This window comes from Oncorhynchus keta, chromosome 3 (genome assembly GCF_023373465.1).
Source record: "Oncorhynchus keta strain PuntledgeMale-10-30-2019 chromosome 3, Oket_V2, whole genome shotgun sequence".
In the NCBI taxonomy this organism is placed as follows: Eukaryota; Metazoa; Chordata; class Actinopteri; order Salmoniformes; family Salmonidae; genus Oncorhynchus; species Oncorhynchus keta.
The window spans coordinates 7,666,666-7,797,248 of record NC_068423.1 but is presented as its reverse complement, the minus strand read 5'-3'; the positions used below and the strand labels follow the sequence as shown (position 1 = coordinate 7,797,248).

The following is a 130,583-nucleotide window of genomic DNA, read 5'->3' as shown; positions in this document are numbered from 1 at the left end:
CCCTTTGTTCACAATGGTGAGGTCTATTATTGTTACTATGTCCGTTGGTGCGTGTGAGTACCTATGCTGTGTGTTTTGGGCTTTCGTGCCTTTGTGGATTGTGCAGATTATTATGGGTCTCGTCCCGTGTGATAATCATTGTGCGCTTGAGTTATTTATTTGAGGTACTCCTCGCTCTTTTGTTTGGGTTTCAACTAGAGGTCGGACGATTAATCGGAATGGCCGATTAATTAGGGCCGATTTTTACGTTTTCATAACAATCGGTAATCTGCATTTTTGGATGCCGATTATGGCAGATTTATATTGCAATCCACGAGGAGACTGAGTGGCAGACTGACCTGACCACCTGTTACGCGAGTGCAGACAGCAAGGAGCCATGGTAAGTTGCTAGCTAGCATTAAACTTATCTTATAATAAACAATCAATCTTAAAATATTCACTAGTTAACTACACATGGTTGATGATCTTACTAGTTTAACTAGCTTGTCTGCATTGCATATAATCAATGCGGTGCCTGAAATTGTGTCACTTCTCTTGCGTTCAGTGTAAGCAGAGTCAGGGTATATGCAGCAGTTTGGGTCGCCTGGCTTGTTGCGAACTGTGTGAAGACCATTTCTTCCTAATGTTGGATTTGGCATTTTGAACATTGAGATATTAAATAAATGATAGGAAAGAATAGAATCAAAGGAGAAAGAGACTGGGCCTCTGTAGAAAGACAGATAGCTGTGGAGTGTGTTGGAATGTGTTTGGGGACGGGAGCAGAGCACCGTGTTGAATCAGGGGGGACCGATGGACATCTGTGGATTTGATGAAGGAGGGGTTGAGGTCAGGAGGTGAGGACTGATTCCCTTAAGGGAGTAAAAAGGGTTTGGTATCCTGTTAACCTCTTTCTGTTGAACCATAAGATGTAAGGATTGGAGAGAAGGCGTGTCTTAAGTAGGATGTATATAACTGTGATGGAGATAAATGTTTTGGTGTCTGAATACAGCTGTACTGAACCTTTGGGAAGAATTTCACTTGGTTAAAGCTTCTCTAGTGTCCGTGAGTTATTTACTCTGAAAAATAAGAACCTAACAGATGGTGAGCTTGCCAGGAGTTCAACACGATTTGTAGTCAAACCAAAGAGTCCAGATCAGTGGGGCAGAGCTGGCAACTAATAAGGTACGCTAATTCCTATATCTGTTTCCACTCATTTTGACATCTTAGGGAGATGAGAATCGTTGGCTGAACTAATTATGGGATACGGATTGTGGAACGACCGGTCGTAGCTTTATAGTAAATGGTAAGTCCCGGAAGGTAAACTCATACAGGCTGGTGGTACCTGTAGGGTAAGTCCTAGGGGGTAACTCCCTAGTAGGTTGGTTCCTGCTAGTACTATTAAGTTAATAGTAAATCTCAGTGGGTTAATACCTGTGGTTACTATGAATATAGGGTGAGTCCAGGAAGGTAAGCCCGCACAGGTTAGAACCTGCGAAGGGTAAGTCCTAGGGGGAAAATACCGGTGGGGTTGATTCCCTGCATAAATTATAAGGGGGTGAGAGCCTAGTTGCAGTAGCCATATAAGTATATAGTAAGTCCCGAGCAGGCTAGATCCTGTGGAGGGTAAGTCTTATAGCGAGTAAGTCCCGAGCAGAATAGATCTGTGGAGGGTAAGTCTCATAAGTCCCGAGCAGGATAGTTCCTGTGGAGGGTAGAATCTCCTAGATAAAGTCCCGAGCATAAAGCCTGTGGAGGGTAAAATCTAATAGAGAGAGGGGATGTCCTGAACAGGGTAATCCTGTGGAGGGTAAAACAATAGTGTAACAGTATATAGACCCGTAAGAAGGGCAAAAGGCCCAGTAACAGTGGCCGTGAGAGCGCAGGGTGTGAGTGTGTGTGTGAAAGAGGTTGGTTTATGCATTTTCTGTTGATAGAATGCCGACTTCAAAACACTGGTATATTGAGGCTTTGATTCTGGTTTTATGTCCTTGTGCCAAGTCATGGGGAGAGGGCGCAATGAGAGATGATGTGGGTTATCAATAATAGTGATATTTGAGGAAGTACTGGAATAAGACAAAGTCCTGTCCATATTCTCCAGTAATAGATTCGCAGACGCTATGGTATTGGTTATAATACAAAGTATTGGTTATAATACAAGGTATTAAGTTCCCTGACCAATTAATTATTATCCGGGGAAGTGTGTAGTGCTATCTTAGAAAATAGTTAAGAAGATGTGTATAATAGACGGGAATGAAGAAATCTAAAATAACCTGAACACTGTCGGGAGTGTTCAGGGAATAATAACTATTGATATGGCGACAAACGGACTCGTTGCTCCCTGTATAATATAGAGATAGCGGAATTTAATAAAGCCATGGAGGCGCTAAAAGAAGTGCACACGCATTCTACCAATTCAGCTGGAATATGGGAAAAATGTAGCAAATTGGACAACATTTTCCTGCTGACGGTGAATTAAAATCAAATAAAGAATTCAGGGAGGCTTGGCACAAGGACATAAAACCAGAATCAAAACCTCAATATACCAGTGTTTTGATGACAGCATTCTATCAACAGAAAATGCATAATGATAAACCCAGAAAGTGTAACACCAGTACACTAATACAGAAGGACTGCGAACAGGAGTGTATTGATAGAATTTGCGCTTCTGCTTTGATGACGGGGTTGAACCCTGTGATCAAAACAATCATTGCAGTGGTAGAGTTCATTCAATACGTTTTTTTGAGTGGAATATGACTCCGCTCACCTCGCAGACGTGCGAAGGGTTAATAAAGCCATAGAGAAAAGCACTAACTATAGTTTCAATGGCAGAGATAAGACTAAGAAACATAGTGAAAAACATCAAAGCGTAAGGAGACAGCTCCCTGTTTTAGATGTGGGACTATCGGACATTGGAAGAATGAGTGTAAGGTGATACTGGAACCTACTGCATTAGCAGGATATGCCGCTATACAAGAGTTTGCATCTTTTTCAAAAGAGCAACAACTAATCGTTTTGAGGTTAGCAAGAATGGAACTTTCACCGAGCGGTGTATAGTTTCTGTTCGATCGATAAGTGGTTCATAGAGATTACAGTTTCTATGTGATGGAAGACGTATTGATCACGTTTTACCGAGTACTGATGGGATTTACAAATAGTCCCACATGGTATCATTTTGCATTGAAACAATCTTTAAAAAGGTGTCTATTGTAGGTTCCGTGTTGGTACAATACTTGGATGATTTGTTATTAGCGTCGAAAGACGAATAAATGTATGCGAGACCTCACCACGTTGGTAGACTATTTGGCGGAACATGGTCATATAGCATCGTATGTGAAAGCACAACTAGCAAAGCAAGAGGTAACATATTTGGGGTTTTCGATTTTTAAGGGCAATATACACATTACCTGGGATTGGGTAGAAACCACGCGTTCTTTGGCACGGCCAAACACTCCTCGCACGTTCAGGAGACATTCTCTTAAATTGCTGAGCCACTTACAGAGTTGGCGGGAAAGGGGGAAGGGTCCCCAGGAATGTGAGGATGCGTTTGTCGAGTTAAAGAAGCAATTGGGTCAAGTGCCAGCATTTGGATTGACAAACTTAAAAGGACATTTTAAAAATGTTGTTCATGAACAAGAGGGACATAGTAGCACGATGGGTACGCAAAATCATGAGGGTGGGGAGAGACAAGTAATGGACTGGAGTAAATCGCTAGACTCGGTGGCAAAAGGAATGCCACCGTACCTTAAGGTGGTACAGGCGACTGAAATGGTGTTGCATAACACGGCTTCCATCACGATGGGTAAAAAAAAAGTAGATGTGTATGTTCCACACGCAGTTGCAATCATAGTGAACAGCACGAAAGCACGTGTTACTAGTGCAAGATGGACAAAATGGAAGTTAACATTAAATGGGGAAAATCTACATGTTTTTAAAAGATTGGTGCTTTGAATACTGCGTCGTTAATGCCGTTGCATGGGGAGGGTGAATCACATAGATGTGACCCAGATCAGAGTACTCTAAAACCTAGGCCTGATTTGCAAGAAACAGCATTGGAATTGGGAAAATGATTGTATACAGATGGCTCTAGTTACATGAACACAGAAGGGAATAGAGTGAAAGGGGTACGCTGTGTGTGGTATGCATGTAACGATCGTCGTTGGAATGAGACCAAAGCGCAGCATGGAAATTGTTCATAAAAAGAACCATTCAACTAAAGCGCACAGTTCTGTCAGGGAAACAACCTAAACAGAAAACAATCACCCACAAAACACAGGTGGGAAAAGGCTACCTAAGTATGATTCTCAATCAGAGACAACGAACGAACGACACCTGCCTCTGAGAACCATACCAGGCCAAACACATAAACACAACATAGAAAATAGAACATGGACTACCCACCCCAACTCACGCCCTGACCCAACTAAAACAAAGACATAACAAAGGAACTAAGGTCAGAACGTGAAAATGCATTTGGAGTAGTTCATGATTTCGGTACATTGTGGTCACCACCGGGCATGTTTTAACAGTGACAGGAACACTAATAAAAATGGTCTGGAGGTAGAGAGAGGTATTATTAGAAGCATGTCAATTACCCAGTAATTTAGCATTGGTGAAATGTGAAGCTTAGATTAGCAGACTGAATGGCTAAGGCGGCTGCCTTGGGGAGATAAAGTGTTAGGAAACGGCATGTATATATTGCGGATTCCTTACGATGAGAAATTGGCTAAATTTGCAGCACAAAAACGTATTTTGGGTTGAAGATTCTAGGTGAAATGGCAGGGGAATGGATTCTAAAGGTGACACATTTTAAATTATATGGCCAAACACTCCTTGCAAATGCAGAAGGCCTTAGGATTTGTTTAAATCATTAGATATTTTGTGGTTTTATTTTTAAATGCACTTACGTTTGATGTCGTCTTATTCTGGAATGGGATCCTAGAATGGACGAAAGGGTGGATGGTTCACGAGGAATTAGCATTGGGGTTACCAAACCTAAAATTAACTTGTTTTTTTATGTGGTATGATGGTTATGGAGAACCAGCAGGAAGATGAAATGTTTTGAATAGGTATTTAAATGGTTTCTGAAGGACAGGGAAAGGAAGGGAGAGGAAACATTTGAATGGTATCGAAAGCCCTGAATATGAAAAATTCTTAAAGAATGATCAACCTCATTATGAATTAAATAAACGCAACTTCATTATGAATTAAATAGACGGAGGATTTCAGTATCAAATCATGAGAAACACCATTCTCTATCCAAATTGTACCATTACTTTAGGAGATTAGTATTATTTCCGTAAAGAGTAGTAATTCTAAGTTGATTAGTTATTCGGATTGGTTTATTTTTTATTTAACATGTTTGTTTGTTCTAATCACGTGTTTAAAAGGGGAAAATGACCAGTTCCTTGTTATCCTGGTCTTTGGGGTACTTGTACAGTGGTACTGTGTTCAGGCTGCATATAGGAAGGAAAATATGTTAATAAGGGATGACCGTTACTTCACATGGATTGGGATATATGTATTGCTGATTTCATGTTGTGTTTTTGTTTTGATACAAATTTCACCAGATTGGGATCGTGTGTGTGGGAATTCTGTGAGGGGTTCGGGTGTTATCTTCATGATTTGGTAACTTCCTAGAGGTCGCCAGTAGAATAAGGGAGTACAGACTAATTCAGAAAAAGTTTTTTAGCAGTAACATTGTTATGCTCTTTGACATTTGTCTTAGAGATATTATAAAGAAAAGGTTGCGCCCTGCTAACTATTTAAACTAAGAATGCATTGAGATACTGATCCTTCTTTACCAGGCCACTCAGGACAGGGAAACGGATAAAAGGAGGCTGTAATGAGAAGAGTAATGACCGACAATAAAAAGTTGGGATTAAGTGTGCGAAATTGATCAACTGGAATTTGAGCCTTAGTCTCAGAGTAAGCACTAAGGTCAGTCATTCTAAATTCGAGTTGGATAATTTATCAAATGTTTTAGTTGTGATTGGGATACAGCGAGAGAGAATTGATAAAGCACGATGAGGGGTGGGGGCACTGCTAACATTTACAGTGCCTTGCGAAAGTATTCGGCCCCCTTGAACTTTGCGACCTTTTGCCACATTTCAGGCTTCAAACATAAAGATATAAAACTGTATTTTTTTGTGAAGAATCAACAACAAGTGGGACACAATCATGAAGTGGAACGACATTTATTGGATATTTCAAACTTTTTTTAACAAATCAAAAACTGAAAAATTGGGCGTGGAAAATTATTCAGCCCCCTTAAGTTAATACTTTGTAGGGCGACATTTTGCTGCGATTACAGCTGTAAGTCGCTTGGGGTATGTCTCTATCAGTTTTGCACATCGAGAGACTGAATTCTTTTCCAATTCCTCCTTGCAAAACAGCTCGAGCTCAGTGAGGTTGGATGGAGAGCATTTGTGAACAGCAGTTTTCAGTTCCTTCCACAGATTCTCGATTGGATTCAGGTCTGGACTTTGACTTGGCCATTCTAACACCTGGATATGTTTATTTTTTAACCATTCCAATATAGATTTTGCTTTATGTTTTGGATCATTGTCTTGTTGGAAGACAAATCTCCGTCCCAGTCTCAGGTCTTTTGCAGACTCCATCAGGTTCTCTTCCAGAATGGTCCTGTATTTGGCTCCATCCATCTTCCCATCAATTTTAACCATCTTCCCTGTCCCTGCTGAAGAAAAGCAGGCCCAAACCATGATGCTGCCACCACCATGTTTGACAGTGGGGATGGTGTGTTCAGGGTAATGCGCTGTGTTGCTTTTATGCCAAACATAACATTTTGCATTGTTGCCAAAAAGTTCAATTTTGGTTTCATCTGACCAGAGCACCTTCTTCCACATGTTTGGTGTGTCTCCCAGGTGGCTTGTGGCAAACTTTAAACAACACTTTTTATGGATATCTTTAAGAAATGGCATTCTTCTTGCCACTCTTCCATAAAGGCGAGATTTGTGCAATATACTAGACTGATTGTTGTCCTATGGATAGAGTGTCTCACCTCAGCTGTAGATCTCTGCAGTTCATCTAGAGTGATCATGGGCCTCTTGGCTGCATCTCTGATCAGTCTTCTCCTTGTATGAGCTGAAAGTTTAGAGGGACGGCCAGGTCTTGGTAGATTTGCAGTGGTCTGATACTCCTTCCATTTCAATATTATCGCATGCACAGTGCTCCTTGGGATGTTTAAAGCTTGGGAAATCTTTTTGTATCCAAATCCGGCTTTAAACTTCTTCACAACAGTATCTCGGACTTGCCTGGTGTGTTCCTTGTTCTTCATGATGCTCTCTGCGCTTTTAACGGACCTCTGAGACTATTACAGTGCAGGTGCATTTATACGGAGACTTGATTACACACAGGTGGATTGTATTTATCATCATTAGTCATTTAGGTCAACATTGGATCATTCAGAGATCCTCACTGAACTTCTGGAGAGAGTTTGCTGCACTGAAAGTAAAGGGGCTGAATAATTTTGCACAGCCAATTTTTCAGTTTTTGATTTGTTAAAAAAGTTAGAAATATCCAATAAATGTCGTTCCACTTCATGATTGTGTCCCACTTGTTGTTGATTCTTCACAAAAAAATACAGTTTTATATCTTTATGTTTGAAGCCTGAAATGTGGCAAAAGGTCGCAAAGTTCAAGGGGGCCGAATACTTTCGCAAGGCACTGTATGTAGCCGAGAGCGTCTCCAGACTCTTATCTCTAAGTGTTATCCGGAGGGGAGGTGGTTTGTTTGGGGGAATCACTGGATGATAGCGTGGGACAACCATGAACGTTGTTTTTGTTTTACCCTGTATTCAGTTTTTTTTTTAATGTTACATCGCATCAATGTGTGTTGCTAAGTTATTAAACATGTACTTTGTTTCTCTTTTCTATTCAAGTCAATATGTTTTTAGGTTTGGTGGAACATGAGGGTGTTCATTGTTTCGGGGGGAGGGAATGATGTATATTGACTAACTGATTTGAGAATGTGTTAGTATGTTTATAACTGTAGAACATGCATTAGGAGTATAGTGTGTTATGGGTTAGATGTAATGATAGAAGAGTATCATTCCCCAGAGACTGTATATTGTTGCAGGAGATAGCTCATAGAAGAGGGAGAGCAGCTAACTGTACACAATATGGGGATTTAATTGAACATTACACATATGTAGATCATGGTGAGAGTAAAAGAGATAGTGGTGACATTTCAGACACTATGGTAAACTTTCAGGACACCTGTGACTCAGAGTTTTGTTAGGTTGGATATTATTCCCAACTCGTTTGGTTTTTCTCCAATTTCTAACAGCCGGTGAACATTTGACAGATTACATGCAGGAGGTATTCTCATGGCAGAGGCGCTGTAGGGACAGTAACTGAAGGCGCAGTACTAGTAGCGAAGGATGCTATATTGATAGCATGGAATTGGACTACTGTGCAAATGAGGGGTATTGTTAGACTATAGTCATGGGCTATGTTGGAAGTAGCAATGGTTACTTTAGTAGTAGCATTGTTGGGATAGCAGTTTATGACAAACTCATGTCACATGGATTGGTTACTGGTAACTAGGGGACCAATGGGAGGACAGAGGATGTGGTTATTCAAATATCACAAATTATGTTGTCAGGAAATGACCCATGTGTTGCAGTGTGTATATCCTCAGGTGGAAGCAGAGAATAAACCAAGGGCACGGGTTGAATTCTGGAGATTGAGTGTACATCAAGAGACACCAGGCGGGGGTGTTGGGACAGCATTGGTTTGAGAGAGACTACTCCGTACAGTACCTGCAGCGGTAAAGATCGTCATGTCTCTCCTTGGGGGGGGGGCATAGTTTAAGTGAAGTGAGGTCCAACTGCTAAATGGGTGAGTGAAGACACCAAGACAGAGGAAGCGGAGCGAGAGAGAGACTAGAGTCCACTGTAAGATATACAGATGGGTTGGGTCTGGGAGCTACTATAAACATCATAGTTGGTTTGGGGTTTAGCTGCTTTATTGGTTAATGCATCATATGATGGAGGGTAGAGGGGTAATTGTACTCTGAACAGAATGTTGAAGGCATTGATGTGAAAGCATGTACAGTGCTGAGTTCCCTCAAGAGGATGGGATGTGGATTAGGGATACATACTTGCATATCCGGTGACGTGCTTATCAGTTGAAATGGAGGAGAGCGGGAACAAAGTGAAAATGACATGACTTGGGAACACCTCTCGGGACCTGGGGCCTAAAGGGGAAGACTGGGTGAAAGCATGAGGAAGCTTATCAAATCAAATCAAATTTTATTTGTCACATACACATGGTTAGCAGATGTTAATGCGAGTGTAGCGAAATGCTTGTGCTTCTAGTTCCGACAATGCAGTAATAACCAACAAGTAATCTAGCTAACAATTCCAAAACTACTACCTTATAGACACAAGTGTAAGGGGATAAGAATATGTACATAAAGATATATGAGTGAGTGATGGTACAGAGAGGCATAGGCAAGATACAGTGAGTGCAGTATATACATATGAGCTGAGTATGTAAACAAAGTGGCATAGTTAAAGTGGCTAGTGATACATGTATTACATAAAGATGCAGTAGATGATATAGAGTACAGATTATACATATACATATGAGATGAATAATGTAGGGTATGTAAACATTATATTAGGTAGCATTGTTTAAAGTGGCTAGTGATATATTTTACATTTCCCATCAATTCCCATTATTAAAGTGGCTGGAGTTGAGTCAGTGTGTTGGCAGCAGCCACTCAATTTTAGTGGTGGCTTTAACAGTCTGATGGCCTTGAGATATAAGCTGTTTTTCAGTCTCTCGGTCCCAGCTTTGATGCACCTGTACTGACCTCACCTTCTGGATGATAGTGGGGTGAACAGGCAGTGGCTCGGAGGGTGGTTGTTGTCCTTGATTATGCTTTTGGCTTTCCTGTGACATCGGATGCTGTAGGTGTCCTGGAGGGCAGGTAGTTTGCCCCCGGTGATGCGTTGTGCAGACCACACCACCCCCTGGAGGACCCTACGGTTGTGGGCGGTGCAGTTGCCATACCAGGCGGTGATACAGCCCGACAAGATGCTCTCAATTGTGCATCTGTAAAAGTTTGTGGGTTTTAGGTGACAAGCCAAATTTCTTCAGCTTCCTGAGGTTAGAGGTGCTGTTGAGCCTTCTTCACCACACTGTCTGTGTGGGTGGACCATTTCAGTTTGTCAGTGATATGTACGCCAAGGAACCTAACTTTCCACCTTCGCCACTGCTGTCCTGTCGATGTGGATAGGGGGGTGCTCCCTCTGCTGTTTCCTGAAGTTCATGATCATCTCCTTTGTTTTGTTGACGTTGAATGAGAGATTGTCCTGACACCACACTCCCAGAGCCCTCACCTCCTCCCTGTACGCTGTCTTGTCGTTGTTGGTAATCAAGCCTACTACTGTTGTGTTGTCTGCAAACTTGATTGAGTTGGAGGCGTGCATGGCCACACAGTAATTGGTGAACAGGGAGCACAGGAGGGGGCTGAGCAGGAGATAGGAGATGTTGCTTCCTACCTTCACCACATGGGGGTGGCCCGTTAGGAAGTCCAGGACCGGAAGGTTGTGAGTTCAAACCCCCGAGCTGACAAGGTACAAATCTGTCGTTCTGCCCCTGAACAGGCAGTTAACCCACTGTTCCCAGGCCGTCATTGAAAATAAGAATGTGTTCTTAACTGACTTGCCTGGTTAAATAAAGGTTAAAAAATAAAAAATAAAAAATAAAAAAAATAAAAATTGCACAAGGCGGGTTCAGATCCAGGGCCTTGAGCTTAATGATGAGTTTGAAGGGTACTATGGTGTTGAATGCTGAGCTATAGTCAATGAACAGTATTCTTACATAGGTATTCCTCTTGTCCAGATGGGATAGGGCAGTGTGCAGTGTGATGGCGATTGCATCGTCTGTGGACCTATTGGGGCGGTAAGCAAATTGAAGTGGGAATAGGGTGACAAGTAAAGTGGAGCTGATATGATCCTTGACTAGCCTCTCAAAGCACTTCATGATGACAGTAGTGAGTGCTACGGGGCGAAAGTCATTTAGTTCAGTTACCTTAGCATTCTTGGGAACAGGAACAATGGTGGCCATCTTGAAGCATGTGGGGACAGCAGACTGGGAAAGGGAGAGATTGAAGAGGTCTGTAAACACACCAGCGTTTAAATGTCTTTCGTCGGCCACAGAGAAGGAGAGCCCACAGTCCTTGGTAGCTGGCCGCGTCGGTGGCACTGTGTTATTCTCAAAGTGGGCAAAGAACGTGTTTAGCTTGTCCGGAAGCAAGACGTCGGTGTCCGCGACGTGGCTGGTTTTCCTTTTGTAGTCCATGATTGTCTGTAGACCCTGCCACATACGTCTCGTGTCTGGGCCGTTGAATTACGACTCAACTTTGTCTCTATACTGACGTTTTGCCTGTTTGATTGCCTTGCGGGGGGAATGACTACTCTGTTTTGTATTCTGCCATATTCCCAGTCACCTTGCCATGGTTAAATCAAATCAAATCAAACCTTACCGTGAAATGCTTACTTACAAGCCCTTAACCAACAGTGTAGTTCAAGAAGGGTTAAGAAAATATTTACCAAATAAACAAAAGTTAAAAGTTAAAAAAGTAACACAATAACGAGGCTATTTACAGGGGGTACCGAGTCAGTATGTGGTGGTACAGGTTAGTTGAGGTCTTTTGTACATGTAGGTAGGGATGAAGTGACTATGCATAGATAATAAACAGCAAGTAGCAGCAGTGTACAAAATAAATGGGAGGGGGGTCAATGTAATAGTCTGGTGGCAATTTGATTAATTGTTCAGCATTCTTATGGCTTGGGGATAGAAGCTGTTAAGGAGCCTTTTGGTCCTAGACTTGCTGGTACCGCTGGCCATGTGGTAGCAGAGAAAACAGGCTATGACTTGGGTGACTGGAGTCTCTGACAATTTTATGGGCTTTCCTCTGACACCGCCTATTATATAGGTCCTGGATGACAGGAAGCTTGGACCCAGTGATGTACTGGGCCGTACGCACTACACCCTGTAGCGCCTTACGGTCAGATGCCGAGCAGTTGCCATACCAGGTGGTGATGCAACCGGTCAGGATGCTCTCAATGGTGTAGCTGTAGAACTTTGAGGATCTGGGGACCCATGCCAAATCTTTTCAGTCTCCTGAGAGGGAAAAGGTTTTTTGTCGTGCCCTCTTCATGGCTGTCTTGGTGTGTTTGGACCATGATAGTTCGTTGGTGATTTGAACACAATATATGCGGGGAATATATGCGGCTGTGACAATAATTGAAGAGAATTCTAATGGGAAATAGTACGATCGGCATTTGATTGTGAGGTATTCTAGGTCGGGTGAACATCAATGTAAGACATTATTCTGGTGAGCACTACTTTATTTAGTCTTTTGGGGCAACAAGTTATGACAGAAGGGAAGCCCCATGTATCTAACTTTAGTAGAAAAACAAATGTCCTACCAAATGTTTTTTAAGTGATTCTTTTGACAATCAGATGAAAATATCACCACACAACACCCACGATATGCGAAACCGATTCTGCGCAGACCGCGAAAAACAAAAGGAAACGGGATAAGATGTTTACATGCCACAGTATCCCGTAGAAAAATCTGCATATCTCAGGCATTTTATCCCGGTTTCTGATAACCGGGATACAAGCCTTTTATTGTAAACGGGATATTATGTTTGTGTAAACTCAAAAGCAGGATACTTGAGTAGGCCTACCCTGAGTAATAACGGGATATTGGCGTGCATGTAAATGTGGTCACTAACTAATTACATCGATTCCAGGGGTTGGGACTGAGTACGTCACTAATTCCAGGGTTTGGGGTGGTCACTAGTCATTGCAATTATCTGTCGTGCATGACATGCCAAAAGGCCTGCAATTTGCATACAGGCCAGAAGAGGGAAGCATTGTTCTACACAATATGAATAATATGCTAAACAAACTGGCCCTTGGCCTCCTCGCTTTGGCCCCTGAAACAGAAGCCCAAAGAGGAGGAAAGGCACTTTGACAAGCCCCTCTCACAAGTAAAAATATTGAGGGGTTTATTTAACCAAAACTGCTAACACGCTTTCAGGGGTAAACTAGACAACAGTCTTCACACACTGCAAGAAACCATAGTCAACCTAATATATTTCTAATATATTAATTTAGTTTTACCCTGTAAACACTATTTTGTTGAGTATTCCAATCATGCACTCTCACAGCGCAATATGAAAGTTGTTTTTAACTTTAAAACCCAGTAGCCAATCATTTTGCATGCAGTGTTCTGCTATATTTAACTTTACAACAATTACTTACTTAAGCAATAATGACCGAGGGGGTGTGGTATATGGCCAATATACTACAGCTAAGGGCGGTTCTACCACATGATGCAACGCAGAGTGCCTGGCTACAGCCCTTAGCCATATACCACAAACCCCCGAGGTGCCTTATTGCTATTATAAACTAGTTATAAATGTAATTAGAACAGTAAAACTAAATGGTATGTCACACCCGTGGTATACAGTCTAATATACCGCAGCTTTCAGCCAATCAGCATTCGAGGGCTCGAACGGCCCAGTTTATAATAAGAAATACATATCAGACAAAGTCAGTATCCATTTAAGCCCATTATTTATGTATTTATTTAAATGTGTACCTTGCAAAAGTGGATATGAAAAACAATGTAAAAGAATTACACTTTTTTTTTTACAATGCAGACCCTGTGAATTTGATATGGAATGATGTCATCATTGTAAGAGTAAGAGCTTCCTTCCTTCCTCTTCTGGTAATGGGGCTGTTTTGAGCAAATAAAAATGGTGTCCGGAGTCAGTGAAACCTGTCATCAGTGACATCTTGGCTGGAGGTCCAGTTAAAGTTGAGTCTTACAAATGATTGACAGCTTAACTGGCCCATAATCCACAAGGGCAGTTGATTAAAGGAAACAAGTGCAACAATATATACAGTGATCAAATATCTTAATAACACGTCACATTTATGAATACAAGACACCGACTATGATGCTTCCACTAAAGGAGTGAATGTATTCATGTGATTGAGAGATGATTTGTGGTGTTGTGTCTAAAGAATGGTATACCTGAACATTATATTGACAATAACTGGGAATGTAAGAAGGGAATGTTGGTTTCACATACAAACAAAGACTCCACACCTCTTTACCAATAGGTCATTTCAGAGTTGGAGTCCTGATCTAGGATCAGATTCCCCATATCCATGTAATCTTATTCATTATGATCTGATCCTAGAGCAGCACTCCTACTCTAATACGCTATGGATATGGGGCAATGTGCGGTACATAGAATCATAATATACAACACGGTTGGCGTAAAAACATTTAAGCATAATTTTTTTGCATATCTGAGAGATATGGTGCAAGTCAATGCCAACAGCTGAAGGAAACTGTTTATCTGTGAAATGAGAACGCGGGAGAACCCAAAGGCATTTTTTTGTTTTAGCAAAGTGACAGATCGCTAAACCACATGTCTCAGAAATGTTATTTGGACAATGTGCTTATCATGCCAGACTTTTACAAACAGGAAATTACAGCACGCTGATGAGTAAGTGATGTCATGCGTATGCTATGAGTATCATTATCAGTCAATCAATCAAATGTATTTATAAAGCCCTTTTTACATCAGCTGATGTCACAAAGTGCTGTACAGAAACCCAGCCTAAAACCCCAAACGGCATGCAACGCAGATGTAGAAGCACAGTGGCTAGTAAAAATTCTCTAGAAAGGCAGGAACCTAGGAAGAAACCAAGAGAGGAACCAGACTCCGAGGGGTGGCCGTCCTCTTCTATTTGACCTTCGCTTCTCCTCTGTCACTAAAGAAAGTAATGTGCCTAACTCGAGTCACGTCTACTGTCGTACATTTATCTCTCAATGTAGCCGACTCTACTTTCATTAATGGACAGCCTAAGTTATATTTATGGATTTCGAATGAACTTGTTGGTAGTTAATGTTGAAATGCCTACGAAAAACACTTTTGATATTGTTTAAATACATATGTACAACAAACCACTACACAAATATTACATCTTCGTCTTGTGACAGTAGAGCCAGCACATGAAATCGTAACATTCCAGAGGAAATTGAAAGAATCCAATGGGATGCAGTTATTGTAATGATCCTTCAAATGATGCAGTCATTTCAGTGATCCTTCAAATGATGCAGTCATTTCAGTGATCCTTCAAATGATGCAGTCATTTCAGTGATCCTGGTTGCCATCACTCCTTGTTGCCTCTGTATGTGATGTTTGTGAAGGTTGAGGTGGCTCCTTTGTACAGGGGGTTATGGACCTACAGTTCAAAACAGAGAGTTTCAGAATGAATGTTATGGGGTCAACTGCAATTCAGCTCAAGTCAATTCAGTTGATGAACTGGAATTTATTAGCGTGCATTAGATTTCAAGATCCACCCATTCCTGAATTGACCTGAATGTGGGCTGTGAGTTGAACGTGGGCCTCAATTCAGGAGCTCTATGACGAGTTATGAGGAGTAGCCTTACTTCAGACACATGGTACACCTATCACTCCTGTGGCTCACATGCCGCCCGGCACTCGAGTTACAACAAATTGAGCACATTTAAGCAAGGAGGATGATGGGAGTTCTGGCATCCCATGCGCAGCATTAGGGACTCCAGATGAGCTCAGGACGGGATGTCTGATGGGAAGAGTGTGTGTGTGTGAGGCAGCCCCTGCCACTGCCTGTAAAAGCTAATTAGCGTTAGCTAATTTCAGTGCCAACCAAGCCACCCCTGGGGAGTGGAGGCTGCTTTTTTTCTGTATAGGGAGGAACATTGCAGCGAGAAAAAAAAGCATAAAAAGCATAATGAGAGAGAGAGAGAGAGAGAGAGAGTAGGAGAGAGAGAGAGAGAGAGTGAGAGACCCGACCTCTGCTTCCAACCAAACAATAGATGTTTCAACAACACAAATGAACAAATATTTATGATCTTTTTGCCTTCTTTAATACATCGCTTTGTATGGTAGGAGAGCAGTAGACACCATGGTATACCTGGTAGTTCATAGCCTTGCACTGTGACACCCTCAAATTCAAAATTAAGCATAGAAAGCTGGCTGATTAATTGAATCCCACATCCGATGAATCTACTTGTGTTCTAAATGGAAGATTGTGTCCAGTTGAATGGTTGTAGCTCCCCAGGACTGGCGTTGTTGGCCACCCATGGACTACGGGTTGGTTTCAGCCTAGCAAGCCAAGAATGTGTGTGTGCACAAATGTGTGTGTGCCCAGTGCCCTCTTTTCTTTGAATTGAACCTTTACTTAACTAAGCAAGTCAATTAAGAACACATTCTTATTTACAATGACGGCCTATCCCGGCCAAACCCGGACGACGCTGGGCCAATTGTGCGCCGCCCTATGGGACCCACGGTCGGATGTGACGCAGCCTCTTACCGTATCCCACTTGGCGCGAGCACGCTCCTCCTCAAACTTGGCGAACTCGCGGCGGTCATGAATGGTGACCAGCAGCTTCCAGATGAGCAGGCCGGCCAGACCCAGAACCAATATGGCCCCGGCTACGGACAGCAGCACCACCAGGATGTCTGGACCCTTAGGGCAGTCTGGGGGAAGAGGGGCAACCAAGGGATGTTTATTTTATTTATCCTTTATTCAGGTGAAATCGAATTGAGATAGGAATCTCCTTTGTGAGAGAGCCCTGTCTACAATAATAAAATGTCAGCAAACTTCCACATAACACAATACAGCAACACACGAGGGCAAGACATCAAACATCAGTTGCCAGAAGCACAGAAAGACAAGCTTTTAACATTTGAGCCCTTCACAAAGCCTATTGCCCCTAAGCACTGTTCGCAAGTAAGTTTTACGCTTTGCGCATATGGTTAGGATTGGGATTTGGTTAGGAGAAGCTGTTCTTAGATCAGGCTGAAAACAATACCAAATGTCTCCAATAACTCTGTTGGAGTGTGAGAGCTGGTAATAATGATTCTGTTAGTGTCTGGTCTAAATATGTTTACATTATAAAGGCATTATAAGGAACAACAAGAGGAACTGTAAGGTATTTTATACCATGGCTTTGTTGAATACTCGTTTATGATACTGAACTAACTGATAAATAGTTTGTTAAATGGTTAACCAAATAGCTACCCAGACTATCAAATAGCTACCCGGACTATCAAATAGCTACCCGGACTATCAAATAGCTACCCGGACTATCAAATAGCTACCTGGACTACCCCTTGACTTTTTCCACATTTTGTTACATAACAGCCTTATTATAAAATGGATTAAATTACTTTTTTCCCTCATCAATGTACACACAATACCACATAATGACAAAGCGAAAAACAGGTTTTTAGGGGAAAAAAACAGAAATACCTTATTTACATAAGTATTCAGACCCTTTGCTTTGAGATTTGAAATTGAGCTCAAGTACATCCTCATTAGCTCATTGTTATGGGTGTATCCAAATAAATGTCACTAGAAAACAGCTTAAACAAATGCAAACGCAAACGCGATACTGTTATTCTGGCTGTACTGTTTGACTTGACTGTAAGTTAGCCATAGCTGGCTAGCTAACATGCAAGGGATAAGATAGTTGCCAGCCAGTATGGCAATGGAACATTTAGAACGAACGACTGGGTCGGGTCCATAGATAAAGAACAAAAAGAATGAACGACTGGGTCGCGTCTCTGGCAACTGAATCAATAGAACAACCAGCAGACTTGGGTAGCACCCCTAGGTTTGTGTCGGGACTATATCTTGTGGAAGGATGAAATAGTATGAATAAATGAATCAAAATAAAGTTTTGAATTAAACTATGTAAATCATAATTTGAATACGTTGGTAACTCGTTGTATAAAAGTGATAATGCTCTCGAAGCCGGTGTTAGGTGGATATATTGGCACGGTTTCCCGCAACACCCTTGCCAATACAGTGCATTCGGAAAGTATTGAGACCCTTTCCCTTTTTCCACATTTTGTTACATTACAGCCTTATTCTAATATTCATTCAATCTTTTTTTCCCTCATCAATCTACACACAATACCTGTGGGATTCTGTGTTTTACATTATAGCCATTACCATACATATGATTAAATATGATCTGATGTTGCCTGTGTGAAGTATCTGCATTTTGTGCACTTGAGCATCATCATGAGATTACTGCTTGCTACATCTACTTCCCTGTTTGTGTGTGTGACAAGAACTGAGTAACATGGTGTGACATGCATGTTGCAAAACTGTAGATACCAGCCCAGCAGATGCTTTGTCCTTGTGTTTGTATGTAACAATATTGAGCACATGGTGTGACTTGCTGTATCGTACAAAGTTGTGGTTAATCAGGTATAGGGAGGGGTGGTCATCACGAGGTCTAACTGAGATGGAGAAATACTGAACAACACAATAGCAGGAACTGAGCAACTGTTATAACTAGGCTGCGATACCAGAACAGTAAGAATCTATACATCGGATGGAGGACTCCAAGAAGCGCCAAGAGGCGGGGACCAGCCTGAGCGCCTGCGATAGGCTGAGCAAGTCTAAACCACGCTCAGCCTCTACTGTGATAGGCCAACAGATGGGTTGGAACTATGTCTATCACAGTATAAGAACACTGTTTACGTACATCCTGTCAGTTCCCTGTTCTGCCCTGCGTGGTATTACAGTGAGCCCGTATATACGAAAGTTGCATTTGCCATTTATTGCTTAGTTAATAAAAAATACATAGTATACAATCGGTGACTCATTGTCATATTTATCCTGATACCAGATTATGCAACTCTAACATACCCCGTAATGACAAAGCAAAAACAGGTTTAGAAATGTTTGCAATTTTATAAATAAAAAATAAATAAAAACCTTATATACATAAGTATTCAAACACTTTGCTATGAGACTCGACATTGAGTTCAGGTGCAACCTGTTTCCATAGATCATCCCTGAGCTCTTTCTACAACTTGATTGGAGTCCACCTGTGGTAAATTCAATTGATTGGATATGATTTGGAAAGGCACACACCTGTCTATATAAAGGTCCAACAGTTGACAGTGCACGCTAGAGCAAAAGGCAAGCCATGAGGTCGAAGGAATTGTCCGTAGAACTCTGAGACAGGATTGTGTCGAGGCACAGATATGGGGAAAGGTACCAAAAACATTCCTGCAGCATTGAAGGTCCCCAAGAACACAGTGGCCTCCATCATTCTTAAATGGAAGAAGTTTGGAACCACCAAGACTATTCCTAGAGCTGTCCACCTGACTAAACTGAGCCATCGGGGGAGAAGTGCCTTGGTCAGGGAGGTTACCAAGAATCCGATGGTCACTCTGACAGAGCTCCAAGGTTCCTTTGTGGAGATGGGAGAACCTTCCAGAAGGACAACCATCTCTGCAGCACTCCACCAAACAGGCCGTTATGGTAGAGAAGCCATTCTTCAGTAAAAGGCACATGACAGCCCGCTTAGAGTTTGCCAAAAGGAACCTAAAGGACTCTGACCATGAGAAACAAGATTCTCTGGTCTGATGAAACGAAAACTGAACTCTTTGGCCTGAATTCCAAGCGTCATGCCTGGAGGAATCCTGCCACCATCCCTATGGTGAAGCCAGCATCATACCTTGGGGATGTTTTTCAGCAGCAGGGACTGGGAGACTAGTGAGGATCGGGGGAAAGATGAATGGAGCAAAGTACAGAAAGATCCTTGATGAAAACCTGCTCCAGAGCACTCAGGACCTCAGACTGGGGTGAAGGTTCATTTTACAACAGGACAACAACCCTAAGCACACAGCTAAGACAACGCAGGAGTGTCTTCGTGACAAGTCTCTGAATGTCCTTGAGTGGCCCAGCCAGAGCCCAGACTTGAACCCAATCATCGAACATCTCTGGAGAGACCTGAAAATAGCTGTGACGCTAGCCATTCAACCTGACAGAGCATGAGAGGATCTGCAGAGTTGAATGGGAGAAACCCCCCAAATACAAGTGTGCCAAATTTATAGCATCATACCCAAGAAGACCCGAGGATGTATTTGCTGCTAAAGGTTCTTCAACAAAGTAAATATTTCTGTAAATGTGATATTTCCATTAAAACATTTTTTTTTTTTAAATAAATGTGCAAACATTTCTAAAAGCCTGTTTTTGCTTTTTCATTATTCGGTATTGTGTGTAGATTGATGAACAAAAGTATTTAATCAATTTTAGAATAAGGCTGCAACGTAACAAAATGTGGAAAAAGTCAAGGGGTCTGAATACTTTCTGAATGCACTGTATATCCTCCAAACACCAGCTTCTCAGGCATTATCACTTAAATCATGCAGGGTCTAATTCAATGGCTATGAAGTTCATTCTTACATGCTCTTTGATTGAGCTAGGATTTATGGTTTAGTTAGCTAAACTAGCAAGTCTGTTTGTTTGGTTACCAAGGCAACTATTGTAGCGATCTAGTAAACTTGCAGGTTAGCTACCTCAGTGGATGTTGAACACATTTCCACCGGCAACTGAACACATTTCTAGCAGCAAATGTGTTAAATTATACCCGGGGATAATCAACTCCTGGCTCTATGCGTTCTCTGGAAAATATCCGTGGAAGGTTAGTGCCACTACAACACACCTTCCACGTCGTGCATTATATTCCATAGAACGCCCCTCCTTGATTATCTCTTACATAGGGAAACGGCTAGTGATGAACATGAGGAAGGGATGACCTATACCAGATGAGTTATACCTACTCTCCCTCATTCTGGTCCCTCGTTTGGGTCCATCCGTGTGTGTCTGTGCGTTTGTTTGTTTGTGTGTGTGTGTGTGTGTGTGTGTGTGTGTGTGTGTGTGTGTGTGTGTGTGTGTGCGTTTGTTGCGCAACATTCTCGAGGAAGCAGGCAGGGGTGTACTTTTACAGCTACATCAAAGCAACTCCTTTTCTCCCACCTTTCCGATTTCCCTCCCCTCTTATGCATCATTCTTCTCATTCTATACCACCCTCGCTCTAACTCAATTTCCTGTCGCTCTACCTCTCCTACTCACTTCTCTCATCTCACTGCTCTATCCATCCTCCCATCTTCACGGCTGAATAAGATGAGCGTGGACACTGTTAGGATATGGTTATAGGATATGATTTTAAATATTGGACAACAGTTACACTGGTTAAAAGTTATCTTTTTTTATGGTGCCGCGTCACGACTTAAAGAAGTAAGTCTTACCCCATTCTAGCATTTCAAGTGTCTTTAAATGGGTGATATGATCCCCGTCTCCTCATCAGAATACATTTTGATTCCACAAGTTGGTTTTATTTAGCCTGGTCTGTGCTGTCGGGCCAACTCCTACGCTATTGACATAGGCGCACAGGCGTTGCTACACAGCATAAGCAGACCTGCAACCAGGCTCGGGTTTCATTAGTGTCTGTTGATGAAACATATGAGTCTGTACCGATTGTGTATGGGATGATGTTTCAGATTGTAAACACGCCTTGTTTATGGCAATATGTACCGTATGAGTATACAATCTTAGAAAAAAAGGGTTCCAAAAGGGTTCTTCAGCTGTCCTCATAGGAGAACCCTTTATGGTTACAGGTCGAACTCTTTTGGCTTCCATGTAGAACCCTCTGGAGAAAGGGTTCTACATTGAACCCAATAGGGTTCTATCTGGAACCAAAAGGGTTCTACCGGTAACCAAAAAGGGTTCTTCAAAGGGTTCTCCTATGGGGACAGCTATAGAACCCTTTTAGGTTCTAGATAGCACCTTTTTGAGTGTACACATAGAAAGTGAAGGATATAGTAATGTTGTGCTAACCAAAGGTTTGTTTATTCTACCTCTGCTTATGTGAGTTGGACTTCAGGAATTCCAGTTCTGGCAGGCCCTACACATCAACTAAACCTAATACAACCCAAAATACTTTTGTCGACTATTTGAGGCAGGTTCAACATGGCTGTTTCTGTTTAGTGTTCCCTCCCTCCCTCCCTCCCTCCCTCCCTCCCTCCCTCCCTCCCTCCCTCCCTCCCTCCCTCACCACTACCCCCCACTTCTCTCTCCCTCCCTCCCTCCCTCCCTCCCTCCCTCCCTCCCTCCCTCCCTCCCTCCCTCCCTCCCTCCCTCCCTCCCTCCCTCCCTCCCTACTACCCCCCCACTTCTCCCTCCCTCCCTCCCTCCCTCCCTCCCCCCTCCCTCCCTCCCTCCCTCCCTCCCTCCCTCCCTCCCTCCCTCTCCCCCACCACTACCCCCCCTTCTCCCTCCCTCCCTCCCTCCCTCCCTCCCTCCCTCCCTCCCTCCCTCCCTCCCTCCCTCCCTCCCTCCCCCCCCCACCACTACCCCCCACTTCTCCCTCCCCCTCCCTCCCTCCCTCCCTCCCTCCCTCCCTCCCTCCCTCCCTCCCTGCCTCCCCTGCCTCCCTCTCCCCCACCACTTCTCTCTCCCTCATCCCTCCCTCCCCCCTCCCCCACTTCCCCCCCACTTCTCCCTCCCTCCTCCCTCCCTCCCTCCTCACCACTACCCCCCCCACTTCTCTCTCCCTCATCCCTCCTTCCTCCCCAGAGGATTGTGAAGCGTCAGCGGGTTCCTCGGGAGCCGGGTGCTTGTTTACGAGCGTCTTTTTACAAGGTAGGGTCCACACGTGGGTCCACTAAAAACAGGCCCAGGGACAGGCTTTCTCTGCGGGCGCTGGCTGTTAACAGCTTTTTGCAACCAACGACTCTTTCAACATGGCCGCTTAACAAGCAGATGGATGGATGAGGATGGATGGCGATGGATGGGGGTAGGTGGGATCAAAAGGGAGCACTGATTGAACATGAGGCTCCAAAGAGAGTGGGCCTGGATGTGTTGCTTTGTGGTTGTAGTGTCTTGTGGTGACTTTTACATTTGGTAAATAAAATAACAACAGCCATTAGTTTTTTTTGTTCAAACACACTTCTACTAAAATCTGAAGTTTAGCATTTTGGAAAATACCATTTAGCATTTTGCGGACACAAAAGATGTCCTCAAAAAGGTGTGTGTGCATTTGTGTGCGTGTGTTTGTATGATTCTTACCGGGCTCTTTGACCACAAATAGGATGGACTTGCCACTGGCGTCCTCATAATACTGGAAGCGCTCCACACAGTCATCCTCATCCTTATAGGTGCAGTTCACAGCATTTTTATCATGGAACTCTGGGAGGCAGAGAGAAGGAGTAGGGAATCATCTTTCTCTTATCTTTACACAAAATAGTCCTATCATTTGATACAATGTCAGCCATCTTGACTAAATAGTGTCATGCTAATGACAATATCAAGACAGCGTCATGATGTTCATTTGGGTATTCATGTTGGATATTAAACAGAGGTGTTTTGAAGCGTGTTTTTCAGTCAAATATTTAGCGTCTTATTTGCATAAATGGACAACCATTTGGCTTTGTTGGTCACATATGCTGTGAACTGTGTGGACTAGCCGGTCATTTGTACTCCAAACTTCGACCTGGCACAGTCAGAGGAGGATGGGCCCCACCTCCGAGTCTGGTTCCACTCATGGTTTCTTCCTTCTAGGGAGTTTTGCCTTACTACTGTGCTGCTGCTTGCTTTGGGGGTCAAGGTTGGGTTACTGTAAAGTACTTTGTGAATGTAGCAGTAAAAAAGGATACTTAAATCAAATGGGATTTGAAATGGATTTGTCTTACCAAGGTCGTCCACCAGCTGAATCTCGTCCCTGCAGATGCGGGTGCAGGTGTTGTCATCAAACAGCTTCCCTCGCTTGAAATGCTTACATTCCACACACTCTCTGTACCAGTCCAGGTGCGCACACACACGCGCACGCACACACACACACACACACACACACACACACACACACACACACACACACACACACACACACACACACACACACACACACACACACACACACACACACACACACACACACACACACACACACACACACACACACACACACACACACACACACACACACACACACACACACACACACACGTCAGCATCTATTACTCACGTTCTTCTCAACATGAGGTAATTACATTATTCAATGACTCAACTGTCTGTGAGTCAGTCTAGTCTGAGTTGAACTGTACAGTACTTTTTCTTAGGTACAACACTGTAGACCTTTTCTCTGTGTGAGAGTGTGTGTGTGTCTGTCTGTCTGTGAGTGTGTGCGGATACCACACTCACTTCTTCATGGTGCAGGCATCGGGGCAGGTGGGGCACTTGTCGCAGGTGGCCCCATAGGCCCCCGGCTGGGTGCACTCGCAGGCCCCGCACACACACTGGCCCCGGCCACTACACAGCAGGCCAAGGCTGGACATACAGGTGTCAGTACGGCGGGAGCAGTTACAGTTCTCCCCCTGCCAGTCCGAGTCACACTGGCAGAACCCACAGTCACAGGTGCCGTGGCCTGGGGGAGGAGAGAGCGAGAGGGAAGGAAGGAAGTAAGGAAGAGGGGAGGAGGAGAGAGAGGATGCAGAAATATGGGTGATGGGGTGAGGGAAGAATAGAGGGAAGAGGAGAAGAAGAAGAGGGTATAGCAAAGACAGGAAGGTGAGAGAGGAGAGGGAGACGAGGAGAGGTGAGGAAGGTGAGTAGGGTTGAGGGAGAAGGAAGGGTGGAATGTTGAGAGGGGGCGGAGAAAGTCAAAACATGGGTAGTCGTTCAGGTGACTATAGTCTCAAATGTGTTCTTCCTATAATATATTTACAGAAGTTAATAATATTTCGGTGCACTTTTTGATGAATCCCAGTGAATGTGACATTAGAGATTGAATGAACACTATTTCTGAACCATGTTGAATACAGTCATTTCATCAACAATCTATTTGCATTTCCAATCTCTTGATAACATATTTGATAAATCATTGGTTACATAAGGAGATTTGCCATACATTCCACACACATGGTCTTTTTTTCCAAACGGCAGCCTATTCCCTATATAGTGCACAACTTTTCATCAGAGCCCTATGGGTCCCGGTCAAAAGTGGGCACTGGTCAAAAGTAGTGCACTCAATAGGGAATAGGGTACCATTTTGGACGAAGTGCATTGAACCCTATAAAGCATACTTGGGTGTTATCAAAAATTCCTAATCCACCCTAAATCCGTCTGGAAAAAAAACAGGTATTGGAATGGTGAGGAATTCCAGGAATTTTAAGCCAAATACTGGGAAGTAGCAAGTCCTGTTTCTGTAATAGTTGGAGCGCTGGAAGTGGAACTAATTCCATTTTTGTTTCTCTAGAACATAAAATATGGTGTCAGCGGTGTCTGGGTGCTTTTTTAGCCTGTGTGTGCATGCGTGTGTGTGCGCGTGCATGTATATGTGTGTGTTGTTTTGGACCCCTTGCCAGTAAGACAGTTACAGTGCAGAACATACATCTGCTGTTGTTGGTTTATCACCACAGACCAGACTCCAGATAAACAATAGGACAGGAAAACAATGGGAGCAAGTGAGTGAACCGCCTCGATAACAAAATGACTTGTCAAAAACAAACATTAAGGAAGCCACAAGCCTTCCAACCACCACTCTCCTGTCATTATGCCATTCTCTAACTGCTTCTCTCTAAAACTGTGTTATGTGGGCATTGTTTCCCACCCTGAACAATACATAACACACACACACACATACACATCAACAGCATTTCCAGCTCGTTACCTCAGGCCCCTTTTACCAGACCAGGTTTATTTTTAGCTCTATGACAGCATCAGCCAATGACAAAGCAGAGAGGTATTTTCCTCAATCATCATTGCACTTTGGGGAATAGAGCAAATAAGGTTGTGAGGATTGGATTGGAGAGGGCAAATGTACAACGAAGCAGGCAGGGTGCATGTCTTGCAGTGATGATGTTGGTTATGAGGGGATACAGGAATATGGGATACAAGCTAGTGACATAGTGCTTGTGAGTGGATTTCAGTGAATGCAACGCTTTGAATTAAGCGTTATCAGAGCACTAAGTGAATAGATTTACAGTAACCAAAATCCAGCATTACAGAAGGCCTTAATCCACTATTTGACAGGGGCACAGATAATGCAGGCTTTACATGTGTTCCCTGTGTTCAGCAGCCTTGTTGCCTTACCTCACAAGGCACCCACTCTGGCATCGCTTACTGTGAATGACCTCTAGCATTAGAGCTAAACTCTAAGGATGGTCATACACTAGACATTTGCTTTCGCTGAACCACCCAAACTTGAGCTCAAATTCACACCACACTAACTACTTACTGTAAGAACCACTGTTAACACGTTTTTTAAAGCTTACTTCAACTTGTGGTGCAGTTATAATGTATACATAAGCATGTAAGACCGCCTGATTAGCCTTATTAGCTAAAACCCAACCCACACTAACTACGTACACACAAACAATAAACCTTTAACTACTTGTTCTTTCTACGTGACAAATGCAAAGTCGGAGCTTGGTAGGCACTTGTTCTATCATTACCTCAGTAGCTCAGCTCAAACACAAACACACCAGTCAAACGCATGTCTTAGCCCACACAGCCGCAGCTCACAGCACAGAGCCACATGTTTGTTGTGAATGGAGCTAGCCCTTAGCCCTGGGCATAACAGAGGCAGACAGAGAGAGAGCGAGAGAGTGAGAGAGAGTCTGGCTGGCTGTTATGGTTGGTAATTCCTCCCATATGAGGTCTTCAGTAAGGTGAGGATTGAGAATGGCTAGTACTGGCCTGGAAAAAGCTCACAGATTTTTCCCCAGAAACTCTGACAGAAACAACTGAATTTGTTTTGAGGATGTCTAAATTAATCTTGGGATAGAAAGTGTTATAAGTTGTCTAAATGTAATTCTTAAAGGTCAGATTGTGATGAAAGATTGTAGGCCACAAACACTGAAAAACCTATACATTTATAGAACTTGCCAGAAATAATTTTCCAGCTAACTGAAATGTAAACATGTGGCCAGACCAGACCAGCTACAAGTCTGGGCTGTAGTTATAGCCACTAAGCACTATGAAACCCCTCCCTCCTTCCCTCTCCTCTCACCTGAGCACAGCTCGCCCTTGTAGCGCAGGCAGTTGAAGTCATCGCATTCGCACAACTTGCCCCACACCTTGCCAAAGTCGCTGCTGTGGCACACGCATTGCCCACACACGCAGTCGCCCCTCCCAGTGCACACCGCTGCCCCAGGACCCCCTGCACCCCCAATGCCCACGGTGGAGGGGACACTACACCGGTCCTGTTCCGTGGTGCTGTAGTCACCCTCGGCACACTCGCACCGCGGCCCCAGTCGCCCCGGGTGACACAGGCAGATGCCACACTCGTAGGTGCCGTTGCCATTGTTACAGACAGGGCTAAGTGGCTCGGCGCGGGCCTGGCACTTGCACTCGCACTCGAAGGTGACAGTGACGGTCAGAGAGTCCTTGAAGCCCACAGGCTTGATGACGAACGTCTTGCGCTTGTCCTTGGGGCAGCCGCGCGCCCGCGCCTCCACGCTGAAGGAGACCTGTGTGGAGGAGTAGAAGGGTGGAGGTGTGGAGGTAGAAGAGGTTAGTGCAGTGAGTAGATGGGTAGCACACAGGAGGAATGTGTAATGTGAATATGTGGTTCTAGAGATGGGGGATGTAGGTCAATAAAGTGTGTGTCTTGGGCAGGGTTTTGGTAGGTTACTTTCTAAATGTAATCTGTTACAGTTACTAGTTACCTGTCCAAAATTGTAATCAGTAACATAATTTTTGGATTACCCAAACGCAGTAATGTAATCTGATTACACCGTGGCCCCAGGCCCCAGTTACTTTTAGATTACTTTCCCCTTAAGAGGCATTAGAAGAAGTAAAAATGTATGTTATCAATTGAACCACATCTATTGCAGGATAAATCCATTTTTAAGTTTACATACCTGGCCATATATGGATGCTATATTTGGAAATATGGAAGTATAGATTAGCCAAATTGTTTAACCTGAGCATAACCCCAAAACTAAGGATTTTTTTATTCAGCCCTACTCTGTTGTTTATGATTTTGTTGTCATGGAGGACAGATTGGGCTCATTGATTCGAGTTGAAAAATAAATGCTGTGCTCATGGAATGGCATGCTTTGAGCACTACTGAAAGTGCCATATGCTACATTTGCAATAGGCATGTTTACCTTTTTGTTGGTGACACTTTGATATCTTTATAATATGCAGCTGTTTAAAGGGCAATCCACAGATGAAACAAAAGGAAACCCCGCCTCTGTTTTGATAAATGCTGAGGCATGGGCCTGGAGAAATGTAACCACTCTCAGATTAATAGACAGGGCTCTGGATGCAAGGACTGACCATCCATGATATTAAAAGGATTGTTTTAACCATGTTATGGGGCTATACAGTGTTTGTTTACATTTACAATGTTTACAAACATTGGAGAAAAACAAGCTTACATTTTGGGTTCTTATGGAGTGTGACAGTTCAACTAATATCATGAGGCATTTCTAAGTTATATTCTTCAAGAATCAATATATATACATACATACATACATACATACATACATACATACATACATACATACATACATACATACATACATACATACATACATACATACATACATACATACATACATACATACATACATACATACATACATACAGTTGAAGTCAGAAGTTTACATACACTTGGATTGGAGTCATTAAAACTCGTTTTTCAACCACTCCACAAATGTCTTGTAAACAAACTATAGTTTTGGCAAGTCGGTTAGGACATCTACTTTGTGCATGACACAAGTCATTTTTCTAACAAGTGTTTACAGACAGATTATTTCACTTATAGTTCAGTGTATCACAATTCCAGTGGGTCAGAAGATTCCATTGACTGTGCCTTTAAACAGCTTGGAAAATTCCAGAAAAGTATGTCATGACTTTAGAAGCTTCTGATAGGCTAATTGACATCATTTGAAGCATTTGGAAGTGTACCTGTGGATGTATGTCAAGGCCTACCTTCAAACTCGGTGCCTCTTTGCTTGAAATCATGTGAAAATCAAAAGATATCAGCCAAGACCTCAGAAAAAAAATTGTAGACCTCCACAAGTCTGGTTTATCCTTGGGAGCAATTTCCAAATGCCTGAAGGTACCACGTTCATCTGTACAAAAATAGTACGCAATTATAAACACCATGGGACCACGCAGCCACCATACCGCTCAGGAAGGAGATGGGTTCTGTCTCAAAGAGATGAGCGTACTTTGGTGCGAAAAGTCCAAATCAAATCAATCCCAGAACAACAGTAAAGGACCTGGTGAAGATGTTGGAGGAAACATTTACAAAAGTATCTATATCCACAGTTAAACGAGTCCTATATTGACATAACCTGAAAGGCCGTTCAGCAAGGAAGAAGCCACTGTTCCAAAACCTCCATAAAATATCCAGACTACGGTGTGCACCTGCACATGGGGACAAAGATTGTACTTTTTGGAGAAATGTTCTCTGGTCTGATGAAATAAAAATAGAACTGTTTGGCCATAATGACCATCGTTATGTTTGGAGGAAAAAGGGGGATGCTTGCAAGCTGAAGAACACCATCCCAACCGTGAAGCATGGGGGTGGCAGCATCCTGTTGTGGGGGTACTTTGCTGATGGAGGGACTGGTGCACTTCACAAAATAGATGGCGTCGTGAGGCAGGAAAATTATGTGGATATATTGAAGCAACGTCTCAAGACATCAGTCAGGAAGTTAAAGCTTGGTCGCAAATGGGTCTTCCAAATGGACAATGACCCCAAGCATACTTCCAAAGTTGTGGCAAAATGGCTTAAGGACAACAAAGTCAACGTATTGGAGTGGCCATCACAAAACCCTGACCACAATCCTATAGAACATTTGTGGGCAGAAAAAGCATGTGCGAGCAAGGAGGCCTACAAACCTGACTCAGTTGCACCAGCTCTGTCAGGAGGAATGAGCCAAAATTCACCCAACTTATTGTGGAAGCTTGTGGAAGGCTACCCGAAACGTTTGACCCAAGTTAAACAATTTAAAGGCAATGCTACCAAATACTAATTGAGTGTATGTAAACTTCTGACCCACTGGGAATGTGTTGAAAGAAATAAAAGCTGAAATAAATCATTCTCTCTACTATTATTCTGACATTTCTTAAAATAAAGTGGTGATCCTACCTGACATAAAACAGGGAATTTTTACTTTATAAAAAAAAAATGTCAGTAATTGTGAAAAACTGAGTTTAAATGTATTTGGCTAGGGTATATGTAAACTTACGACTTCCACTGTACGTACAAAAATGGATGACACAACTACAGAGTGCCCCTTACAGTTTTTCTCAGTCGCTTTGGTGCATTTCTTAGATCAAAAGTGATTACCAGGCCAACGGGGAGGAAATATCACCATGTGTGCTGCTATTTCGGAGCATGGTGTCCTAACCCCTATCCCCCTTATAGGGCCATACAACACCCAGCATCTACTCAACTTTTTAGAGACTCTCTACAGGGCTCTCATCCCTGATGATGAGAGGGGTCTGTTTAGAGAGGATTTGCCAAAGTACGTGGTCATTTGTGATAATATGAGTTTCCATCGATCAAACATCATAAGGCAATGATTTGTGACCCACCCGAGGATGCTCATAGAATTCCTCACACCTTATTCAACATTCCTTAACCCAATTGAGGAGTTATTTTCAGCATGGAGGTGGAAGGTGTATGATTGTCAGCCACACACACAGATGACGCTGCTGGCTGCAATGGATGCAGCATGTGAGGACATCACAGTAGACGCCTGCAGAGGATGGATAAGGCATTCCAAAAGATTCTTTCCACTTTGTATTGGAAGGGAAAATATCCGGTGTGATGTGGATGAGAATATGTGGGCCGACAGACAGGAACGTCTGGATGTGTAGAGACAGCACAACAGTGCTGCGGGCAAAGTTGTGCCTTAGGGGTGGTTTCCTCAGTACCTCCAGGCTCTGATCAGGCCCTACACCCAAACAAGGGCACTGCGTTCATCCACCTCTGGCCTGCTCGCCTCCCTACCACTGAGGAAGTACAGTTCCCGCTCAGCCCAGTCTCAACTGTTCGCTGCTCTGGCCCCCCAATGGTGGAACAAACTCCCTCACGACGCCAGGACAGCGGAGTCAATCACCACCTTCCGGAGACACCTGAAACCCCACCTCTTTAAGGAATACCTAGGATAGGATAAAGTAATCCTTCTCACCCCCCCCTTAAAAGATTTAGATGCACTATTGTAAAGTGGCTGTTCCACTGGATGTCATAAGGTGAATGCACCAATTTGTATGTCGCTCTGGATAAGAGTGTCTGCTAAATGACTTAAATGTAATGTAATGTTTCCTGTGTTTCTTTCTAATTTCGTTTTTTTTCCTTTGTGCCCCTTGGGTTGTCCAGTCTCTTTCAATCAATAACCCACATACAGTAATATGTAAATAGTACTGTTGAAATTGATATATGCCATAGAAGTGCAGCCTTGTGCATTTTCAATACAGTAACTGTCATCCAAACGGTAGCCTAAGTTTACATCAGGTAATACTGTCAAAGTACACAGTTACACTGACAACATGCCTAAACATTTTGACGACCTTGTTCGTGAACAATGACTCAATGACTTATCATTCTGATGACACTGACATGATCATTGGCATGAATATTTACTTTTGAGAGATGTACTAAGGATTTTTAGTGACTGACTAGCTTTAGAAACATATCTATTGTATATTGCAGTTTGTACAAATTGGTCTGAGAAATGCACTTATTATTTTGCACATGTTAGGGATGATGTGAAAAATGCACCAAAGCCACTGAGAAAAACTATAAGTGAGAGCATGTGTCCGTTAGGCCTATGGATGTCATTTTTTTGTCAGCATGAATTAGATTGAGCAATAAAAGCCACAATTTTATTCCATAGGCTGGGTTCCACACTGTGCATCTGTTGCAAGAGTACATTTTTCACTGGCTGTCCACTGGTTTCAAAAACAATGATTGATAGGCAGGTTAAACCTCTTGAAATCAACCACTATTGGGTTCAAATACACATTTAGATTTGTGAACAGCCATCCAGAACAACCACAATCCGTAAGGGGCAAATAGCTAAATGAGAGAGCAGCAGTGTGATTCACATCAATTTGCAATGTAGATAACAATAATAAGTGATATCCGTATCTCCGTAGACCACACCACTGCTGTCATCCTTACCTCCAAGCGTTTATTCAAGTTGGATAGTCTTTGGATGCTGACAGCAGTCGCACCATTGGAAGACATAGCTTGGGCTGTAGCCTACAAAAGCCTATTCCTGCTCTTTTCCCGCGATCGATCAAACCCATTTGGTGTGTCACTATAGTGGTCTCTGACTTGTGGTCAGACTCGCTCAGGTGGAACAAACTTAAACTTGCACCTTTTTTCAATGCTGATTTGAATATCATTGAGAAAACAGAGAAGTGTCAAACCTCCTTTCTGAATTTAAAAGTAATCCTCGAAGTAATCTAGTTTTTCAAAAGTATCTGTAATCTGTTTACAGATTTTTTGTCAGCTGTTACTCCCCAACCCTGGTCTTGGGTGTGGGACTGAGGGTGTCTATGAGTATATGAGCAGTGTGTACGCACACATTTCTCTTTTCAGATGTTTTCTGTGTGCATATGACTGACCCCCTCAACATGCGAGTGTGCGTGTGTGACTGTTCCAAGCTAGACAGTTGGACATGGATCATGAGGCTGGCACGAGTGAATCAGAGCACTGGGGAAGTGTACAGGAAACGGGCTGGTGCCAGGCCCAGACACACACACAGACACACACAGACACACCAGTTAGTAACACACCCATCAAAAGAAAAGGGGAAAGAGAGCAAAGTACCCCCTCCCTCATAATAGGAATAAACAAATAAAACAAGTAGAGAGAATAGAAGTGGGAAGGAAGCAAGCTCCCTGGAGGAGTGCATGCAGATCCGAAATGACCTCTCAAGAAAGTGAAATAATAATAAGAAGAAGAAGGACGGAGTGATACAAGAGAGTATAGGGGTCCTTGACCCTATTTGAATACTTACAAAATACACCCTTCCTTCATCCCTTCCTTGAAGTAATCGTTGATCTGACATTACTAGGTAGGTGAAAGTGTTTTAATGGAAACCTTCCTAGTCTATCAATTTGGGTTAGATCAGTGAATAGTTCAAGGAAGGGAGGAAGGAAAGGTGCATTGTTTAAGTATTCAAACAGGGTAGCCCTGGGCAGAACAAAGAAGCAGAACAGAGAGAGAGAGAGACCCGAGAGAGAGGGACAGACAGACAGACAGACAGACAGACAGACAGACAGACAGACAGACAGACAGACAGACAGACAGACAGAGCAATTTCTCCCATATGAGGTCATCAGTAAAGTGGGGATTGAGGACGGCTTAAAAAAACAACATCATTTGGTAAGGGCCCCAGAGATTACCGTGTCTCCTGTTTGAAGTCTAGAGCAGGAACGTATAGGCTAGGGATGACCTCTCAGGAAAAGTAGAAAAAATAAGGAAAGATGAAGTGATCTGAGAAAAAGCCCTCTTACCGTGTCTCCTATTTTGAGTCCAGAGCAGGATTTTATGCCAGGGATGACCTCTCCATTGAGACAGGTGGCGTTGAAGGAGAGAGACAGCTCCTCAGGAACCCCCTGTGTCTCCATGTCAATCACTGAGCGGATTTTCTGTGCACAGAATTACACACAGATGAAACAAGCCATAAAACACACACATGAAAGATAAAACACTAAATAATCTTCATTGGATAAGAATTCAACCCCCTGAGCCAATACATGTTAGAATCACCTCTGCAGCTATTACAGCTGTGAGTCTTTCTGGGTAAAACTCTAAGAGCTTTCCACACCTGGATTGTGCAACATTTGCCCATTATTCTTTTCAAAATTCTTCAAGCTCTGTCAAATTGGTTGTTGATCATTGCTAGACAAACATAGATTTAAGCAGATTTAAGTCAACACTGTAACGTGGCCAGCCGGGAACATTCGCTGTCTTCTTGAAAAGTGATTCCAGTGTAGATTTGACCTTGTGTTTTAGGTTATTGTCCTGCTGAAAGGTGAATTAATCTCCCATTGTCTGATGGAAAGCAGACTGAACCAGGTTTTCTTCTAGGATGTTGCCTCTGCTTAGCTCCTTTCCATTTAATTTTTCTCCTGAAAAACTCTCCAGTCCTTAACGATTACAAGCATACCAACACATCTCTTGCGCCACTAGGGTCACTAGGGTTTTGCGTCACTATGGTCGCCCATAGAAACGCGTACAAGGCCCTCCCTTCGGCAAATCTGACCATGATTCCATTCTCCTGCATACTGTTTACAAACAAAAGTTCAAACAAGATTCATCTGATCATTTGTTCTTAACTGACTTGCCTAGTTAAATAAAGGTTAAATAAAAAAACATATTAAAAAAATAACATTGAGCAGTTTACCACAACAGTCACGGGTTTCATCAATAACTGCACAGACAATGTCATCCCCACAGTGACTATAAGAACGTGTTCCAACCAAAAACCATGGACTACAGGCAACATCCATTTTTGGCTAAAGGCTAGAGCTATCCACTTACACTAAACAGGACACTGACATGGACGCATACAAGAAATCCGACGAGACATCAAACATGCAAAAGGACACTATAGGAGGACGGTGGAAACCTATTACACCGGCTACGATGCTCACTGTATGTGGCAGGGCTTGCAGACGATAACGGATTATGAAGGGAAACCCAGCCAGGAGCTGACCAGCGACGCAGAACTCCCAAACCTGCCATCCAGGACCTCTATATCAGGCAGTGTCAGGGGAAGGCCCGACAAAAGACTCAAGCCACCCAAGCCATAAACTGTTCACTCTGCTACTGTCCGGTAAACAGTACCGGAGCATTGTTGCTCGGTACAACAGGCTCCAAGACAGCGTCTACCCCCAAGCCATACGACCGTTAAATAGCCAGACTGCTCAATAGTCAATAGTCAATGAATGGTACCCAAACTATCTTGCACTGACCCTAAACACACTCAGTAGGCATTATATACATATCATATATACATAGACACTCACACACTCTACACTGTCACTCCCACACAAATCCCTCACACATTCAAACACTACATACGCACACACACACACACACACACACACACACACACACACACACACACACACACACACACACACACACACACACACACACACACACACACACACACACACACACCCTCATAATTTGCTGCTGCTACTCTGTTCTTTATTTTATTTTACTATTATCTATCCGGATGCGTAGCCACTTTACCCTGCCTTTATGTACATATCTACCTCAGGTACCTCTGTACATTTATCTGGTACTGGTACATAGCTGGTACTATATATAGCTCCATTCTTGTGTATTCTATTTTATTCCTCTTGTGTTGGTTACTATTTTAAAATGCTGTATATATTTTTTTCAACTCTGCATCATTGGGAAAGTTTCGTAAAAAAGCATTTCACTGTAAAGTCTATACCAGTTGTATTCAGTGCATGTGATAAATCATTTTTGATTTGATTTTGATTTGATAGCATGATGCAGCCAACACTATGCTTGAAAATATGGAGAGTGGTACTCAGTAATGTGTTGTATTAGATTTTCCACAAAACATAACATTTTGTATTCAGGACAAAAAGTGAATTGCTTTGCCACGTTTTTTTGCAGTATTACTTTAGTGCCTTGCTGCAAACAGGATGCATGTTTTGGAATATTTGTTTTCTGTACAGGCTTCCTTCTTTTCACTCTGTCAATTAGGTTAGAATTATTAACTACAAGGTTACTGATCCATTCTCAGTGTTCTCCTATCACAGCCATTAAACTCTAGAACTGTGTTAAAGTCACCATTGGCCTCATGGCGAAATCCCTGAGCGGTTTCCTTAATCTCCAGCAACTGAGTTAGGAAGGGCGCCTCTATCTGTAATTTGGTGTATTGATACACCATCCAAAGTGTAATTCATAACTTCACCATGCTTACCGGGATATTTAATGCCTGCTTTTTTTTAACCATCTACCAATAGGTGCCCTTCTTTGCGAGGCATTGGAAAACCTCCCTGGTCTTTGTGATTGAATCTGTGTTTAAAATTCACTGCTTGACTGAGGGACCTTACAGATAATTGTATGTGTCGGGTACAGAGATAAGGTAGTATTACAAAATCATGTTAAACACTATTATTGCGCACAGAGTGAGTCCATGCAACTTATGATGTGACTCGTTAAGCACATGTTTACTGAACTTCTTTAGGCTGGCCATAACAAAGGAGTTGAATCCTTATTGACAGACATTTCAGTTTTTCATTTGTTATTAATTTGTAAAAATGTCTAAAAACATAATTCCATTTCACATTATGGGCTATTGTGTGTAGAAAAAAAATCGAATTTCAGGCTGTAACACAACAAAATGTGGAAAAAGTCAAGGGGTGTGAATACTTTCTGAAGGCACTACAGATATAAAGACACACAGACTCATGGTAGCACCTACCCACACGCAGACACACACACAGACACACACACAGACACAAAGACACACACACACACAGATAGACACATACACACACACACACACGCAGGTCCACTCACCGCATAGGCATTTAATATGAGCTGGATGACATTGCCTGAGTCATTGGACAGGGTGCCCACAGTGGTCCCAGGAATTAGCTCACTGTAGTTCTGTCAAACAAAGAAATCATTCAATACATTTGAATTCCATTGTAAGTCAAAACATGTGAACGTGAACATTTGTGCAAACTTTCCAAAGACACTGATTGATTGGTTGGCTCAATGAATTGTTACTGACCTGGTACAGGGGCACCACAGGACTGGTGACGGCAAAGATGAGGTTGATGTTGTTCTCTGACATCTTCTCTGTGATCAGAGCCAGTGACGGGTAGTCCTGGAAGAGGAAGAGCAGAGTGAGGAGTTTCAAACACATGAGCACACACACACACACACACACACACACGAACACATACACACAAGTGACACATGATCTGACCATGATAGTAGACATGCTGTACATGTTCTCTGAGTTGAGGTGGCACTTCCCGTCATTGGGCTGCACGATACCCGCCAGGCGCCCATCAAGCGCCACGTGGGTCTTGGCATCGGTGGTGAAGATCAGGAGGTGAGAGGCACCCTGACGCCAACCGATCTTCTCCTGAGGTTGACCAACAAAGGATGGGTGAGTGAACAAAAATGGTAGAAAGATAAAGAGTAAGACACTGTGTGTGTGCGTGACGTTACACTGGCCTCACATTACACACGGCAGCCTGTATAATGGCGTCGAAGCCTCCCTCGGGGGCATCTCTGTTCCTGGACACAATTTGTTTCTTCACCTCCTCAGTGAAGCGGCCCACCTCCTCAGTCAGAGACAGCACATGCTTGTAGCCAAACTGGGGCAGGCAGGTGGTGTTGATCCTGCCAATCAATGAATTCATTAAATAATCCATCAGTGAATCAATTAATGAATCAATCCATCCATCCATCCATTCACCCCACTGTTCTAGTTATACAAAGAGGGGAAAATGATTTACATTTACATCAGTGGAAGCTCCTCAGAGGATGAAAGGGACGACCATCCTCAGTGATATTCATTAAAAAATAATAGTGAAACATTAAAAAGTTATCCTTTTTAGATAAAACTATATTAAGTATATTCATGTCACTAAATAATTGAGTAAAACACACTGTTTTGCAATGAAGGTCTACAGTAGCCTCAACAGAACTCTGTAGGGTAGTACCATGGTGTAGACGGAGGACAGCTAGCTTCAGTCCTCCTCTGGCTACAAAACCTAGGAGGTTCATGGCTCTCACCCCCTTCCATACACTTACACAGTAATTATGACAACTTCCGGAGGACGTCCTCCAACCTATCAAAGTTATTGCAGCATGAACTGACATGTTGTCCACCCAATCAAAGAATCAGAGAATGAATCTAGTACTGAGAGCATAAGCTACAGCTAGCTAGTTGTAACGATGTGCAGTGAGAGTAGGAAGCAAGTTTAGGGAGTGAGTGTTTTAATAAATAAACACAACATAATACAAAATAAGAAACACAAACAACGCACAGACCTGACACAGGAACAGAAACAATAACGCCTGGGGAAGGAACCAAAGGGAGTGACATATATAGGGAAGGTAATCAGGGATGTGAGGGAGTCCAGGTGAGTCTGATGAAGTGCAGGTGCGCATAATGATGGTGACAGGTGTGCGCCATAACAAGCAGCCTAGTGATATAGAGGCCCGAGAGGGAGCACACGTGACAGTACCCCTTCACCGACGTGCGGCTACTGCCGCAGGACGCCAACCAAATGGACGATCCCGGAGATCAGGAGCAGACCAGTCACCCTTGCTGATGCGCGGGAACCTGTCACTGGCTGGAGTGCGGGAACCTGACAAACCGGCTGAGGCAGGAGAGCCTGGTGATCCGGCTGAGGCATGAGAGCCTGACGAGCCGGTGGAAGCAGACGAGCCTGGCGATCCGGTGAAGGTATGGAAGCCCGATGAGCCAGCTGAGGCAGGGGAGTCTGGCGATCCGGCTGAGGCATGAGAGTCTGACGAACCGGCGGAGGCAGGGGAGCCTGGCGATCTGTCTGAGGCATGAGAGCCTGTAGCAGCTCCCAGACCCAACGTCATTCCCACTGAAAAAACTCCCTGATGCTTCCCTTAGGTGAGGCGTTATTCTGTAATGATGTGCGCTGAGAGTCTGGAAGCAAGTTCAGGGAGTGAGTGTTTTAATAAATAAACACAACATAATACAAAATAAGAAAGACAAACAATGCACAGACATGATACAGGAACAGAAACAATCAATTAAAAAAATATATATTTCACCTTTATTTGACCATGTAGGGCCAGTTGAGAACAAGTTCCTATTTACAATTGTGACCTGGCCAAGATAAAGCAAAACAGTGCGACAAAAACAAACATACAGTCAATGACACAACAGAAAATCTGTATACAGTGTGTGCAAATGAAGTAAGGAGGTAAGGCAATAAATAGGTCATAGTGGCAAAGTAATTACAATTTAGCAATTAACACTGGAGTGATAGATGTGCAGATGAGGATGTGTAAGTAGAAATACTGGTTTGCAAAAGAGCAGATGATGGGATGATGGGATGATGTAGGTAGGTGGCTTTTACAGATGGGCTGTGTACAGCTGCAGCGATCGGTAAGCTGCTCTGACAGCCAATGCTTGAAGTTAGTGAGGGAGATATAAGTCTCCAACTTCAGTTTTTGCAATTCGTTCCAGTCATTGGCAGCAGAGAAATTTAAGGAAAGGCGGCCAAAGGAAGTGTTGGCTTTGGGGATGACCAGTGAAATATACCTGCTGGAACGTGTGCTACTGGTGGGTGTTGCTATGGTGACCAGTGAGCTGAGATAAGGCGGGGCTTTACCTAGCAAAGACTTATAGATGACCTGGAGCCAGTGGGTTTGGCGACTAATATGTGGCGAGGACCAGCCAACGAGAGCATACAGGTCACAATGATGGGTAGTATATGGGGCTTTGGTGACAAAACGGATGGCATTGTGATAGGCTGCATCCAATTTGCTGAGTAGTGATGGAAGCTATTTTGTAAATGACATCGCTGAAGTCAAGGACTGGCAGGATAGTCAGTTTTATGAGGGTATGTTTGGCAGCATGGGTGAAGGAGGCAAGGAGGCTTTGTTGCAAAATAGGAAGCCGATTATCGATTTAACTTTGGATTGGAGATGCTTAATGTGAGTCTGGAAGGAGAGTTTGCAGTCTAGCCATACACCTAGATATTTGTAGTTGTCCACATATTCTAAGTCAGAACCGTCCAGCGTAGTGATGCTAGGCAGGCGGGCGGGTGCTGGCAGTGATCATTTGAAGAGCATGCATTTAGTTTTTCTGGCAATTAAGAGCAGTTGGAGGCCACGGAAGGAGTGTTGTATGGCATTGAAGCTCGTTTGGAGGTTTGTTAACACTGTGTCCAAAGAAGGGCCAGATGTACACAGAATGGTGTCGTCTGCGTAGAGGTGGATCAAAGAATCCCCAGCAGCAAAGAGAGACATCATTGATATATACAGAGAAAAGAGTCTGGAATTTGAGATGGCCGGTGATCTGTTTGTTCACTTGGCTTTTGAATATTTTAGAAAGGCAGGGCAGGATGGATATAGGTCTGTAACAGTTTGAGTCTAGAGTGTCTCCCCCTTTGAAGAGGGGAATGACCGCGGCCACTTTCCAATCTTTAGGAATCTCAGACGATACGAAAGAGAGGTTGAACAGACTAGTAATAGGGGTTGCGACAATGGCGGCGGATAATTTTAGGAAGAGAGGGTCCAGATTGTCTTGCCCAGCTGATTTGTAGGGATCTAGATTCTGCAGCTCTTTCAGGACATCAACTATCTGGATTTGGGTGAAGGAGAAGCGGGGGGGCTTGGTCCAGTTGCTGCCGGGGGTGCAGAGCTGTTGCCCGGGGTTGGGGTAGCCTGGTGGAAAGCATGGCCAGCCGTGGAGAAATGCTTGTTGAAATTCTCGATTATCGTGGATTTATTGGTGGTGACAGTGTTTCCTAGCCTCAGTGCAGTGCGGTGCAGTGCGCCACAAGATGTTTTTGTGCTGGTCAAGGGCAGTCAAGTTTGGAGTATACCAAGGGCTATATCGGTCCTTAGTTCTACATTTTTTTAAAGGGGCATGCTTATTTAAGATGGCGAGTAAGGCACTTTTGAAGAACAACCAGGCATCCTCTACCGACAGGATGAGGTCAATATCCTTCCAGGATACCCGGGCCAAGTCGATTAGAAAGGCCTGCTCTCAGAAGTGTTTAGGGAGCGTTTGACAGTGATGAGGGGTGGTCGTTTGACCGCGAACACATAACGGATGCAGGCAATGAGGCAGTGATCGCTGAGATACTGGATGAAAACAGCAGAGGTGTATTTAGAGGGCAAGTTGGTCAGGATGATATCTATGAAGGTGCCCATGTTTACGGATTTGGGGTTGTACCTGGTAGGTTTCTTGATAATTTGTGTGAGATTGAGGGCATTTATCTTAGATTGTAGGACGGCCGGGGTGTTAAGCATATCCCAGTTTAGGTCACCTAACAGTACGAACTCTGACAGTAGATGGGGGGGGGGCAATCAATTCACATATGGTGTCCAGGGCACAGCTGGGAGCTGAGGGGGTCAATAACACGTGGAAACAGTGAGAGACTTATTTCTGGAGAGATGGATTTTTAAAAGTAGTAGCTCGAACTGTTTGGGCATAGACCTGGATAGTAGGACAGATTGCAACTCTGCCCCCTTTAGAAGTTCTATCTTGTCGGTAAATGTTGTAATTGGGGATGGAAATTTCAGATTTTTTGGAGGCTTTCCTAAGCCAGGATTCAGACACAGCGAGGACATCAGGGTTGGTGGAGTGTGCTAAAGCAGTGAATAAAGCAAACTTAGGGAGGGGGCTTCTGATGTTACCATGTATGAACCCAAGGCTTTTCCGGTTACAGAAGTTAACACATGAGAGCACCTGGGGACACACAGGGCCTGGGTTAAGCTTAACATCACCACAGGAACAGAGGAGTAGGATAAGAGTACGGCTAAATGCTATAAGAACCTCGGCAAGACGGAGCTGCTCTTCCTCCCGGGGAAGGACTGCCCGTTCCATGATCTCGCCATCACGGTTGACAACTCCATTGTGTCCTCCTCCCAGAGCGCTAAGAACCTTGGCGTGATCCTGGACAACACCCTGTCGTTCTCAACTAACATCAAGGCGGTGGCCCGTTCCTGTAGGTTCATGCTCTACAACATCCGCAGAGTACGACCCTGCCTCACACAGGAAGCGGCGCAGGTCCTAATCCAGGCACTTGTCATCTCCCGTCTGGATTACTGCAACTCGCTGTTGGCTGGGCTCCCTGCCTGTGCCATTAAACCCCTACAACTCATCCAGAACGCCGCAGCCCGTCTGGTGTTCAACCTTCCCAAGTTCTCTCATGTCACCCCGCTCCTCCGCTCTCTCCACTGGCTTCCAGTTGAAGCTCGCATCCGCTACAAGACCATGGTGCTTGCCTACGGAGCTGTGAGGGGAACGGCACCTCAGTACCTCCAGGCTCTGATCAGGCCCTACACCCAAACAAGGGCACTGCGTTCATCCACCTCTGGCCTGCTCGCCTCCCTACCACTGAGGAAGTACAGTTCCCGCTCAGCCCAGTCAAAACTGTTCGCTGCTCTGGCTCCCCAATGGTGGAACACACTCCCTCACGACGCCAGGACAGCGGAGTCAATCACCACCTTCCGGAGACACCTGAAACCCCACCTCTTTAAGGAATACCTAGGATAGGATAAAGTAATCCTTCTCACCCCCCTTAAAAGATTTAGATGCACTATTGTAAAGTGGCTGTTCCACTGGATGTCATAAGGTGAATGCACCAATTTGTAAGTCGCTCTGGATAAGAGCGTCTGCTAAATGACTTAAATGTAATGTAAATGGTCGTCTAGTGCTTTCGGAACAGAGAGTAAAAGGAGCAGACTTCTGGGCGTGGTAGGATAGATTCAGGGCATAATGCACAGACAAGGGCATGGTAGGGTGTGAGTACAGTGGAGGTAAACCTAGGCATTGAGTGAGGATGAGAGAGGCAACAACGCCTGGGGAAGGAACCAAAGGGAGTGACATATACAGTTGAAGTCGGAAGTTTACATACACTTAGGTTGGAGTGATTAAAACTCGTTTTTCAACCATTCCACAAATTTCTTGTTAACAAACTCTAATTTTGACAAGCCGGTTAGGACATCTACTTTGTGCATGACACAAGTACATTTTCCAACAATTGTTTACAGACAGATTATTTCACTTATAATTCACTATAATCACAATTCCGGTGTGTCAGAAGTTGATTGTGCCTTTAAACAGCTTGGAAAATTCCAGAAAATTATGTAATGGCTTCTGTTAGGCTAATTGACATCATTTGAGTGAATTGGAGGTGTACCTGTGTATGTATTTCAAGGCCAACCTTCAAACTCAGTGCTTCTTTGCTTGACATCATGGGAAAATCAAAAGAAATCAGCAAAGACCTCAGAAAAAATTGTAGATCTCCACAAGTCTGGTTAATCCTTACGAGCAATTTCCAAATGCCTCAAGGTACCATGTTCATCTGTACAAACAATAGTACGCAAGTATATACACCATGGGACCACACAGCCGTCATACCGCTCAGGAAGGAGACGTGTTCTGTCCGCTAGAGATGAATGTACTTTGGTGCGAAAAGTGCAAATCAATCCCAGAACAACAGCAAAGGACCTTGTGAAGATGCTGGAGGAAACATGTACAAAAGTATCTATATCCACAGTAAAACGAGTCCTATATTGACATAACCTGAAAGGCTGCTCAGCAAGGAAGAAGCCACTGCTCCAAAACCAACATTAAAAAAGCCAGACTATGGTTTGCAACTGCACATGGGGACAAATATTGTACTTTTTGGAGAAATGTTCTCTGGTCTGATGAAACAAAAATAAAACTGTTTGGCCATAATGATCATCGTTATGTTTGGAGGAAAAAGGGGGAGGCTTGCAAGCCAAAGAACACCATCGCAACCATGATGCATGGGGCGGCAGCATCATATTGTGGGGGTGCTTTGCTGCAGGAGGGACTGGTGCACTTCACAAAATAGATGGCAGCATGAGGAAGAAAATGATGTGGACATATTTAAGCAACATCTCAAGACAAGACATCAGTCTTGTTACAGCTTGGTCGGAAATGGGTCTTCCAAATGGACAATGACCCCAAGCATACTTCCAAAGTTGTGGCAAAATGGCTTAAGGACAAGGTCAAGGTATTGGAGTGGCCATCACAAAAACCTATAGAACATTTGAGGGTAGAACTGAAAAAATGTGTGCGAGCAAGGAGCCCTACAAACCTGACTCAGTTACACCAGCTCTGTCAGGAGGAATGGGCCAAAATTCACCCAACTTATTGTGGGAAGCTTGTGGAAGGCTACCCGAAATGTTTGACCCAAGTTAAACAAATTAAAGGCAATGCTACCAAATACTAATTGAGTGTATGTAAACTTCTGACCCAATGGGAATGTGATGAAAGAAATACATGCTGAAATAAATCATTCTCTCTACCATTATTCTGACATTTCACATTCTTAAAATAAAGTTGTGACCCTAACTGACCTAAAACAGGGAATCTTTACTCGGATTAAATGTCAGGAATTGTGAAAAACTGAGTTTAAATGTATTTGGCTAAGGTGTATGTAAACTTCTGACATCAACTGTATAGGGAAGGTAATCAGGGAAGTGATGGAGTCCAGGTAAGTCTAATGAAGCGGAGTTGCACATAGCGATGGTGACAGGTGTGCGCCATAACTAGCAGCCTGATGACTTAGAGGCCTGAGAGGAAGCACACGTGACACTATCCCTGCTGTGCAAATGTGGATAACCCTGAAGGAGCTCCACAGCGGAGATTGGAGTATCTGTCCATAGGACCACTTTAAGCAGTACACTCCACAGAGCTGGGCTTTACGGAAGAGTGGCCAGAAAAAAAAACATTGCTTAAAGAAAAAAATAAGCAAACACATTTGGTGTTCGCCATAAGGCATGTGGGAGACTCCCCAAACATATGGAAGAAGGTACTCTGGTCAGATGAGACAAATATTGAGCTTTTTGACCATCAAGGAGAACGCTATGTCTGGCACAAACCCAACACCTCTTATCACCCCAAGAACACCATTCCCACAGGGAAGCATGCTGGTGGTAGCATCATGCTGTGGGGATGTTTTCATTGGCAGGGACTGGGAAACTGGTCAGAATTGAAGGAATGATGGATGGCGCTAAATACAGGGAAATTCTTGTGGGAAACCTGTTTCAGTCTTCCAGAGATTTGAGACTGGGACAGATGTTCATCTTCCAGCAGGACAATGACCCTAAGCATACTGCTAAAGCAACACTCAAGTGGTTTAAGGGGAAACATTTAAATGTCTTGGAATGGCCTAGTCAAAGCCCAGACCTCAATCCAATTGATAATCTGTGGTATGACTTAAAGATTGCTGTACACCAGCAGAAACAATCCAACTTGAAGGAACTGGAGCAGTTTTGCCTTGAAGAACGGGCAAAAATCCCAATGGCTAGATGTGCCTAGCTTATAGAGACATACCCCAAGAGACTTGCAGTTGTAATTGCTACAAAAGGTGGCTCTACAAAGTATTGACTTTGGGGGGGTGAATAGTTATGCAAGCTCAAGTTAAGTTTTTTTGTCTTATTTCTTGTTTGTTTCACAATAAAAACTATTTTGCATCTTCAAAGTGGTAGGCATGTTGTGTAAATTTAATTATACAACCCCCCCCAAAAAATATATTTTAATTCCAGGTTGTAAGGCAACAAAATAGGAAAAATGCCAAGGGGGGTGAATACTGCCGCAAGCCACTGTATGTTAAGTATGATGTTATTATCTAATAGGGTGACAACAATGTAGGCTATGCGTAGCAGTTAGCAGTTATATGGTTTGTCTTGAAATGTTTTTTTTAGTCTGGTCACGGACAGATGATTTGTTGTGTACTGAAGTCCACATGCAAAAGGAGAAGGGCAGAGGAGGAGAGTGTGTAGATGCGAGAAGGAATTATGCAACGAGCAAAATGTTCATGCTGTAAGTATGTGGCTGCTATGAAAGTGAACTGTGTTTCCGTGTGATCAGAGGTGTATTCATTCCGCCAATTCTGTTGATGCAGGCAAGAGTGTGCAAGGCGGTATTAAACGCGTCACTCTGTCACCTTAATTACTCACATTTCTCACGACCTGTGCACCTACGTTGTAAACGTTCATTGATATGCTAGATTGTAACGACCTCATGATGGGTATAGGGAAAATTTTAGTATCATAAACCTATCAATGTGAATGGAATATGAATGACAGTCATCCAATATGCTACAATCGAAATAAGGCCATGCTCATAAAAAAATGGCGTCCTCTATCATCTCATTGATTTACAGTCTAAATAAAGGTAAATACAAATACATTGATTTACAGTGCATTCAAAATGTATTCAGACCCCTTGACTTTTTCCACATTTTGTTATGCCTTATTCTAAAATTGATTAAATAGTTTTTTACCCTCATCCAACCAACACACAATAGTCCATATCGACAAAGCAAAAACAGGTTTAGGCATTTTAGCAAATTTATTAAACATACAAAACTGAAACTGAAATATCACATTTCCTTAAGTATTCAGACCATTTACTCAGTACTTTGTTGAAGCACCTTTGTAAGTGTGCCTCGAGTCTTCTTGGGTATGGTGCTACAAGCATGGGAGACCTGTATTTGGGGAGTTTCTCCAATTCTTCTCTGCAGATCCTCTCAAACTGTGTCAGTTTGGAAGAGCAGTGTTGCTGCACAGCTATTTTCAGGTCTCTCCAGAGATGTTCGATTGGGTTCAGGTCCGTGCTCTGGCTGGGCCACTCAAGGACATTCAGAGACTTGTCCCGAAGCCACTTCGGCGTTGTCTTGGCTGTGTGCTTAGAGTCGTTGTCCTTCAATGGTGCAGAAATGTTTTGGTATCCTTCCCCAGATCTCTGCCTCAACACAATCCTGTCTCGGAGCTCTACGGGCAATCCTTTCGACCTCATGGCTTGGTTTTTGATCTGACACGCACTGTCAACTGTGGGACCTTATCATGTCCAATCAATTGAATTTACCACAGGTGGACTCCAATCAAGTTGTAGAAACATCTCCAGGATGATCATTGGATACAGGATGCACCTGAGCTCAATTTCGAGTCTCATAGCAAAGGGTCTTGTGTTTTTTATTTTGAATACATTTGCAAAAAATTCTAAAAACCTGTTCTTGCTTTGTCATTATGAGGTATTGTGTGTAGATTAATGACGGGAAAAAAATATTGTATCCATTTTAGAATAAGGCTGTAACGTAACAAAATGTAGAAAAAGCACTGTACATATGCACTGTATACAGTACTGTTCTAGTAGAGAGAGAGAGAGAGAGAGAGAGAGAGAGAGAGAGATGATGTGTGTGAGTGAGAGAGAAAGAGAGAGAGAGATGACGTGTGTGAGTGAGGGAGAGAGAGATGACGTGAGGGAGGGAGAGAGAGAGAGTGTGAGAGAGAGAAAAAGATAACAGGAATGTGAGGGAGCAAAACCTCAAACCAGCGAAAAGTTTAGCTAAACCAGGGTGGAGACGGCCAATCTTGTATTCTCTCCTTAAACCCCCGTCGAGATCTCTGGATTACTTGTGTCTGACTCCTACACGCTGACTAAGCATCATCACCCACAGAGTCTCAGAATGACTCAACACCAACAGCTAGCTTGTATACATGACAGTTTAAAGGCACAACCTACAATTTCAATAGCCTGACCTTGCCACTGTTTGGTGAGAAGAAGGACGGGGCTGGGGAAACGTGACCACTCTCAAGTTTAAAGAGGAAGTCATACAAGGACTGATAGTTATTGGGGTGCAAATTTGGTGTCAATGTGGATATACAGGTATATTCCCCATTTTAATGTCATGAACCTGTTTAAATTAAGAATAAACAAAAAGTATAACAAAGTTATCCCTGGTTTATCCCTGGTTTAACCCTGGCTTACCCGTGACAGGGGTTGAGCAGGGCCTCCTTGGGGGAGATGTACATGTAAGGTGACAGTGGCTTGTCCACGAAGGCTCCGAAGCCCATGCGCAGGTTGCTGGTGGTGCGTCCCATTTCCTTGGCCAGGCCTTTCCCCAGGGTGCGGAGGCGGAACAGGTCATCGTTCATGGAGAAGGACAGGTCCATGAGGTAATACAGGTCCACCGGGTAGTCCTCCACCTGGCGCACCTTCACTGTGAACCGCTTGGAGTCATCTGACAGGGGGAGAGGTGGAAATTTGGGATGAGCTGTCTGCATGTAATAACCTCATCAGGTCTCATGTAATAATATCACCTGGTCTGAGGGTGATGTGGTATCAGTCTAATAATCTCACCTGGTCTGAGGGTGACATGAAGTCTCACTTGGTCTGAATGTGTAATAATCTCACCTGTTTTGAGTGCAATAATCCCACCAGTGTAATAATCTCACTTGTTGTCCGTGTAATAATCTCACCTGGTCTGAGGGTATAATAATATCACCTGGTCTGAGTGTAATAATCCCAACTGGTTTCATTGTGTTAATCCCACTTGGCCTAAATGTAATAGGCATAATCTCTTTTGATCTATGTGTAATAATCTCACCTGGTGTTGGTCTAATAATCTTACCTGGTCTCAGCCTAATAATCTCACCTGGTCTGAGGGTGATGTGGAGTCTCTGAGGTTGGATCTGCGTGGCATCGGCCGTGTCTCCGGCTGCCTTGTTGCTGAGGGGCCGGTCCTCCTTCACCTGCAGCTTGCTGGTGGGGAACTCAAGGGCAGTCGGAGGAGCACAGCCCGCCACCAATAGGTTACGCTTCAGGTCACAACGAGACGAGCCTGCCACACCCTGCCCAAAGTCCTGATGGAACAATTCAGGAAGTTAGTGAGAGAAACAGGAAGTGTTAATCATCTCTACCATTCCCTTCAAAAAAGCTAGAAGTAGCAGTTCTAACACAGCCTATGTGTTGTTTGGGGTAGGCCATCTTGTTTTTGGCCAGGCCATGGAGGTGAAAGGGCAAGTCCTGACATGCCCCATGCCATAGAAGGGTCGTTCCACTTTAATATTTGGATTAGAAATTGTGGACCAATATTTAAAAGCCTGTTATAGTAAATTACTTGCTACTTAATATAGACCATATAGAGAATTCCAAAAATCATATAAATAAATGCTTGCTAAAGTGCCAAAATTCTTCGTCAACCTGTATCACTTCTAGGAAGATTTTAACCCACTTAATCCCAAAGTGTCTCAAAATTCCACCATCTTTGTAAGGCCCTACTTATTTTGTTGCTTTGACAAAGTCATTTCTGAAGATGACTATTTATTTCATGTGATTAGTGAATCATTTACTTCTTTTTCTCATTTTAAGGTCAACCCTCTTACATGAACTGAACTCTCGTTTTAAAGGGATATTTAAGGATTTTGGCAATGAAGTTATTTATCTAGTTCCCCAGAGCCAGAAACTCATGAATACATGTTTTATGTTTCTGCATCTGGTATGAAGGAAGTTAGAGGTAGTTTTGTAAGTCAAAACTAACTAGCATGCTAGCAGTTACCATAGACTTCCAGTCATTGTGCTCACACTAGTTAGCAACTTCCTTCAAACAGAGAAATAAAAAACGGTATCCATGAGTTCATCTGACTCTGGGGGAAGTAGATAAAGGGCTTCATTGCCAAAATCCTGAAGTATCTCTTTGATACAGTGAAACGATTCATTTTTAAATATTTTGAAATATGAACATCTAATAATCAAAATCATAGAGTAAAAGTGAGCTGTTTTTGGCCATTTCTGAATGTTTGTGGTGGAAAACTGAGTGGGCCGAGCATAGCACATCAACCCTGTTACCTAGAAATAGACAGGCTAAAATTGTTTCAACAATTTCACATGTATTTTCTTTTAGCTTGGATTCAATTGCCACTACCTGCTGCACACAACAAGCTTAAATTCCCCCTGTCACAAGTGGATTCATGGTTGATTTAAAAAGAAATCGTTAACCCTGTTATGGTCAACCCTGTTACTTTATTTGGCACTTAATAGGCACTTACTATAGGCACTTACATAGTCAGTTTTCTATTTAAAAAATAATATTTGTAAATTTGTCAAGTCTTTTTGACCAAGTTACACAGAATTGGTGGAGCAACCCAGAAATATAACCATATGGATGAATACGTGGAGAAAATGAATAAACATTTCGGGGAGGAAGGGAGTAACACATGCCAGGGAATTGCCAAAGTGCAGTCTCCATCCATTGCCATTAACTACAATTACAACACTATTCTGTGGCCCAATTTCCTTGATGTCAATCATCAGATTGATTACAACATGTCCAAACAGGAGTCGTCTGCGTGCCACAAGACTGTGTTAGCCTTCTGAGCTAAGCCTAGGCATTAGCTCAGGGGAGCTAGCGCACATATTTAGGTCATAGGCAAACCACCTCTGTTACACGGATCAGTGATCCCTCAGGAAAGGAGAATTGAAGGAGATATCAGGGAGAATTTAGACACACCTCTTGGGAACACCACGCACAGGTAGGATGTACAGCCAGACACTGCTTACATGTGCTGGCCCCTCGGGATGTACAGATGTTGGAACCTGAAATGACAGTAGAGTCACTCACCAAACTCTACGTAAACATAGCATGTAGACACACATGCGCACACGTGCACCCACATATGCATAGTATACATATAGCAATCAAACAAATGTAAATGTGCAAGGGCGCACACGAACAAAAAGTCCTACAGGAATCATGCAGGAATTCTACCATTTGTGAAGGTGTTCTGCAGGAATCCTGTAGGACTGACAAAATCTCCAATGCTCCTGCAGGACTCCTGCAGGAGCATGACGTCCTACAGAAATGTTGAAATTCCTGCAGGACCATGACAATTCCTGCAAGACTAAGTCATCTGTGGATCATGTGTGGATCTGTTGGGGCGGTATGCAAATTGGAGTGGGTCTAGGGTTTCTGGGATAATGGTGTTGATGTGAGCCATGACCAGCATGGCTACAGACGTGAGTGCTACGGGTCAGTAGTCATTTAGGCAGGTTACCTTAGTGTCCTTGGGCACAGTCACTATGGTGGTCTGCTTAAAATATTTTGGTATTACAGACTCGGACAGGGAAAGGTGGAAAATGTCAGTGAAGACACTTGCTAGTTGGTCAGTGCATGCTTGCAGTACACGTCCTGTCAATCCGTCTGTCCCTGCGGCCTTGTGAATGTTGACCTGTTTAAAGGTCTTACTCACATCGGCTGCAGAGAGCATGATCACACAGTCTTCCGGAACAGCTGGTACTCTCATGCATGTTTCAGTGTTATTTGCCTCGAAGCAAGCATAGAAGTAGTTTAGCTCGTCTGATAGGCTTTTGTCACTGGGCAGCTCTCGGATGTGCTTCCCTTTGTAGTCTGTAATGGTTTGTAAGCCCTGCCACATCCGGCGAGCATCAGAACCTGTGTAGTACGATTCGATCTTAGTCCTGTATTGATGCTTTGCCTGAGTCCCGCACGTTGAAAGCAGCAGCCCATTAAGCTCAGCGTGGATGTTGCCTGTAATTCATGGCTTCAGGTCACTGTGGGGGGGACGTCATCGATGCACTTATTGATTAAGCCAATGACTGACTCATTCTTTTACCTATGCTTTTACCATATTTATTCATATTTTATGCAGTGATGGTGAAATGGACAATCAAACACACCCGTTGTTGCTGCATTGAATAATAACATTCCTATGCAATCAGATATCTTATTCTTTATGTCAATTATTTTTAAAGGATGAGGAAGAGATCCCACAGGTTGTCCTACAGGAAAATGGCCTGAAAATATTTTAGAATTACCTTCAGGAATCATATCTACAGGATATCAAAAGTATTTTGGGGCCATTTTGCTCTAGGACAATTCCTTCTGGTAGTCCTTCAGGAAAAGCTTTCTTGAAAGACTACCTGCATGATTCCTACAGGATCCTGCAGCATTCATGCAGGAATTGTCCTACAGGAAACTGGCCCCGAAAATCGTACAGGAATCCTGCAGGATTCCTGTAGGATTTTACATGCAGGATTCCTGTAAGACTTCTTTGTTAGGGTGTAGATAACCTACAGTAATTTGGTGTGTGTATGACCTTTTTAATAAATAGTGGTTATTCTTGGCGATCAATCGAATAACTTTGGCATGCTTATTGAACCTCAAGTAATGGGACACACCTGCACACAGTCTCGCATGTGTACACACACACACACACACACACACACACACACACACACACACACACACACACACACACACACACACACAATTAACATGGTCCTCTTACTAGCAGAATGCTAAGCCTATAATTCCCCTTTGTCATCTCATCGGGTGATAAGGAGTCATAAGGGGAAAGATGGAAACTAGAGGCCAGTCTCAAACAGTCTGGGGAGAACACGGGGAGCGATGTGGACAGATTTTGACAGATTACAACAAAACGAGTTTGGAGTTAACATTTGTTATCCATTTATCCAGTTATGTTGAATTTAGTTTAATTAAAAATATAATAATTTTCTATAATAAAAACCTAAATGATATTACTGCATGTATTAAATGTCCTTATTTGTAGCGATATTACCATTTCATGCGACCATTAAAGAAACTAGTGTCTAACGTGTATTTCTAGCTGTAGTCTATTTCCCTGTCTGAACTGCGTTTTGCGCCCTCTCTCAACAATGATTAATTATTTCACCGATGTTCAAGTTGCAGCAGAAGTAGCACATTTACATAATATAGTTCAAACTTACCCAAAACATCAGTAACTGCAAATAAAACGAAATAACCTATCCAAAGTTGAATCCTTTGCGTTATGTGAATAGGCCTACCCATCTTGGCGTGGGTACTTTGTCAGGACGCACGGCGCAGACGTTTGGCAAGACATTTCTTTGTGACTAGTTTAAATACCCCCCTCCCTTCCGCCTTCGCTCAGTCTGCGATCTGACACAACTCCAAATAGAGTAAACTCTGTTTTCCTCTGTCCGGAAAGTCATAGCCTACTGTATAACGAGGTGTGGCGTTTATAAGGGCTTTAGAGCAACAAAAAAGCACAAGCATTTTATGCCCTTTTCTTATCCTTAAATAATATTCTTCCGAATGTAGTTCTACCAGTCAATGTACAGTTGTTTAACACATTTTAGAAGACTATGTTTTCATGTTTAAGCTTTTAAAATAGTTTTTGTATTGAGTATGTTGAATATTTGTATTAGGCCTATATCATAGCTATAATAGCTATAATAAAATAATGTTTCTGTTTCTGATTATTTGTCTCAATTGCAGCTCCATTAGTCCAGTAGTCTTCTATTTAAAGGTGATACGGTTTCCTTTACTACTACAGTATATAATTTGTACTATTTTTGTTGCTGTTTTTCATGTAACACACACACACACACACACACACACACACACACACACACACACACACACACACACACACACACACACACACACACACACACACACACACACACACACACACACACACACACACACACACACACACACACACACACACACACACACACACAGTTCTGCAGTTATATTCGGAACTCTCTCGCTCTCATCTCTCTCCTCCCCTCCCCAGTTAAGACAGAGCCTATAAACAAGTGAGACTGACTACCACACACAGAAAGCAGCACCCGACAGTCCTGCAGGCAAAGGTACCACCACACATAGTTTCAGCCTCTCATTTCTCCCTTTCAAATGGAGCCTAACACACACGCATAGCAGTACTCACGGATGTTGTTGGTACCAGCCATATTAAAACCAACTATCACCAAGTTTACCATTGCAGACATTTGTTTCCCTTTACACCAATACACATAAGCTGTGCTTCTGCCATATTTATTCAGAATCTCATTTTCTTTCTCCTAGGAATCATGTTCAATGCAGTGCTGGTGAAATGGACAATCAAACACACCCGTTGTTGCTGCATTGAATAATAACATTCCTATGCAATCAGATATCTTATGCTTTATGTCCATTATTTTTAAAGGACGAGGAAGAGATCCCACAGGTTGTCTGTCCTACAGGAAAAGGGCCTGAAAATATTTTAGAATTACCTTCAGGAATCTTATCCACAGGTTATCAAAACGATTTTGGGGCCATTTTGCTGTAGGACAATTCCTGCGGGTTGTCCTTCAGGAAAATGACTATCTGCAGGATTCTTGCAGGATTATTTACTTGAAGGACTTCCTGCATGATTTCTACAGGAAACTGGTCCCAAAAATCCTACAGGAATCCTGCAGAATAAATATCCTGCAGGAATCCAGTAGGATTCTTCATGCAGGGTTCCTGTAAGACTTTTTTTGTAAGGGTGTAGATAGCCTACAGTAATTTGGTGTGTACATGTGTGTTTATGACTTAAGTCACCTTTTTAATAAATAGTGATTATTCTTGTCAATCAAACGAATCACTTTTGACATGCTTATTGAACCTCAAGTAATGGGACACACCTGCACACGTGCTCGCATGTACACACACACACACACACACACACACACAATTAACATGGTCCTCTTACTAGCAGAATGCTAAGCCTATAATTCCCCTTTGTCATCTCATCAGGTGGTAAGGAGTCATAAGGGGAAAGATGGAAACTGGAGGCCAGTCTCAAACAGTCTGGGGAGAGCACGGGGAGCGATGTGGACAGATTTAGAGAAGTTACAACCAAACGAGTTTGGAGTTGACATTTTTTATCCATTTATCCAGTTATGATTAATTTAGTTGAATAAAAACTACAATGATTTTCTATAATAAAAGCCAAACTGATGATACTGCATCTATTAAATGTCCTTATTTATAGCGATATTACCATTTCATGCGACCATTAAATAAAATACAGTGTCTAACGTGTATTTCTAGCTGTAGTCTATTTCCCTGTCTGAACTGCGTTTTGCGCCCTCTCTCAACAATGATTAATTATTTCACCGATGTTCAAGATGCAGCAACAGCAGACCGCTAGAAGTAGCACATTTGCATCATATAGTTCAAACTTACCCAAAACATCAGTAACTGCAAATAAAACGAAATAACCTATCCAAAGTGTAATCCTTTGCGTTATGTGAGTAGGCCTACCCATCTTGGCGTGGGTACTTTGTCAGGACGCACGGCGCAGACGTTTGGCAAGACATTTCTTTGTGACTAGTTTAAATACCCCCCCTCCCTTCCGCCTTCGCTCAGTCTGCGATCTGACACAACTCCAAATAGAGTAAACTCAAAAGCACTGTTTTCCTCTGTCCGGAAAGTCATAGCCTACAACGAGGTGTGGCGTTTATAAGGGGGAGGGGGTCTTTAGAGCAACAAAAAATCACAAACGTTTCATGCCCCTTTCTTATCCTAAAATAATATTAATCCGAATGTAGGCCTATCAGTCAATATACAGTTGTTTAAGCACGTTTTTAGAACACTATGTTTTCATGTTTAAGCTTTAAAAACCCGGTGCTCTGACCTCTTTCTCCCCTCTCTCTCCTGCCCGCTCGACCCTATCCCCTCCTCTCTTCTCCAGACTATTTCCGGAGACCTTCTCCCTTACCTCACCTGGCTCATCAACTCATCCCTGACCGCTGGCTACGTCCCTTCCGTCTTCAAGAGAGCGAGAGTTGCACCCCTTCTGAAAAAACCTACACTCGATCCCTCCGATGTCAACAACTACAGACCAGTATCCCTTCTTTCTTTTCTCTCCAAAACTCTTGAACGTGCCGTCCTTGGCCAGCTCTCCCGCTATCTCTCTCAGAATGACCTTCTTGATCCAAATCAGTCAGGTTTCAAGACTAGTCATTCAACTGAGACTGCTCTTCTCTGTATCACGGAGGCGCTCCGCACTGCTAAAGCTAACTCTCTCTCCTCTGCTCTCATCCTTCTAGACCTATCGGCTGCCTTCGATACTGTGAACCATCAGATCCTCCTCTCCACCCTCTCCGAGTTGGGCATCTCCGGCGCGGCCCACGCTTGGATTGCGTCCTACCTGACAGGTCGCTCCTACCAGGTGGCGTGGCGAGAATCTGTCTCCTCTCCACGCGCTCTCACCACTGGTGTCCCCCAGGGCTCTGTTCTAGGCCCTCTCCTATTCTCGCTATACACCAAGTCACTTGGCTCTGTCATAACCTCACATGGTCTCTCCTATCATTGCTATGCAGACGACACACAATTAATCTTCTCCTTTCCTCCTTCTGATGACCAGGTGGTGAATCGCATCTCTGCATGTCTGGCAGACATATCAGTGTGGATGACCGATCACCACCTCAAACTGAACCTCGGCAAGACGGAGCTGCTCTTCCTCCCGGGAAGGACTGCCCGTTCCATGATCTCGCCATCACGGTTGACAACTCCATTGTGTCCTCCTCCCAGAGCGCTAAGAACCTTGGCGTGATCCTGGACAACACCCTGTCGTTCTCAACTAACATCAAGGCGGTGGCCCGTTCCTGTAGGTTCATGCTCTACAACATCCGCAGAGTACGACCCTGCCTCACACAGGAAGCGGCGCAGGTCTAATCCATTACATTTACATTTACATTTAAGTCATTTAGCAGACGCTCTTATCCAGAGCGACTTACAACTTGTGCATACACCTTATGACAACCAGTGGAACAGCCACTTGCATCTAAATCTTGTTGGGGGGGGGTGAGAAGGGGGTGAGAAGGATTACTTACCCTTACTTACCCTATCCTAGGTATTCCTTGAAGAGGTGGGGTTTCAGGTGTCTCCGGAAGGTACTTGTCATCTCCCGTCTGGATTACTGCAACTCGCTGTTGGCTGGGCTCCCTGCCTGTGCCATTAAACCCCTACAACTCATCCAGAACGCCGCAGCCCGTCTGGTGTTCAACCTTCCCAAGTTCTCTCACGTCACCCCGCTCCTCCGCTCTCTCCACTGGCTTCCAGTTGAAGCTCGCATCCGCTACAAGACCATGGTGCTTGCTTACGGAGCTGTGAGGGGAACGGCACCTCAGTACCTCCAGGCTCTGATCAGGCCCTACACCCAAACAAGGGCACTGCGTTCATCCACCTCTGGCCTGCTCGCCTCCCTACCACTGAGGAAGTACAGTTCCCGCTCAGCCCAGTCAAAACTGTTCGCTGCTCTGGCTTCCCAATGGTGGGACACACTCCCTCACGACGCCAGGACAGCGGAGTCAATCACCACCTTCCGGAGACACCTGAAACCCCACCTCTTTAAGGAATACCTAGGATAGGATAAAGTAATCCTTCTCACCCCCCTTAAAAGATTTAGATGCACTATTGTAAAGTGGCTGTTCCACTGGATGTCATAAGGTGAATGCACCAATTTGTAAGTCGCTCTGGATAAGAGCGTCTGCTAAATGACTTAAATGTAAATGTAAATGTAAAAAAGTTTTTGTATTGAATATGTTGAATATTTGTATTAGGCCTATATCATAGCTATAATAAAATAATCGCTCTTATTATGTCTTGTTATATTAAATAAAGTTGTTTAAATACGACTACAATACATGTATGAAACATATAGAGTAACGTGATACTAAGTTAGCTAGGTTTTAAATGGTTGGCTTTGAAGTTGGAGATGGTGTGAGTCACTGACTGCATGACTCTAAAATGTGAATTTTCTTCGGTTTACTCAAGTCAACTAATATTGTGAAGTTATTACCGACAGTGTTGCTACAAATCATTCTAGTATAACAGAGCGCTACCTAGTTAAAAAAAAGTTTACAGTCAGAACAATATCCCATAGAGAACACAGCCATCAGTTAATTCTGCTGACATGGTCACATTGAGTCAGTATGATAAGGTGTTGATTATGAAGCTACTTTATGATATGGCCCATCCAGTTTGGAGCCTGTGGAAAAGGTTGAGACTGGGGAAAATAGGCCCCATCCTCCCTCCAGAATCCCAGTACTGCAGAAGAGGTCCATCTGCAATGGGAAGAGTCAAGGACTGCATGTAGCTCCAACATCTCAGCAGTCAGGGAAGGCTACTGTTCCTCCCATCCGGAAGCCACTGCAACCCACCCTGACCAAGAGGGATCAAACCTGCGTGGTGAAAGACATCTACCTCCATAGCGCCAAGCCATTGAAGGCAGTCCATGGAGCCAATATGGTCGACAAGATGCAACTGCCTTCCATTAGAGCCAGAGTCACTGTGTCAAACAATGATGCCAAGAAGGAGTCATTACGGACTGTGAGACCAGAGGTAAGCCCTCGTCCTGCTTCAAAGTTCAGAAGGCAGGTTCTGAAGAAACACGTCCAGTTCAAGATCAGACCCTAACTGTACAGGATCTATCGCCATGCCCTGATAAGATGGTATGGGTTGTCTTCAACTTGGAGGCTGAGCAGGTGATGGAATATCTGTGTCACCCAGGAATTAAACCTGATCAAAGGTGGGGCCAACATGGATGCTCAGGCTTTGGAGGAGAGGGAAGCAAAGGAGCAGTTCAACGTCAAGGTGAAGAAGTTCATCCAGGAGAACTGCCTGATGAAGGTGGATTCTGACCTATGGGAGATGATAAGAGATAACGAAGAGGAGAAAGAGAGGAAGAAAGAGGTGATGGAAAACGGAGGGGAAGAGGGCAGCATAGCAAGTAAGCCGAAGCAGACAGCAGCCAGAAGAAACGTGAGCAAGGACAGGGTCCAAGTCGAGAAGAGTGTGAAAGAGGAGGATGAGACAATGAAGGACAGAGAGGTAAATTAGTGCACTGCTGATCTAGTTCAGTGTTGTGATCATGTTTTAGGCTTATTTGTATTACATACTGTATATTGTATGTATGTTTCCAATTTAATTGTATGCATAGTACCTTTAGAGTGCCCAATATACCATCTGGCATGAGCTGTGCAATCATGTGTCCATCTGATAACGAGGAGTACCACAACGGAAATGCCTTTTGGCTTTGTGTTTTTTGTCCTTGAGAATTTTCATGTGAGTAGTGTTGTATTCACAATGGCTGAAACAACTCAATGTAGCCTGTTTTCAATTTGCCACATATATAAACAAATGAATTCCTTCATTCAGGTGGACACAAAACTTAGACTTGGGATGAGTGCAGCCAACTCCAAGCTGAAGCAGTGTGAGCACTGCGGCCGGCGCTTTGATCCTAGTCGCCTGGAGAAACACAGTGAGATCTGTGCCAAGCTCTCCTCCAAGAGCTCTAGACGGGGGGTCTATGACTCCACCAAGCACCGGCTCAAAGGCACTGTACTGACTGGCTACGTGAAGCGATCCGTGGTGTGATGCACCAAGGGACCTGGGTCTGTCTGGAAATTACCACTCTTTTTGATTGAGCAGACAGACAGGACAGACAGACAGGCAGGAGGAGCTGGACAGAGCGGATGAGCGGTGGGGCTGGGATTCGAGAGCACGCCAAAACAGACATAGATGTGCTGTGGGCATCGGCGGTGACTGCTATCGACCAATGTCAGACCGACCGCTAGACCACCTGTTGTTCAAAAGATGACCTCTGTCTTGGAATCGGCGACAGCTCCAATAAGAGGCAGTACTACTAGGAGGCAGTATTGTATCCAGAAACGTCTCAGCCAACAGTATTCAGCAGTTCTTCAAATCTACAGAAACACCTGTAGTTCTCCAATAAAATAAGGGATCCCAACAACTCTTTCTAAATGTTTCAGTCAGTGTTGTTCCCGGAAGGTAAAGGAAATTCAATGTTATTGTGTAGTATTCCTTTAATTACTTATGCTCTCCATACCTGTGCATTTTCACTTCCTTGTCACTTGTGACCAGTGACCCATGACCCAACATATAGCGCTCTCTAGTGCAGGGTTTCCTAAACTGTTTTGCTTCGTGACTCAACCAATTTAGGTCTCTATGTAGTCGTGACCCACCGTAAAGAGTTGAGCGTTGAAAACACAAACTAAGACCAAAAAAATCATACAAATAATGAACCCTCTTATTCAAAACATCCAACTGAATGTAGATTTGAGTGTTTTGAGCACATTTTTTGTTACAATCCACAACACATTTCATCCCCTGTATCTACCTGGACCTCTGCTGCTACCCACGTGTGGCCCCGAACCCACAGTTTTGGAACCACTGCTCTGGAGTATAAATTAAGTGGAATATACAAGTTCTTTGTAGTAGTTGAGAACAGACTGGAATGAAATGGGACAGTCAGAAACAGGTAACAGTTCAATGTTTTTATTTCACTTCAGGCAAAGTCAGTGAAGCCACAAGCCAAAAGTAGCCAGAGAAAATAACACATAACACAATAAGAGACAACAATAAAAAATATATTTTAAACATACAAAAGGATTGGTTAATGGTTTTGAGAGCATGGAACTTTGATGTACATTTTTTTTTTAAACTAACTCAATTGAGACTAAAAGCCTATTTAGTCTTTTCTGTGACAAACTAACACATTTTCTTTAAAAGCTAACAACATGGCCAATCGCTGACTACCCCTAAAACGCTAATCATAATCCTGATAGAAAATAACTTCACTGTTAGATTTACATGACTTCTCGGGTCGAAGTTCAAGTATGAAAACATACTTGGGTCTTCCACCAAGCTAGTCAAATTCAGGCTCTATGAAGTAATTGCCTTTGACTGCCTATGTAAATGCAACCAGTGGGATCAAGACTAAGATCATGACGCGTCAGTGAGTTCATTTCAACAGTAGGGGGCAGAAGTAGACCTTTTATTCTTTAAGTCAAATGTCAGTGAAGGGCCATAAATGTTATTTGGATTTCTATTGTGGAAATTGTTAGCAATCATCCTCTCCTACTCTTTCTCCCTTTCACTTCTCGCATTAAAAATACTATTTTCTTTATGTGTTTTTAATCTCATATTATTGTTTACTTCCTCACTGTTCTGTTCCAATCTTTCCCCTCTCTCCTTCTCCTCTTTTTAAATACAGTTTGCCTGCTCAATATTCCAACATCTTCTACCTCTTCCTCTCTTTTTGAACTCCGTATCTTCCTCATCATCTATTGTTTACTTTCTGACCTCATCTGTTTTAGACTTCTACTCATCCTAGTCTCTTCCAACCTCGCACATCCTCCTCCTCCTCCTACTTCCACTACTCTCCCTCCCCTCCCACCTTCACCCACCTTCCTCCTCCTCTCCTTTCCTCCTCTCCTTTCCTCATTCTTCTCCTCTATGGCTTCCTGGCCTTCACAAAGAACACGCCCGTCACGTCGTCCACCCCCACCATCATGCCCTGGGGCAGCGTGTACACCTCCAGCCTCACCAACGTGTACCCACTGGCCCTCACGCTGGCACAAACCTGGGCCTCATCCAGGTGCACCACAGGGATGCGCACACCGGGCCCCCCCATGTAGTAGCTCTCACCCAGGGCCCCGATGAGGAGCAGGTGGCCCCCGGGCCGGAGAAGGCCCCTGATGTGGCCCAGGGCCCGGGTGAAGGAGGCCAGGTCAGGACTGACGCTTTCCAGGCAGAAGCAGGACACCAGGCAGTCGGCGCCGGCAGTGGGGAGCTGGGAGTCAGGGTGCAGGGGGCGGGGGAGATGCACGTCGATGGGGAGAATGTCGGAGACAACAGAACGCAGGCGCGCGGCTTTCTCGGTCCACGCTGAAGGGCTGATCAGGACAATAAAACAACAAACAATACAAACAATTAAAAACAATAAACATACATTATTTAATGTCTGTCCTCAAAAGCCAGCACTTACTTGACTAATCAATATATGCTAGGAAGTCAGTCCCCGCACCTGGTTCCCCAGGTCTAAATCTGTTAGAGAGTTTATAGGCAAGAGTGAAAAGCAGCAGACTCTGTGGATGCGCCCCTCAAGGAGTTGAGTTTAACTCCTCAAATCATATTCATTAGGCACCAAATGGAAGAAAAGTGACTGAAACAGGAAGGGACAACCTGTTCAACCTGTTTAACTTGTCCAATATGAAACGCTTGCCTTTGTTTTCCGTTGCAAAACGTTTTGCGACGGTACGCACTAATGAGTACGACCCTGGTCTAACACTAACATCAGCACCCACCGTCGGCCCTCCAGCTTGCAGACATGCTGCAGGTAGGGGGTCCAGTCCAGGCTGCTGTAGCCCTCACCCTGCAGCCAACGCCTCAGCTCCTGCCTGTTCACCTCCAGGAAGTCTGTGAGAAACACAGTGTCGAACACCTCACAGCCGCTCAACACCTGGTATAGAGTGGGCCCTGAACCCACGTCCACCAACACGTCACCTCCCACGTCACCTGACAGAGAGGGCGGGGAAGTGAGGGGGAAGAGGAAAAGAGATTGAGGAATGGGGGAAGGGGGGTGGGGGGGGGTAGAGAGAAGGAGGGGGAGAAAGGAAGGTAGAGGAGGGGGAGATAGAAAGGGAGGGAGAGGCAGGGAAGGGGGGTAGAGGAGGGTAGAGATAAGAGGGTGGGAGAGAGAGGGAGAGGAGAGTAGGGGAGAAAATAGAGAGAGTAAGGGTGGGAGAGAGAGGGAGAGGACAGGGAAGTAATGGTGGGAGAGAGAGGGAGATGACCGAAGGAGTCGACAGACAGAGGAGTAGAGAGAGAAGTGATACAACATTAAACATACTCACCCTTCCCATTTACAAATCACATACACAAAAACACAGATATTGTACATATTTCAAATATCACACCCACCCTGAAAAAATTTATTCATACAGTCGCTCATAGACAGACAGACTGATGCACACAAACGCAAGCACACGCACACACACACACACACACACACACACACACACACACACACACACACACACACACACACACACGAGTTGAGTTTAACACCTCAAATTGTATCGGCACCAAATGGAATAAAACAGTTTTCTTCCACAAACACAATGACACAAACAAGCACGTATAAGCTTAAAATGTCGAGGAGCTATCGAATTAGATATTTTTTCCAACAGCTCAAACCGTTGCAACGTTGTCAAGGAGAGCGGTCACGTGTGTTTGTGAAGCAGAGGCTCACTGGTTTGAGCCCAGTATGGGGCAGTTGGAACATGTAGGAAGCTGTTAGCAACATGCTGACTGACCCCTGGTACAGACAGTGGTACCGTGGCATGGCTTGGCAGTTGGGCTCAACTCAACGGCTGGAGTAGCTCACTGTGTGGCGAGTTAAGAAGGGGTGAGTGTAACGGAGTTAAGAACGTACCACATCAAGCTTGAAATGTCGCGGATCGAGCTATCGAGATAGATTATTTTTCTGTGGCTCAAGCCTTTGGAACGTTGACAAGTGGGCGGTCAAGTGTGTTTGTGAAGAAGAGGATCACTGATTCGAGCCCAGTATGGGGCAGTCAGACAGTAGAGTAAGCTAAGCTTACCCATTGGCTCCAGGTCATCTACAAGTCTCTGCTAGGCAAAGCCCCGCCTTATCTCAGCTCACTGGTCACCATAGCAGCACCCACCCGTAGCACGCGCTACGTATAGCAGGTATATCTCACTGGTCACCCCCAAAGCCAATTCTTACTTTGGCCGCCTTTCCTTCCAGTTCTCTGCTGCCAATGACTGGAAAGAACTGCAAAAATCACTGAAGCTGGAGACTCATATCTCCCTCACTAGCTTTAAGCACCAGCTGTCAGAGCAGCTCACAGATCACTTCACCTGTACATAGCCCATCTGTAAATAGCCCATCCAACTACCTCATCCCCATACTGTATTTATTTATTTATCTTGCTCTTTTGCACCCCATTATCTCTACTTGCACGTTCATCTTCTGCATATCTACCATTCCAGTGTTTAATTGCTAGATTGTAATTACTTCGCCTCCACGGCCTATTTATTGCCTTTACCTCCCTTATCCTACCTCATTTGCACACGCTGTATATAAACTTTTTCTACTGTATTATTGACCGTATGTTTCTTTACTCCGTGTGTAACTCTGTGTGTTGTTGTATGTGTCGAACTGCTTTGCTTTATCTTGGCCAGGTCGCATTTGCAAATGAGAACTTGTTCTCAACCTGGACACCTGGTTAAATAAAGGTGAAATAAACTCAAATAAAAAGCTGTTATCAGCACACTGATCCCGTTAGACACACACACTCTCACTCACCCTCGTTAAAAGCTCTGTGCAGACATCCTAGTTTCCAGGGTACGATGCTGTCTTGCCGGTCAAAGTCCGCCCGCGGTGGCATGTAGTTATACTGTAGATAGGCTGCTGGATCAAAGCCTTGGTAACAAGCTACCATCGCCGCCACCCCCTTCTCTCTCTCTCTGTCGTTCTCTTCTTTTTCATTTTTTGCCTCCCTGTCCATGCCTTTTTCTCTCTATCAGAACCCCTCTTTCCCACTCGTGTCACTCCTTTCCTGTTCTCCCTTTTCTGCCTTTCTATCAGTGGGTCAGGGAAGGTGGGTGGAAAACGGTCTCTGTCTCCCCCAGTATTAATACCTGTGTGTGTCGTGTTGTGTGTGTGTGTGTGTGGTCAGTCTGTGCGTGTGCTTTGTCTATGTCTGTCTGTGTTCCTATGCTTTGGGGTAGTCTCTCTCTCTCTCTCTCTCTCTCTCTCTTTCTTTCTTATCAGACGAGATAGCGATCCCCTCTGCCTCTTTCTCGGACGGTGTGACCACCTGATACCTTTGGGCCATCCACTATTCCACTTCTCCTAGCATGGGGTACTGATACCATCACACAGAGGGCTTTCTCCCCAAGGAAATCCACTAATGGCTGCCCACACAAGCACTTCAAGGCCAGCAATCCCTGCTCTTATAGACTCTCTTATCTCCCCCATCGTAAAAAAGAGCTCTCAGGCAAAAAACAACCATAGAGGTTTAATCACTGTGAATTATCAGTCAGATGGCCATTTTGTTTTGCTGTACAGGGGGAGACCGAGAGGACAGTTGGGCTGTTTGGAGAGATATTGAAGTGGAAGGCAAGGATTGTTGTATGGATGAGGTAAGAAATGTCACTTAAGACTTCTACAACTCAAATGAAAAATGTCTAGAGAAATGTTGTGTCCATTTAACCCTCATCCTACCAACATATTTTACATACATGGATTACCAACGGGGGTCATTTTGACACCAATAATAATATAATAATAATAATATATGCCATTTAGCAGACGCTTTTATCCAAAGCGACTTACAGTCATGTGTGCATACATTCTACGTATGGGTGGTCCCGTAATAAGAAACTATTAGAAAAAGCAACAATCATAGCAAAATATTATCTTAATTCTTATCAAAACATAAATATTCATGTAATTAATGTAATCTGAAATAAAAACAAATACCTGAAAAGACTGTTATTAATTTGCATATTCCATAAAACAAAGTTATAAATGTTTCCCTTAAATAATGTGCAGCTTTTTTCAAAGTACAGTCCACATTAGTACTAAAAAGCTGATTTACCATAATTTGTTGTAGTATCACTTAGTTTTGAGAATTTTGAAGTACATTTTCAATATTTAATATTTATGTATTAAAAACGACTGCCATATAAAGGGGAGGTACAGTGGGGCAAAAAAGTATTTAGTCAGCCATCAATTGTGCAAGTTCTCCCACTTAAAAAGATGAGAGGCCTGTAATTTTCATCATTATGGTTCACTTCAACTATTACCGACAATTTTTTTTTATCCAGAAAATCACATGGTAGGATTTTTTATGAATTTATTTGCAAATTATGGTGGAAAATAAGTATTTGGTCACCTACAAACAAGCAAGATTTCTGGCTCTCACAGACCTGTAACTTCTTCTTTGAGAGGCTCCTCTGTCCTCCACTCGTTACCTGTATTAATGGCACATGTTTGAGCTTGTTATCAGTATAAAAGACACCTGTCCACAACCTCAAACAGTCACACTCCAAAATCCACTATGGCCAAGACCAAAGAGCTGTCAAAGGTGGTCCTTCTGTAGCTCAGTTGGTAGAGCATGGCGCTTGTAACGCCAGGGTAGTGGGTTCGATCCCCGGGACCACCCATACGTAGAATGTATGCACACATGACTGTAAGTCGCTTTGGATAAAAGCGTCTGCTAAATGGCATATATTATTATTATTATTATTAAAGGACACTAGAAACAAAATTGTAGACCTGCACCAGGCTGGGAAGACTGAATCTGCAATAGGTAAGCAGCTTGGTTTGAAGAAATCAACTGTGGGAGCAATTATTAGGAAATGGAAGACATACAAGACCACTGATATTCTCCCTCGATCTGGGGCTCCACGCAAGATCTCACCCCGTGGGTTCAAAATGATCACAGAACCACACAGGGGGAACTAGTGAATGACCTGCAGAGAGCTGGGACCAAAGTAACAAAGCCTACCATCAGTAACACACTACGCCGCCAGGGACTCAAATCCTGCAGTGCCAGACGTGTCCCTCTGCTTAAGCCAGTACATGTCTAGGCCCAACTGAAGTTTGCTAGAGAGCATTTGGATGACCCAGAAGAAGATTGGGAGAATGTCATATGGTCAGAAGAAACCAAAATATAACTTTTTGGTAAAAACTCAACTCGTCGTGTTTGGAAGACAAAGAATGCTGAGTTGCATCCAAAGAACACCATACCTACTGTGAAGCATGGGGGTGGAAACATCATGCTTTGGGGCTGTTTTTCTGCAAAGGGACCAGAACGACTGATCCGTGTAAAGGAAAGAATGAATGGGGCCATGTATCGTGAGATTTTGAGTGAAAACCTCCTTTCATCAACAAGGGCATTGAAGATGAAACGTGGCTGGGTCTTTCAGCATGACAATGATCCAAAACACACGGGCAACGAAGGAGTGGCTTCGTAAGAAGCATTTCAAGGTCTTGGAGTGGCCTAGCCAGTCTCCAGATCTCAACCCCATAGAACATCTTTGGAGGGAGTTGAAAGTCTGTGTTGCCCAGCAACAGCCCCAAAACATCACTGCTCTAGAGGAGATCTGCATGAATGAATGGGCCAAAATACCAGCAACAGTGTGTGAAAACCTTGAAAACGGTTGATCTCTGTCATTGCCAACAAAGGGTATATAACAAAGTATTGAGATAAACTTTTGTTATTGACCAAATACTTATTTTCCACCATAATTTGCAAAAAAAATCATAACAAATCCTACAATGTGATTTTATGGATTTTTTTCTAATTTTGTCTGGCATAGTTGAAGTGTACCTATGATGAAAATTACAGGCCTCTCTCATATTTTGAGTGGGAGAACATGCACAATTGGTGGCTGACTAAATACTTTTTTGCCCCACTGTACATCTAATTTTGAAATATACATAATTTTACTGACAAAAAGTAACTAATCTGTTGATCCTGAGAGACAATGACCAAAAATATGTCTTTGTTTTCTTTATTTACTTACCCCACAGCCAGCATTAGCATCGCTGCTAGTGATACAATGGGAATGGTAGGGCGGGACCTATCCTCAAAAAACACTTCAAACCTAATGGTATAGCAACCCAAATCCCATAAAAATACGCATATATAGAATATCTAAGGATATTATAGGAGAATAAACACCAACACAGCACTATGTGTGCATATACCAGGGTAGCTGGTATAATGCTTCCTGTAGTTGTTGATGAATCTCACATCGCTGTGGAGGAATTTTGGCCCACTCTTGCATGCAGAACTGCTTTAATAAGCAACAGGTGTGGGTTTTCAATCATGAACTGCTTGTTTCAAGTCTGTCCATAACATCTCAATTGGGACTTGCCTAGTTAAATAAAGGTTAAAAAGAAATATATGAAAATAAATTGAGGTCTGGACTTTGACAAGGCCATTCCAAAACTTCAAATGTGTTGCTTTTGAACCTTTTTTATGTAGACTTGATTGTTTGTTTTGGATCATTTTCTTGCTGCATGACCCAGCTGTGCTTCAGCTTCAGCTCACAGACGTATGGCCTGACATTCTCCTGTAGAATTCTCTAAAACAGAGCAGAATTCATGATTCCTACTAAGGCAAGTCGTCAAGATCCTGAGTCAGCAAAGCATCTCTCATGTTCCCTTTGTCTAATATTAGGTTTTGGTTGAAGATCTGACAATATTCAGTATCAAAAATATGCAAAAACAGGGAAAATTTGAAAAAGGGGCAAAAACTTCTCCACAGCACTGTAGATTTGCTGTGTATCTGAGTTCTGTATTGCAGTTCTACCAAGTAATTATACCATTTGCAGAGTTTGTATACCATTGGCAAATTTGTACATGACAAAAAATTATGTAGTTTTGGTTTTGTACACTGTCATGTGATAAGTGCTATAGAAAAAGTACAATCTTAGGTGAGTACATGGGGAGCTATATCCAGTGGTGGACAGTATTTAAGTAAAATACTTTATAAAGTGCAACTTAAGTTGTCTTTTTGGGGGAATCTGTAATTTACTTTATGTGAGCTGGGTGGGCATTCTATGTTGTGTGTCTGGTTTGTCTATTTCTATGTTTGGCCTGATATGGTTCTCAATCAGAGGCAGGCAGTCATTGTCTCTGATTGGGAACCATATTTAGGTAGCCTGTTTTGTGTTGGGTTTTGTGGGTGATTGTTCCTGTCTTTGTGTTTGTGCCACCAGATAGGACTGTTTCGTTTTTTTCACGTTTCTTGTTTTGTAGATTGTTGTATTTTCATCTTTATTAAAGATGTACAAAACTAACCACGCTGCATTTTGGTCCGCCTCTCTTTCACCAGAAGATAACCGTTACAACATCCCTGATCATTCCTACTGCCTCTGATCTGGCGGACTCACTCAACACACATGCTTCGTTGGTAAATTATTGTCTAAGTGTTGGAGTGTGCTGCTGGCTATCCGTAAACTAAAAATAACAAGAAAATTGTGCCGTCTGGTTTACTTATATAAGGAATTTGAAATGATTTATACTTTTACTTTTGGTACTTAAATATATTTAAAACCAAATACTATTTGACTTTTACTCAAGTAGTATTTTACTGGGTGACTTTCCTTTTTACTTGAGTCATTTTCTTTTAAGTTATCTTTACTTTCACTCAAGTATGATATTGAGTAATTTTTCTACCACTTGTTATATCTCTGCAGATTATCTGTCTATCTGGTCTTGGAAGGAATAGAGCACTGCACCTTTCTATCAAATCATTATGGGCGCAATTACATGTTAGGAGCAATTAAGTGCTAGGCGCAAAATTACCCCAAAGGTGATTGGTTGCATCACTGCCTGTTATGGCAACTGCTTGGCCTCCGACCACAAGGCACAACAAAGGGTAGTGCGTATGACCCAGTACATCACTGGGGCCAAGCTTCCTGCCATCCAGGACCTCTATACCAAGTGGTGTCAGAGGAAGGCCCTAAAAATTGTCAAAGACTCCAGCCACCCTAGTCATAGACTGTTCTCTCTGCTACTGCATCCGCAAGCGATACCTGAGCACCAAGTCTAGGTCCAAAGGGCTTCTCAACAGCTTCTACCCCCAAGCCATAGGACTCCTGAACAGCTAATCAAATGGCTACCCAGACTGTTTGCATTGCCCCCCCCCCCTCTTTTACTCTGCTGCTATTCTCTGTTTATAATCTATGCATAGTCACTTTAACCTCTAGGGGATCAGTGCCCCCCCCCCACCCATATGGCATGGTTGAGCTAACGCAGGCTAATGTGATTAGCATGAGGTTGTAAGTAACAAAAAAAATACATATTTGATATGGGCAGAAAGCTTAAATTTGTGTTAATCTAACTGCACTGTCCAATTTACAGTAGCTATTACAGTGAAATAATGCCATGCTATTGTTTGAGGAGAGTGCACAATTATGAACTTGAAAATGTATTAATAAACCAATTAGGCACATTTGGGCAGTCTTGATACATTTTGAACAGATATGCAATGGTTCATTGGATCAGTCTAAAACTTTGCAAATACACTACTGCCATCTAGTGGCCAAAATCTAAATTGCGCCTGGGCTGGGTTAACGGCCTTGCTCAGGGGCAAAACCACAGAGTTGTGTCCTGTCAGCTCGGGGATTCAATCCAGCAAACTTTTGGTTACTAGCCAAACACTCTAACCTCCAGGCTATCTGTGTGTGTGTGTGTGTGTGTGTGTGTGTGTGTGTGTGTGTGTAAGTCTTTCGAAAGGGTTAGGATAAAGAACTGTAAGGAAAATACAGTAGATGAATAAATTATTTTTCTTAAAGGTTAAAAAAGCAGTATTATTTATTTTACAATCTACCATTGCAGCTTCATTGACATTATTCTGCTAATTTTGTTTTTTGAAATATCAATTGTGAAAAATCTACATTGAAGTAATCTATGTCAAATATGGCGGTGTCTTTGGCAATAAAATTATGTGGTGCATTTGGTATTTGGTGATAGCAATGCTACGGTAAAGGCTTCCTTTTATTCTACACACGGTAGAGCTTGGTCAGTCATTATGAGACAGGGGAGGACAAGGTTCTGCAAAAATATGATTCTGAGATAATTGGTTTTAAAGGTCCAAAGCCTCGTAACACAATCCCAGTCTCATCAAATAACTACATCATAATAAAGCTACGGTCTGGGTTTTGGGAAGCTGTTCAATCATCCTTGATATTTGCCCATTTATATTTTGAAGGATATACTGTAACTCAACTCATGAGCTTAGTTTAACCGTCTATCTTTATCATAACCCAAAATATAAGGTTTTATTCATTGTTTACAAAGAAGAGGATTGTAAACATAACATATACAGCCTCAAAATATGGTTAAAACTATCATTACTGTGATCTCATGGAAGCCCACACCAGCCCAAAATGGGCTAGCTCATCACAGGCTAGCCCATACCAAGCCCACACCAGCCCAACACGGGCTAGCTCATCACAGGCTAGCCCATACCAAGCCCACACCAGCCCAACACGGGCTAGCTCATCACAGGCAAGCCCACACCAAGCCCACACCAGCCCAACACAGGCTAGCTCATCACAGGCTAGCCCACACCAAGCCCACACCAGCCCAACACGGGCTAGCTCATCACAGGCTAGCCCACACCAAGCCTACACGAACCCAACACGGGCTAGCTCATCACAGGCTAGCCCACACTAAGCCCACACCAGCCCAACACGGGCGAGCTCATCACAGGCTAGCCCACACCAAGCCCACACCAAGCCCACACCAGCCCAACACAGGCTAGCTCATCACAGGCTAGCCCACACCAAGCCCACACGAACCCAACACGGGCTAGCTCATCACAGGCTAGCCCACACCAAGCCCACACCAGCCCAACACGGGCTAGCTCATCACAGGCTAGCCCACACCAAGCCCACACCAAGCCCACACCAGCCCAACACGGGCTAGCTCATCACAGGCTAGTCCACACCAAGCCAAACAGGGACTCGTCCATGCTGCTTCAACGGTTATGGGGCCCTCATTGGACCATGCGTGTGCGGGTAGAATAGCATCGTCCCAATGGGGGAAAGTGTTTTATGCTGTTCCACTCACTTGTAGTGGTCGGGGTTCATTCACATTTGGTGGCGTAGTTTGCAAATAGTTTTTTTGTGCGCTAGTTACTAAGAGTGTTCCAGTTGAAGTTTTCTGTTGTATGACGCCAGTAAATGTGGAACGCTTGTACACTGCCATTCTAGAGCTTTAAAAAAATGCTAATATGAAGGCATGTGACATATTACAAACGTATGTTGCTAGGTAGTAAAATTCAAAGGCTCGTAAATGTTGCAATTTATGAATTACTGTTACAGTATTTGAATAAGCTTGCAATAAATACATTTAAAGCAATAAATAACACCTGCTTCCCTCTCCAATCTCATCGGCACTGAGACAGTCTAAGATCTTGTCTCACACACACGCCAAACACACACACACGCACGCACGCACACACACAGGGACTCTATTGACATGAATTTAGCAACGCTATGAAAGACAAGAGTGCGAGGGCATCAAAAATGTGCACAGCTTATTCAATTTGCACCACAGTCAATGATGGTACTGTCTCCACATTTTCCCCCGTTACTCAGAAAATCCCCTCAGTCAGATGCCACAGAGATCCAATTTAAAGGGCTTTTACTCTGGGCTCCAATGGTATGAGGTCAGATCATAGAGAGGTCAATGTGTGTGCATTCTTTTTTGTATAGATTGAGGCTCTTGTCAAAACATAAAGCTTACAAAGATCCGGGTATGAAACTAGCCATAAACATACTGTAGACAAGGGGCAGAGTGAAAGGAGTACACATCCACGTATGCACATGTACACAAGCACGCAAGCACATTTACTTACTTCTGTTTGATATGAAGGTTTTCACCGCCTGAACAGTGGAAAACACCGATAGACGATTGAATCCAGCCCAAAGTACACGACAGTTGAGAGCCATTAGGCATAAATGCAGGCTTTCTCCAAAATCTGTTTTATATATCAAAGAAGAGATCCAGGGTCGTATTCATTAGGCACCAAAACGGACGAAAACATTTTGAAAGAAGGAAGGACTACCTGACCAACTGTCGTGTCCCATCACAACCCAAAATCTAATCTTGATCTACTCTAATGTTAGTTCACAATGTAAACAAACACTGTATAGCCTGAAAACATGGTTAAAACTATAATGTTGATATCATGGATGGTCAGTCCTTGCATCCAGAGCTCTGTCAATGAAATTGAGAGTGGTTACATTTCTCCAGCCCCATCCCTTGGCTTTCACTAAAACTGTGGTGGGGTGCCCGCTTTGCTATTGTTTCAAGTGCAGATTGCCCCTTTAAGAAACACTTGTTTTCATTTTGCATATATTTTTTTCTTCTTCTATGTTTCGCTACGTTGTGCACTAATGAATATGACCCTGGTTAGTTCCTTTAGCTCAGGGATGGCAAAATTAGTAGAATTGCATGAAATTAGTTATATTTTGCACCCCATGGAAAATTTGGTATAATTGCAGCAAACTTGCTTTTTTTCTCTTCGCTCTCAAGAGGAGAGCCGCTAAAATGTTTGGCTCGCAAGGTGGGGTGGGCCCCAACAAAATTTTGCTTAGGGCCCCCAAAAGGCTAGGGCCTGGTCTGACTGCATGTGTGGGTATGGATGCAGACCCACAAACCATAGTGGCTCCTCATGAGTTTTTGTGGCCCCCACCCCCTTCAGAACTGCCCATCCCTGATCTAGCTCCTGTACTGTGTCCATTCTAGGACACCCGCAGCATACCGTTTATAGAATGGTAGTTGAATTGGTCATTTTAAACCAGTCTCAGCAAAGTAGTTCTAACACCTCTCTCATCCTTAGTGTCTGACCCAGAATCTGTGCTGGGATAAGCTTCTATCAATCACACCACTGAGTGTCCCAATGAACACGTCCAAACGTGCCACAGCCAGCGTCCAATCAGGGCATGTCGGGTGGAGTTCGGAACATGATAGATGATATTAGAATAGTGTAGGATCACAATACTATTTGAATGGGAGAGGTAAGGTTTTAATGAGAGCTGTATTATACATTTTGCTTTTGAATCCATATTTACACAGCCACCAATTCAGGGCCGGCCCTAAGTGAGATTTGGTTGGGGGCCCCCCCACCTAAGGGGGGCTAAACCTTTTGGTGGCCCCCCTTCATTTCCTGCAATTCCCCACATTTAGCTATGGATGTACAGAAAATGTTTGTTTTAAAGCAAGCATTTTACAATTCTACCCATTTTGTCATGGGGGTGGAGAGATATTTTTGCAGTTTTAAAATTATTTTCCTGCAATTCTACCCATTTTGCCAAGACTTACACCATGTTGAGCAACTGCCCCTAAAAAGCAACTTCTTGTTTACAAATGACCTATGTCGCATCGATATGAGTCAGAAACATTTATTCTAATGTCAAAAATGGACTACAAAATGTAAATAGTATTATTTTGGTCATAAAGTCAGTCTGTCACGTAAGGAAGGGCACCGTAAGTAACGGCTGTTGTCGGGAGAAGAAGATGAGGACCAAGGTGCAGCGTGGTAAGCGTTAATCATTTTAATAAACTTTACTGAACACTAAATACAAAGTAACAAACGAGAACAACCGAAACAGCTCCGTCAGGTGCAACACACACTTAATAGAAAATAACCACCCACAAACAAAAGTGGGAAAACAGGCTACGTAAGTATGGTTCTCAATCAGAGACAACAATTGACAGCTGCCTCTGATTGGGAACCATACCAGGCCAAACACATAGAAATATAACATACAGAACAAAACATAGAATGCCCATCCCAAATCACGCCCTGACCAAACTAAAATAGAGACATAAAAAAGGATCTAAGGTCAGGACGTGACACCGTAACAGTTTTCCTTGGGTTGGGTTTATTTCAATCCTTCTCACATGCCCACAGCTGGCAGTGGCAGCACCCAAGTAATCGTCAATTCGGAGCACAGCTGAATGCAACCCAAATGTAATGCCCATGGTCAATTTGGTTAGGAATTCAATATCCCTATGGGGCAGGTTAAGGATCATCAGTTAATTACACAATGTACAGTGTGTGGTCTGCATATGGGAAGCAGCGGCTCTGCACACACACACACACACACACACACACACACACACACACACACACACACACACACACACACACACACACACACACACACACACACACACACACACACACACACACACACACACACACACACACACACACACACACACACACACACACACACACTAAGAGTGCCAGGTACGAGTTGGGTTACCCTTAGGACAGAGGGAGATGGAGAGATAGACAGCGAGCGGTAGGGAGGTAGAGAAAGGAGGAAGATAAGAAACAAGCAAACAATGATAATAGAGCAGAAATGGACAGATGAAAAAGAGAGGACAGATAAAGAAATAATGGACGTTAATTAGACTCAATGACCTGAAAGCAGACGTCAAATTCATTTCTGAAATGTATTGTGCAGCTCAATGACTTTGAAGTTACTTTGAGATGATTTGGGTATGAAATGTAACCCATGCTAACCAGTGGTGTAAAGTACTTAAGTAAAAATACTTTAAAGTACAACTTCAGTAGTTTGTTGGGGTATCTGTACTCTACTATTTATATTTTTGACAACTTTTACTTTTACTTCACTACATTACTAAAGAAAACAATGTACTTTTTACTCCTAACATTTTCCCTGACACCCAAAAGTACTCGTTACATTTAGAATGCTTAGCAGGACAGGAAAATGGTCCAATTTGCACACTTATCAAAATAATGTCCCTGTTCATTCCTACTGCCTCAGATCTGGCGGACGCAAACAAAATGTTTATTTCGGAGTGTTGGAGTGTGCCCCTGGCTATCCGTAAATTTAAAAAAAAAAAAAAATCGTGCTGTCTGGTTTGCTTAATATAAGGAATGTGAAATTATTTATAATTATACTTTTACTTTTGATTCTTAAGTATATTTTAGCAATTACATTTACTTTTGATACTTAAGAATATTTAAAACCAAATAATTTTACTTAAGTAGTATTTTACCTGGTGACTTCCATTTTTTCTTGAGTCTTTTTGATTAAGGTATCTTTACTTTCACTAAAGTACGACATTAAGTCATTTTTCCACCACTGGCTATATCTCTGAAGATTATCTCTGCAGAGTTTCAGGCCCCGGAGTGAACATAATTGTACACTCGTAAAACCGACAAAAAAATGAGGGATATGGGGCTTACGTTGCAAACTTCCCTTGCTTGGCTTATCATTTAGACCACCCTCCAAGATGGCGACAGGGATTTCCCCCAAGGGCACATGGCAAGGGTAACTGGACGAGGGTGTCTTTTAAGTGTTTGGACCGCAGCCCATGTGTCTGAAGTCTGAATCAATCCCTGATTAGAGACAACCATGGTCCGTGGTGACATTTCCCCTAGGAACAGATCTAGGATCAGCTTCCCCTCAACCTATCCTAACCTTAAACCTTAGTGCGGTGAATGAACCCAAGATCAGTGTCTCGGGGCAACTTCACCCAACACCGAAAATCAGCTGCACTGACTTGAGAAGAGGGGGGGGGGCGTACAGTGTCAGTAATTTGTCCTGCTACTGTCCTATACTGACATCTAGTGGCCAACAGTGATATCGCACATACTTTGTCCTGTGAATGTTACGCATGCACACGCACACACGCACGCACACACACATATTAGTATCATAGCAATTGTTTTATTAACAAACATAGGAGTATCCATATACTTTTAAAAAATGCAGACAATGCACATGGTTAAACAAAAAACTAACTTTTACTTTTCTTTAGTACCATGCGCAAAAAGCTACATGCTAACTGTTTCATCAACGTTACAAAAAAAAATTGTACTTCCACATATCAAAGCAGACGAAACTAGCCCTCAATGTCGTGGTCACGTTCCAGGCTGTGTTTATTACATGCACCGTGCAGAATATCAGACCTTTTCCTAGTGAAGACAAGCTTCATTGCCGGAAACAGTCCTAAAGCAAACCATTCTTGAAAAGTGCTTAACGTTAGCTTGTTTATTTGTTTTACGATGGTCAGATGAAAGTTGCTATCAAAAGGTTATCACAGTAATACAAAATAAAAGGCTATAACACTGCAAATCAGCTTTTACCCGCCAATGTTGTACATCATAAAAATAAGCTAAACCTTACTATATTAAAGGCTGATTGAAGTGTATTGCAAGTAACTGATACCCAATCGTACAGTAGAACAATATACACTCTTCAAACAGATGCCGGCTTAAACCCTTGAACTAAGTGGTTGGCACAGTACAACTGCATGTCTGCCATTTTTAGCATGGCTGATAAGGCTCTAAAGCTCTATCTGCAAAAACATTCCACTTGCATAACATGGGACAGCTGTGCTAGTAGTGTATTGCCTTTGCTCATGGCGACTGGAAATACAATAAACACACAATAGGCTTTATTTAATCACCAACCCACTTTGAGTGTCATGATACGTTCTGCTACTTACATGATACTGTACCTTCTAACACAAGAAAATGTCAAATACAGTGGGGCAAAAAAAGTATTTAGTATTTAGTCACGTAACAGACACCAATTGTGCAAGTTCTCCCACTCAAAAAGATGAGAGAGGCCTGTAATTTTCATCATAGGTACACTTCAACTATGACAGACAAAATGAGAAAAAAATCCAGAAAATCACAATGTAGGATTTTTAATGAATTTATTTGCAAATTCTGGTGGAAAATAAGTATTTGGTCAATAACAAAAGTTTATCTCAATACTTTGTTATATACCCTTAGTTGGCAATGACAGAGGTGAAACGTTTTCTGTAAGTCTTCACAAGGTTTTCACACACTGTTGCTGGTATTTTGGCCCATTCCTCCATGCAGATCTCCTCTAGAGCAGTGATGTTTTGGGGCTGTTGCTGGGCAACACGGACTTTCAACTCCCTCCAAAGATTTTCTATGGGGTTGAGATCTGGAGACTGGCTAGGCCACTCTAGGACCTTGCAATGCTTCTTACGAAGCCACTCCTTCATTGCCCGGGCGGTGTGTTTGGGATCATTGTCATGCTGAAAGACCCAGCCACGTTTCATCTTCAATGCCCTTACACGGATCAGTCGCCCTGGTCCCTTTGCAGAAAAACAGTCCCAAAGCATGATATTTCCACCGCCATGCTTCACAGTAGGTCTTTGGATGCAACTCAGCATTCTTTGTCCTCCAAACACGACGAGTTGAGTTTTTACCAAAAGTTCTATTTTGGTTTCATCTGACCATATGACATTCTCCCAATCTTCTTCTGGATCATCCAAATGCTCTCTAGCAAACTTGAGATGGGCCTAGACATGTACTGGCTTAAGCAGGGGGACACGTCTGGCACTGCAGGATTTGACTCCCTGGCGGCGTAGTGTGTTACTGATGGTAGGCTTTGTTACTTTGGTCCCAGCTCTCTGCAGGTCATTCACTCGGTCGCAAAAATCCCAGAACCACACGGGGGGTGTGGTTCTGTGATCATTTTGACCCCACGGGGTGAGATCTTGCGTGGAGCCCCAGATCGAGGGAGATTATCAGTGGTCTTGTATGTCTCCCATTTCCTAATAATTGCTCCCACAGTTGATTTCTTCAAACCAAGCTGCTTACCTATTGCAGATTCAGCCTTCCCAGCCTGGTGCAGGTCTACAATTTTGTTTCTGGTGTCCTTTGACAGCTCTTTGGTCTTGGCCATAGTGGAGTTTGGAGTGTGACTGTTTGAGGTTGTGGACAGGTGTCTTTTATACTGATAACAAGTTCAAACAGGTGCCAATAATACAGGTAACGAGTGGAGGACAGAGGAGCCTCTTAAAGAAGAAGTTACAGGTCTGTGAGAGCCAGAATTCTTGCTTGTTTGTAGGTGACCAAATGCTTATTTTCCACCATAATTTGCAAATAAATAAATAATCCTACAATGTGATTTTCTGAAAATTACAGGCCTCTCTCATATTTTTAAGTGGGAGGACTTGCACAATTGGTGGCTGACCAAATACTTTTTTGCTCCACTGTATATGTATAAAATTGCGTGTGACTTCAACCTTTTATCACTCTCTTCCCCATTTACTTCCCATCCTCACCCCCGCTTGCTCTCTCTCTCTCTCTCTCTCTCTCTCTTATTCGATCACCCTCCCTTTTCTCACTATTCTGCATTCTGTCTCTTTTCATCTATCATACATCCACTATCCTCTCTCTGCCTCATTCACCCTCTCTGGGTCACAACCCGACCCGGGGCCCTGGGGAGATTGGTGAAGCCCACCACGGTGGACCACACCGGGGTTAGATCTCTCCTGACCCACACCCCAACTATGGCTCTTTTCAGCCCACTAATGAAACACACCTCCTCCTGGGGATGCAGGGGCCCTGGTTGTGTGCAGCCCTTCAGGCAGATCTGTGGGGGCCTGAGTTGCATTATGGCCTCCTGTTGCATGGTGCCTGAGAGGCAGTGCTGGAGCAGTCTGCGGGCCTCCCAATGTCTGGAGAGGGAATGGCGAATGGAGAGATCCATCTTGCTCACTGTTTGTCTGCAAAAGGGGGAGGTATATGAAACAATACAAATCTGGGTCTATTGTGAAAAAGTATTTGTATGTTGTATTTATTATGGATCCCCATTAGCTGCACCCAAGGCAGCAGCTACTCCTCCTGGGGTCCAGCAACATTAAGGAAGTTATGTACAATTTAGAATATTACATGACATGTCATAACACTGTGGGGTGCAATGCACATTTCTGTTGACCACTGAAATGCTTAGATACAGCATAGAACTGGCTCTGCGTCCTCACTGCCAGAGCCACCCTGGCTCTGCATCCTCACTGACAGGGGCGGCAGGGTAGCCTAGTGGTTAGAGTGTTACACTAATAACCGGAAGGTTGCAAGTTCAATTCCCAGAGCTGACAAGGTACAAATCTATGGTCCTGCCCCTGAACAGGAGGTTAACCCACTGTTCCTAGGCCATCACTGAAAATAAGGTTTTGTTCTTAACTGACTTGCTTAGTAAAATAAAATAGAGAAGATACACTGTCTTCTATCAAATACTTCCTTCCCCCCAATGACATAGCCAGAAATGTGTTAGTTGGGTGGACCTGCAGAAATGTGTGTGGCTTTTATAGCTAATCTCATGCTATTCTACACATTTTGCCATTTATGCTGAAATATAATGTTGCCATTTTTAAGCACATTTCCTGCAATTCTACACATTTTGCCATGGGGCAGAGTGGAAAATGTGCAGTTTTATTGCTCATCTCATGCTATTCTACACAATTTGCCATGAGGCTGTGAACATTTAGCATTTATAAAGCTAATTAAAGCTAAAATATACAGTAGGTGTGTTGACTGCGATACAGGCACTGGATTATGAGCTGTCTTGTTTGCTATATGAACAAATGAAGTAGTCAGTGGCATGGTGCATATAGCCATAGGAGCACAGTGACATATGCCTTTCAGTTAGTTATTTTTGGCAACCCATCCAGTGAGAGTGAATGTCATTCCAGGTCGTCTTTTCTGTTATATTTCATCAAATCTGACTAACCCAGTGCACTGCTTGCTATGAATTCTATCTGATGGCTTTTAAATGTTTAGGTAAAAATACATAATAATGTCCTATTTGGAGAACTGACAAGCAAAGATATAGATTTATATAGAAAAACATGAGTGGGCAGGCCTGCAGTAGAAAGGATACCTAGTCAGATGTCCAACTGAATATATTCAACTGAAATGTGTCTGCTGCATTGAACCCAGCCCCTCTGAATCAGACAGGTGCGGGGGGCTGCCTTCATTGACATCCACAGCAACCAGGGAACAGTGGGTTATGCACCTTGCTCAGGAGAAGAACGACAGATTCTTACCTTGTCAGCTCGGGGATTTGATCCAGCAACCTTCCGGTTACTGGACCAATGCTCTAACCACTAGGCTAGTGTGTGTGCATGGAAGCTGCCACTTACCTGTCCTGTGGGTGCGAGATGAGGCTGAGGCTGTGCCAATGAATGCTATAGCTCTCCCAGTCCTCCTGAACACTGCAGTCCAGCTTGGTCACCGCCCACTGCCCCCTGCCTTACACATCAGCATGCTGACACTCTGCATTCTCCCACTTCGTCTATCTGTCTGTCTCTGTCTGCCGGTCTGTCTGTCCGTCCGTCTCCGTCTGTCTGTCACAATGTCTGTCTGTCGCTCAGTCTGTTCATCTGTCCTTCCTTACGTCTGTCTGTCTCTTTGTCTCTGTCTGTCGGTCTTTCCCTAGTTCTTGCTGGCCGGCTGGCTATATACCAATAAAATGCTAATTAATGACTTAAAAATAATACAATGTGATTTTCTGGATTTTTGTTTTAGATTCCGTCTCTCACAGTTGAAGTGTACCTATGATTAAAAAAAATGACAGACCTCTACATGCTTTGTAAGTAGGAAAACCTGCAAAATCGTCAGTGTATCTCCCTGTAGATGTTCTCCATCCACACTGTAGATGTGTGGATGGAGAACTTTGTCAGCTGTGTGTGTGTGTGCTAGCTATGAGTACTGAGAGGATTATATACCCATCTGCTGCTATTTTAGAGGGGCACAATGCACACCCTGGGATTGACACTGTACACCAATTTAAAAAGTTGGAACTCACAAACCAGAGATAATAAGAGAGATGTCGGGGAAAGGGGAAACCAGCAAAGATGGAGAACTCGCTGTCATCCGCACACACGCACACACACACACACACACACACACACACACACACACACACACACACACACACACACACACACACACACACACACACACACACACACACACACACACACACACACACACGAGATGACAATAGGGGAGACCAAATCCTTCCAAAATACCCTCCAGCCACAGTACATTACAACTCTGCATTAGTGCCCTGTGGTATACGGTCTAATATACCACAGCTGTCAGCCAATCAGCCAACCAACCACCCAGTTTATAACAGACCGTATACCACAGGTATGACAAAACATGTATTTTTACTGCTCTAATTACATTGGTAACCAGTGTATGAAGCAATAAGGCACTTTGGGGGTTTGTGGTTTATGGCCACTATACCACAGCTCAGGGCTGTTTCCAGGCACTCCGGGTTGCGTTGTTCATAAGAACAGCCTTTAGCCATGGTATATTGACCATGTACCACACCTCCTCAGGCCTTATTGCTTAAAAATCCTATATATATATATTTTTAATGGTCTAGGTGAGGGGCCCTACACACAGCGCTTAGTCTGCCTATAGGAAGAGGAGGCTCTGTGCACACACACACACACACACACACACAGAGCCGGGTATGAGTTGGGTTCCCCTTAGGACAGAAGGAGATGGAGAGATAGACAGCGAGCGGTAGGGAGGTAGAAAAAGGAGGAAGATAAGAAACAGGCAGACAATGATAATAGAGCAGAAATGGACAGATGAAAAAGAGAGGACAGATAAAGAAATAATGGACGTTAATTAGACTCAATGACCTGAAAGCAGACGTCAAATTCATTCCCGAAATGTATTGTGCAGCTCAATGACTTTGAAGTTACTTTGAGATGATTTGGGTATGAAACGTAACACATGCTCACTGGTGGGACATTAACTTAGTGGTTTTTGAATATTAGTTTTCCTAAATATTATCAGCTCCAGGCAGTTACTTGTTCTGCAAAAACAATTGCAGTCTCTCCCTGACTATAGGTAAGGAAACAAATCTGTAAATGTGTAATTTGGCCGAATTATTCCTTTAATATCACTGATTGGCCAGATTCCAATCACATAGGCTGCTTTATACACGTGCAAGTTCAAGGTAAGGTTTTATTAGTCATACTGTATGAGAGGCAGGCCGCCCAATTATTATATTTTTTCCCCACTAACTGGTATTTTGACAAATCATATCAGATCTTTTTCAGAGCCGATCTGATTGGTCAAAAGGCAGATTTGTGAAAAAAAAAACATGACAGAATTGTGCAGCCTGTGTGAACGCAGCCCTGGTGTCCCAGGTCTGAATCAGTCCCTGATTAGAGAGAATAATGTGCCAGGCTGAAGTTTCCCCCAGGAATATCTAGGATCAGCTTCCCCTCCACTAATGCTAACCTTAACCATTAGTGAAGTAAATGCAAAACTGACCCAAGATCAGTGCATAGGGGCAACTTCACCCTACACCGAAAATCAGATGCACTGACTTGAGAAGAGGGGGAGTATAGTGTCAATTATTTCTCCTGCTACCAACGTGGACTGACATCTAGTGGCCAACAGTAATATAATACAGACTGTGCTGGGAATGTAAAGCACCCACACCCACACACATTATAGTAACATAGAAATTGTATTGTTAACAGACATTGGAGTATCCATATACTTTAAATATGCAGACATGGTTAAACAAAACATGACTTTCACTTTTCTTCAGTACCATGCACAACACGCTAGGCTACATGCTAACTGTGCACAGAGCATGCACTGTGAGTTCAGTACCCCTTTCAACAAAGTAAAAAAAAAAAAAACACAACTTCTACATATCAATGCAGATGAAACTAGCCCTCAATGTAATGGTCGCGATCTAGGCCATGTTTATTGCATCTGCACTGTGCAGAAAATCAGACCTCACAAAGCCCGGAGAAGGGTCTTTCTTGAATTGCGGCTTTCTTGAATTGCGTCGTGTCCCCCCGCGTTTGAAACCATGAAAAATACTTTAAAAATGTCAAAACGTTACACATCATACATGTTTTTTGTTTATCACGAGCTGTTTATCAATGATAAACATATACTGCATTCGGAAAGTATTCAGACCCCTTGACTTTTGCCACAGTGTTATATTACAGCCTTATTCTAAAATGGATTAAATAAAAACATTTCCTCTTCAAACTACACACAATACCCCATAATGACACAGCGAAAAACAGGTTTTTGACATTTTTGCAAATGTATAATAATAAAAAACAGAAAAACGTTATTTAAATAAGTATTTGGACTCTGCTATGAGACTCGAAATTGAGCTCAAGTGCATCCTGTTTCCATTGATCATCCTTGAGATGTTCCTACAACGTGATTGAGTCCACCTGTGGTAAATTCATTTGATTGTACATGATTTGGAAAGGCACACACTTGTCAATATAAGGTCCCACATTTAATAGTGCATGTCAGAGCAAAACAGATCTGGGGAAGGGTACCAAAATATGTCTGCAGTATTGAAGGTCACTAAGAACACATTGGCCTTCATCATTTTTTATTTTTTTGCCCTTTTTCTCCCCAATTTAATGGTATCCAATTGTTTTTTTAGTAGATACTATGTTGTCTCATCACTACAATCCCGTACGTGCTCAGGAGAGACGAAGGTTGAAAGTCATGCGTCCTCCGATACACAACCCAACCAAGCCACACTGCTTCTTAACACAGCGCACATCCAACCAGGAAGCCAGCCGCACCAATGTGTCAGAGGAAACACTGTGCACTTGGCAACCTTGTGCACTGCGCCCAGCCCACCACTGCTTCCTGATGAGACAAGGATATCCCTACTGACGCTAAGCCAATTGTGCGTTGTCCCACGGACCTCCTGGTCAGTTACAACAGAGCCTGGGCGCGAACCCAGGGTCTCTGCTGGCACAGCTGGCGCTGCAGTACAGCGCCCTTAACCACTGCACCACCCGGGAGCCTGGCCTCCATCATTAATGTGTAATGTAACAAAATGTGGAAAAAGTCAAGGGGTCTGAATGCTTTCCCGAATGCCCTGTATGCATTGTTTAAAGTCATTAGGGCAAGCAAATTGGCTTGTCCCAGTAGCGTTGAGTAGAGTAGTAGTGACATGTTTTAGAGATATCTATCAATCATTTTAAATGCTAGAAAGTAAACAACATTATTTAAATAATGTATAGATCAATAAAAACAAAGAATGCTATTAGAATACTTTTATAAGAATGATATTAAAACCAATATAATATGTGTCCCTAAGTTTTATTTCATTTGGTGTTACTGCCTTGAATATCACTCATTACAAAGATAAACAAGAACCTTGAGCATTCCCTCCGGTGGCAAACTGTTATTGGGGGAGGGGTCTATATTAAATACAATTATTAGTTAATCACACCCTTTTAGTATGTCATACATTTGAGGATTTCATTGATCATTTGGTGTGTCTAAATACCAAGTGTCATTGGTGTTAGTAAATGTAAATAAAAACCTTTAATTGTCAGCCAAATGATTAACCTTACCACTTTAGCAAACAAGAGTGATCTCCAGTGTTCTGCAACAGAACCGATACTTTCATCTCTTGAGAACCGGTTATTATTTTTTATTCCAATGTCCTAATGTCTAGTGTAGAATTCGTAAGTCAGTGAAGTGATGATGCCTGTAATAGACTAAACACAATCCTTTTCACATCGTGTCATGATGTTCAGTGCTTCAAGCAAAACCCCCTCCATGTCCACCCTTTTCTCTCGCTCCCTCTCCCCACCCATGAAATATCAGTCACTTCTCGTGCCTGCACTTAACAATCAAACATGGAAACAACTAGTTTACCTGTTCCATAGCAAGCAGCTCAATCCCGTGCTTATTGGTGGAGTAAATGAATGAGTGAAATTGAAATTAATTGTGAATTCTGGGTGTAACCCTGCCCCGGAATCAAACCTGTGTTCAGCGACTGTCAAGCCAACACCTTAACTGTTAAATTGTTGGCTTATTAACAATTGCTGGACCCAGGTTCGAGTCCCGGGACTGGGCCGCCCCTAAAATTGGCCCCAATATACTTCCATGGTTGGTTAAATTGACTACTTCCCTTACCTGACCAATTTCTAGCTACAACTTCCGAGTCCATTTGAGAGGATCAGCTTAAGCAGAGTGAGGTGTAGAATTACTGATCTACAAATAGTATTAACTGACAAATAATAGGTTTTGTGTGATTGAGATTCGCAGAGCCACGCCTTCCCTGGCTCAGGCCATCCCCTGCCAAACACACATGCACAACCAGACATTGATTGGTTGATTGATTGGAAACAGCTTGTGTCAATTACAGAACATTTCCTAGGATTTTCTACCTGCAACAACTAGAGGATTATGCTGGGAATACCGGTCAAATCACAGTGCCTTCATTTCCACAACAAAAAGCATGGACCTAAGCATGAGATGCACAGCGCGCCTGCAAAAAAAACTACAATCTGGAACGCGCTCAATGATAAGCATCATCTCCCCTCCGTGGCTGCACAGCCACCAAGACTGTTCCTCAGACAGTGACGTCTGCAATCTGGAATTCATAAGGAAGTGCTGTCTGGAACACTACCATTCAGCTTTAACACTTTTAGAACTCTCTCTTTTTCTCTCTCTCTCTCATTGTATTTCTCTCTCACTGTGTCTCTCTCTTTCTCACATGCATACAAACAGACACACAAAGATAGGCATACATACACACACACACCAGTGGCGGTCAGTACCGTTTAAGATGAGGGAGGACGATTTATTTATATCACAGCATATTGGATGACTCTCGTTCATATTCCATTCACCTAGTTCAATGTAACAGCGATAGGTTTAGGCCACTACGTGATACTAGAATACTTTTCCCTATGACGTTGCTACAACCTAGCCTATGAATGAATGTTTATAACGTAGCTGCACACAGGTTGAGAGACAAATTTGAGGCAACAGACAGTGACATCAATACCACCTTGCACAATACCACCTATATCAGCATACCAGCTGATATAGGGTGTAATCATTAGTCCAACAGTTGCAAACGAGAGTTTCTATTGGACAAATTCAAGTATGTCTATCCCCGTTTTTTTCTGTTTGCTTCCGTTTAATAAGCATATTTCACCAGAATCGGCAGAACGAATTACACGCGTAAACACAGTTCACTTTCATAGCACGTTATAGTCCGCGCTCTCCTCCTCTAATCTTGTCCCTTCGCCTATGGACTTCAATGCACAACAGTAAAAAACCTTTCCAAGCTGTACCGCTACACACAGCCTACATCGTTGTCACCATATTAGCTAAAGTAGCGTCATAGTCAGCATAGTTAATAGAACCAACCCATTAGTAAACCCGCTACAATCACACAGTAATGTTAGTGTACAGGGCCCTGGTGGCAAAAAAATTAGTAATACCAAAAGCTTACCTTGACTTAGAAGAGTTCCAGTCTTGTATTGGATAGTCATAGCCAGCTAGCTAACATAGCATCCCTCTGTTTGAACAGTGTGTTTCAGTAGGCTAAATTAGCTAGCTGCATTTGTTAACTAAGTGAAATTGAAAGTGAACAAAAAAAAAGACAAAATCTCTCTCTATTTCTCTTTTGCTTCTCCTTCATTTTGGAAGAAATACATTTTTTCATACCTGTTCAACTATTGTCTTTTCTCTCTCTTTGAGTCAACTACTCACCACATTTTATACACTGCAGTGCTAGCTAGCTGTAGCTTATGATTTCAGTACTAGATTAATTATCTGATTATTTTATTGGGTGGACAACATGTCAGTTCATGCTGCAAGAAATCTGATAGGCTGGAGGATGTCCTCCGGAAGTTGTCATAATTACTGTGTAAGTCTATGGGTGGGTTGAACCTCGTGCCTCCTGGGTTTTGTATTGAAGTCAATGTACCTAGAGGAGGACTGAAGCTAGCTGTCCTCTGGCTACACCATGGTGCTACCCTACAGAGTGCTGTTGAGGCTACAGGAGACCTTCTTGGCAAAATAGTATGTTTTAATCAATTGTTCGGTGACATGATTGTATTTAGTATGGTTTTATCTAGAAATACTAACTTTTTGAATGTTTTACAATTTACATTTTTATGAAATTCACTGAGGAGGACGGTCCTCCCCTTCCTCCTCTGAGGAGCCTCCACTGACACACACACACACACACGAATGCAAGCAAGCACACACACAACTGCACAAACGCACACACGCACGCACACACACGTATTTAGATATTTTCTCCACACTCTTTATATAATAATTAGAAAACATCACTCTGGATCGTCAATCATCTTTTGCCACAGAATCTGAATCTCCTCTCTGTAACACACAGCGCTCTGTTATTCTCCCTTCTTCTTTGTCCTCCTTGGTCCACCTTTTCCCCTCTTCTCCTCATCATCCAGCTCCTCTTCCTCCTCTCCATGTGGAACTCTCAGGTGAAGAAACTGGGCAATTCTTCCCTCTGAATTGACCCTTGACCCTGGGAAGAGGAATAGGCTATTGTTAAAGGTGTACTGTCAAATGTTGTTTGTTTTGCTTCTTAGCCAAATGTTTTTGTAGTAACTAACAGATTGCACCTTCAAGAGTGAGTAAATGAGAGAGTGAGTGAGTGAGTGAGTGAGTGAGTGAGTGAGTGAGTGAGTGAGTGAGTGAGTGAGTGAGCTAGAGCATGTATTTGTGTGTGAGTGCACGCATGCAAGTGAGCGATAGAGTATTTCTGCTGATACTCCTCTGCGTTCCAATTCTCTACCCTTCATCCTCAAGTGTACACTTGTTCACTTGCTGCATTTAAATTTAAAGCACTGGTGTGGAAGTTGTGGAAACTCCCTCTATCTCAGCTGCCTGTGACTGGAACGAATTGCAAAAATCGCTGAAGTTGGAGACTTTTATCTCCCTCACCAACCTCAAACATCTGCTATCTGAGCAGCTAACCGATCGCTGCAGCTGTACATAGTCTATCGGTAAATAGCCCACCCATTTTTACCTACCTCATCCCCATACTGTTTTTATTTATTTACTTTTCTGCTCTTTTGCACACCAATATCTCTACCTGTACATGACCATCTGATCATTTAACACTCCAGTGTTAACCAGTTGAAGCTAGGGGGGCGCTATTTCATTATTGGATAAAAAAACGTGGCCGTTTTAAGCGCAATATTTTGTCACAAAAAGATGCTCGACTATGCATATAATTGGCAGATTTGGAAAGAAAACACTCTGACGTTTTCAAAACTGCAAAGATATTATCTGTGGGTGCCCCAGAATTGATCTTACAGGCGAAACCAAGATGCAACCTCAAACAGGAAATGAGCAGGATTTTTGAGGCTCTGTCTCCTTATATGGCTGTGAAAGCGCCACGAATTAGCCTGCCCTTTCTATCGTTTCTCCAAGTTGTCTGCAGCATTGTGACGTATTTGTAGGCATATCATTGGAAGATTGGCCATAAGAGACTACATTTACCAGGGGTCTGCCCAGTGTCCTTTGTTGAAATTGTTGCGTAATCTCCAAGCTGCTCGCATTCATCCATGTGATTGAGACAGAGAGGAGACTTCCAGGAATGATATATCATGAAGAGATATGTGAAAAACACCTTGAGGATTGATTCTAAACAACGTTTACCATGTTTCAGACGATATTATGGAGTTAATGTGGAAGAAAGTTTGGCGTTTGGATGAATGAATTTTCATTTTTTTTTGGTAGCCAAACATGACGCAGAAAACGGACCGATTTCTCCTGCACAACTAATCTTTCAGGAAAACGGAACATTTTCTATCTAACTGAGAGTCTCCTCATTGAAAACATCCGAAGTTCTTCAAAGGTAAATGATTTATTGAATGTTTTTGCTGGTTTTTGTGAAATGTTGCCTGCTAAGGCTAACGCAAAATGCTAAATGCTAATGCTAACGCTAAACGCTAAACGCTAAATGCTAGTTTGCTATGGTTGAGAAGCATATTTTGAAAATCTGAGATGACAGTGTTGTTAACAAAAGGCTAAGCTTGAGAGCAAATAGATTCATTTCATTTCATTTGCGATTTTCATGAATAGTTAACGTTGCGTTATGGTAATGAGCTTGAGGCTGTATTCACGATCCCGGATCCGGGATGGCTCGACGCAAGAAGTTAATCTGCAAAATTGTAATTATTCGCCTACCTCTTCATGCCTTTTGCACACATTGTATATAGACTCCCCTTTTTTTCTTTTTTTTTACTGTGTTATTGACTTGTTAATTGTTTATTCCATGTGTAACTCTGTGTTGTCTGTTCACACTGCTATGCTTTATCTTGGCCAGGTCGCAGTTGCAAATGAGAACTTGTTCTCAACTAGCTTACCTGGCTAAATAAAGGTGAAATAAAAAAATAAAACACCAATCCAATGCTTTGAAATTGGCGAGTGTGGGGAGGGGTGCACAAGTGCACACTGCGTGGGACTTGGGACACAACACCCATGTTGTGCTTCTCTCACCAGTGGTGGAGACAGGGGATATATCCAGGCTCTCCTCACAGTCCACGCTTTCCTCCCCAGAGAAGTCATCTGTCTCTTCAGGGCCACAGGTTCCCAGAGACTTCATGCGGGCTTGAGCCATCCTCTGTACAGCTGTGAAACCACACAGACAAACAGGCAGACAGGCAGACAGACAGACAGACAGACAGACAGACAGACAGACACAGAAAAGAGGGTAATTTTTTAGTTTTTAGAACCAAAACAGTTTTAAGATCAGCTATGCCAAAAATGCCAAATTGTACTTTAGTATGCAGCCACAGAAAGAAATGGACGGACAAACAGATCGGGACACGAGACTTAATGCACGGCTTCAGGTATTGCTAATAGTAAATATACTATATCATAAGGAACGGGTCATGTGAGAGTGTGTGCGATGTTGCCTATCTGCACTGCAGCTGTGTGCCCCATCCTATAATCCTGGATGATCCAGAGCAGTGGAGACTCACAGCTGTCTCTGCCCCTAATCTCACAACACCCACACGTTCACACACACGTTCACTTACACACACACACACAAACTAACCCAACACACACACACCTCATGATTAAGCCATTTCCACTTAAAACCCTTTCAGTCAAGACAGATATAGACTAATCCCAGGCCAGAAAACATGGCTACAGACAGGAAGTGGTTTCCTCAACTCTCCCAAATGCTTTATGGGTCACTGTTTACATAATAAGATGATGGATAGTCAACCTACCTTTGAGTGATGGAGGCTGGTACACATGCGCATTGATGTTCTTGGTGAGGACGCCATTTTCCCCAATGACCCACTATGCAGATAAAGAGAAAAACAATGTCAAATCTACAAAGGCCCACTATTCCCTATGTAAGGCACTACTGGCCAAAAGTAGTCTGCAATATAGGGACCAGGGTGCCATTTAGGCTGCATCAGACTAACTCACTGCACATCCAACACATTGGCCTAAGAAAACGGTGCCTTGCTCTCAAATGAAAACTGAGACAACCACAACAGATTGTCACATCATGCAAGGGTCTTCACACCTGGTTCTTGAGAGCCACAAAGTGTGCAGACATTAGTTACAGTCCAACACCTGATTCAAGTAATCAGTCTTGATAAGACATGTACAGATGTAGGATCTTCATTTGATCGCCCTGTTGCAGTGTATTTGAAGTTTAAAAAGGCTTCTGACGTTTGTAATTTCCACTTTGACATTTCAGACTTGATTTTGATACGATAAATGTATCAACCACTACAAAAATGTCCATAGAGTCGATGTGCTCACAGAAATCGAATTAGCATAATACAACAATCCCCATCAAAATCCGTTTTAAGATGCAGATGTCTTTTTGCATGGGCTGCGCCTCAATCCACCACATCCGCCAATGCGGTGGAAGATGGCCGAACTACAGTGGTGTTTGTCAGACCTTGAGGAATATTCTCACGAAAACAAATGGTTTGGCCTACAAAACTAATATGACCAATATGGAAAGGTAAGACTCTCACGAACACGATGGTGTCCATTTTGCTTGTCTGAAGGTAGCCCGGTACTAGTGTCAAACATTTATGGAAGTGTATATGGAAGTAGTTTAGTGCCCAAATGTTTTATTTAAATATGGGTCAAAAAGCAAAAAATACTTCCCAATCCTTCTTATACCTCTCAGATATAGGACAGACACTTTAAAACATAACTTCTTTTGATGTATTTTTCCAGTATCTGTTATTCCATGTGTGAATCAGCTAGCCAAATGTCCCTGTGTGTGAGTACCTACAGACAGCAGAGGCCAAATGTCCCTGTGTGTGAATACCCCGATTCTACACAAGTATTATTTTTTTTAGTTACAGTAGCTTGTAGCTTTACCTACCATGATACTTTTGAGCCCTTCAAATCCCCCCTTCCTAACAAGCATCAAGCTCTTTCCTTTTCTTCTCACTGACATTTTGGATCAGTCATCATATCAAATGACTAAGGGATCTAGAAAAAGAGGGAAGGGAAAGAGGGGGAAGGGAGCGAGGGAATAAATCAGGCGAGCGAATAAAATGGACACTCCAGTCACGCAATCGATAGCGCCACTAACATCATCTCCCTATGGGCTAAATGGGTCCTAAAATTCATAATAAAATAGCTAAAGGATCTTAAAACAATTCCATATGTTAGTTTTAGTTGAACCCCCCTCCTGTTTTAGATTCAGGATTATTTTCCTGTTGTAGCAAATTAAGATCCTACATCTGTACCAGTTTTAACAGGTGCGATAGAGCTGGGCTTGATCAAAAATCCTGCACAACCCATTGCTCTCCAGGACAAGAATTGGGGGACCACTGCTGACGGAATGTAATTGAATGCTGTGGTTAGTACTTCAAGGACTGCATGTAGGTTTAGTGGTGTGATAGTACTTGCAGGCATTTAAGGTGGTGCTGTTTTACCTGGTGATTGTCGTTTTCCTCCTCGGGAGACGGTTGGTCTGTCAAACGGAATAGCGTAGCGGGTGTTGGTCTCCGCCTCCGAATCTGAACAAAAGTGAAAGCATTTGTTTGGATTCAATCTCTCAAACTGCTTATGGGTGAATCCTAACTTCCACCTCATTCCAATTTTCATTTAATTGGCAATGCATGTCCAAGTGAAAATTTGAGTGACCAACTACTGTAGTTCTGTAGTAGTGAACGAGACAAGGCATGCCAGCCCGTGATGTAACACTATTCAGAAATTTGGGCCCGGGATTGTCCGAAATCAGGATTACATCATGTTGAAAATGCACGTCCTGGTTTATGAGTCTTGCTGGGATCGAGATAGCCGGATTACAGCTCCCTCCACTATTTTGCTTTATTTCCTTATCCTCAGCCTCTGTAATCTTGTGCTTTTTCCACCACAGCCTAATCCTGGCTGTTCCTTCCCTCCTCTGATGCACTTCCAGTTCTCTTCACAAATAGTCTTGGACAATCTTACAGCCTCTCCCCCTGTTCTTTAGTCAGACAGGCAGACAGATAGTCAGTCAACTCTCATCCACTCATTTCAAGTCCAGTCTACATCCATTGCTGTCTCACTTGCCTGCTCCATCTCCCTCCCTCATACATGCTGTATCCACTGACTCTCCTCCTGACCTGGCCCAGGGGAAGAGCTGGTGGAGGAAGGAGAGTACACATAAAAAATACTTATACTATGGTCTAAATACTCTTTTGTTATTGCATTTATATACTATAGTATTCATTGTAGTGATTTTGCAGACATGGCTGTAGTATACTATATTTACCATAGTGTTTTTGCAGACATGACTAGTATACTGTAGTATTTACTGTAGTGTTTTTGCAGACATGACTGTAGTTTATGGTAGTGTTTGAAGAAATTAATGTAGTTTTTACTGTAGTGTTTTTGCAGACATGACTGTAGTATACTATATTATTTACTATAATGTTTTTGCAGACATGACTGTCATATTTACGCAGACATGACTAGAATACTGGAGTGTTTTTGCAGACATGACTGCAGTATTTACTAAAGTGTTTTTGCGGACATGGGTAGTATATTATAGTAACACCTGCCGACTAGGGTTAGCTAAAATGGCACAACTACCAGACTAAGCCTACTGTTAAGTGAGGGAACACCTCAACCAGAATAGAAGACCGTTCGTGATAGACCGCCTATTGAGTTGGGTCAACAGTTCTGAGCAATGCAACGGACCAGACAACACATTAGCAATTTATTTTTATTTTTATTACAATTCTAACATCTAAACGTTACACAGGTTCTAGGCCCATTAAAGGGAAACTGTCATACCCTGATCTGTTTCACCTGTCTTTGTGTTTGTCTCCACCCCCCTCCAGGTGTCGTCCATCTTCCCTATTATCCCCAGTGCATTTATACCTGTGTTCTCTGTTTGTCTGTTGCCAGTTTGTCGTGTCTCGTCAAGCCTACCAGCGTGTTTCTTCCGTGCTTCTGTTTTTCCAAGTCTCTGTTTTCTAGCCCTCCCGGTTACGACCTTTTCTGCCTGCCCTGACACTGAGCCCGCCTGCCGGACCATTCAGCCTGCCCTGACCTCAAGCTTGCCTGCCGCCCTGTACCTTTCGGACTCCGATCTGGTTAATGAACTTTTGACAGTCCTCGACCTGCCTTTTGCCTGTGGAAAAGAAAGAACAGTTAACCACCAAATTTATTTTTTTACACTGCCGCTACTCGCTGTTTATTATCTATGCATAGTCATGTACATATGCATGTACATATTACCTCAACTAACCTGTACTCCCATACATTGACTCTGTACCGGCGGTACCCCCTGTATATCGTACTACACTGGCTCTGATGCTCGTCGGATGTGGCAGGGCTTGCAAACCATTACACACTACAAAGGGAAGCACAGTCGAGAGCTGCCCAGTGACACAAGCCTACCAGACGAGGTAAACTCTTTCTATGCTCGCTTCGAGGCAAATAACACTGAAACATGCATGAGAGCATCAGTTGTTCTGGAAGATGGTGTGATCACGCTTTCCGCAGCTGATGTGAGTAAGACCTTCAAACAGGCCACAGGGCCAGATGGATTACCAGGACGTGTACTGCACGCATGCGCTGACCAACTGGCAAGTGTCTTCAATTACATTTTCAACCTCTCCCTGTCCGAGTCTGTAATACCAACATGTTTCAAGCAGACCACCATAGTCCCTGTGCCCAGGCACACTAAGGTAACCTGCCTAAATGACTACTGACCCATAGCACTCACGTCTGTAGCCATGAAGTGCTTTGAAAGGCTGGTCACGGCTCACATCAACACCATCATCCCAGAAACCCTAGACCCACTCCAATTTGCATACAGCCCCAACAGATCTCAGATGATGCAATCTCTATTGCACTCCACACTGCCCTTTCCCACCTGGACAAAAGGAACACCTATGTGAGAATGCTATTCATTGACCACAGCTCAGCGTTCAACACCATAGTGCCCTCAAAGCTCATAAATAAGCTAAGGACCCTAGGACTAAACACCTCCCTCTGCAACTGGATCCTGGACTTCCTGATGGGCTGCCCCCAGGTGGTAAGGGTAGGTAACAACACATCCGTCACGCCAATCCTCAACACAGGGACCCCTCAGGGGTGTGTACTCAGCCCCCTCCTGCACTCCCTGTTCACTCATGACTGCACGGCTAGGCACGACTCCAACACCCTCATTAAGTTTGCCGATGACACAACAGTGGTAGGCCTGATCACCGACAACAACAAGACCTGGCCGTGTGGTGCCAGGATAACATCCTCTCCCTCAACGTGATCAAGACAAAGGAGATGATTGTGGACTACAGGAAAAAGGAAGACCGAGCACGCCCCCATTCTCATCGACGTGGAGCAGGTTGAGAGCTTCAAGTTGCTTGGTCATCACCAACAAAGGAAGAAGGCCTATGCACACCAATACAGTCGTGAAGAGGGCACGACAAACCTATTCCCCCTCAGGAGACTGAAACGATTTGGCATGGGTCCTCAGATCCTCAAAAGGTTTTACAGCTGCACCATCGAGAGCAATCTGACTGGTTGTATTAGTGCCAGGTATGGCAACTGCTCGGCCTCCAACCACAAGGCACTAGGACCCCCAAGCTATAAGACTCGTGAACACCTAATCAAATGGCTACACAGACTACTTGCATTGCCCCCCCCCCCCTCTCTACACTGTTATGACAACTGCTCGGCCTCCGACCTCAAGGCGCTACAGAGGGTAGTGCGAACGACCCAGTACATCACTGGGGCCAAGCTTCCTGCCATCCAGGACTTCTATACCAGCCAATGTCAGAGGAAGGCCCTAAAAATTGTCAAAGCCTCCAGCCACCCTAGTCATAGACTGTTCTCTCTGCTACCGCACGGCAAGCGGTACAGGAGCGCCAAGTCTAGGTCCAAGAGGCTTCTAAACAGCTTCTTCCCCCAAGCCATATGTCTCCTGAACATCTAGTCAAATGGCTACCCAATTGGCTACGACAATTTGCAGTGCCCCCCCCCCCTCTCTAAACCATTGCTACTCTCTGTTGTCATCTATGCATAGTCACTTTAATAACACTACCTACATGCACATACTACCTCAACTAACCGGTGCCCCTGCACATTGACTCTGTATTGGTTCCCCCCTGTATATAGTCTCGCTACTGTTATTTTACTGCTGCTCTTTAATTACTTGTTACTTTTATCTCTTATTCTTATCTGTATTTTTTTTAAATGCACTGTTGGTTAGGGGCTAGTAAGTAAGCAATTCACTGTAAGGTCTACGTCTACACCTGTTGTATTCAGCATGCGACTAATAAAATGAGATTTGATATAGGCTCGTTGTTGTTTTATTGTGTTACTTTTTCTACTTTAGTTTATTTATTTATTAAATATTTTCTTAAAACTGCATTGTTGGTTAAGGGCTTGTAAGTAAACATTTCATAAACATTTCACACACGCACACGCACACGCACACACACACACACACACACACACACACACACACACACACACACACACACACACACACACACACACACACGGCCTTCCATGTACAAAGCCCTCACTTGAACATGACAAACGGTGCTTTTATCCATTTCCTGCATGTCCTCCCCTAATAAGTGTGCCCAGGGAAACACTGACCAAAAGTTTGTTTCCTAGCCTGTCACACAATATCTTTCAATTACAAGATTGTAACTGATTGAGGTTTAGGTTGTGGTGATGCCCATCTACTGTGGGAATCCAGTTAAAGTGCAGGCGGAGTCTTTATAGATTCAGGTAATGCAGATGATACATAGCAGGGAATGATTGACAGTTGACATGAAACTTGTCTTGAATTGAAACTTGATTGGCTTTGTATGGAGTAGGGTTTATCTAAAAGGAGACACAGAAAGGTGAAGATAACAGTCAAAAACAGCAATGAATATATTTAATGGAAATAATCAATGTCAAAATGCAAATTAAATAAGCATATAAATGGTTAAAGCTATATAGCAGGTGTTACTACAATACACTAGTCATGTCCACAAAAAACGTAGTTTACGACAGTCATGTCTGGAAAAATAGTACAATTGTCACGTTCACTGTCTTCAAACTTCCTGTCATAGATGAGCCAAGGCGCAGCGTGCATGTAATTCCATATTTTTTTATAAAGTGAAACCTTCACAAAAAACAGGTAAACAGAAACCGACGTGGCGCATACAAACACACACAGAAAATAATTACCCACAACATTTGGTGGGAAAAAGGCTGCCTAAGTATGATTCCCAATCAGAGACAACGATAGACAGCTGCCTCTGATTGGGAACCACACTCGGCCAAAAACAAAGAAATAGAAAACATAGAATTCCCAGCCAAATCACACCCTGACCTAACCAAATAGAGCAATAAAACGTCTCTCTAAGGTCAGGGCGTGACAACAATGAATACTACCGTATACTAGACATGCCCGCAAAAACAATGAATGAGTATATAGTATGTTAAACACTTCTGCAAAAACACTACAGTGAACACTACAATAAAGTCAGCAGAAACACTACAATGATTACTAGTAGTATATACATTTACTTTGACCATAGTATACGTTTGTATTTCTTCATGTGGGTTAGCTGTAAATGTGTAACATGTTTAAACTAGGACCACAATGGCAATTATTCTCAACAAATGTCTAAATGCATTGTATCCACATTTGTGGTTGTACTGTGTTTTTAAATAGTCAAATAAAATAAATCAAGGGAAACTACAGTGTGGAGTATACTTTAACATTCTATAGTAAGCACTTCACAATTGAAGGGGAACGTCTGGAAATCCGTGGCAGGAGCTCCCCAAGGACAGTACATTACAATCAAAACAGCATTGACAGTCCAATCGATCAAAAAAAAATCTAAAGTAAGCATTACAGTGTGTAGTATAGTATTCTACACAGTATACTTTCTAAAGTAAACACTACATGATCAAGGGATATTACAGTGTAGTATAGTATTCTACAGTATACTCAAAAATATTATAGTAAGCACTACACGATCAAGTGATATAAAGTGTGTAGTGTATAAGTATCCAATATACTACAAAATTCTATAGCAAGCACGACATGATTTAAGGATATTACAGTGTAGTATAGAATTCTCCAGTATACTACAAAATTCTATAGTAAGCACTACATGATCGAGGGGGATATTACAGTGTGTAATATAGTTGTAACGATGTACGCTGAGAAACACAAACAACGCACTGGCATGAAACAGTCAATAACACCTGAGGAAAGAACCAAGTGTGACAGTAATAGGGTAGATAATCAAGGAGGTGATGGAGTCCAGGTGCGTGTGACAGGTGTGCACAATAATCAGCAGCCTGGTGACCTGGAGGCCAGAGAGGGAACACACGTGACAGTACTCCCACGTGACAGTACCAAAGGGACGATCCCGGGGACCAGGAGCGGACCGGTCGCTTCCACCGAGGCTCAGAAACTTGATCGGGGTGTGAGAGGCGTCTCACGAACCTGGCCGGGGCGTGAGAGGTGTCTCACGATCCTGGCCGGGGCGTGAGAGCCCGACGAACCTGGCCGGGGCGTGAGAGCCAGACGAACCTGGCCGGGGTGTGAGAGCCCGACGAACCTGGCCTGGGGTGTGAGAGCCCGACGAACCTGGCCTGGGGCGTGAGAGCCCGACGAACCTGGCCTGGGGCGTGGAGAGCCCGACGAACCTGGCCTGGGGCGTGAAAGCCCGACGTGCCGGCTGAGGCATCCCTGGTAGCTCTGGTACTGACACCTGGACCAGACATACCTTCCAACACAAAAACAACACTCCCTGATGCTTCCCTTAGGTGAGGTGTTATTCTGTAACGATGTACACTGAGAGTTGGGAAGCAAGTTCAGGAAGTGAGTATTTAATAAATGGTACATAAAAACAAGAAACACAAACAACGCACTGACATGAAACAGAGTCAATAACACGTGAGGAAAGAACCAAGAGTGACAGATATAGGGTAGATAATCAAGGAGGTGATGGAGTCCAGGTGAGTGTCATGAGGCGCAGGTGCGCGTGACGATGGTGACAGGTGTGCTTAATGATCAGCAGCCTGGTGACCTAGAGGCCGGAGATGGAGCACACTTGACAATAGAATTTTACATTATACTACAAAATTCTAAAGTTAGAATGATCAAGGGATAGTACAGTGTGTAGTATTTAAACCCCCTGTTTTTGTTTTCCAGGTGGCCAACCACAGGAAGTGAATACAGTAAGGTGGCATCTTGTGTGAGAGAGCGTGTAGCCGATATGTTTGGTGAGCGCACATGGTTAATGGAGTTGTGCTGTTGTGAATACATTCTGAGAAAAGAAAATGATACATGCCTGCTGGACTAAGTTGCTTCCTGTACCCCTTTGTTTGGTTTGTATATTTGTCCTGTAATTTTAAGTAGCATGGTTTTAAGAGGAGAAAAAAAATCAAGAAATTGATATGGGGATGAAGCGTAACAATTGTGGAACTGAATTGAGAAATGGCTGAAACCAAATGCACTGATGCTATGATGTAAACCATGCCTTACAAAATAAACGTTAAATGGTATTTTGTGTATTCTCTGCTTCACACTGCCTGCTCAATCACAAACCTATAACCTGTCCTTATCCACCTTGTGACACTTGCATTCAGCAACATTTCCAAGGGAACACATTCACTACCCACGTGTCAATTGAAACATTGGCCTACTATAATAGAGATAACGATAGAATGGTTATCCACTGTTCATGTCTAGAAATGTCAATTTTAGTGTATTTTTGTAAGGTTTTATTTCTTCCTCACCAAAAGAAAACAAATGAAATACTAAACAGTACATTGTTTTTTAAAATGCTAAAACATTGCAGGTGAGTTGGAAACCCTAAAGGGATTAAATGAAAACCACACAAAAAGTTTTAAAGTGTTCAAACACATGTACCTCACTCAGTATACCTGCCTACAAGCTAAAACTAAAGCAGGAAGTACCAGTGACTTGCTTGATAAGGAAGTAGTCAGATGACACAGATGCTAAGCTACAGGACTGTTTTACTAGCACAGACTGGAATAAGTGAATCAATGACATTGTCTCCATAGTGACCGTACGTACATACCCCAACCAGAAGTCATGGATTACAGGCAACATCCGCACTGAGCAAAAAGGTTAGAGTTGCCGCTTTCAAGGTGTGGGACGCTAACCCAGACGCTTATTAGAAATCCTGCTATGCCTTCTGATGAACCATCCAACAGGCAAAGCGTCAATACAGGACTAAGATTGAATCGTACTACACTGGCTCCGACGCTCATCGGATGTGGCAGGGCTTGCAAACTATTACGGACTACAAAGGGAATCACAGCATCGAGCTATCCAGTGACACAAGCCTACCAGATGAGCTAAATTACTTCTATGATCGCCTTGAGGCAAGCAACACTGACACATGCATGAGAGCATCAGCTGTTCCGGGTGACTGTGTGATCACGCTCTCCGTAACTGATGTGAGTAAGACCTTTAAACAGGTCAACATTCACAAGGCGGACGGATTAGACGGATTACCAGGACGTGTACTCCGAGCATGCACTAACCAACTGGCAAGTGTCTTCAATTACATTTTCAACCTATCCCTGACCGAGTCTTATAATACCAACATGTTTCAAGCAGACCACCATAGTCCCTGTGCCCAATAACACTAAGGTAACCTGCCTAAATGACTACCGACCCGTAGCACTCACATCTGTAGCCATGAAGTGCTTTGAAAGGCTGGTCATGGCTCACAACACCATCATCCCAGAAACCCTAGACCCACTCCAATTTGCATACCACCTCAACGGATCCACAGATGACTCCACACTGCCCTTTCCCACCTGGACAAAAGGAACACCCACGTAAGAATGCTATTCATTGACCACAGCTCAGAGTTCAACACCATAGTGCCCTTAAAGCTCATAAGAACCCTGGGACTAAACACTTCCCTGTGCAACTGGATCAACGACGGACTGCCCCCAGGTGGTAAGGGTAGATAACAACACATCTGTCACGCTGATCCTCAACATAGGGGCCCCTCAGGGGTGCATGCTCAGTCCCCTCCTGTACTCCCTGTTCACCCATCACTGCATGGCCAGGCATGACTCCAACACCATCGTTAAGTTTGCCGACGACACAACATAGCCTGATCACCGACAACGATGAAACAGCCTACAGGGAGGAGGTCAGAGACCTGGCAGTGTGTTGCCAGGATAACAACCTCTCCCTCAATGTGATCAAGATAGAGGAGATGATTGTGGACTACAGAAAAAGGAGGACAGAGCACAACCCCATTCTCATCACCAACAAACTATCATGGTCCAAACACACCAAGACAGTCGTGAAGAGGGCATGACAACACCTATTCCCCCTCAGGAGACTGAAAATATTTGGCATGGGTCCTCAGATCCTCAAAAACATCTACACCTGCACCATCGAGAGCATCCTGCCTGACTGGTACCATCACAGCCTGGTATTGCAACTGCTCGGCCTCCGACTGCAAGGCACTACAGATGATAGTGCGTAGTGGGCCAAGATTCCTGCCATCCCGGACCTCTATACCAGGCGGTGTCAGAGGAAGGCCCAAAAAATAGCCAAAGACTCCAGCCACCCTAGTCATAGACTGTTCTCTTTGCTATCGCACATCAAGCGGTACTGAAGAGCCAAGTCTAGGTCCAAAATGCTTCTTAACAACTTCTAGCCCCAATCCATAAGACTCCTGAACAGCTAATCAAATGGCTACCTGGACTATTTGTATTGTCCCCACCCCACCCCCCATTTTCATGCTACTGCTACTCTCTGTTTATTTTCCATGCATATTCACTTTACCTCAACCTAAATGTACATATTACCTCAATTACCCCGATTAACCAGTGTCCCCGCACATTGTCTCTGTACCGGTACCCCCTGTATATAGCCTCGCTACTGTTACTATTGTTGCTCCTTAATTATTTTTTATTTTTTATATAAATATTTTTTACTTTAGTTTATATTAGGAAATACTTCCTAAACACTTTTCCTTAAAACTGCATTGCTGGTTAAGGGCTTGTACGTAAACATTTCACTGTAAGGTGAAACCCTGTTGTGTTCGGAGCATGTGACAAATACAATTTGATTTGATTTGATTTTGCCTTTTGTTGTATATATGGATTTGAGAATTAACCAGGAGGAATCCATTGAAGGGTTTAGGTGGGCTATCTGGGAGGTTTTGTATGTATATTTGTAGATAAAGGTGCATAATTGGAGGATATTAATGTTGTAAATAGACAGTATATTGAGTTTCTTAAACAGAGGGGAAGATGGAGCCAAGAAGTTAGAGAAGGTGTAGCCACCTCTCATTTATTCTGTGTGATGAGTCATTTGTGTTGGTTGGAAGAATACTGTGTGTACTGTCCCAGACAGTATTGCAGTAAATGAGATATGGCTAAATTAGGCTGTAGTATAGTGTTAGGAACCAAAGCAATAATCTTTCTGATGATACCATCGGACTTCATCACTTTGCTGCAGACAAAGTGAATATGTTCTTTCCAGGACAACTTTTCATCAACTAGAACACCACGGTGTCTGATGGATGAAACCTGATCCATTTCATTCCCACCAATTAAGATTCTGGCTGTTTTAACCCCCCTTCTTATTCTTACCACTTACCTTTCATCTTCTGCAAATTCTACCATTCAAGTGTTTAATTGCTATATTGTAATTACTTCGCCACCACGGCCTATTTATGGCCTTACCTTTCTTATCCTACCTCATTTGCACACGCTGTATATATAGACCTTTTCTACTGTATTATTGACCGTATGTTTCTTTACTCCGTGTGTAACTCTGTGTTGTTGTTTGTGTCGAACTGCTTTGCTTTATCTTGGCCAGGTCGCAGTTGCAAATGAGAACTTGTTATCAACTAGCCTACCTGGTTAAATAAAAGTTTAAATAAATGAAATAAATAAAACCAGCAGGGTAAGTTGGCGAGCTTATTTACAGATATCGACACAAGTGCATCAGCCATCACCAGTGGGAAGCCTATTCTTCATCTTCATCTTCATTTTCTAGGTTAGCTAGCCAGCTATTGTCGTTCTTTTAACGCAACGTAACGTAATCAACACTGCTAGCTAGCCAGCTAGCCCCCGAATAGCAGCACTGTAGAAACTATTACACTCAACGTAACGACTTGATTAGTGTAGTGTCAACAACGCAGCCACTGCCAGCTAGCCTACAAAGTCAACAACGCAGCCACTGCCAGCTAGCCTACTTCAGCAGTACTGTATCATTTTAATCATTTTAGTCAATAAGATTCTTGCTACGTAAGCTTAACTTTCTGAACATTCGAGACGTGTAGTCAACTTGTCATTCCAATCTCCTTGCATTAGCGTAGCCTCTTCTGTAGCCTGTCAACTATGTGTCTGTCTATCCCTGTTCTCTCCTCTCTGCACAGACCATACAAACGCTCCACACCGCGTGGCCGCGGCCACCTAATCTGGTGGTCCCAGCGCGCACGACCCACGTGGAGTTCCAGGTCTCCGGTAGCCTCTGGAACTGCCGATCTGCGGCCAACAAGGCAGAGTTCATCTCAGCCTATGCCTCCCTCCAGTCCCTCGACTTCTTGGCACTGACGGAAACATGGATCACCACAGATAACACTGCTACTCCTACTGCTCTCTCTTCGTCCGCCCACGTGTTCTCGCACACCCCGAGAGCTTCTGGTCAGCGGGGTGGTGGCACCGGGATCCTCATCTCTCCCAAGTGGTCATTCTCTCTTTCTCCCCTTACCCATCTGTCTATCGCCTCCTTTGAATTCCATGCTGTCACAGTTACCAGCCCTTTCAAGCTTAACATCCTTATCATTTATCGCCCTCCAGGTCCCCTCGGAGAGTTCATCAATGAGCTTGATGCCTTGATAAGCTCCTTTCCTGAGGACGGCTCACCTCTCACAGTTCTGGGCGACTTTAACCTCCCCACGTCTACCTTTGACTCATTCCTCTCTGCCTCCTTCTTTCCACTCCTCTCCTCTTTTGACCTCACCCTCTCACCTTCCCCCTACTCACAAGGGAGGCAATACGCTCGACCTCATCTTTACTAGATGCTGTTCTTCCACTAACCTCATTGCAACTCCCCTCCAAGTCTCCGACCACTACCTTGTATCCTTTTCCCTCTCGCTCTCATCCAACACTTCCCACACTGCCCCTACTCGGATGGTATCGTGCCGTCCCAACCTTCGCTCTCTCTCCCCCGCTACTCTCTCCTCTTCCATCCTATCATCTCTTCCCTCTGCTCAAACCTTCTCCAACCTATCTCCTGATTCTGCCTCCTCAACCCTCCTCTCCTCCCTTTCTGCATCCTTTGACTCTCTATGTCCCCTATCCTCCAGGCCGGCTCGGTCCTCCCCTCCCGCTCCGTGGCTCGACGACTCATTGCGAGCTCACAGAACAGGGCTCCGGGCAGCCGAGCGGAAATGGAGGAAAACTCGCCTCCCTGCGGACCTGGCATCCTTTCACTCCCTCCTCTCTACATTTTCCTCCTCTGTCTCTGCTGCTAAAGCCACTTTCTACCACTCTAAATTCCAAGCATCTGCCTCTAACCCTAGGAAGCTCTTTGCCACCTTCTCCTCCCTCCTGAATCCTCCTCCTCCTCCCCCTCCCCCCCCCTCCTCCCTCTCTGCAGATGACTTCGTCAACCATTTTGAAAAGAAGGTCGACGACATCCGATCCTCGTTTGCTAAGTCAAACGACACCGCTGGTTCTGCTCACACTGCCCTACCCTATGCTCTGACCTCTTTCTCCCCTCTCTCTCCAGATGAAATCTCGCGTCTTGTGACGGCCGGCCGCCCAACAACCTGCCCGCTTGACCCTATCCCCTCCTCTCTTCTCCAGACCATTTCCGGAGACCTCCTCCCTTACCTCACCTCGCTCATCAACTCATCCCTGACCGCTGGCTACGTCCCTTCCGTCTTCAAGAGAGCGAGAGTTGCACCCCTTCTGAAAAAACCTACACTCGATCCCTCCGATGTCAACAACTACAGACCAGTATCCCTTCTTTCTTTTCTCCCCAAAACTCTTGAACGTGCCGTCCTTGGCCAGCTCTCCCGCTATCTCTCTCAGAATGACCTTCTTGATCCAAATCAGTCAGGTTTCAAGACTAGTCATTCAACTGAGACTGCTCTTCTCTGTATCACGGAGGCGCTCCGCACTGCTAAAGCTAACTCTCTCTCCTCTGCTCTCATCCTTCTAGACCTATCGGCTGCCTTCGATACTGTGAACCATCAGATCCTCCTCTCCACCCTCTCCGAGTTGGGCATCTCCGGCGCGGCCCACGCTTGGATTGCGTCCTACCTGACAGGTCGCTCCTACCAGGTGGCGTGGCGAGAATCTGTCTCCTCACCACGCGCTCTCACCACTGGTGTCCCCCAGGGCTCTGTTCTAGGCCCTCTCCTATTCTCGCTATACACCAAGTCACTTGGCTCTGTCATAACCTCACGTGGTCTCTCCTATCATTGCTATGCAGACGACACACAATTAATCTTCTCCTTTCCCCCTTCTGATGACCAGGTGGCGAATCGCATCTCTGCATGTCTGGCAGACATATCAGTGTGGATGACGGATCACCACCTCAAGCTGAACCTCGGCAAGACGGAGCTGCTCTTCCCCCCGGGGAAGGACTGCCCGTTCCATGATCTCGCCATCACGGTTGACAACTCCATTGTGTCCTCCTCCCAGAGCGCTAAGAACCTTAGCGTGATCCTGGACAACACCCTGTCGTTCTCAACTAACATCAAGGCGGTGGCCTGTTTCTGTAGGTTCATGCTCTACAACATCCGCAGAGTACGACCCTGCCTCACACAGGAAGCGGCGCAGGTCCTAATCCAGGCACTTGTCATCTCCCGTCTGGATTACTGCAACTCGCTGTTGGCTGGGCTCCCTGCCTGTGCCATTAAACCCCTACAACTCATCCAGAACGCCGCAGCCCGTCTGGTGTTCAACCTTCCCAAGTTCTCTCACGTCACCCCGCTCCTCCTCTCTCTCCACTGGCTTCCAGTTGAAGCTCGCATCCGCTACAAGACCATGGTGCTTGCCTACGGAGCTGTGAGGGGAACGGCACCTCAGTACCTCCAGGCTCTGATCAGGCCCTACACCCAAACAAGGGCACTGCGTTCATCCACCTCTGGCCTGCTCGCCTCCCTACCACTGAGGAAGTACAGTTCCCGCTCAGCCCAGTCAAAACTGTTCACTGCTCTGGCCCCCAATGGTGGAACAAACTCCCTCACGACGCCAGGACAGCGGAGTCAATCACCACCTTCCGGAGACACCTGAAACCCCACCTCTTTAAGGAATACCTAGGATAGGATAAAGTAATCCTTCTCACCCCCCTTAAAATATTTAGATGCACTATTGTAAAGTGGCTGTTCCACTGGATGTCATAAGGTGAATGCACCAATGTGTAAGTCGCTCTGGATAAGAGCGTCTGCTAAATGACTTAAATGTAAATGTAATCATTGAGTGAGTCAGTGTCCCTGGAACGTTTATTTTGTAGCCAACTGTAGCCGATACGATACACTGAGTGTGTACAAAACATTAGGAACACGTTCCGAAAATGTAGTTGCACCCCCTTTTGCCTTCTGAAGAGCCTCAATTTATCGGGGCGTGAACTCAACAAGGTGTCGAAAGTGTTCCACAGCGGCGCAGCATGTTGACTTCAATGCTTCCCACGGTTGTGTCAAGTTGGCTGGATGTCCCTTGGGTGGTGGAACATTGTCGATGCACACGGGAAACTGTTGAGCATGAAAAACCCAGCAGCGTTGCAGTTCTTGACACATTCAAACCAGTGCGCCTGGCACCTACTACCATATTCTGAATGGCACACATACACAATTCATTCTTGGGGCGGCAGGGTAGCCTAGTGGTTAGAGCGTTGGACTAGTAACTGAAAGTTTGCAAGTTCATATCCCTGAGCAGATAGGGTACAAATCTGCCGTTCAACCCCTGAGCAGGCAGTTGACTGTTCCTAGGCAGTCATTGAAAATAAGAATTTGTTCTTAACTGCCTTGCCTAGTTAAATAAAGGTAAAAAAATGTCTCAAGGCTTGAAAATCCTTCTTTAACCTGTCTCCTCCCCTTCATCTATACTGATTAAAGAGAATTTAACAAGTGACATCAATAATGGATCATAGCTTTCACCTGGATTCACCTGGCTTGTCCATGTCATGGAAAGAGCAGGTGTTCCTAATGTCTTGTACACTCAGTGTATACTATATAACAGGGTTTCTGTCAGGAAAATTTGGCACCGGACAAGTGACTGGGAAGATTGACATTTATCGGACATTTGAGAAATGCATCAGTCATCCATATGTATTGGGTGCGTAACCCATTGGGGCGGCCAGCACCATGCAGCACCCATGCAGCCAGCACCATCAATAAACGAGGGATATTGGCCAAATGAGCCACAAGAAGAAGCTTAGGCCTAACCCCAGAGAGAGTGATAGAGAAAGAGAAAGAGAGAGAGAGAGAGAGAGAGAGAGAGAGAGAGAGAGAGAGAGAGAGAGAGAGAGAGATATGTCGGTGGCATGCAATTACACCAACATGCATTTCTTTATTCCTATCAGATAGGCTACTGTGTCTGCTATACAGCAGTGGCAGTCGGTGCCATTTAAGATGAGGGAGGACAATAATTTATTTTTATTGCCTTATTTCTATTACAGCATTATTGGATGGCGGTCATTCATATTCCATTCTCCCATCTCAATGTAACGTTGATAAGTTTAGGCTACTACATGATACTCAAATCTTCCCTACACCCATCATGAGGTTGCTACAACCTGGCCTTCGAATGAAAGTTTACCACATAGGTGCACAGGTCAAGAGAAATTTGAGTGATCAACCTGACAGACATTGACGCATTCAATACCACCTTGCACAATCTTACCTGCATCTAGCTGATCTAGAGTGTAATCATTAGTCCAACAGTTGCAAACGAGAGTTTCCATTGGACAAATCTAGGTATGTTTATCCCCGTTTCGTTCCATTTGCTTCCAATTAAGAAATGTTTTTCAACAGAATCGGCGGAATAAGTACACCTCCGATCACAGGCAACACAGTTCACTTTCATAGCAGTCACATAGAAACAGCACGATCCCTATGACCGTTGGATAATTCCTCCTCTTACCTTTTCCCTTTGCTTGTGGACTTTATTGCACAACACATCAGCTGTCTGTGACCTACCAAAAAAAGCTTTCCAAGCCAAACCTTCATATTATAACTGCTAACCGCTAAATACAGCCATCATCATTGGCACCATATTAGCTAACGTCAAGTCAACATAGCTACTAGAACTAATGCGTCAGTAAACCCGCTACAGTCATGTAGTACAGTGTACGGTTAGCAGGCAATTTTTCAGTTACATCGGCGGGCCCAGGTCAGGTGGCAATAATCTCATAAAACCAAAAGCACACCTTGACTCGGGAGTTCCAGTGCTGGGTAGCGATAGCCTGCTTGGTAGCACAGCATCCCTCTCTGTTTAAGGTGTGTGCTTGAGTAGGCTAAATTGGCTATCTGCGTTGGCTAGCTAAGTAAGTGAAAGTGAAAACAATACAAAATATAGCTTTCTCTCTTTCTTCGCCTTCATTTTTGAAGAAATGAATTTGTTCAAAACTGTTCAACTATTGTCTTTCTCTCTCTTTGAGTCAACTACTTACCACATTTTATGCACTGCAGCGCTAGCTGTAGCTTATGCTTCAGTGCTAGATTCATTTTCTGATCCATTGATTGGGTGGAACACATGTCAGTTCATGCTGCAATAGCTCTGATAGGTTGGAGGTGGTCCTCCGGAAGTCTATGGAAGGGGGTGAGAATCTTGAGCCTCCTGGGTTTGTATTGAAGTCAAAGTACCCAGAGGAGGACAGAAACTAGCTGTCCTCTGGCTACACCATGGTGCTACCCTTTAGAGTACTGTTGAGGCTACTGTAGATCTTCAGTGCAAAACAGTGTATTGTTCTATTGGAATCTTTTAAAATAAAGATAAGTATTATAATGTTAGATTGTAAGAGTAACTCCGGTAGGCCTAAAACATTCTTCCTCACCTCAAGTTCAACTGCAAGAGTCAGCTGGAGCACTGGTGCTCACTGCCTTCATAACATAGGACTGCAGTATAAAAGGCTATCAGCCACACCACACCAAGCCTTCACAAATGTTTCCAAACTTTATTAGGTTAATATCAAAAGTGTCAAGCCATTGTTGAAAAGGAAAATACAAGCAGGATATTATGTCGCAGCAAACACAACATTATAGTTGGAATTTAATTTGGCCAAATACTCCAACACCATCGTTAAGTTTGCCGGCAACACAACATAGCCTGATCACCGACAACGATGAAACGGCCGACAGGGAGGAGGTCAGAGACCTGGCAGTGTGTTGCCAGGATATCAACCTCTCCCTCAATGTGATCAAGATAGAGGAGATGATTGTGGACTACAGAAAAGGAGGACAGAGCACACCCCCATTCTCATCACCAACAAACTATCATGGTCCAAACACACCAAGACAGTCGTGAAGAGGGCATGACAACACCTATTCCCCCTCAGGAGACTGAAAATATTTGGCATGGGTCCTCAGATCCTCAAAAACATCTACACCTGCACCATCGAGAGCATCCTGCCTGACTGGTTGCATCACAGCCTGGTATTGCAACTGCTCGGCCTCCGACTGCAAGGCACTACAGATGATAGTGCGTAGTGGGCCAAGATTCCTGCCATCCCGGACCTCTATACCAGGCGGTGTCAGAGGAAGGCCCAAAAAAGCCAAAGACTCCAGCCACCCTAGTCATAGACTGTTCTCTTTGCTATCGCACGTCAAGCGGTACTGAAGCGCCAAGTCTAGGTCCAAAAGGCTTCTTAACAACTTCTAGCCCCAATCCATAAGACTCCTGAACAGCTAATCAAATGGCTACCTGGACTATTTGTATTGTCCCCACCCCACCCCCCATTTTCATGCTACTGCTACTCTCTGTTTATTTTCCATGCATATTCACTTTACCTCAACCTAAATGTACATATTACCTCAATTACCCCGATTAACCAGTGTCCCCGCACATTGTCTCTGTACCGGTACCCCCTGTATATAGCCTCGCTACTGTTACTATTGTTGCTCCTTAATTATTTTTTATTTTTTATATAAATATTTTTTACTTTAGTTTATATTAGGAAATACTTCCTAAACACTTTTCCTTAAAACTGCATTGCTGGTTAAGGGCTTGTATAAGTAAACATTTCACTGTAAGGTGAAACCCTGTTGTGTTCGGAGCATGTGACAAATACAATTTGATTTGATTTGATTTAGCCTTTTGTTGTATATATGGATTTGAGAATTAACCAGGAGGAATCCATTGAAGGGTTTAGGTGGGCTATCTGGGAGGTTTTGTATGTATATTTGTAGATAAAGGTGCATAATTGGAGTATATTAATGTTGTAGATAGACAGTATATTGAGTTTCTTAAACAGAGGGGAAGATGGAGCCAAGAAGTTAGAGAAGGTGTAGCCACCTCTCATTTATTCTGTGTGATGAGTCATTTGTGTTGGTTGGAAGAATACTGTGTGTACTGTCCCAGACAGTATTGCAGTAAATGAGATATGGCTAAATTAGGCTGTAGTATAGTGTTAGGAACCAAAGCAATAATCTTTCTGATGATACCATCGGACTTCATCACTTTGCTGCAGACAAAGTGAATATGTTCTTTCCAGGACAACTTTTCATCAACTAGAACACCACGGTGTCTGATGGATGAAACCTGATCCATTTCATTCCCACCAATTAAGATTCTGGCTGTTTTAACCCCCCTTCTTATTCTTACCACTTACCTTTCATCTTCTGCAAATTCTACCATTCAAGTGTTTAATTGCTATATTGTAATTACTTCGCCACCACGGCCTATTTATGGCCTTACCTCTCTTATCCTACCTCATTTGCACACGCTGTATATAGACCTTTTCTACTGTATTATTGACCGTATGTTTCTTTACTCCGTGTGTAACTCTGTGTTGTTGTTTGTGTCGAACTGCTTTGCTTTATCTTGGCCAGGGCGCAGTTGCAAATGAGAACTTGTTCTCAACTAAATAAAAGTTTAAATAAATCAAATAAATAAAACCAGCAGGGTAAGTTGGCGAGCTTATTTACAGATATCGACACAAGTGCATCAGCCATCACCAGTGGGAAGCCTATTCTTCATCTTCATCATTGAGTGAGTCAGTGTCCCTGGAACGTTTATTTTGTAGCCAACTGTAGCCGATACGATACACTGAGTGTGTACAAAACATTAGGAACACGTTCTGAAAATGTAGTTGCACACCCTTTTGCCTTCAGAAGAGCCTCAATTTGTCGGGCGTGGACTCTACAATGTGTCGAAAGTGTTCCACAGCGGCGCTGCATGTTGACTCCAAAGCTTCCCACGGTTGTGTCAAGTTGGCTGGATGTCCCTTGGGTGGTGGACCATCGTCGATGCACACGGGAAACTGTGTGAAAAACCCAGCAGCGTTGCAGTTCTTGACACATTCAAACCAGTGCGCCTGGCACCTACTACCATATCCTGAATGGCACACATACACAATTCATGTCTCAATTGTCTCAAGGCTTGAAAATCCTTCTTTAACCTGTCTCCTCCCCTTCATCTACACTGATTAAAGAGAATTTAACAAGTGACATCAATAACGGATCATCGCTTTCACCTGGATTCACCTGGCTAGTCCATGTCATGGAAAGAGCAGGTGTTCCTAATGTCTTGTACACTCAGTGTATACTATATAAGGGGGTTTCTGTCAGGAAAATTTGGCACCAGACAAGTGACTGGGAAGATTGACATTTATCTGACATTTGAGAAATGCACCAGTCATCCATATGTATTGGGTGCGTAACCCATTGGGGCAGCCATGCGGCCAGCACCATGCAGCACCCATGCAGCCAGCACCATCAATAAACGAGGGATATTGGCCAAATGAGCCACAACAAGAAGCTTAGGCCTAACCCCAGAGAGAGTGATAGAGAAAGAAAAGAGAGAGAGAGAGAGAGAGAGAGAGAGAGAGAGAGAGAGAGAGAGAGAGAGAGATATGTCGGTGGCATGCAATTACACCAACATGCATTTCTTTATTCCTATCAGATAGGCTACTGTGTCTGCTATACAGCAGTGGCAGTCGGTGCCATTTAAGATGAGGGAGGACAATAATTTATTTTTATTGCCTTATTTCTATTACAGCATTATTGGATGGCGGTCATTCATATTCCATTCTCCCATCTCAATGTAACGTTGATAAGTTTAGGCTACTACATGATACTCAAATCTTCCCTACACCCATCATGAGGTTGCTACAACCTGGCCTTCGAATGAAAGTTTACCACATAGGTGCACAGGTCAAGAGAAATTTGAGTGATCAACCTGACAGACATTGACGCATTCAATACCACCTTGCACAATCTTACCTGCATCTAGCTGATCTAGAGTGTAATCATTAGTCCAACAGTTGCAAACGAGAGTTTCCATTGGACAAATCTAGGTATGTTTATCCCCGTTTCGTTCCATTTGCTTCCGTTTAAGAAATGTTTTTCAACAGAATCGGCGGAATGAGTACACCTCTGCTCACAGGCAACACAGTTCACTTTCATAGCAGTCACATAGAAACAGCACGATCCCTATGACCGTTGGATCATTCCTCCTCTCACCTTTTCCCTTTGCTTGTGGACTTTATTGCACAACACATCAGCTGTCTGTGACCTACCAAAAAAGCTTTCCAAGCCAAACCTTCATATTATAACTGCTAACCGCTACATACAGCCATCATCATTGGCACCATATTAGCTAACGTCAAGTCAACATAGCTACTAGTACTAACGCGTCAGTAAACCCGCTACAGTCATGTAGTACAGTGTACGGTTAGCAAGCAATTTTTCAGTTACATCGGCGGGCCCAGGTCAGGTGGCAATAGTCTCATAAAACCAAAAGCACACCTTGACTTGGGAGTTCCAGTGTTGGGTAGCGATAGCCTGCTTGGTAGCACAGCATCCCTCTCTGTTTAAGGTGTGTGCTTGAGTAGGCTAAATTGGCTATCTGCGTTGGCTAGCTAAGTAAGTGAAAGTGAAAACAATACAAAATATAGCTTTCTCTCTTTCTTCGCCTTCATTTTTGAAGAAATGAATTTGTTCAAAACTGTTCAACTATTGTCTTTCTCTCTCTTTTTGAGTCAACTACTTACCACATTTTATGCACTGCAGCGCTAGCTGTAGCTTATGCTTCAGTGCTAGATTCATTTAGAAGTATGTATGCTCTAGTCGGCTGGCCCTCACTACATATTCGTCACCAGACCCACTGGCTCCAGATCATTTACAAGTCCATGCTAGGTAAAGCTCCGCCTTATCTCAGTTCACTGGTCACGATGGCAACACCCATCCGTAGCACGCTTTCCATTTTGCTCCAGCAGGTGTATCTCACTGATCATCCCTAAAGCCAACACCTCATTTGGCCGCCTTTCGTTCCAGTACTCTGCTGCCTGTGACTGGAACTTGCAAAATCGCTGAAGTTGGAGACTTTTATCTCCCTCACCAACTTCAAACATCAGCTATCCGAGCAGCTAACCGATCGCTGCAGCTGTACATAGTCTATAGGTAAATAGCTCACCCTTTTTCACCTACCTCATTCCCATACTGTTTTTATACTGTTTTTATTTATTTACTTTTCTGCTCTTTTGCACACCAATATCTCTACCTGTACATGCCCATCTGATCATTTATCACTCCAGTGTTAATCTGCAAAATTGTATTATTCGCCTACCTCCTCATGCCTTTTGCACACATTGTATATAGACTGCCCATTTTTTCTACTGTGTTATTGACTTGCTAATTGTTTACTCCATGTGTAACTCTGTGTTGTCTGTTCACACTGCTATGCTTTATCTTGGCCAGGTCGCAGTTGCAAATGAGAACTTGTTCTCAACTAGCCTACCTGGTTAAATAAAGGTGAAATAAAATAAAAAAATTTAAAAAAAACTACTTCTGATCCATTGATTGGGTGGAACACATGTCAGTTCATGCTGCAATAGCTCTGATAGGTTGGAGGTGGTCCTCCGGAAGTCTATGGAAGGGGGTGAGAATCTTGAGCCTCCTGGGTTTGTATTGAAGTCAAAGTACCCAGAGGAGGACAGAAACTAGCTGTCCTCTGGCTACACCATGGTGCTACCCTTTAGAGTACTGTTGAGGCTACTGTAGATCTTCATTGCAAATAGTGTATTGTTCTATCAGAATCCTTTTAAATAAAGATAAGTATTATAATGTTAGATTATAAGAGTAACTCCGGAAGGCCTAAAACATTCTTCCTCACCTCAAGTTCAACTGAAAGAGTCAGCTGGAGCACTGGTGCGCACTGCCTTCATAACATAGGCCTGCAGTATAAAAGGCTAACAGCCACACCACACCAAGCCTTCACAAAAGTTTCAAAACTTTATTAGGGTAATATCAAAAGTATCAAGCCATTGTTGATAAGGAAAATACAAGCAAGATATTATGTCGCAGCAAACACAACATTATAGTTGGAATTTAATTTGGCCAAATATTTTTCTTTAAATAATTTTTCTACCTGAATAGCTAGTTGCAACTTGTGTGGTATTAAACATATTCTGCTAATGTCTTCTATCATGTAAATTACATAGCATTGCATGAAATCTGTTTATAAAAGGCCCATTTTCCCTCATGACCCTGCTAAAGAAATATACCCATTTGTGGAAATCCTAAAAACGTGTCTGCTCAACTGTATGCCACTTCACAAATGCGATTATAGATGCATGCAATTCTTAATTATAAAGAGACCCCCCCCCAACTCAAAACGTCAAACATCTCATTCCAAAATCATGGGCATTAATATGAAGTTGGTCCCCCCTTTGCTGCTATAACAGCCTCCACTCTTCTGGGAAGGCTTTCCACTAGATGTTGGAACATTGCTGCGGGGACTTGCTTCCATTCAGCGATAAAAGCATTAGTGAGGTCGGGCATGAATGTTGGGTGATTAGGCCTGGCTCGCAGTCGGCATTCCAATTCATCCCAAAGGTGTTTGATGGAGTTGAGGTCAGGGCTCTGTGAAGGCCAGTCAAGTTCTTCCACACCGATCTCAGCAAATAATTTCTGTATGGACCTCGCTTTGTGCACGGGGGCATTGTCATGCTGAAACAGGAAAGGGCCTTCCCCAAACTTTTGCCACAAAGTTGAATGCACAGAATCATCTAGAATGTCATTTTATGCTGTAGCGTTAAGATTTCACTTCACAGGAACTAAGGGGCCTAGCCCGAACCATGAAAATCAGCCCAGACCATTATTCATCCTCTACCAAACTTTACAGTTAGCAATATGCATTCGAGCAGATTCTTCTCCTGGCATCCACCAAACCCATATTGGTCCGTCGTACTGCCAGACGGTGAAGTGTGATTCATCACTCCAGAGAATGTTTCCATTGCTCCAGAGTTCAATGGAGGCGAGCTTTACATCACTCCAGCAGTTGCTTGGCATTGCTTATGGTGATCTTAGGCTTGTGTGCGACTGCTCGGCTATGAAAACCCATTCCTGAAGTTCCCGATGACCAGTTCTTGTGCTGACGTTGCTTTGAGAGGCAGCTTGGAACTCTGTAGTGAGTAATGCAACCAAGGATAGGCAATTTTTACGTGCTTCAGCACTCGCTGTCACATTTTGTGAGCTTGTGTTGCCTACCACTTTGCAGCTTAGCCGTTGATGCTCCTAGATGGTTCCACTTCACAATAACAGCACTTACATTTGAGAAGGGCAGCTCAAGCAGGGCAGACAGCTTACAAAATTAATTGTTGGGAAGGTGGCATCCTATGACAGTGCCACACGGAATATCACTGAGCTCTTCAGTAAGGCCAATGTATTGCCAGTGTTTGTCTATGGAGATTGCATGGCGGTGTGCTCAATTTTATACACCTATCACCAACAGGTGTGGATGAAATATCAAAATCCACTAATTTGAAGGTGTGTCCACATACTTTTGTATATATAGTGTATGTCTATGGATATACCTGAGCCACTCCCCAAAATGTGATGGAGACAAGATATGCATCCTCTGATCATTGATCTTAATGACCCATATACAGAATTACCCTATAAAACAAGGGTTGTGTTCATTAGGGCACACAACGGAAAACCTTTTCAAACATTCTGCAACAGAAAATGGAAATGAGTGTTTCTAGTTGAACAAAGTCCAAGGTAGTCCCTCCCTGTTTCAGCACATTTGAACACGGTTCGTTTGGTGCCCAATGAACACGGCCCTGCATTTTAACAACCTTTTTGAAAGATTTTTTATGGATTACTTGTACATCATACAGAGGACAATATACATGTGTAAGTGATGAAAAACGTGTACGACATCGATGTTGTGTAGCCCTCCTTTTCTTGAGGCGGCGGTGGCTTGCTGTAGTCACCAATCAGCCAGAGTGGCCAGGGAGCCATTACATGAGGATGATTGATTGGGTAGATGGAATCTGGAGGGCCAGATTAGGTAACCCATGCGTCACGATGGAGAGGATCGGAGACGGTGTATAAGAGATGTAAGAACAGATTAAACTTTTATTCAAGCGACCGAGATTGTCATGAGAGGTCATGCCAGGTCGGAGACCACCGACTGAGTCCAAAACAAACAGTGTACATCTGTAGCCTGGTGCCAGATCTGTTTGTGCTCTATAATTAACTCCTATGGTTGTTGCCAAGACTGCAAAAATATATCTGGCAGGGGATTGATTGGGATTAAAAGGGGATGGACAACCTGCCAGGAAATAACTAAGAAAACTACAAATAATGTGTTAAAAAAAAAGAGGAAATAGCAAGCAAATTACCACTTTTTTCCTCAGTGCCCTGACTTTTGGGATCTGTTTGGGTTGCTGTGGCGTTCATTTGTTTGCATAAAAGTCTTATAATAACTTGTACTTATCATACTATTGAACTCCAGAAATATAGAACTTCAAAGTAATCTTCTGGCTTTGATCATAAGTAGTACAATAGGTGGCATTTCTTAAAATGCCAAAGATAATTTAATTAGGACAAGATGCTATTTGTTTCGCTTTTGCTGGTGACATTTTCCCTAAAGGGTAAAGTATAGACTCAACCCTGTACTAAAATGGAATTCTTTGGACTGCCATTTACAGTTATCATACCTCACATCGGATGAACTGATTCAATCAAGATGTGAATATAGATGTCAGAACATGAAGGTGTGCAGTAGCAAATGAAACAGGGTGGCTTTTGTTGAAACACAGTATACTGTTTTGTGTACATGTTTACTCCATTTAGATATATTTATATCATAACTTCTGCCCCTCACAGTGTTGAGAAGGACCTCGCACACTCTCTCACTTATTTGCAATGTCGGCCTACCGGGGATCAGTGGTTTAACTGCCTTGTTCAGGGGCAGAATAACATATTTTTACCTTGTCAGCTCTGGGATTCAATCCAGCAACCTTTCGGTTACAGGCCCAATGCTCTAACCCCTAGGCTACCTGCCGCCCCAATAATGTCTCCACCCACTTGTTCACTAGTAACACCAGGTTGGCGAGCAACATGTTGAATGTATACATGATAATTACACCGGTCTGTTTCCTTTACCCCATGTTTCTATCGTATGCTTGCGAGGCCTGTGTGAGAGAGAGAAGTGCTTGCCAATCCAATCACGCACAGAACTGTAGGCGTGCGATGTGGGTGGCGTTTACTGCTAGAGGAGCTCTTATCTGTTCAGGAACACACTGTGGATGGCATCTTAACACATACATTCAAATGACAGTCGTTCATACAGTGTCTATCTGAATGTGTAATGAGCGAGTCGCGCAAATTGAGGATGAATTCGGTATTCTCTGGCTGCAATTAATGGAGTATCTCAGCAATGGAATTGTTGTAGTCGCATGACTAAATGATCATAAAATCAGAATGTTTATCGACAAAAAGACTGTGGTAATCGTCTCAATGACCACACGATGACCCCTTCACTTGTTAAATATGTGTGTTCATTTAATTCATTTAAGGGTCCATATATTGTATAGCGCATATAATACTAACGTGAACATGATATAACCCTTGACAGCAGCTTTTTCCCTCATAATCCCTTTATGCGGTACATACAATCCCAACATAAAAAATCTATAGGTCTGAAGCTAAATCTATTGTCTGTAGTTTAGGGTCGGGGTCAATTCCATGTCAATCTAGAAGATTAATATCAATCCAATTCATGAATGAGAAATTTGCAAGGTGTATTTAAATGTTATTTTGTGTCAATTGTAGACTGCGTTGTATCCACACTTGAGTGATGAATATCCTTGCCTGCAGACCAGAAGACTTGCATTAGCTCCCTAGGGTGATGCCTAGGCTTTAGCTCAGAGGACTGGCACAGACCTCACTATTCTATCATAATTTCCTACACTCAAAACAAATCTACTTTTGATTGAATCTGTCCTTTTCCTCATTTGTTTTCTCCTTATTTGTTTGTCAGTCCCCAATAACCTCTCTTCTCTCTTGTATAATTTCCCACCGCCACACTATAAAGGTCATGCTTCTCTATCTACCTCAATCCCTCTCTCCTTCCCCTCTCTCCCTCACCCTCACTCCAAAATAGCAGACCACATCTCTATGCTAATGAGGTGTGGCCGTGTTATAATATATAATAATAATATATGCCATTTAGCAGACGCTTTTATCAGTCATGTGTGCATACATTCTACGTATGGGTGGTCCCGGGAATCGAACCCACTACCCTGGCGTTACAAGCGCCATGCTCTACCAACTGAGCTACAGAAGGACCACATAGTTAATTGTAGTTGTACACAGGCCTTGGATGCTCCTCATGTGCATATTTAATACATGTAGCTTTCAGATGAGTGTTCTGTGGTTTGGAGTGTTCCCATTGAAATTCATGAAGGGACTCTTCCCAAACGTTATGGTCCATTACAGTGCCACTATACATCAGGGTTTAACCATCGTACGTCATCCTAAAAGAGGTGACCACTGCCTTTTGACATCCTTTGCGGAGTTACACAGAACACCCCGTTCATATGCTAATGGGTATTCTCCACACTGGACATTGCCTCGACAGCAAACTACGTGCTAGACTCCAGATAAACAGCTCTCAAGCATTTATGATGGGGGGGCGGGGGCAAAGATGCCAACAGGCAGCTAGTTGTTTTGTAAAGCCTCGGGCAATCTGAACCGTAAACAGCAGATGTGTACAAATTTTTATGTTCCGGGTGTTAGCTTAGCATTTGAGAAGGGGGAATTTCTGTTCCTGACATCATACCTAGTTAGTCATGCATGTCTACCCAGTGGATTCCCCACACAGCATAGACCAAATGGAAATCTCTCACTGAACATCTGGGTGTAAATTAGTTCCGAAGATGACCCTTCGCTCAGAGCGAGAGGGCATCCAAGGAGAGGAGGAGAAGATTGGAGGAATACGTCTTCTCCCTTGACTCCCGTATGTCAAAGGTAGAACAGGCTTTATTTATTCCCGTAATACTCCTAGCTGATGGTGAGAACTAGATTCTGAACGCTCTCTTAACTCTCTCTCTTCTCCAACCATTTACTCCTAACGTCACGAGTTATCCTACATTTCGATGGTGTCATCTTTGACCTTTTCCCTTTCTCTTTCTCTCCCTCCCTCTCTTTCTCTTTTGTCTCTTCAACATTTTTCGGGGACATAGTTGCCTCGTCAGTTTCTGGGCACTGAACCTGCAGCTGTCAGCTAAAGTAGCAGCAGCACCTCAGTACCCCTCTGCCCAGCTGAAAAATATGCACACAATGAAAACAAAAAGTCATGCTCGCTCAGTTATATAACTGTCTGTCAACACACTGATATTATGATGGGGTATCTAGTAGCTAGACTGCAGATACCAGGGGAAGAGGGATGGTGAAATGTGTGTATTGAGGAAGGCATTGAGTGAGTATTGTGCTCTTGGTGTAAGGTACCCTGTTGTGGGGAAACAAACTAAGACAAATATGACGTGCTTTGATTAACTCTTTTTAACTTGAACAGCTCTCTCTCCCTCTCACTAGTCTAGCACATTTCATAAAGTGGAAAATCCCACTCTAGTGAAAGACACAACACTTGTACAACACTTGTGCATACTTGTTTGCACATGCACACACACACAGTATTGTAAAGTACTGAAGTAAAATACTTTAAATACTAATTAAGTCGTTTTTGGGGGGTACAGTGCCTTCAGAAAGTATTCACACCCCTTGACTTTTTCCACATTTTGTTGTGTTACAGCCTGAATTGAAAGTGTATTAAATTGAGATGTTTGGTTACTGGCCTACACACAATACCCCATCTAGTCAAAGTGGAATTATGTTTTTCTAAATGTTTACACATTAATAAAACATGTCTTGAGTCAATAAGTATTCAACCCATTGTTACGGCAAGCTGAAATAAGTTCAGGAGTAAAAATGTGATTGTATAATAAGTTGCATGGACTCACTCTGTGTGCAATAATAGTTTTTAACATGATTTTTGATTGACTACCTCCTCTCTATGCCCCACACATACAGTGCATTCGGAAAGTACTCAGACCCCTTAACTTTCCCCACATTTTGTTAAGTTACAGCCTTATTCTAAAATGGATTACTTTTGAATGGATGGATTAAATTGTTGTTTTTTTCCCCTCAGCATCAATCTACACGCAATACTACATAATGGCAAAAAAAAACAGTTTTTTTAGACAATTTTGCACATTTATTCAATATAAAAAAATTGAAATATTACATTTACATAAGTATTCAGACCCTTTTACTCAGTACGTTGTTGAAGCACCTTTGGCAGCAATTACAGCCTCAAGTCTTCTTGTTTATGACGCTACAAACTTGGCACACCTGTATTTGAGGAGTTTCTCCCATTCTTCTCTGCAGATCCTCTCAAGCTCTGTCAGGTTGGATGGGGAGCGTTGCTGCACAGATATCTTCAGGTTTCTCCAGAGATGTATGATCGGGTTCAAGTCTGGGCTCCTCCTGCATTGTCTTGGCTGTGTGCCTAAGGGAGTTGTCCCATAATCATGGTCTCTAAACCTTCAAGCTGCATACTGGACCCTATTCCAACTAAACTACTGAAAGAGCTGCTTCCTGTGCTTGGCCCTCCTATGTTGAACATAATAAACGGCTCTCTATCCACTAGATGTGTACCAAACACATTAAAAGTGGCAGTAATAAAGCCTCTCTTGAAAAAGCCAAACCTTGACCCAGAAAATATAAAAAACTATCGGCCTATATCAAATCTTCCATTCCTCTCAACATTTTTAGAAAAGGCTGTTGCGCAGCAACTCACTGCCTTCCTGAAGACAAACAATGTATACGAAATGCTTCAGTCTGGTTTTAGACCCCATCATAGCACTGAGACTGCACTTGTGAAGGTGGTAAATTACCTTTTAATTGCATCAGACCGAGGCTCTGCATCTCTCCTCGTGCTCCTAGACCTTAGTGCTGCTTTTGATACCATCGATCACCACATTCTTTTGGAGAGATTGGAAACCCAAATTGGTCTACACGGACAAGTTCTGTCCTGGTTAGATCTTATCTGTCGGAAAGATATCAGTTTGTCTCTGTGAATGGCTTGTACCCTGACAAATCAACTGTAAATTTCGGTGTTCCTCAAGGTTCCGTTTTAGGACCACTAATTGTTTTCACTATATATTTTACCTCTTGGGGTTGTCATTCGAAAACATAATGTTAACTTTCACTGCTATGCGGATGACACACATTTCAATGAAACATGGTGAAACCCCAAAATTGCCCTCGCTAGAAGCCTGTGTTTCAGACATAAGGAAGTAGATGGCTGCAAACTTTCTACTTTTAAACTCGGACAAAACAGAGATGCTTGTTCTAGGTCCCAAGAAACAAATAGATCTTCTGTTGAATCTGACAATTAATCTTAATGGATGGAACAGATGTCTCAGATAAAAATGTGAAGGACCTCAGCGTAACTCTGGACCTTGATCTCTCTTTTGACGAACATATCAAGACTGTTTCAAGGACAGCTTTTTCCATCTACATAACATTGCAAAAATCAGAAACTTTCTGTCCAAAAACGATGCAGAAAAATGTATCCATGCTTTTGTTACTTCTAGGTTAGACTACTGCAATGCTCTTCTTTCCGGCTACCCGGATAAAGCACTAAATAAACTTCAGTTAGTGCTAAATACGGCTGCTAGAATCCTGACTAGAACCAACATTTTTTATCATATTACTCCAGTGCTAGCCTCCCTACACTAGCTCCCTGTCAAGGCAAGGGCTGATTTCAAGGTTTTACTGCTAACCTACAAAGCATTACATGGGCTTGCTCCTACCTATCTCTCTGATTTGGTCCTGCAGTACATACGCTACGGTCACAAGACGCAGGCCTCCTAATTGTCTAGAATTGTCTAGAATTTCTAAGCAAACAGCTGGAGGCAGGGCTTTCTCCTATAGAGCTCCATTTTTATTGAATGGTCTGCATACCTTTGTGAGAGATGCAAACTCGGTCTCAACCTTTAAGTCTTTCCTGAAGACTCATCTCTTCAGTGGGTCATATGATTGAGTGTAGCCTGGCCTAGGAGTGTGAAGGTGAACGGAAAGGCTCTGAAGCAACGAACCACCATTGCTGTCTCTGCCTGGCCGGTTCCCCTCTTTCCACTGGGATTCTCTGCCTCTAACCCTATTACAGGGGCTGAGTCACTGGCTTACTGGTGCTCTTTCATGCCGTCCCTAGGAGGGGTGCGTCACTTGAGTGGGTTGAGTCACTGATGTGATCTTCCTGTCTGGGTTGGCGCCCCCCCCTTGAGTTGTGCCGTGGCGGAGATCTTTGTGGGCTATACTCGGCCTTGTCTCAGGATGGTAAGTTGGTGGTTGAAGATATCTCTCTAGTGGTGTGGGGGCTGTGCTTTGGCAAAGTGGGTGGGGTTATATCCTTCCTGTTTGGCCCTGTCCGGGTGTATCATTGGATGGGGCCATAGTGTCTCCTGACCCTTCCTGTCTCAGCCTCCAGTATTTATGTTGCAGTAGTTTATGTGTCGGGGTGCTAGGGTCAGTTTGTTATATCTGGAGTACTTCTCTTGTCTTATTCAGTGTCCTGTGTGAATTTAAGTATGCTCTCTCTAATTCTATCTTTCTCTCTTTCTTTCTCTCTCTTGGAGGACCTGAGCCCTAGGACCATGCCTCAGGACTTCCTGGCATGATGACTCCTTGCTGTCCCCAGTCAACCTGGCCGTGCTGCTGCTCCAGTTTCAACTGTTCTGCCTGCGGCTATAGAATCCTGACCTGTTCACCGGACGTGCAACCTGTCCCAGACCTATTATTTGACCATGCTGGTCATTTATGAACATTTGAACATCTTGGCCATGTTCTGTTATCATCTCCACCCGGCACAGCCAGAAGAGGACTGGCTACCCCTCATAGCCTGGTTCCTCTCTAGGTTTCTTCCTAGGTTTTGGCCGTTCTAGGGAGTTTTTCCTAGCCAACGTGCTTCAACACCTGCATTGCTTGCTGTTTGGGGTTTTAGGCTGGGTTTCTGTACATCACTTTGACATATCATTTGATGTACGAAGGGCTATATAAATACATTTGATTTGATTTGTCCTGTTGGAAGGTGAACCTTCTCCCCAAAGCACTCTTGAGCAGGTTTTCATCAAGCATCTCTCTGTACTTTGCTCCGTTCATCTTTCCTTCAATCCTGACTAGACTTCCAGTCCCTGCTGCTGAAAAATCTCCACAGCATGACGCTGCCACCATCATGATCACAGTAGGGATGGTGCCAGATTTCCTCCAGATGTGATGATTGGCATTCAGGCCAACGAGTTCACTCTTGGTTTCATTAGACCAGAGTATCTTGTTTTTCATGGTCTGAGAGTCCTTTAGTTGCCTTTTGGCAAACTCTAAATGGGCTGTCATCTGCCTTTTACTGAGGAGTGGCTTCCATCTGGCCACTCTACCATAAAGGCCTGATTGATGGAGTGCTGCAGAGATGGTTTTCCTTCTGGAAGGATCTCCACAGAAGAACTCTGGAGCTCTCTCAGAGTGACCATCGGGTTCTTGGTAACCTCCCTGACCAAGGTCCTTCTCCCCCAATTGCTCAGTTTGGCCAGGCGGCCAGCCCTAGGAAGAGTCTTGGTGGTTCCAAACTTCTCCCATTTAAGTATGATGGAGGCCACTGCGTTCTTGGGGACCTTCAATACTGCAGACATTTTTTGGTACCCTTCCCCAGATCTGTGCCTCGACACAATCCTGTCTCGGAGCTCTACGGACAATTCCTTAACCTGTTACTCCTTCCCCCTACTTTTTCGAACATTCTGTTAAAAATCGCGCAACATTTCAGCACCCTGCTTCTCATGCCAGGAATATAGTATATGCATATGATTAGTATGTGTGGATAGAAAACACTCAGACATTATAAAACTGGTTAAATCACGGCTGTGACTATAACAGAACGTGCGTTTCATCGAAAAGTGCAGGAAAATCTGATCACTGAAAATGGAAAAATATATCCATGCGCCACTTCAACCGATTGATAAAGGTGAACCACATTAAATGGGGCCGAGGTTGCAATACCTACAGCTTCCACACGATGTCAACAGTCTTGTCATTTGCCTACGATTTGTTTCTTGGTCAAACGAAGAAGAGACAGCCCATTTCTTCAGGTCTCCGACCGGATATTTTGGTTGAGATTTACCCGGACATTATTTCCAGACGTACAGCTATAGAATATACATCGCCTCGTGATCAATTTGATCGCTTATTAACGTTTACTAATACCTAAAGTTGCATTACAAAAGTATTTCGAAGTGTTTTGTGAAAGTTTATCGTCGACTTTTTAATTTAAAAAAATGACGTTACGTTATAAAACGCTATTTTTTTCGTTGATCACACAGTCTTCATAGATCGATATCTAGGCTATATATGGACCGATTTAATCGGAAAAAAGACCCAATAGTGTTTATGGGACATCTAGGAGTGCCAACAAAGAAGATGGTCAAAGGTAATGAATGTTTTATATTTTATTTTGCGTTTTGTGTAGCGCCGACTATGCTAATTATTTTGTTTACGTCCCCTGCGGGTCTTTTGGGGTGTTACATGCTATCAGATAATAGCTTCTCATGCTTTCACCGAAAAGCATTTTAAAAATCTGACTTGTTGCCTGGATTCACAACGAGTGTAGCGTTAATTCAATACCCTGCATGTGTATTTTAGTGAACATTTGAGTTTTAACGAGTGCTATTAGCATTTAGCGTAGCACATTTGCATTTCCAGATGTCTAGATGGGACGCCTGCGTGTCAGGTAGGAGCAAGAGGTTAAACCTAATGCCCTGGTTTTTTCTCTGACATGCACTGTCAACTGTGGGACCTTATATAGACAGGTGTGTACCTTTCCAAAATGTATGTGTTATGGCTTTACTCCCCCTGCTATATTGTGGATAAAGAGTTGCCTGTCTAACAGAACACAGAGGATGTTCTTTAATGGAAGCCTCTCCAACATAATCCAGGTAGAATCAGGAATTCCCCAGGGCAGCTGTCTAGGGCCCTTTGATTTTTTCAATCTTTACTAATGACATGCCACTTGCTTTGATTAAAGCCAGTGTGTCTATGTATGCGGATAACTCAACCCTATACACATCAGCTACTACAGTGACTGAAATAGCTGCAACACTTAACAAAGAGCTGCAGATAGTTTCAGAGTGGGTGACAAGGAATAAGTTAATCCTAAATATTTCTTCAACTAATAGCATTGTATTTAAGACAAATCATTCACTAAACCCTAAACCTCAACTAAATCTTGTAATAAATCATGTGGAAAGTGAGCACGTTGAGGTGACTAAACTGCTTGGAGTAACCCTGGATTGTAAATTGTCATCTGTAATAAATACAAATACAAATGTCCAATTCATTGAATTTCCCGCAGCTAGACTCCAATCAAAATGTAGAAACATCTCAAGGATGATCAATGGAAACAGGATGCACCTGAGCTCAATTTTGAGTCTCATAGCAAAGGGTCTGCATACTTATGTAAAGAAGATATTTATTGTTTTAATACATTTGCAAACATTTGAATATACTTTTAAGCATGGTGAAGCTATTAATTAATATTGATCAATACAACCAGTCACTACAAATATATGGGTGTCCTTCCTAACTCAGTTGCCGGAGAGGAAGGAAATCACTCAGGGATTTAACCATGAGGCCAATGGTGACTTTAAAAAACAGTTACAGAGTTTAATGGCTGCGACAGCAGAAAACTGAGGATCGATTAACAACATTGCAGTTACTCCACAATACTAACCTAACTGACAGTGAAAAGAAGGAAGCTTGTACAGAATAAAAATATTCCAAAACATGCATCCTGTTTGCAACAAGTCACTTAAGTAATACCGCGCATAATGTAGCAATTCACTTTTGGTCCTGAATACAAAGTATTATGTTTGGAGCAAATCCAATACAACACATTACTGAGTACCACTCTCCATATTTTCAAGCATAGTGTTGGCTGCATCATGGTATGAGTATGCTTGTAATCGTGAAGAATTGTTGATTTTTTTCAGAATAAAAAAGTAACGGAATGGAGCTGAGCACAAGCAAAATCCTAGAGGAAAATCTGGTTCAGTCTGCTTTCCATCAGACACTGGGAGATGAATTCACCTTTCAGCAGGACAATAACCTTAAACACAAGGCCAAATATACACTGGAGTTGCATAAAAAGACGACATTGAATCTTCCTGAGTGGCTTAGATCCTAACATGTATTGACTCGGGGGGTGTGAATACTTACATAAATTACAAAGTCCTCTATTTCATTTTTAATAAATTTGCAAAATTTCAAAAACATGTTTTCACTTTGCCATTATGGGGAATTGTGTGTAGATGGGTGAGAATAAAATATGTTTAATAAATGTTCAATTCAGGCTGTAACGCAACAAAATCAAGGGGTCAAGGAGTAGGAATATCTACTCAAGGCACTATATCTTAACTTTACTATTTTTATTTTAGAAAATGTTTACTTATACTTCACTACATTCCTAAAGAAAATAATGTACTTTTTACTGTATACATTTTCACAGACATCCAAAAGTACTCGTTACAGGAAAATGGTCCAATTCACACACTTATCAAGAGGACATCCCTTGTTATTCCTACCGCCTCTGATCTTACGGACTCTAAACACAAATGATTTATTTTTAAATTATGCTGAGTATTGGAGTGTGCCCCTGGGTATCCGTTTTTTGTTTTTAAACATGACAATTGTACCATCTGGTTTGCTTAATCTAAGGAATGTGAAATTACTTTTACTTCTGATACTTAAGTATAACTGAGTAATTACATTTACTTTTGATGCTCAAGTAGGCTATGTTAAAAACCAAATACTTTTAGACTTTTCCTCAAGTTGCATTTCACTGGGTGACTTTCACTTTTACTTCTATTACGGTATCTTTAATTTAATTAAGTATGACAATTGGTTACTTTTTCCCCTCACACACACACACACACACACACACATACACACACACTCACCATCTCCACCTGTCGCGGGTCCAGCTGAAGGGGCACAGCGGACGGGACTGAGAACTGGATCTTGGTTTTCCTCTCCTTGTCCTTGGCATCTGCGTCCATCTCTGCAGGCAGCACCGGGTCTTTTGCAGCTCTGACAGTCTGACCGTTTCGACAAGGAGCCAAGCCACAGATGGCAAAGGTAGAACAACTTGGATGGCTGCTCGCTTGTTCACTCCACTGGCAATTCACTGAAGCCTGATGGTATATCCCTTGAGAAAACAAACGCAGGACTGCAAGTTAAATTGATCTCATTGACCATGCACTGGGCTTTGACTTTGAATTTTCCCTCCTCTCCTCTGCAACCGTTTTTCTCTTTTATTTGGGCGTGTGGTCTTTGGTGCTCCTTCTTTCGCGCTCCTTCCTGACTCGTGCTCACATGCTCTCTCTATTTGTCTGCCTGTGTTGAGGCTGTCAACTAGGTCTGCCTCTCAGTGAGTGGTTGGAGAGAGAGAGCGGGGGGGGAATTGAGTGTGTGAGTGCGCGATGTTGAACTGAAGATGATTGGAGCTCAGTATAAAACATAATCTCGCCATGTGCTGCTGTAGTGTTTTGTGTCCTTGACCCTTGCTATTCAGTCTATGTCTGTGTGTGTGTGTGTGTGTGTGTGTGTGTGTGTGTGTGTGTGTGTGTGTGTGTGTGTGTGTGTGTGTGTGTGTGTGTGTGTGTGTGTGTGTGTGTGTGTGTGTGTGTGTGTGTGTGTGTGTGTGTGTGTGTGTGTGTGTGTGTGTGTGTGTGTGTGTGTGTGTGTGCGTGTGCACATGTGCGTTTCTCTGCGTGTATGTGTGTGCGTGTGTGTGCTGGAAAAGATGCATGTACTGTAGTGACGTAGGGAAAAAACAAGCTTCCACGGCATATCTGATGAGGACCGTTAATGGAATACTAAAGTCAAAACACCACCTCAGTAATGTATCAAAAGTCCAACTTAAAAACTCTTCAGGAAACAAAACGTACATTGAGCCTGTCACTAAATGACTAAGTTACAATCCTGATACTGTTCAACATGCTACAGAATAACAGAACGTTGCCACTGGCTGATACAACATTGATGGAATTAGATTTAGTCTAAAGGTTTGAAATGTTCACATTGCATGCATGTCGTGATAATGAAAATGTGAGCAGGGCACCTCAAACAAACCCTAGTCAATACATAAACCAATCATTTTATTCAGTTTTAAATCTTCATTGTCTTTTTTCAACCTTCATCATTGCATTTCAAGAAATGCTTGGACAAAATCCCTTATACACACAGCATAGTAATTAAAAAAATGGAATTGCAATGTAAAAACCTATTGCCATGGCAACTATTACTGTACACACTGTGTTGTGTATTAGTGTTACAGCGGCCAGTCCTAGTGCCCAGAGGGAGGGATGGAGGGAGGGAGGAAGGGAGATGGGGGGTATGGAGAGAGGGAGGAAGGGAGAGAGGGCGGGGGTGGAAAGGAGAGAGGGAGGGAATGGGGAAAACAGGGAGGGATGTATAGGAGACAGGGCGAAAGGATTGGAGGGCAGGTTGTGAGAGGGAGAACGGAAGGAGGAGAGGAATCACAGCTCACATGTAAACACAAACAGCTGTGTGCAGTTGGAGTGGCCTCGCCCTGTCTGTCTGTCTGTCTGTCTGTCTGTCTGTCTGTCTGTCTGTCTGTCTGTCTGTGTCTGTCTGTCTGAGCCTAGTGCCAGCCGGAGCTGGACAGGGCAGGGGGTCAGCAGGGCACTGGGCTGCTTACTGACGCGCAGCACTAGCTACACATACAGTGAGTGAGGGAGGGAGTGGGAAGGAGGGACAGAGAGGTAAATGGAGGGAGGGAGGTGGAGAGTAGAAGAGAGAAGCAGGAAGGAGGGAGGAAAGAGAGGGGTGAAGAGAGGGAGGGATGGATGCAAAAAGGGAAAGAGAGGTGAAAAAATAAATGAGGGGGAGAGAGGGTGAGTGGGTGAGAGAGAAATAGTAATTATATGGAGGAGGGGTGATACATTGTTAATACACTTGTAATTTAATGCAAATTAAAGCAGAATCTAGTGTTTTGACCTGCACTACATGCAGATAAATCACACAGGTAAAGATGCAGATGTGAACAGTTCTTTGCTGGTGGAGGCTCCACCTGGGAAATAGGGTGTGAACACAGCCAGTGGACTTAACTGGGGCACCAAAGACTCCAAGAATGCACAATACTGTATTATTCTATCTGCAGTTTTCGGCTTCATCCGCTATAGGCGGTCAAAAGTAATGCACTATGTAGGGGATAGGGCTCCATTTGGGACATAGCCATCTTCTGCATCTCTACCAACGGCAGGTGATGGTAGCTGGGAGCAGCCTTCTGGTTGCCAGTTCACCTAACAGTACTATTGCCAGGCCCAGGATTCAAACTACTCCCATGGGATTGAGATGCACCGTGATTATTGCAGTTGCAAACACATTTCACAGTGTCTTCATTTCTACAGTAAATGTGGAACGGACTGGAACGGAATACAGATGGCGCCCTCTACCTTTCAAGAGTAGAGGATTGCCATTTTCATAACTAAGATTGGCACAACACACATGCCAGGGCCAGGGGGGGTGCACCCAAACAATATGTAATAAGCAAGCACACACACACACACAACCCCCTCCCCCCTCCCTCCAAATAGCCCCTCCCCCCACCCCTCCTCCCTTAACCCACACCCAGGATATGACATAAGCTGATAAGAGCAGGCACCGAGGTTAACGTGGGGGCACGATGAGCAGGTCTCTCTCATCACTCTAAACTAATGGCCAAATACAGAGATTACCCCACTGCTGCCACTGCTCCTCCTCCTCTGTCAGTCCTGTGATTATGATGGGTAGCGTCCCAAATGGCACCCTATTCCCCATGAAGTGTTCTACTTCTGACCAGGTCCCATAGGGCTCAAGTCAAATTCAGTGCACGACATAGGGAATGGGGTGCCATTTGGGATGCGACCATGGTGATCTTCACAGATTCACAGACTCTGCTGAATGAGGACAGGAGAGGAGAGAGGCCACAAATTGATGGGATTAATCCACAGAGAGAAGGGGGGGGGGGATAGGGAGAGATGGCGAGAGATGGAAAGGGGGTGAAAGATAAGGGTTAGGAGAGAGGGGAAGAGAGAGAGAGAGAGAGAGAGAGAGAGAGAGAGAGAGAGAGAGAGATAGAGAGAGAGAGACGAAAAGAGAGGAGAGAGAGAGACAGAGAGAGAGAGAGACGAAAAGAGAGGAGAGAGAGAGAGAGAGAGAGAGAGAGAGAGAGAGAGAGAGAGAGAGAGAGAGAGAGAGAGAGAGAGAGAGAGAGAGAGAGAGAGAGAGAGAGAGAGAGAGAGAGAGAGAGAGAGAGAGTGAGAGAGAGAAAGAGAACAATGTTTAAAAATCATGTGTTCGGTTTGTGTTTATGAACATTTAGGCCTATACAATTCACCATGCAGAAAAATTGAACCTCTGTTAGTCATGGTCATGGTTGGGTTCAATTTCATTTCAATTCAGTCAATTCATGAAATAAACCGAAATTCCAATTCCAATTATCCTCAATGCTTCTGTATGAGAAAAATGTGGAATTGCAATTTCAGTTAACCCCAAACCTGGTGGTGGTATCAACCAGTATTGTTGCCAATGTAAAAAGGGCCTTACAGTGATGGGTGTGTTGGTATACTACTAAAGTACCTGTATACGACCACTAGATGTCACCCATGCATCATATACAGAGTCAGTGCTCAAATGTGCTGATTTAAACACTGAGTGTACAAAACATTAAGAACACCTGCTCTTTCCACGACATAGAACGAACTGGTGAATCCGGGTGAAAGCTATCATCCCTTATTGATGTCACTTGTTAAATCCACTTCAATCAGTGTAAATGAAGGGGAGACAGGTTAAAGAAGTATTTTTAAGCCTTGAGACAATTGAGACGTGGATTGTGTACGTGTGCCATTCAGAGGGTGAATGGGCAAGACAAAACATTTAAGTGCCTTTGAACGGGGTATGGTCGTAGGTGCCAGGCGCACCGGTTTGTGTCAAGAACTGCAACGCTGCTGGGTTTTTCACACTCTACAGTTTCCAGGTGTGTATCAAGAATGGTCCACCACCCAAAGGACATCCAGACAACTTTATATAACTGTGGGATAGCATTGGAGTCAACATGGGCCAGCATCCCTGTGGAACGGTTTTGACACCTTGTAGACCCCATGCTCTGACGAATTGTGACTGTTTTGAGGGCTAAAGGGGAGGGGCTCTGCAACTCAATATTAGGAAGGTGTTCTTAATGTTTGGTGTTCACTCAGTGAACACCAACTGGCATATTACACTTTAATGCATTCATAGGCTATTAGAGTGATAGG

At 43.4% G+C, this 130,583-nt stretch overlaps 3 protein-coding genes across 5 annotated transcripts; all 3 read right to left on the bottom strand.

Annotated features, from left to right (window-relative positions):
• Positions 1-13,584: 13,584 nt before the first annotated feature.
• itgb3b (integrin beta 3b) lies at positions 13,585-54,604 on the bottom strand. 3 transcript variants are annotated; one of them, XM_035746416.2, is made up of 15 exons: positions 54,438-54,604; positions 49,932-50,017; positions 48,078-48,285; positions 47,411-47,663; positions 37,119-37,281; positions 36,860-37,021; positions 36,662-36,757; positions 36,445-36,534; positions 33,387-33,521; positions 26,905-27,364; positions 24,096-24,318; positions 23,588-23,688; positions 22,965-23,084; positions 16,401-16,567; positions 13,585-15,287 (listed from the first exon to the last, which is right to left on the bottom strand). In XM_035746416.2, exons 1-15 carry the CDS (start codon positions 54,517-54,519, stop codon positions 15,216-15,218), a joined length of 2,418 nt encoding a protein of 805 aa, XP_035602309.1. In that variant the 5' UTR covers positions 54,520-54,604; the 3' UTR covers positions 13,585-15,215. The 3 variants fall into 3 exon arrangements, with proteins under 3 accessions (XP_035602309.1, XP_052343788.1, XP_052343798.1); XM_052487828.1 differs by lacking the exon at positions 54,438-54,604 and adding an exon at positions 52,190-52,349; XM_052487838.1 differs by lacking the exons at positions 48,078-48,285; positions 49,932-50,017; positions 54,438-54,604 and adding an exon at positions 47,743-47,756.
• Positions 54,605-59,574: 4,970 nt separating this feature from the next.
• LOC118369033 (phenylethanolamine N-methyltransferase) lies at positions 59,575-63,953 on the bottom strand. Its single transcript, XM_035753540.2, has 3 exons — positions 63,394-63,953; positions 61,367-61,577; positions 59,575-60,955 (listed from the first exon to the last, which is right to left on the bottom strand). Exons 1-3 carry the CDS (start codon positions 63,593-63,595, stop codon positions 60,514-60,516), a joined length of 855 nt encoding a protein of 284 aa, XP_035609433.1. The 5' UTR covers positions 63,596-63,953; the 3' UTR covers positions 59,575-60,513.
• A 17,368-nt stretch (positions 63,954-81,321) lies between these two features.
• On the bottom strand, positions 81,322-126,641 carry LOC118369023 (protein phosphatase 1 regulatory subunit 1B-like). The gene is made up of 5 exons (XM_035753530.2): positions 126,225-126,641; positions 91,168-91,251; positions 89,482-89,554; positions 88,742-88,873; positions 81,322-86,759 (listed from the first exon to the last, which is right to left on the bottom strand). The coding sequence occupies exons 1-5, from the start codon at positions 126,321-126,323 to the stop codon at positions 86,620-86,622; spliced, it is 528 nt and encodes a 175-aa protein (XP_035609423.1). The 5' UTR covers positions 126,324-126,641; the 3' UTR covers positions 81,322-86,619.
• Between the last annotated feature and the right edge of the window lie 3,942 nt (positions 126,642-130,583).

Bases quoted from the DNA above. Each gene is read 5' to 3' on its own strand.
- itgb3b (XM_035746416.2), bottom strand. From the start codon at position 54,519: ATGGGTAGGCCTACTCACATAACGCAAAGGATTACACTTTGGATAGGT. The intron at 50,018-54,437 runs GTAAGTTTGAAC...CTGTCATTTCAG, and splicing joins TGCAGTTACTGATGTTTTGG to GTTCCAACATCTGTACATCC. The intron at 23,085-23,587 runs GTAAGACAAATC...TCTGCCTCCCAG, and splicing joins TCAGCTGGTGGACGACCTTG to AGTTCCATGATAAAAATGCT.
- LOC118369033 (XM_035753540.2), bottom strand. From the start codon at position 63,595: ATGGACAGGGAGGCAAAAAATGAAAAAGAAGAGAACGACAGAGAGAGA. The intron at 61,578-63,393 runs GTGAGTGAGAGT...CCTCTCTGTCAG, and splicing joins GCACAGAGCTTTTAACGAGG to GTGACGTGGGAGGTGACGTG. The intron at 60,956-61,366 runs GTGGGTGCTGAT...TGTCCTGATCAG, and splicing joins TGCAAGCTGGAGGGCCGACG to CCCTTCAGCGTGGACCGAGA.
- LOC118369023 (XM_035753530.2), bottom strand. From the start codon at position 126,323: ATGGACGCAGATGCCAAGGACAAGGAGAGGAAAACCAAGATCCAGTTC. The intron at 88,874-89,481 runs GTAGGTTGACTA...GTGGTTTCACAG, and splicing joins CCAGCCTCCATCACTCAAAG to CTGTACAGAGGATGGCTCAA. The intron at 86,760-88,741 runs GTGAGAGAAGCA...TCCTCTTCCCAG, and splicing joins ATCCCCTGTCTCCACCACTG to GGTCAAGGGTCAATTCAGAG.